This window comes from Rhipicephalus microplus, unplaced genomic scaffold (genome assembly GCF_043290135.1).
Source record: "Rhipicephalus microplus isolate Deutch F79 unplaced genomic scaffold, USDA_Rmic scaffold_26, whole genome shotgun sequence".
NCBI lineage: Eukaryota > Metazoa > Arthropoda > Arachnida > Ixodida > Ixodidae > Rhipicephalus > Rhipicephalus microplus.
In genome coordinates this window covers 1,923,689-2,067,867 of record NW_027464599.1, presented here as the reverse complement: position 1 = coordinate 2,067,867, position 144,179 = coordinate 1,923,689, and the positions used below count along the sequence as shown (strand labels likewise).

The window sequence follows — 144,179 nt, the reverse complement described above, 5'->3', positions numbered from 1 at the left end:
GTTAGTTATATGAGGATGATTAGAAACATTTAAACATAAGTGCCCTTGAAACCACGACGTGTAAACATAGAAACTCCCAAGTCCTTTGTAAATAGGAACATGTCATTTATAAAAGCGCTTTTACGAGCAACTTTATGTGTTCAATTTTATGCTCACAGCTTTGCATTTCCACATGGAACTAGCGGCTTAAACATTAAAAGGGCTTCTTTTTCTGTCTGTACTACTGTGAGTGCTGGGCTGGGGCGAGGTCGACGGCAGGGGCACGGCAGATAACAAACTTTATTAGTGACTAAGGCATATTCCATTTGCGCCTGACAGCGCTACACACACTCATGAGTTGCGGGCTCGCCGTTGGCACTGGCTATGGCTCACGCTCCAGCTAGCAGACGAGGCCACAGTATGGTGTTCTAGAACAGCAGTCAAAGTGGAGAAGTCGCCGGTGAAGCGCTGCCATCTGTCGGGCGCTGGTTAAGCCTTGGAAGGGCTATCAGGCTTGGAAGCCTTGGAAGCTTTGGAAGCCTTGGAAGGACATTCAGCCTTGGAAGGGCTATCAGCTGACACCAATACGCCATCCTCATCACGATTAGTGCACAAAAGGACAAAAAAACACAAGCAAATGCGCCTCACAAGCGCTTTCTTGAGTTTTCTTTTTGTGCACTGATCGTGATGATAATGTTCCAACTAGTCCAATTTGCTGCTTCACTAATACGCCAATGATCCACTTTTTAACATAAAATTCCTTTAGTACTAAATAATCAACTACTGCTTGAATATGGCAAGATAACACATCTCGAATGTAAATATGCAAGCCTAATACAGATGTAAGTACATTTCTTTTTTATAATAAAGCACATTCTTGTCAGCGTTACCACTTGTTAGGGGTTCCCTTGAACAGCACACCACGGTGGACAGCCCTGAGTACGAAGTAATCTGTTATGAATCATCAATGCCCTTACTTCATCTTCAGCTTGAAGCTTTGTGTTGTCCTCCCATGTGAAGCACTTGATACCACGAAGCCGAGCCAAGTCTTTGTAGCACACAGGATCGTCGCAGTTGTAGCTGCAAAACAGACCTTAGTCAAGATCTGAGCATATTTACGTTACAACTGAAATGGATGTATAATTACCAGACCTACAGAAATATCTACAAAAATGACAAGAGCTTCTTAATTTTGCACCTTTTTTATTGCTTTGATTCTAGTTTGTGTGGTAGACACCACCACATGACGAATTGTCTCTCAATTTTCGAAATTGATACTGTCACCGCCATACCAACATGTTTTGCCTGATATGCTAAATGTTTTTTATCTAACCAGCATGTTGGACACTCTTCTCTGCCACTTGAAGCAACTCATACTATCTGGTAGAAGATACCATGTAATGCAAATGCGAAGAAATAATTTAGCGCCTTTCGGAAGCATCTGCCCATCTACAAACACTAAAGACAATTGAATTAGTAAGTTGACACGAATAGCTGCAGAAACCTCGCAGTGTTTTTTTAACAGAGGAAATCACGGTTCAAGGTTCCACATAACCCAGGTGCGATAGAAATGACCTGCTCCTGATCAATGTGGAATGGTGTTAACAATAGGAATATCTTGGTTTCATCGCCTCAAAACAATGATATTTCCATGCGTATTTCACTTCTGCTCTATTTGATTCGGCTACCACATACAAAAACTGTACGCAAACAGCATCTGCAGTGTTCGAGAAATTTCATTTTGTAAAAAGCGAACATTAGATTTTTCTGGAACGTAAGTGGCCGGTGGTGATAACACTGGAATATTCAACCGCCCATGCATACAAATGCCGACACGCACCACCGTTTGTAACTGATGGCCGACACTGTTTGCCTCTATCAGTGCCAGTGTGTGTCACTGTAATCTGACTTTCAGTTTATTCAACGCGTTCCTTCGACACGCCGACTGCTGCATTTGTCGACGTCACCAGTACGTGTCATCTGGTGGAGGTGCTGCTTCTTTCATGTTCCAAATGCCTCTATCCAGCCAAGAACCCAGCTCAAGTGCCAAAGAAGACACCGACTGCAACTCCGAGCAGCGAGCAAGACGGATGCAGCAAGGTCTACCGCCAGTGTTCATGTCTCTACCTCGAAAGACCCGGCAGATTACGACCCTCACCTTAGCCACAGGGACGACAACAGATCCTGTGCTGCCTGCAGCTATCCTGCTCTGGCCACCCAGGGAACTGCCAACTTTCCATGGTTGATCACTTGAGAATCTGGAAAGCTGGCTCAAACCGTACGACCGCGTGGCCGCTTCCAACGTCTGCAGCAGTGAAGACATGCTGCGAGATGCCTATTTTGCCCTTGAAGACGCAGCCAGGACATGGTTCGAAAGCCAAGAGCCAGCCCTAACAAGATGGCACACTTTTTGCATCAAGTTCCTTGCAAGACTCACCAAAGTTGTCCACAAGGAGAGGGCCAAGGCCATGCTTGAAATCCGCGTACAGCTGCCAGATAGAATCATGGCGCTATTCACAGAGGAAATGAGAAGGCTCATCCACCACACCGATTCAGGCATGCCCAAAGACAGGAAAGTTCATTTCCTTATGAGTGAAGTGAGAACTCTTTGCGGGACTAAGGCGGAATCCATGAAACAGTGTCGAAGAATTTGTGTCGGAAACGACGATTTTTTTAGGACACGCTAGAAATGCGCATCTGACAGTACAATTGTCACCTAACTCCATACAGCGCAGCTGCATACATGCCCTTGCTCCGACTATTTGGGCGAAACGATCTGAGCAATCGTAAAAGAGAAACTGCACAAGCTGTTGCCCTCACCACAAACTCGATTGGACTCGATCGCAGATACCGTTTGCAGATCGCAGATACAAATACCTTCACTTGCCTCCTGTGAACCGCGACAGCCTCAGCAGCAAGCCATGAGCTATGCTGCTGCAGCCAGACACTACGCTCTCCTCCACGCCAACTTCAAGAATCCGCATCGTCGCAGTTCCACCGCCACAGACGCTTTACCGTCCATACGCCAGCCAACGATATGTTACGTGCAAACTGACGCGTGGCATGCCCCGACCATCGACGTCCCTGCGACCATTGCAGGGAAGCTGGACACAGCTACCGCCACTGCCAGTACCGCCCGATGGGAATGCGTGGTTTCGCCATCGACGCGCCACGCCCACAGTGGGCTGAAAAATTACGTGACACCGCCGACTACCCAGCAGAAGTGCAGTGGACACCCTGAGGATCTTGCCATTTATAATCGTTCAGCTAACTGGGAGCGCGAGGGAACACACACAAAAAGCAAAGAGGCACACAGCAATTTATTATTACGAAAGGCCCACTGATAGTGAGCCCTCGTGCAATGTGTTTCTTTGCTTCTTGTGTGTGTTCCCCCACACTCCCAGTTCGCTGAACAATTGTGAACAACCAACTAGACCACCTTTCTATCCTGTCTTACTGTTCACCATCACCAATCCGCTACCTGTCGCCTCACTGCTTGACATGCACTGGTTCAACTAGGCACTGATTGCCTAGCCCATATTGAGAGAACAGAAAGCAGCAACTGATGCAGGTGCGATTTCTGTACGACGAACTATTCAACACCCTCCACCACCACTAACAAAGTTGTGACAAAGCCTAAACACGCCGCAAGCCAGACAGAGCTATGAAGTCTAAACTCCACGGCTGGAAGAATACCTGACGATGACGTAAAAGCAGCGAAGCAAAACAACGTAGCCAATGCCATAATCTAAGTGCAGTGCGCGACGATGAACTGGCGACCTCGACGTAACATTAGACGGCCACAACGTCACCGCTCTCGACAACACTGGGGCTGACTATTCGCAGTGCCCACGGGCCATACGCCAGAACACAGCGAGCGCAGTCCTTGCTGCCATATTGAAAAGCGCGTGCCGCCATCTGTTGCAAGCACATCAAAGCAACTCCTTCAACTGCCGCGCGAGCAGACGCTCTGCAAATTAAACGCGAAACTTCACAACCAGAGGCCGGTTGTAATCCTGTTTCACGCTATTCCTTTGCTGAAACTTTATGCCGATTTCGTGTGAAACAATGAGAAGACCTTCCTCAGCAGTCCAGAATGTCTGCAGCACGTGCAATACAGACTGAGGAAGCAACTTCATCAGGTACGTATTATCATCTTCATCATCAACTTCATCAGGTACGTATTAGAAAAGTGCCTAGTGACAGTCAAGGCATGTGGCAGTTCGACTGAGTCGAAAGCCATACTTTCCTCGCCATTCACATCTCTTTGCATCGCGATAGTAGGTCGTTATAGTTGTAGTAAGCATGCGCGGTGCGAGCATCCACATGTGAGTCGTAATACGTATATCATATTATTGACATGCAGCCTGCAAAACACCACGGAAGTAGTTTTGTGCCGCATACCACAGACATACTGCATGCAAACCGCCGCTGTAAATTGGAACAGCTGGGGTCGCGCTTGAATAAATGCAGTAAGTACACTTTTTCGTTCACTTCACTGGGCTGGTAGTTTTTCCTGCTGATTGCGATTATATCCTAAGGCGGCGGAGCTCAGCATTTTTCGTTTTTTGAAAATCTGTGCAATCACGAAACACAGGACCGGCATAATTCCTGCGATGCGCTGTGAACTTCACAGGCAGTGCTCAGTAATCTCTTCCTCTTCCGCTGATTTTTGCCGCATACGATGACAGCGCAGTGGTACCCAGATGACATTTCATAAGCGGGCGCAGCGTGAACAGGCGCTTTTTCACATTTTAAACTCCCAGAACCAGTGCATGCCATGCTAGCGAGGCGCGCCTTGGCAGTTCCAAACAAATTATGGCGTCTCTGGGAGTGAGCGTATAGCGCTGAAGACGCCTGGGTGCGAGATAGGCGTGCTCTTGTCTATAGGTGGCGCGCCGTGCAATCCAAGATGGCTGCGGGAGGATGATCAACCCGTAAACTCGCATAGAAAAAGATAAGATGCACGGACGTATGCCCCGTGCCCCTTTCACCGGATGAACCGGATGAGATTTGCCTCGTGTACTTAGACCATGGTGTCATGCTTTCCTCAAGCTTGAATGAGCACCTCTGGCATCTACAAGCTGTACTTCAAGCTACCAAGATCTCCAGACTCACCCTGAGGTCAGAAAAGCGTGGCTTCATGTGCGAGCAGCTCTTTTTCCTGGCACACATTATTAGCACGTCTGAAGTTTGTTTCAACCTGCAGAAAACAGCCGCCATCACCGACTGCCAGCCATCGCTGACATAGCCGCCCACCGACATGAAGACAGTATGCCAATTTCCCGAACTGTGCGCCTATTACAGGCGTTTCGTCAAAAAATTTATCACCAAGCTGCTAGCACAACTCACGAAGACTAACAGCGAATTCCAGTGGGAAACACCCCAAGACGAAGCATTTCAGGAACTTACATGATGCCTGGTGACACCAATAATACTGCACATTTCGACAAATACACCTAAACAGAGAACTAGACACAGACGAAGCAGCGTAGGACTTGGGGCCATCCTTGTGCACAAGACTGATGGGCTGGAAAGTGTTATCACGTATGCTAGCCGGTTGCTATCAAAGGAAAGAGCCAAGTATTGCACAACTGAAAAAGAGTGCCTTGCCATCATTTGGTCTACACCCAAGTTTCAACCCTACGCCTACGGGAAGCCTTTCAAAGTTGTCATCACTTTAGGAATTCGACATCACTGCCATTCATAAGTCCTGTAGCGTCGTGCCAGTCTTGGCCAGCTGCCCCGCCAATTTGGTGACCACAGATCAACAGACAAGCGACCGGCGCAGCAGCGGTTCCACTGAGTTTCGTGGCCAGCCCAAGCCTTGCAGCCGCACTTTGACTCACTTCTACCACCGTTCCGGACAGCCTGCATCGAGTCATGGTTCCCAGAGATCGAGGCAGCCTTGGAGCTCAACAGCATCTGGCTCCACATATTCATGTTTGAGGTACTGAAGTATGTTCTCCCACTTGACATCAAACGACGCCTAACCTATTTTTCCTGGAGCCCCCACCCATATGACGAACTTCGAGACGCTGTTCTATGGTTCTGCGGCACTGAATACTGCATCCGACAAAGGACCAACCACATGGAAGCCGCTTCTTCACCTACGCCGATCAAGCTTTCCTTGCGGTTCCCCTTGGTCGCATCTTGTCCAGCGCTATGCCACAACAACAACCTTCCTACGACAAACAACTCCACTGACGTGTCGCAGCATAAGCCATCCAAAGATCGGCCTTTGGTTAAGCGGTCGACACGTATGGACACATCGGTGATCATGACGACTTGAGTGCTACTGACTCTGTGTGCGACAACCAAACCGGCACCACCACTCAAGTGTTCGTTGACACCATGGGCAGCAATCTAACTGAATCAGCTGCCATCTCTCACACCAGCAGCAAATCCACCGCCAGCATGGCAATGACTGCAGGTGATGCTCCAGTTATGCCCGTATTAGAGAGGCCCGAATATGACCCATGGGTCACGCAAGCATATGGCCAGCGTGCCATCCATCTACCAAGATCTCCTGTGCCAGCTGCCATAGGTGGTGACGAAGCAACATACGTGGCGTCACAAGGTCTGGCAGAGTCCAAGTCTCCTGCAGATCCCGACTTGCTGCCAAACATTGCCGGAGACAACGCTGAAGAGCTTGAACCTGATGAGCCCTTCCCACGCGACATTCGAAGAAGCAGCGGTTTTGATCAGTGCTACTCGAGTCTGCTGCTTTTTTTTCAGCACGCGACAGAGATGTGCCAACGTTGGTGGCATCCATGCACACCTTGTGCTAGTGCCACCAGCTCATCTTTGTTCAATGCGCCTGCTGCCACCTCTACAGCCCTTTGGAAATCACAGTGTGCGTCGCAAAGCATTTTTTCTGGCAGGGCATTTTGGTGACCATTGGCCTGCATGCTCACGCTTGCACCACATGCAGCAAGCGTCGAGTTCTCACCAAAACTCACGCCTATTTCGATCACACACCAATTTTGGCGCCTGCCCACACGAATCATCACCACACTCTGCACCATCCGCCCTGACCCGTTCTCTGCGTGGTGATCGCTGGTGCCGCTGATGCCAGTTGCCACAAGGGCCTCGCTAGATTGCATCCACTGCCTACAACTGCTCGATGCGCACCTCGCCTAATCTGCAGCTCCCAGTGTCACCTGCCAGAACTCTCTGATACCCAACATTTTTCACGGTAACAACTCGTCTTTCCCTCGGACACACCATGGACTTCCGCTCATGTACATAGTGTCCGTCCCTCCTGCTTTTTCTTTTCTATACGTCGGAAATCGCGCAAAGCGCTAAGAAATGAAGCGTAGCGTCAATCGTGGCCAGCTGCCATGTTAAAGAGAGCCGTCTGGCTCATGATGCACCACTCGTGATGCACGAGCCATGAGAAACAGACAACAGCCTAGCTTCTGACCTGGCTGGACGCTGCAGCTGCGACCACTTCCATGCCCATGTCCCTAAATAAAGCTGCGACTACAGCACGGCCCCATTGCCATCGTCTCATCTCTCGTTCCTCAACAGTCTGGATGAAGGCACTCTAACATCTACTACTGACCCGCGCCCTTGTTGACCTACCGCCTCAGGACGATGACGGCAAATGCTTCTTAGGAACCTTAAGCGTTGACGACATTGCAGAATGACGGCCAACCGACGCTGAAATCAAGGTCCTTGTGGGATACCTCGAGAACAAGGCTGCCATTGTTCCAAGGTACTCAAGCGAGAACTGACGTCGTTTTTCTTCCATAATGGCATCCTCGTTAAGCAAACCTTCTGGCCACATCGGGCCAACTACCTATTTGTAGTACCTTTGGCGTTACGTCCACAAGTTCTCAATCCTCTGCATGACGACCCGACAGCTGGACACCTTGGATTTTCCCCTACACTAGCGAAGATACAAAAAAGTACAATTGGCTACGTCTTACTGCCGTTGCCACCCACTATTTCAAAACCTGCCAAGGCTGTCAGCGACGGGAGACACCACCAACTAGGTTAGCTAGACTTTTGCATCCCATTGAGCTACCCATTGAGCAGCAAATCGGCTAGGGCCTACCAGGCCATTCCCGTTGTCGAATTCCGGGAATAAATGGATCGTCGTAGCTACTGAATACCTCATCCGCTACGTCAAGACAAAGGCGCTGGCCAAAGGCAGCGCCCGACCTTTCTCCTCCCTCATATTTCTTTTCTCTGATCTGTGTTTTCCAAAGTTGGCGCTACTACGTACCACATTGTGGCAGCAAAGTTCTGCATAAAGCACATTGTCCTGCGTCATGGCACCCCCGAGGTTCACATTACCAACACAGGTACGACTTTTACTGCGGAGCTAACTCAGGGGATCCGGATATACGGCCAGCCCAGTCCCCAGAGGACCGCTGCCTACCGGCCACCGACCGATGGCCTCACTGACCATCTAAACAAGATTATCGCCGACATGCTGGCTGAGTACATCGTTGTCAAATACAAGATGAGGGATGTCATTCTTCCGTACGTGACCAAACAATATCGCAGTGCAGAAAATGACGCACATGACACCACTAAAGTTAGCCTACTGAAGGAGTCCAGGACCGACGTTTGATGCCATGCTGCCAAACGCCGCCTATGAAGAAAACCTCGACGTACTTGGCTAACATCACTGTGCTGAAAAAGCTTGTCAACTCATTCGCTTGTGCATTGAGAATCAGCAGATGACAAAGACCCATCGAAAGGACCTTCGACAATGCTCCTTGAAATACCAACCCGGTGATTGGGTTTGGATGTCGACATCTATCTGCCGACATGGACTTGGTGAAAACCTTCTTCGGCGATACTTCAGTCCATGTAAAGTGCTTTGACGTCTCATCGCTTTTAATTACGAGGTTATCATGGCCGGCATTATGCATTATGAACTCTCAACAGCGCTGAGTGTGTCATGAAGTCATCCATGTCGTGCGCCTCAAGCCATTTTACATGTGTCAGTTGACCTGACGACAGTACTTTATTAGTTATACTTTCTAGTTTGCACTGATAGTTCATTGTACTTTCCTGCTTTAACATTAGGATTTCTTTGCAAGCAATTCCTGTCCGTATTTTGTTTTAAGCTTTTTTCACAGGTGTGCCTTATTTCACTTCTGCTGTGTCTCCTTAAGGCTGTCAGTAATGCTCAGCGCAAACCGTGCTTGCGGTGTTCGAGATGCTTCAGGACTGTAGTTGAGTATTCTGTTCAGATTTCGCGCAAGACGCGAACATTACAGATTCTTATTGGAACTTACAAGGCCACAAGCAATAACTCTGGGATATTCTACGGCACATGCATAAATGCCGATGCGCATCACTCTTTGTGAATTCATTGAGGGCCGATGCTTTGTTCACTACTATCAGTGCCAGTGTGTATCACTGTAATCTGAACTTCAGTTTCCCGGCTACAAGTACAGCCCAATAAATTCTTTGACACGCCAAATGTTGCCTTCGTCAACGTCACGACTATGCGCCTATATGACTATGAGTGACGGCCTTCTGGAGGGCTCCGGAAATTTTGACCATTTGGTGCTTTTTAACGTGTACAGACATCGCAGAGTACACGGGTCTCAACTATTGTGCCGCCATCGAAATGCGACCCCCACGGCCGGTATCGGACCTGCGAGCTTCGGTTAAGCAGCCGAGCACTTTAGCCACTGTTCCACCGGGGCGGACAATGGTGTTCCATACTGACCTTCCATCACTGTCCTTCAGCGCCTATCACATGGTGATGAGGTTTTTGGAAGAAATATACTTTCTTTGTACGCAGAGAACGTTTAAAAAAGAAGACATATAGGAAATCACAGAGTTCACGATGTGTGCTCTGTGCTATCTGCCTTCTTTACGAAATGTTCCCTGAACACTAAAAAAGAATACATATTTCTTTTTCTTTCGAAATGCAATACTAACCAGCCCAATACACCACTCCTTTGTGTTGATATGATTTTTTTCGTAAAACACAACTGCAAAGCCAAAAATGTCTGATGCAAGACAAATGGCTGCAGTGCAGACAGTATGCTGACAGGACTTCAAAAACTTGTGAACACTTGACCTTTGCGATCAAGAGTGACAGCGTAAGTCGGCCTTGTGCATATCGCCTTCTGAGCTGGCCTGGCCTTATTTCTCGGTGCATGCCTCAACGGTGTCATAAGGAAACGAACTATAGTGTGTGTAAGATTGGATGTTTCATGTCATTCAAGAGTGCCTACTGCAACTACAGTTGCGCAATTGGTTATAATTATTCGTCACACAAATCAGCAAAAGGCCCACTATGCGTCCATACGGCAGCACGCGAACTTACGCAGCTGAATATACGAACAGTGCAACCTAGAAGTAGTTACAGCGTAGCTACAGAAGCAATAAACAAGGACAGAGAAGAGTGCCGACTTTCAGCTGTTTCTCTTACTGATGCTTTTGCAGCTGATGATAACTGCATCTGAGTGCTTTGTAATGGGCAGGCCTTTAAAATTACCATTCTCTGCCATTGCCATATTTGACTCTTGGCATGATTTTACGCTCCTTCCATGCTATATTAGGTACTACATGCCTTAAGGAGAATCTTTCCACTACATGACATGGAGTGTTTTTTTTCCAAAGCAGTTTGAAGCAATACTGTGGCTTGGTTGTAGGACAGCTGCTTGCCACGCGGACAGCCTAGGTTCGATTCTCACTCAGATCAAATATTGTCATTATTTATTTTATTTGCATGCTTGTCGATTTTTTGGTAATGAATAAGGTGGTGATTTTTCTCTCACTACGAAAGACACTGACAAGATGCTGACATAGACCTTGACTGAAGCACTATAGTGCACTGAAATGGGTTGCAACTTGAGAAGTGTGCAACATTTCCTCCTCAAAGGCAGCTGCATGCAAGCCTGCACCAATATACAAGCAGTCCGGTTATGCCACCTTTGGAGAACATTGCAGAGTGTGTGAATACGACCTTTTATTTAGTTCCAGATGCAATTAGTTGGTGCCGCTCTTGTGCTTACGGGCTGCACCCCTCCGGACACACTAAATCTATCAGTGAAAATTCTATTCTTGCGTGACTCTTGTGTGAATAACCTCTAGCAAGTATTCGCACCACACTGCAATTTATTTGCACACATAGATAGAGTAGTAAGTTTGTCTTTGCACTCATATCTCAAAAAGGACAGCCCAATCTGGTTGAAAGAGCACATGAGTCAACCCAGCACCATGCATTCCGATGAGGGCGTCAGTGTTTGCCATTACCTGTAATGTGCATTTGCTGATTAACTCATATTTTCGCTGTGCCCTTGCACAACCATAAGACAATATAGACATTGTTGCGATAAAAAGCATTAAACATAGCACAGTACAGCCTAAGATACGATCTATTTAGTTATGCAAAATGTGCCATACGGAATCCCTATAAAAGGCACTAAGTGCCCACCGACTAAGGACAAGCATACAAACAAGAGCAAAAAAATAATTAAGAAGGCACTGAAAATAAATTTCGCGGCAAAGATAGCCTGCAGGATCAATATGCATGAATATTCGTATATCATCTGCAAAATATCAACAATGAATATAGCTTGGAAGGTATTTTACAGTTAATAAATATTGACCCCACGGTGACCCCCCCCCCCTACTTCCGTGATGTCACCACAAAACTGAGACTGGTTGGCAATGAGGAGCCTGTAAATTATCATCTGTTGCACGCTGCTGCTAATGATGTACTGTGTTATGACTAACATGTCCTCAGCAACACAAGAGCTGTTAACGGCAAGACTATGGCAGCATCGTGAGTGCTTGTGAGGGATAAGGTTCGTGTAATCACGGCAACTTAGATAATCGTTGTCGAGACTGACGAAGACATTTGCAACTTGAGTTATAAGGCTTTAATGCCACAAAAAAAAAAACGAAAAAAAACGATAATGAAGCTTGGCGTCTTACATGGCAACAGCGAAGAACTGCCTTAGGTACGAGCACGACACACGTTCTCAAAAGACAAGGTCTGACGCTTAGCGTAGTCCCCCACTGCACTACACAAGGTTTGAAACACTTCACCGTGTGACGTCGAAGGCAGATGAGTCGATGCGTTGCGTTGCGTCTTACGCCGACATCAGCGATGACTCAGGCATGGTCGGAGCGGAGCGTGAGGCAGAGTCGATGTGTGGCAAGCACGTCCCGGACAGCCAGTAGTAGGCCCAGGTCTGGAAAACGCCCGGATCCGAGTACAACGGACCGGCGCCGGCTGCTGGATCACACGGTAGAAGGGAGCCAGGTTCGTGCGGACCACAGGCACAGGTAGGCTTCGGGACCACGACCCGATGAGCGCTTCAGCCTGCCACTGTTTCGTTCGGATCCTTCTTCTCGAACGCCCCGTCCTCGTCTTCTTCTTCTCTCTCCCCATCGCTTGGCTTGACTTTGACGACATGATTCCGCCTTTTCCTTGTCTCATCGTCATCTTCGTCGGCGCACGGCACAGCACAAACTCACAAACATCGCGCGCCAGATGAACCTACCGCGCATATCATGACAAAAGTCCCCCCCTTCAAAAGTTTTTTTTTAAAAAAAACTGTCCAAAGTGCGCGGGAGACAAGACTTACGACAAACAAATGTACAGAACTGTTGCACCAAGAGAATAGTCTGTATGTGAGAGTCCCTAGGCATATGGTACATTATTACATTAATGTTGTATAGCTAGCACCTACACCTGTAGCCTGCTCATATAATCAGCACCTACGTTCTCTGATCCTTTGATATGCTCAACGCGAAAGGTGTACTCTTGCAATGCGAGACTCCAGCGCAAGATCCGGCTGTTCAAATGCTTGGCTTGAGAGAGGTATCGTAGCGGTTGATGGTCAGTCTGAACGACGAAGGAGGTTCCATAAAGAAAGATATGAAATTTCGCGATCGCCCAAACTAACGCTAAACACTCTCTTTCAATTGCAGAGTATCTCTCTTCCCGGGGCATAAGTTGGCGGCTGGCATATGACACCGGGTGAAGAAGACCCTCGTGTTCCTGCATAAGCACAGCGCCTATACACCTATCAGATGCATCTGTACGTAATACGAAGGGTTTCTTTATGTCAGCAGCCTTGACTACTGGCATAGATGCTAGAGCTTGTTTGAGGGTTTCAAATGCCTCTTCTCTTTCGGTATTCCACGCTAACTTGTTCTTTTCCATCTTTCTTATCATTTCAGTCAGTGGTTTCGCTTTCTGGGCATAGTGAGGTATGAGGTCTCGGTAATATCCCGCCAAGCCGAGAAAAGAGCGAAGCTGCTTCTTCGTTTCCGGTCTTGGGGCTTTAGCGATCTTCGCTATCGTGCTTTCTACTGGGCGGATTGTACCATCGCCGAGGTGATGCCCAAGGAAGATGACAGAAGTCATTCCGATCTCACATTTTTGAGGTTTGATCCGTAGGCCTGCTTCTCGGATCCTCTGAAACAACTGTTTCAATGTCACTAGATGCTCTTCCCACGTAGCTGTGGCAATTAGAACATCGTCTATGTAATGCACTGTGTTTGGAATGCCGTGCAGTAATGTCCTCATCAATCGTGTGAATATGGCCGAGGCTGTCTTAATCCCAAAAGGCATATAGAGAAAATGGTAGTGTCCAGATTGCGTTGAAAAAGCTGTTTTCGGACGAGAACTTTCCTCTAAGGGTACCTGCCAATAACCCTTTGTAAGATCTAACCTTGAGAAAACCGACTTCGTGCCGACTTCAGCAAACATAATGTCAGTTCTGGGTATGGGTTCAGAATCGGACACCAGAACCTCATTAATGTGACGGAAGTCAATGCACGCGCGAAAGCTGTTGTCCGGTTTCTTAACCAGGACCAAGGGTGAGTTATACGGCGAATGGGATCGTTCAATAACTCCCAACTTCAGCATATCTTGAACCTCCTTCTCTACTATTTCCTTCATTGCAAACGGCAACGGATACTGTGAGGTGCTGATTGGTTTTGTTGTAGTAAGCTCTAGCCGGCACTCTAGGAGGTTCGTCTTCCCAGGAACTTCGGAAAATATGTCTCGGAATTCCTTCAAGAGATTGCACATATCATCGCGTTGTGCTTCGTCTAAATTACTTCCGAGTGTGACGGACTCAATACCTTTCCCTTCATTTACTTTAAATGTAGGGAGGGGTGAATCCGACTCTCCTTCTTCGACTACAACGAACGACGAAGCTTGACTAGTGACTTCTGGTTGACGTTCTTCGTAGCGCTTGAGCATGTTTATGTGAAACATTTTCGTGGTGTGCCCAAGGTCCAACCAATAGTCGTGGTCATTCTTTTTTCCTGTAACCGGAAATGGCCCCTTCCAGTGCATAAGAAGCTTGTTTTCCCTGGTTGGGAGCAATATAAGAGCCCGGTCACCAACTTTGAGCTGTCGGGTTTTGGAGGTTCGGTCATAATACTTCTTTTGCGAGTGTTGAGCTCGGGAGAGATTCTCTTGAGCCAGCTTCAAGGTGCGTTCAAGACGTTCTCTCAGATCCAGCACGTATCCGTAAGTAGTCTTGATATCTTCCTCTAGGTCTTCCCCTGTCCAGAGTTCCTTCAATATATTCAGGGGTCCTCGGACGTGCCGGCCGTAGATCAGTTCAAACGGCGAGAAGCCCATACTGGCCTGAGGTACTTCTCGATAGGCGAATAACAGAGGCGCAAGAAATCGGTCCCATGACTTCGGCTTCTCTTGGCACAACTTGCGCAACATCTGTTTCAAAGTGCCGTTGAACCTTTCGACCAAGCCATTGCATATCGGGTGGTAAGGCGTCGAGCTCAAATGTCGAATAGCAAGCAGAGCATTCACCTCTTCCATCAGGCCTGACGTGAAGCAGGATGCTTGATCACAGAGGATCTCCCGTGGAAATCCTATTCGAGAGAACATCTCCAGTAGTCCATCTGCTACTGTTGCCGAATCAATTGCGGGCAAAGCCACCGCGTCCGGGTACCGAGTGGCGAAATCCACCAGGGTAAGAATGTACCGATTACCCTTCTTTGAAATCGGCGTCAGAGGTCCAATGATATCAACGGCCACACGTTCGAATGGCGTGTAAATCAAAGGCATCCGTCCAAGAGGCGCCTTGCCTACTTTGCCTTTGGGATATGTCCTCTGGCATGCGTCGCATGATTTTACGAATCTTCGTACTTCATCCTGTACACCGGGCCAATAAAACGACTCCAAAACTCGGTCCTTCGTCTTCTTGATACCCTGGTGACCAGATATCGGTGATTCATGTGCCAAGTGCAACACATGGACACGCAACGCCTTTGGAACCACCGCTTGTTGAATTGATTTACCCGGAGTCAAGTGGTAAACGCGGTACAAGATTCCTTTCTCGAACATAAATGAGTGGTATGTGGTTCCTTTACCGCGGATGAGGGTGTCGACTTTCGCCCTACAAACATCCAGCGACCGGTCTTCCTCTTGTTTTTGGCGGAATGACTCCTGTGTCACCTCTAAGTTTCCAAATTTAGCAGTCGTGAGCTTCCGGCGATGTCCTTTGCTTGAAACACCAACCATGACTGTGCTATTCGTCCCGCATCCATCCTTGGATTTCTCTTCAGAATTCAATGCCTGATTAGTTTCCGACTTCAGGCTCGCTGACTCCTTCCACGTTGAGTCGGGGTCATTAGCGTCACGGGCGCCGGGAACATTTCCTACGATGACATCGTAAAGTGGCGACGTCATGCATTTGACTATCGCATTTCCGGTGAAATAGGGCGATAGAATCCGTACTTCTGCTTCCGGTACCTCGATGCAACTACCATCGGCCAATAAAATAGTGGCGGTAGTACCCGTCAGCGCATCATCGGGTACGAGGGAACGTCGCACGACCAGGGTGTTGCTTCCAGTATCCCTCAAGACTGATACAGTATGTCCAAACACTTCTCCCTGTAACACCGGCAAGTTTCGTGTAGCTGTTGCGGTGCGCGTTCGGAGTGCACTAGCAACATATTCATCTTGTGATGAATCATCGGCACATCGGGGCGTCTCGGACTTCTGGTCAGTAGACACGATGCAAGATGTCATTTTCTTTGACCCGCCGTTGCTTGGGCATGCTCTTGCATCGTGGCCGGGCTTCCGACAGTGCCCACAGAAGACTCGTTGGGGTTTCGTGCGGCAATCAGATGCTCTGTGGCCGGGTCGATCACAGAAGAAACATCTAAGAGGAGGCTGGGTATAAGTAAATCCTTCTTGCTCCTTGGGAATGTTGTTTGCAGACTTGGTACGAAATACCAACAAGTTTGTTTGCCGCTGGGCTTCCAAGAAGGTATCAGCTGCTTCGGCCATTTCTTTTACCGTCCTGCAGTTCTTCTCCCTTAGAAAAAGTGCCAGGCGATCGTGGCAGTTATTCAGAAACTGCTCAGCTACAATGAGGTTGCGCACGGATGCAAAGTCCTCGTCCGTTTCCGACATTTCCAGCCATCTATCGAAGTAACTCTGTAATCTCGTGGCGTACTGTTTACCAGTTTCGCCGTCTTCAGGCTTGCTTTGCCGAAACTTTTCGCGATAGCCTTCGGCAGTGAAACGAAACCTCTGGAGCAAGGCCATTTTCGTACTCTGGTAATCCATTGAGTCTTCTGGCGACAGACGACCGAAGACTTTCAATGCTTCCCCACTGAGGCATAAACTAAGCGCTGTCGCCCACTTCTCCTCAGGCCACTCTTGACCAACTGCTACGCGTTCGAACCTCTTGAGATACGCATCGAGATCGTCACGCCCCTCGTCAAACACTGGAATCAGGTTGTGAGGATTGATCAAGCACGGGCGGCTTTGACTCCTCTCAGGTTCGCGGTCCCGCGCTGTTGGCTCTCGGCTACCTTCAACCTCAGCTAGTCGAATTCGCAGTTGAAGAGTTCTCTCTTCTATCTCCAAACGTTCCTTCGCCGCCTGCCTTTCCGCGGAACGCTCTTCACGCGCTTGCACAGATTCCTCATGAGCCCGCTCTAACCGCGCGTCTACCCACGTCTTTAGCTCGGCTCCTTGAAGCCCCATGCGTTCCGCTAGCGTTATAAGCTCTTGCTCACTCATCTTCCCTACAGATTTCAACCCAGTGCAAACGGCTTCGTCCTGTCGCGGACGCCAATTGTGAGGGATAAGGTTCGTGTAATCACGGCAACTTAGATAATCGTTGTCGAGACTGACGAAGACATTTGCAACTTGAGTTATAAGGCTTTAATGCCACAAAAAAAACGAAAAAAAACGATAATGAAGCTTGGCGTGTTACATGGCAACAGCGAAGAACTGCCTTAGGTACGAGCACGACACACGTTCTCAAAAGACAAGGTCTGACGCTTAGCGTAGTCCCCCACTGCACTACACAAGGTTTGAAACACTTCACCGTGTGACGTCGAAGGCAGATGAGTCGATGCGTTGCGTTGCGTCTTACGCCGACATCAGCGATGACTCAGGCATGGTCGGAGCGGAGCGTAAGGCAGAGTCGATGTGTGGCAAGCACGTCCCGGACAGCCAGTAGTAGGCCCAGGTCTGGAAAACGCCCGGATCCGAGTACAACGGACCGGCGCCGGCTGCTGGATCACACGGTAGAAGGGAGCCAGGTTCGTGCGGACCACAGGCACAGGTAGGCTTCGGGACCACGACCCGACGAGCGCTTCGGCCTGCCACTGTTTCGTTCGGATCCTTCTTCTCGAACGCCCCGTTCTCGTCTTCTTCTTCTCTCTCCCCATCGCTTGGCTTGACTTTGACGACACGATTCCGCCTTTTCCTTGTCTCATCGTCATCTTCGTCGGCGCACGGCACAGCACAAACTCACAAACATCGCGCGCCAGATGAACCTACCGCGCATATCATGACAGTGCTGCCCTGAAATGGCAGAACTTCGTGATGACTACCTTGAGCCAATCACTGCTGTCATTACCGATGGGCTCACCTGGCCATGAATGGTGGCGTGAAGCCGAATGAAAAGCATTGCTAAGCAACACTACTCTTTGGCAGTCGCCTGTTTCAGTTTTCATGCCCAATGCTCAAATCAATGAAAACCAATTATGAGCACGAAAAATTCGTACAATTACAATAAGTGATTTGAGTGGCAACAATGTCAACCTTATCTAATGCACGCTTAAAAGTATAACAGCTTAAATTGAAGTCTGAACAATTCCTAATAAAAATATATACTTGAGACATGTGAGAAGTATTTCCGTTGCACTTGATATAGCACTACCATTTGCATAATGCATCTAGCATTTGATCATGCTAGTCAATATATAGTTGCCAGATGATACCGAGCTATCAAGCAATGAATCATCACAAAAGAAGGTAAAAAAGTGACGCAACTTTCGCGATGCAACCAAAAAGAAGCGTGAATAGAGTGTATTCACAATTTCTTTACATATTTTTATTTTAACAAAATTATCACCCAAATACGAAGAATAGTTGAGAAAGATCTCTTCAATTCTTTTTCACAGCAAAAATGTATATGCACAGCTATGAACGACAGCACATATTTACACTTTAAAGGCATAACGACATAAAACACTGAAGGCGAGGAACCTTGTGTGGATGCACGTGCATCATCTAAGAAATATCAGCCTACAACATTTTTATATTGAACTTTAATGCATATGTCATGGCAACATGTGCAAAGCGCATCTTTTATTTGCTTTAAGAACAGCAGCCGTTACCTTTATCACAAATTTCTGTTGGCTGCCGCGATTTTTAAGAGTACTCTTCGTCAACAGATGTTTCAGCACAAAGAGGGTGCAAGCTTGAATGGGGGTACAAAGGCTTATGTCTTTGCTCGGCAGTGCATATTTGGGGGAAGACGCATGTTTACGTCTGGGAGGGTGCTTTTGTTGAAAGGAGTTGTCAATGTTTGCTCACATATGCACACGGCAGAAGTGCAAAAGCCGAAATAGAATTTGGAGCAATCTTTGGAGGAGCAGAATATTAGTTTCAGAGCAGTAAAATGCAAATTTAGAGCAGGTTATGGAAAATAAAACCTTTATTTTTTATCACAAAAGACAAAATTTCGAGGAAGAAAGGCTTGCATTTAGAATAAAATAGTATGTTCAAGAAATTCAACATCGCCTAAGTCATGCAGAGTTAACATGACCATAGCTGTTTCAACAATAAAACTAGTATTTGGATCTACCCCACTTAGCAAACAATGATAATGTCCACATTAGCACTTGCCGTGTCTGTCAAATCCTTTGACAGAATCCGTGAATTAAAATGTCCATCTGCCAAGCTGTCGTGGAACTGAGGAACAGGGATGGCAAAAAAAAAAACTAGCGCAGTTTCCTTTTGTTATTTTAGGGCAGCATAATTGTCATACACCGCTCCAAATGATTGCCAGTAACTTTTTCAGACGTCGGCGATCATAATAGTACTCAAAATTATGCTCTAGTATACACACATGAGTAATTGAACGAAATTTGCTGTTCCGTGGGAAGTGCTAACAGCCCCTTCCAAATCATATTACTCTTTTCTGCAGGACACCAATGTACTGCGGCGAAGGTGGTTTAAGCAGCGTTATGCACAGGTTAGAACAAGGCCAATAAAATTTCGAACACTGCTACATCCCCACCCCCTCCTTTTTTTACTATGGGGGTTAGGTTTAGGGCATATCTCGGCTCCTTTGCAAGGCGCGTTCTACCAGATAGAGTAGCAGCGGCGCACGCCCATTGGTCCGGCGACAACACCGCATATCTATCGCCGAGACAACGCAACTAACACAACTTCAAGAGAGAAAAATGTTTTACGTGTCGTTGCTATGGCGACCAACATGGTAGCCGGCAACCTCAGCATCCTCAGCAAGTCGACTGTTCACACACAGAAAACACGGTATGCACTCCCAGCTCTAGTTACTGACATGCCACAGCTGCTTTTACTGACTAGGAAGTTCATATTTCCGGCGAAGCATTCGTGGTTACAGCAACGCATTTTTGTCTTGAAGTTGTGTTGTCCCACTAATATGTATCCGTTGCAGTAGGCGGACCGATGGGTGCACGGCTTGGTTAATTTATATGGTCAATCGCATCTCGCGAGTGTCCTGACCTAATGGGATTAAGGTTAGCATGGTTAGGTTACCGTGGTTTAAGGTTAGGGTCTGCACTTGAATTGATTGACAACTCAAACTGGAGGTGGGCAACAACGTGGCCTCTATTTCTCGCTGAATTTAGCGCAACTGAAAAAATTTTGAGGCTGGTTGGGCATTTTAGCGCAGCGTGGGACAATTTCATGGTTTTGGCACAGCTCGGCGCAAAATTGGGAAATAGCGTCAAATTGGCACAGCTGTTGCATCCCTGACACAGTTTTGTGTGCTCATGTAGCCACACATGTTTACACAAAAACCACTCTCAGTAAAGCGTCACTTGGCACTCTCTGAACCGAAACTGGGCATTGGCACGACAAAAGCATCTCTAAATTAATTGTCACGTTCTCGAGCAAAGAACTTTGCCAGTGGTGTTAAGTTGGTCCTTAGCTACTTATTGCAAATAAAAGAGCATGCAAAATTTTTGTTTTTGCACTCCTTTAACACTGTCTCCAAGGTTATCTTCATTTACTTGAATGCACATTTTTCAGTACATGAATAAAGTTACTTGTTGATTAGAGAAAAGTTTGACATCAAAATTTAACCACCCAAAGTAATCGCAAATGTGTTATTGCTGAACGTGATGAGCACTCAAATAGCTATTTTTGCTGCAACAATACAAATAATTCAAAAGTACAACTGACTGAAAAAATCTAAAAGTCACTTGGCAAGAAAAGAAACCCCATCCGCTCATTATCAACAATACTGACAACTTTGGTATATGGACCGCTAGAATAAAGACGAAAAATGCCACCCGCATCTCCCCACGGAGAGGGGGAGACACTCAAGTATTCGCGTTGCAGAGTGGTGGGGGTACCGCGTGAATATTGCATAATTGTGTATGGTGTGGGATGCTTATTTGGTATTTCTTCTTCATTATTATTATTTACTGAATGAAGAAAATGTGTTGCCTTTAACGTCAAGCGAAAGCCAATATTAAACACACTCTTGATTGAATTCCTAAAGTGCTATCCAGTGCCTACATAAAGGGAACCAGAGCTAGAGCTTTCACGGCCTCTCTGGCGGTCAAAGCGCGCACTTCTCAGCCGCTGCCGCAGAAGAGAGTGGCAGCTGGCATCGCACTAACGAAACCAAAGGGCGTTTGCAGTACTGCTGCGTATTCAAGTACAACAATATGTAGAAACAGGGAGGACGTATCCGTCTACAATTTTTCTTTTTTAATCATATCAATAAGAGAGCAGGCAGCATTGCATTCAAGCGGTCAGGCGAGCAAAATATGCTCTGTTTTCGCTCTCCTGTCTATAGTAATATTGGGCTGGTTTCTTAACCGAACGACACGTGTCTGCTATATTTATTCAAAAGTGCAGACGGCTGCCAGTAAAAACCAGAGCCAAGCGATCGAATTTAAGCGGCATTTTGCTGGAAATAAAATGAGAATGTTATGCAGCATATAGCATATGTAATTTTTTCTCTGTACCGCTGAATGTTGAGTCGTGCACCTCAGGACAAACAAAGTTTCTCATATATTCATCCATCTAAGCATTGTCACTAAAAGCTCCATTTGATGCCAGCACGTGAAGTGATTGACACGATGGGCAGGTTGTCTACATTATTTGTAAACAGTTAGGCATATAAAGGACAGCTGCCTTGTCCACAACATTTCTGTGGGGGCACGTTTGCCTACGCCCCTAAGTTGTTATAAAAGATACTATCGCAGTGAATACCCGATGCTGAGATGCCTCTGTTTAACTTAATTTACGCTGAAGACAGGATTCTAATTACGAACAAGATAGCGGACTACTCTAAGTTTAGCTTTCAAGAGTCAGCCGATGCGGTAAGCTTCTTTTCAGTGGCTGCCGTGGCTAAGTAACATCAGAATTCATGCCTTGCGAGAGAATTATAAAATGTCTTCGATTTTTATTTGTCCTTTATTTCGCTTAATGCACAGTTTCTGTTTGTCCGCTTGCTTGTGCTTAAAGTAATGGTGTCTGTTCAACATTGATAATTGCTAGGCTTTCATGTGCCAAAAAAGATATCAATTTGAGGCACGCTGTAGTGCGGGTATCAGGATTAATTGTGATTGTTGGGGCTCTCCAATGCACAGATATATCTTGCTTCACGTGTGTTCTTTGTATTTCACCTCCATTGAAGTGCGGCTGCCGTGGTCGGTAACCTATCGCGCGCCCTCAGCATAGTAGCGGGATACAAGTGCTATGCTGCCACGGTGGTTTGCTCGAGCAACGTCTCCGTGCATACATACCACTGACAGGGCGTACATACGATGCTAGAAAAAAAATTGATGCAGCTACCACTTACTCTGTTTCTGTTTGTTTTGTTTTGTTTTACTACAGATGTGGGCAGTGTGGTATCCTCGCTTATCACTGGGAGCATGTCAGCCTGCACTAGCTTTAACACAAAACAGAGCACGCAACCAAAAAATCAGGATGAGGGAGTTGCCATCACCGCACAGTACTGTACTTTCAATGCCATGTGCATGGACGCAGGCCACTTTGCAGGCTTCTTTCCGTTTTTTTAGTGCTTTGTAGGTGAGAGTAGCCTTTGGACAAAGTTGTTTTCCTAAACCACAGTGCAGCATTACTTGTGCAATGCCTTTTCGAGCTGTCCGTTCCAAAATAAAGCACAGCAGCGACACGTGCGCGCGCTCTCACCGGGTTACACCGTGGCAGGTCGTCTGAGTGTGAGTGGCTAAATTGTGTCGCGACTCTCCGCACTGCACAACCTGCACAACGGTTGTGCAGCGCAAGCAGTAGTTTTTTTACTAGTAGACGCTGCATGCGTCGGCCTTTCGAGGTGAGAGAGGGGGAGCGAGCAGCAGTTCTGCAGGTGTCTTCCTGGGCGGGCACGAGACACGATATGCTATAATTCACAGAGGGGGTGTGTAGGCAGCACCACCGCCGATGCCGAAGCGCGACGTCATGCGACTAATAATTGCTCCACATTTAAAATTCAAGCTATACCACACAAAAGGACTGCCCACACCATGAGATCATGAATGGCACTTATGAGATTAGCAAGTACAGAGCAAGGTAGTATGTACATTATTTTACCTAAGATGTGATAAACACTTTTCACTTGCCCTCATAATAGACGACCATGGAATATCCTTTTCGTGCTGAGCTCAACCTCATGCATCATGAGGACAAGGTAAATTACAGTAGGTTTTATCATCTCACACAACCTATAACGCACTAATATTTTATGTTCAATATTTGTAACAATGTTTCTGAACTTTTCAAGATGGTAGTGGCAAGAAATGTTTAACATTTGGTTAGTTGTCTGGGTTTCTATACCCTCAACCATTCATAATGGGATGTCGGAAATATAAATAAAAGAGATCAGCTTTTTAAATAACCTTGGTGAACTAACCACAATTTGGTGACGAAATTCTGTTGCATGACTGAAGTGAACTCACCGCACGGACAAACCTGGAAGTTTCCTGGCTGCTGCAAGCAGCTGCAACAGCATTGCAAAACATAATCAGTACCTATGCTATCTGAAAAACGCATGTCACAGCATTCTGCATACCACCTGCGGCACTTTGCTTGCACAAGAAGGCAAGAGCCTGGCTGCAATAGCTTAAAACAAATAAGCCACAAGTTCAATTTATTCAACATTTTCGAAGCTAGTACTTTTCCATTTGTTGCTCGCTGTCATGGTAGTCAGTGGTGCTGACTACCACTTCTAGGTTAATTTGAGGATATATGCGTTAGCAAGATGCTTGTTTGGGCTAGTCGGTACCCCATTGTCCACTCTGCCTGCCATTAGGTAGTGCAATCTTCTGGCACAAGAGGCAAAGTTTTACAGATGAGGTTTCCTGAAGGTACGAACCTTTACGTTTCATTTGTGTGTTCTTTGTTTACCATGACGTAAAACTTATGTAAACATATCTTTTTGTAACAAATTTTGGTGTGTCTGTGTACGTTGCAGTCTTTGTACATATGTAAACATAATTTTTCTAACAATTTTAAATGCGAAGCATTTCTTAGCGAACTTCGGTGACTTTGAGCCCTGCCCTGCCCTGCCCTGACCTGCCCTGCCCCGCACGCCCGGCCCACCCGCCTGCCTGCCTGCCAGTCTTTTTGTCTCGTTTTGTGCCAATCTGCCAATCTTTTTGTCTTCAAGTTGCATCGTCCCGCCGATATATATCCGCAGCAGTCAGCGGACTGATGGTGCACGGCTTTGTTAGTTTATCTGGTAAAACACGAGCTGCGAGTGCCCTGACCTAACAGGATTATATTTTACACCATGGTTTAGCGTTAGGGTTTGCGCACTTGGATTGATTGACATTGCAAACTACAGATAACCAAGATGGCCACCGTTTCCCCCTGAAATTAGCACAAATTAAAAAAACTTTGAGGCTGGTCGGGCATTTTGGCACAATTTAGGCATATTTCGTGGTTGTGGCATAGTTAAGCGCAAAAATGGAGAATTGGCGCAATTGGCGCAGCTGTCGCACCCCTGGATGTGAGCAAACTTAAATGAACAAAAGATGCTATTGTAAAAATGCAAGCGTTCTTACATGAAGCTTTCATACTCGAAAGTTTTAGGCCATTTTTTCAATAATCATAGAAATCATGCATCAATATTGCGGCCATGTAACAGGTTCTGCTGAAATGAGCATTCGCAACATGATCTCAAAACATCTGGAAAGAAAAATTCTGAAAGACTTTCAGGAGACGTGTTATGCAGCATCGCTATGTCAGTAGAACTAAGACACAAGACTTAAATGCTGCTTAAGCAACGAGAACTTTTATGATAGATTGTAGCATGTTTCCAGAGTTGCAAACACTTTTATTCACAGAGTTTGGCTGCTCTACGTAAAAAACTTATTTGCCCGTACAACGGTAAATGGGCACAATTCACCACTGTGCTGCTGCTCATGCAATGTCACATGTCCGCTAGGCAAATTACATAAAACACATCCAACATTACCCCAACTACCAAGCTCACACATAAAAAAATGCACACTTCAGCTAATGATAAAATATTTGCGCTGGTAAAAAAGCGCGTATTTCACATACCTCGTCTTCATTTAAAATTCGACGGTGTCTAGTTGTTGTAGACAGAAGCGTGACACGTACATCATGTTTCTGAAATGAAGAAAACATTAGCAGCCTAATATGTTGATAGATTCGTGACAGTCAAGCCATTACACAGTTTTGAAGGATCCACAGTAAGACTCTTTTTCAAACATTGTGTGACATTCATGTCAGACTGACATTCTGCTGTCAAGTGAAATGCAAGCACAAAAATTGAGGTTACTTCCATTGTAAGTAACACGTTAGCTCCATTATTGAAATTATTCTTACAGCTTAGAAATTTTGAATTCTGATTTCTCATCTTCAAGTAAGTGGAACATCAATGGGCACTTGCACTGGACCTAATTTAACTAGTTACTTTACGTCTGTTCTGGACGATGACTTTATTAGAAATTGTGCATTAATTCATTGATTGATATGAAGGGTTTGATGTCCCAAAACCACCATATAATTATGAGAGAGGCCGTACTGGAGGGCTCCGAAAATTTCGAACACCTGAGTTTTTTAACGTGCACCCAAATCTGAACACATGGGCCTACAGTATTTTCGCCTCCATTGAATATGCAGCCGCCGAAGTTGGGATACGATACCCCGACCTGCGGGTCAGCAGCAAAGCACCCAATCTGGCAATAAAGCCTCTTTATTATACGCAGTTTATAGATGACATTTTTTTATCTGGTCCTATAGAGGAACTGAACTTTTATCCTTTATTGCCGATTTCAACACTGTTCACCAGTCCATTTCGTTTTCTCATGAATTTCGTTTTACCGTTAACTTTCATGACGTCACAGTTTCCATAACTCACAAGCTAATCACTAAACTTTACAGGAGACCTACTGACAGGCACTGCTATCTTCATTTTAAAAGTTGGCATATAAAACACTGAAAAACAAGTATACCTTATAGTCAGGCACTCCGCTTCAAGAGAATTTGCTCGCAACAGTCAGACTTTAATAAAAAGTGTCGACAACTCCACAAAGCTTTAATGCAGTAGGAATACTTACCCCACATTGTTGAGGATGCAGTTAAAAGAGCCAATGCACTAAATCGAAAGAAGTTAATCCATACTGAAAAGCAACCGTCAGTTCAGGCACAAATTAGTCTGGGACTAGCACATTCAGCATCGATTCCAAATGTTTCTTCATTTCTTAAAAAACATTTCAACATACTAGCGCAGTGCTCTCTTCGTGAAGTAGTCTTTCCTGTGCCACCTGGGATAGTCTTCAGACGGTCTCGTAATCTGCATGACATCCTAACTTCATCTAAAACAAGAGTTTCCATAAAAGCTGGGCGAGTTGGTATGTATACATAAAATAACTTTTTTAAGAGTGCACAAAAAAACCGAACAAGGAAGAGCCAGACGAGGGCTAAGGGTTTCCGTTAATGTCGGTTGTTGACCTTGCAAGCAGCTGCGATGCAATATTTGAGCGCATATGACGTCAGAGATCGCTAAAGGCACTCCTACCAATTTCTTCTGTAAGATTAAAAGTAGTTTCATGCTTGACACAACCGCATCTATTTGTTCGAGTGTTCCATCTGTAAATTACAGTATTCTGGACAAAGCGAAACGCCCTTCAGATACTGATTTAACAACCACAAGTGTCATGCTGCCAATATTCTCAACCTTTCAATATCAAAACACGTGCGAATTCCGGGCCACTAATTCAATAAAAGCTACAATCGTCAATCTGGTTTTCGTTCCCACCATGAAAAGAGCTTTGAAAATCATATTTAATCCATAAACTGAAGGGGGGACGAGGGTCTTAAATGAAGTTCTTTGTTTATTATCCTACTGTCATGAAAATTACCATGCATGCATACCATTGAATGGAGATTTCAAATCTGCAAACATATTTCAAATTTTTTATTTATAAAAAGAAGTAATGACAGGTTTCCACATTTAAATTAAAAAATTTCTTACCGGGCGTTATGGTAACTCGCAATAAAGAAGTTAGCTTTCAAAACTACAAGTTTCCTCTCAAATGTTCTTTCCACATGCTGAAGCAAACTAGATGACAAAATGGCTATTTCTTTGATCAGAAATAATTTTTAATTTTGGAAGGAAAAAATGAGTTTCCAGTAATTAGCTGGTCTTTATCATATAATCATAATTCCCTTAAAGTTGAGTGGAAGTCCTGCGAAAAAGAATGGTACTAAGTTTGTTCAGATAACTTCACAGAAACTTGGTCAAAACTTCCATAAGGCAGATTCACTTCACAAAAGTAACAATGCCAAGAAAATTGCATTTTCAGTTTTAAAAAATTTGTGACTTCATATATAAAACTTTTAACGAAGATAAATGGTATTTTGCCATTATATAAAAATATTTCAAAACATACTTTCAACTATAAGTACTTAAAATAGCAATTTTTCAGTCACCATTCTTTACAATTTTGTGCTGTTTTAAAACACTAGTGCCCCCTTAAAGCTGTTACTTGTGCTATGAAAAAAAGTACTGGCAAACTTTCCCTTCTACCCATTTAGCTGCTCCCAATCTTCCCCGCTATTCATTTACTGCTACTCTTGCAAGCAGATAAATTAGGTCCATGTTTAATTTTATTTTTCTTGTCGAATGATTACAGGTGTCAAAATGAGCACTCAAAAAAGCGCGGCTCTTCGAATTCTAGCAGCGGTGACAATACCAGGCGCCAATCGGACACGACTGAGGCTGGCGCAACGTAGAAACAAATATTAAACGACGCCACATGCGTGCTTTCTTTCCCCCTCAAAGGCACCTCTACTACACCGACCCACCTCACCACATCTATCCCTGGGCGATTGCTGGAAAACTCTCAAAGGATAGGGGCAAAATGATGTAGAGTGGCGTCACGTTACGAGAGCGGTCTCGCCCTTTCTACAGCCATAACTGTGTGGCGCGCCGACCAAACACCTAGAAATTTCAAGAACCCAGCAGCTAGAGTATATAATCCAGCCGCGGGGGAAGTCACACCAGGAGAAGAAGAGAGTTTTCCACCTGCAGATAAAAGCTTGTCTCACAAGCAAGAGAAGAATGTGTGTCTACCACCCATTGGCCAAGACGTGTTTTGCAGTCCCAGCATGTGAGTAACCGACGTGTTACTGGTGAAGGGATTTAGTTATTGAAGTGCAATCAGTTGACAACGTGAAAGCTTCCTGGAAAAGAAACCTCGCACGCGGTGGGTTGACAACCAATGCTGGACTTTGAGTGAGTCTTGCCTTGAAGAGAAGCATTCAAGCTTTCTTCCACGAACATTAGACTGAATATGTTTGACGAACATTTTAGACTATAAGTGTCTTGGTTACTATAATGCATGAGATTGCATTGTAGTGCGTGTTGTTGTTTGAGCCTGTTTTATTGAGTGTATCTGGTGTGGTGTAACCAGTTGTTCTGGGTAACTTATGATTGTTGACGTATTGTATATGATTTTCGCCGAGTGTGCGTGTTTGTGTGTTGTTTGTTCTGCCGTATTTGAGACTATATTTTTGTTTTGATCAATTCTAGGCTCTGTCTCGTTCTTCCGACCACAGCCAGCGTTCGCTGGTGCGCAAAAGGGATCAATTCCAATTGTCCATGCTTCGTGATGCATTTCTGGGGGCCGATATGGGCGCCCTTGGAATCAGACCGGCGATTGCCTCCCTAAATAAAAGGACCAGTGAAAACAGGATGCTGTGCACACGCCGATGTTCATTAATAATCTGCTCACAATAAAACCTATGATTCGTTATTGTTTGTGCCGATGACCCATGTATTGCAACTTCATTCTTTCACTCTTTTTTCTTGTGCAAGTGCGCATACGCGAATTCTCCTTTTCTTGTCCTATTGCACGTATTGTTTCCCTATGTGCTTCTAACAATAGATTGTCAGCCAGTAACAGTGCAACACTATGTCATTAATTGCCTTACATAACGCTATTGTCGCCTGTGTGCATTACTCCGACGAAGGCTGGTCTCGCGGGCAAAACGTCAGCCTTTTTTCCAGAACGATTTTCCCTATGTAACGGACTGCGCGTCAATCTGTATTTCCTCGCTCTCCGCTTTCGGCAACATAGGAAGTGAGCAACGGCGCGACGTGTCCTTACGAGATCTAATCGACCACCGGAATACTGGCTCTACAGACAGTTCGCTTCGAATCTTAGTCGCCATAGATGGCATCTTGTACCGCCGCTATATGCACCTCGTGGGACAGGAACTACTACTCGTAGTGCCCACTCATCTGAGCTCGACCATACTTCAGCAACTACATGATGTACCAACAGCTGGCAACTTTAATGTTGCCAGAACGTACGACCAAGCCTGTCAACGCTTTTCCTGGCCCGGCCTCTACGGTTCCGCACATTATGTTGCTTCTTGCGAGAAGTACCAACGCTGCAAAAGTTGACGCTAGCCAGGCTTCTTAACCGATCGACATACTTGCCGAGCCTTTCTATTGTGTCAGCTTCGACCTGTTGGGCCCTTTCTCTCTTTTTACCAATGGTAACAGGTGGGTCGCCATCGCTACAGATTAATCAACCAATTTGCCACTACGAGACCTCTCCTAAGCAGCTGCACTACAGACGTCGGCGACTTTTTGATTCAAGACGCCATCTTACATTACAGCACTCTTCATCAGCGGGTCACATGTTTACGACAGCACAAGTTTATGACAGCCTATCATCCTCAATTGCCATGTATGTGTCTACTGATCATCGCGACTGGGACATTGCGCTACCCTTCGTCGCTTCAGCTTACAACAGTTCGTGCCACGACAATGATGAATATTCTCCCTTTTACCTTCTGTATGGAAAATACCCGACATTGCAGTTCCACATGCTTGTAACCAACGTTGCCCACCTGTCCACAGCATATGCTCGCCGCGCTATTCGCACAGCCAAGAATGCCCGTCAGACTGCCCATCGATGCCTTTCAGACTCGCAGCTCCATCAGAAACATAGTTGTAACAGCCACTACTGGAACATCCGCTTTAACACGGCTGACCTCATTCTTCTGTGGGCTCCACCACGGCACGGTGGCCCGGCCAAAAAGCTTCTACCCAAGTATTCCGGTCCTTACCGTGTGCTACAGCAGGTAATGTCACATATAAAATAGCCCCTGTAAACCTTTTGATGCCCTCCACATCTTCCTACATCGTCCGCGTCGCTCGCCTGAAGCCATACCTCTCGTACAACACCTGCTAACAAGCGCCGGGTCGCTTGTTTGACAACCATTTGCTGGAGAACGCATGCAAGAGAGGGGAAACGCCCATGTCGTCTGCCACAGGTCTAATTGGCTACCACTGCTGCAAATGTCAATTCCGCGCAATGCCTGATGCCCTCGTCTGTCCTCGGCTCTGTTACCGCCGCGGCCGCGCTCCCGGGGTGAGGAGTGGCTGATTGCGGTGCTGCGTTGTGTCACGACTGGTTCGGGGTTGTTTCCGAACTACTGAAGCTGAAAGTAAACAGTGAGGGCTGACTGCGTAAACAGGCGGCATCTGCACACTCGTGGCGTTACGACAAGTAGCAGACGAACAAGATTTACGCGTTGGAGCGAGACGTACAGCCGTGGCCGCGGGGTTCCATAGTGTGGGGAGCTTGTTTTTCGCCACGCGTCTTTAACTAATTCCTAAATTTTAATTCCCCATAGTAGTAGTTTTAATTCCCATTCTAATGGTCGTATGCTGCTGTTCATGTTTTGAGCAGTTTCCAGTGCTTGCTTATACTTGTGAGTTTTAAACAGATCGGTACAGACTTGTCTAAATTCAACATTTTGCAATGTACTTACCAACCGGCCTGGTTCAGTTCGCTAAGGCAGGTGAACTTTCTTCATTCTGTTTCTGAAAACACTGTTTACACTTGAGCGCAGCTTACATGCTCAAGTCAATATATGGCAAGGTTATTAAAACAGTTATGGAAGAGCTATATTGCAAAAATATCCCATTAGCAGGTCCCAGAGTTCTGAGAAACTGCTGGGAGCTTATTGTGAAAATGCATGTTGCTTGTCTGAAGCCCTCCACATGAAAGCAGGAAGAGTAACTCACAGTGAAGGCTTAATGTGGAAGCGTAGAAATAATGAAGTGAATCGGCTGCAATGAAAAATTAAAGAAACAAAGTCCTGAAACAGGTGGAAGCTGATGAAATTATTCACAGGATTTTTACTTTCTCGGTCCATGAGTACTTGCTTACTTACATTAAAACGCCTGATCCTTACAATAAACACCTGAACCACAGTAAAATTAGAAATTACTAATGCTTACTTTGTGTGCATTGAATTTTCTAGTCTCTCCTGTGATGCCCTAAGGCCTTGGAAGTAATACAAATGAAATATCCAGCATAAACAAACATACTCTTGCAGAAATTTATCAAAAACTAAGGTCTCCCTTAACCATCATTAAGTTTTCTTTTGCACCATCTGCCTGTGATGGATCTTTTTTTCTATTCGTCATTGCAGTAGGCTACTCAGTACCTTCACAGTGATACAGTTGGGAGCCATGCACACGTTGTCAAGTCTGGTTTTTGTTTCGCACTACAACTACCCCATATCTCCCTGATTTTGCTTCAAATGTTGCCAACAGTCACCTGCAAGTTATACACGTGCAGTATTTTGGAGCATCACTGTTACACAAAGTTCCCAAAACTGCTGCAGGCATCACGAACCGAAACTGCAATGTCAAGTAACAGGCAGCTGGTCTATTTTTAAACAGGACATACTCAGGGAATCAACAACTGTTTCACGTTCTTACGTCGCTCTCGCTGCAGGTCAAACACCGATCGTAGCATATTATGAGCACTTAATTTGACAGTTTGAACTCGCAATTACTAACGATATACAGTCGAAACCCGTAATAACGAAATCGCCGTAAAAACCGCTAAAATTCATTTTCGCGGGAATTTTGTTGCCGCGAGTATGAGACATAAAAACAGTGATACGACCAGCAGGACGAAAATTTATTGAAAGATGTCAGTCAACTTACTTTGCCGGCCCTTGCCATGCAACAACTTCAAAGCTCTGCTTTCGCACTGGAAAAAGTGGTCCATTGCTACGTCGTCATCATGTAGGCCGAAGGAGCGAAGGGTGTCTTGCGGATCCAAAACAACCCGCCGGTTTTTTCGGATGCGCTAGCGCGTTGTTCCTGCCCGCAGTCTCGCTGTCAGCGAAGCTAGGGCTAAGGCCAACTCCGGTTACACGCCCCGCTCGTAGACCGCGCGCCCACTCGTAGTAATCTGACTGTGCATCTAGTGCGGCCACTCGTAGTAATCTGACCAAGCCGCCGCTTACAGCTTCGTTGCATGCGACGAAGCACGTCACTACGAGTGCGCTAGCGCGTCATTCCTGCCTACAGTCTCGCTGTTGGCGGAGTGAGGGCTAAAGACGACTGCGATGACACGCCGCGCTCATAGTTACCTGATCGCGCATCCGCTTACTGCTCCTAACTAAAGCGTAATTATATCTTAAGTCATCATCGAGCCGCGAACACGTCAAGAAGTAGCAATTTTCGAGAGCCATGTCCTCGCGACGCACATTCTGCAAAGACAGAACAAGCAGCAGGCGAAAAGGGTCTTGTCATCCTTGGAGACTTCAATGCGTGGCACAAGAGCTAGGGATATGTCAAGGAAACTCAGAAAGGCAGGGATTTGGCCAGAGAAGCTTATCGCAGAAGGCTAAGCCTCATTACAGACCACACTCAACCAACGTGAGTGGGGAATAGTATCAACCGAGATACGTGCCCGGACTTGGCGTTTGTTAAAGGTGTCAGAGAGGCCCGATGGGAAAACGGCGGGGAAACCCTTGGCAGTGACCAATGCATTTTGCGTATCCAGATAGAAACCCTCCCTGTTAAGAAACGACATGGCCTGGCTCGACTTACAGACTGGGAAGATTTTAGAAAAACTAGGGCAGAATTCGGGGATAAAGAAATTGCGGACATTCAGAGTTGGGTCTCGGGAATCAAGGCAGACTGGAAACAATTAACTCGAGAAGTTACCCTATCTACAAACACGCCCGAGGTGGGCAAGCATCTCCTACACCTCTGGGACGCCCGCCGGGGCCTATTAAGAAGATGGAAGCGGCAGAAACACAATCGCAAACTGAGACTTAGGATCGCCGCAGTCACCAGGAAAGCTGAAGAGTATGCGACAGAGCTGTCAAGGCGCAACTGGGACCAAAAATGCAAGCAGCTACAAGGTACACTAGGTTGGAAAAGAACATGGGCCTTGCTGAGGGCCCTCATAGACCCAACCACGACCAAAACTGAAACTTGTAAGGTGACTCAAACAATTGCACACTGGTTCAAAGGCACAGATCGGGAACTGCTAGAACACATAAAGCTGCGCTATACTGGCGATACAACAAATACTGACTGCAACCCGGCATACACTGGTGTAGCAAATCCCGCTCTGGGCGAACCCATTACCACAGAAAAAGTTCGACATGCTTTGCTGTCGGCAACAAAGAACACTACGCCAGGAAAGGATGGCGTCAGCAACGCTATGATATGGAACCTCGATGACAAATCTATCACAAGGTTTACAGAATTTGTCAACAAACATTGGGAAGAGGGTACCGTTCCAAACGACTGGAAACATGTGGAAACAATAATGATTCCAAAGTCTGGAAAGGCTCCAAGCTTGGAAAACGTAAGACCCATTTCGTTGATTTCCTGTTTGGGAAAGGTATACGAGAGAATCGTGCTTCAGAGGCTGGAAACCTACCTGGAAGACAACGAACTCATGCCGCACACCATGTTGGGCTTCCGAAAATGCCTCTCAATGCAGGACGTCCTTCTACAAATCAAGGAAGAGGTGCTTACCGATGTCCCAGAATATGGCGAAAACGTACTACTTGCACTGGATCTCGAGGCTGCTTTCGACAATGTCAGTCATAAGGCTGTGATAGAGAGGCTTAGCAAATTAGGTTGTGGAAAGTGAATACACAACTACATCAAAGCTTTTCTCAGTAACAGAACCGCCACAATTGGTATAGGAGGCATCCGGACTGATACGTTTCATACGCCCACAGAAGAAACGCCCCAAGATTTTGTGATATCACCGATGCTGTTCAACATCAGTATGATCGGCTTAGCTCAGAACCTCGAAAACATTGAAGGACTCAGACATGCCATCTACGCAGGCGATGTTTCAATCTGGGTGACAAGAGGATCTCTAGGCCAAAAAAGATCTTCTGCAACACGCAGCTGATACAGTTCATGACTACGTGCGTCAATGTGGCCTCGTCTGCTCTCCGGAGAAATCAGAAATCCTGAGAGTCTACACATAAGGATACCATCTGCAAAACTCCATAGATGTCTATATAATGGGGGAAGAAGATTCCAGAAGTGTCCCGAATTAAGATTCTCGGCACGTGGATACAAAGCAAATGTTGTAGAGACCACACACACCATCAGACAGCTGTCTAACACTACAGCGCAAATCACGAAGATGATCACCAGAATCTCTAACAAAAGACGGGGTATGAAGGAGGAGGACACTTGCAGGCTTGTACAGGCCCTCGTGGTCAGTAGGATTGTATATAGTGTCCCATACCAAACACCACTCCCATAGGAAAAAGAACAATTAGAGGCAATCCTTAGAAAGCCTACAAGTGCGCCCTTGGTCTACCTGTCAGCACCTCGACAGAGAAATTCCTTAAACTCGGGATAAACAACACAGTGCAAGAACACATAGAGGCGCATTTTATTGCGCAGAAAATGAGATTACTGTTGACTTCTACGGGCAGGTACACGTCGCAGACATTGGGCATGAGGGATGCTTGCGGAGAAATCAATAACACGGCGAACATACCAAAGAACATTCACCAGATCATTGAAGTCAGCCCAATACCTCAAAACATGCATCCAGAAATCCATAAGGCCCGAAGAAAAGCCAGATCAGAAGCACAAGAAAAAATTTAAAGGCGAGAACCGACATTTTGTACATTGTCCCGACCACATACAAAGAGCACTCCGGGACAGTTGTAAGCGTTGTTGATCAACAACTTAGGGAAGTCAACAGCGCTTCGATCAAAAGCAACAACATCCTCGAGGCTGAGGAAGTAGTGATCGCGCTCGCCATCACACACCAGAGCGAAGAGTCTACTACAGAAATAGTAACTGACTCGCAAAAAGCGTGTCGATAGTACAGCAGTGGACGCATATCCAGTGCTGCCATCTGCATACTCAAGGGAAGAAAAATGAACTTCTCAAGCTGCTCCATTACGTGGACACCAGGCCATGAAACTGTGACAGGGAACCAGCATGCCGACGACATTGCCCGAGAATACGCCGACCGGGGGGCGCACAATGATGAGAAACCAGCCACAGTTACTAGACGCTATGGAGCAATTTTAGAACACCAGAGAGCCCTGAGGAGGATATATCCCCTCCCCACAAAGACCTCAACAGACAGCAGTCGGTTGCCTAGAGACAGCTGCAGACTAATACGTGCCCCAATCTCAGTCTTCTGAGTAAAATCTATCCGGGAATATACATCAACGCCGGCTATGCAGAGAACACTCCACACTTTACCACGTGACATGGGCCTGCCAACACACACAGGTAGTGCCAAGAAACTGTACACCAACATTGGAGCAAAGGGAGGCTGCGCTGTCTTGCTCTAAGCCTGAAGAACAGCTCAAGCTGAACGACAGAGCTTGCAAGATGGCAAAGGCGACAGGGGCCCTGGACTGAGGGCTCCACCTTCACCGGAAAAAAAACTATTTATAATAATGTTTTGCATTCATTAATTCATTCGCGACGCACAAGCAGCAGAAGATGATCTCCCGGAGCGAGCATCGGGCCAATGGCGAGGCGAGCTGAGGCAACATGGCGGCCACAGCCAATCAAGAGCCTCAAAACGACCTTCAAACATTTGCTTTTTGTGCGCTTGTTTTTAAAGGGAGGAGCCAGCTGAGGCGGGAAAGTTAAACACGGAGAAATGCTCTTTCCGATGAGCCCAAGATGCCGGCTCCCGGCTCCGCTATCGCGAAGCACCGTGGTGGAAAATTCATTATAGCGGGATCGCTGTCCAAAAACATTTCGTTGTCGCGAGATACGTAATACATGGGCTTCTATGAACGTTCGCCGGAGATTCGGAAATATTTCGTTGCCGCGGGGATTTCGTACTCGCGGGGTTTCGTTATTGTGGATTTCGGCTGTACACTGATCGTGTTGGCAAGACTGTCGGTAGCCTCGAGATTTCTCAAAGCATGAACAGTGATATACAACCGTCCCTGCAACAGCGTAATAAGCCATCCAGATCAAAACTTGACATGCGTTTAACAGACGTGACGAACATGCTGTGGGATCTATGGGCAAATGCGAGCCCTTATGCAAGCAACGCTGCGGCAAAAAATGCGTCTTGTGTGCAGTCTGTCTAAGTGATTTGCCCGAGACTGTTTACTTACGGTTTTAGTAGTTCAGAAACAATCCAAAAGCCATCTGATTCATAAAACACGCCACACCACACAGCTGCTCTAAGTACACCCCTGACGCAGTTTGCCCGAGACTGTTCACATAAAGTTTCAGTAGCTCGGAAACAACCGAAAAGCCACCTGATTCACAATTAAAACACACCACACCACACACAGCTGCTCTCAGTACCGGCGCTACCAGCGAGACCGCTGCGGCCTTGGCTGCCGTAGCAGACAACATGGGCGTCTCCCCTCTCTCTCACGTGTTCTCCAGCATAGGGTTGACAAACACACCGCCGGGTCAGCGATCTTGCCGCCGGAGGTCGATGTTGCGGGGTTGCGGCTATCTTTACGTGGGGTTGTGCAAAGATGAGGAGAACGACATGTTGGTGTTCGAAAGATACAACAGCTGCCAGCTTGGCTGCCGGACTATTTTTCTACAAGAAAGTAGTAAATACACCTGCAACGATATTCTCGAACTGTTAAACTTGCAGGCGTAAAATCTATCGACCCGTGTGTCCGTACAGGTTTTTCAGAGTAGAAAGCCAGCATAGGGCATGGTGCTCCGTCACGATTGTGAATTGACGGCCACACAGATATAAAAACGAAACTTCTCTACTCACCAAACCACAGCGAGGCACTCCTGCTCAGCGATCGTGCAGTTCTTCTCAGTAGCGGTGAGCACTCGACCAGCGTATGCAACGAATCTCTCCTGTGAAGTCATTCCGTTGCAGACCAACACCTACACCACAGCCGCTGGGGTCTATGCAGGAGTGTCAGGGCAGTCTCAGTACAAGCTCTGACAGGACGGCTTTCCTTCAACAGGTCAAATACCGATTGACATACTTCGGATTACACAAAGGGTATGCCAGAAGAAACTAGCTGGTGTGGCGGCGCACGTACTGAAGCGAAGTACGGTATCAAATGACGAAGATAGGATGTGAGTCCACAAAAATTTCGCGAATTCCTCGGCCTTCTGGACATGTGAAGCGAAGGACAGCAGCAATAATGTCGGGGTCAGGGCCAATTCCATCTTTGCTCACGACATGGCCGATCACTTTGATAGATTTGCTGGCGAAACGGCATTTCTTGGCGCTGAATGGCAGACCCATGTCGGTGAGGCATGTTAGGACTTCATCGAGGCGTTGCAGGTGTTGAGAAAGTGTTCATGGAAAGATAATAATGTGATCAAGGTACTAGAGGCAGATCTTCCTTCCAAGGCTATAAGCCCGGTGTCAATCATGCTCTCAAAGGTCGCGGGTGCATTGCAGAGCCCGAAAGGCATCACGTTAAATTCTTATAGTCTGGCGGGAGTTGCAGATGACATATTTTCTTTATCGTCATCGTGCATTGAAATTTGTCAATATCCCCAACCCAAATCACGGCTCAACAAGTATTCGGCGCCTTGTAGGGAATCAAGGGCATTGCCGACGCGTTGAATGGGGTACATGTCCTTACGTGTGATTTTGTTAAGTGCCCGGTAATCGACGCAAAAGCGCATGAAACCATGCTTTTTCGTACCAAAACAACAGGCCATGACCCAGGGCTAGCTGATCGACGAATTACCCCTCACTGGAGCATGCCAGCGATGTCTTCATGTATAATTTTTTGCTCAGCAATAGACATGCGGTATGGGCACAACAGATGTTCTTTCTGTCTGAAAGCGATGCACTGCAGTGGTAGTCTGGCTCAACGTCCGGGAGCAGGCGTCAAAAGGACCGTGTAGTGTTGAGAGAGCAATGCAGTTACTGGGCCTGCGTAGCCGTTAAGCCATCGCTGATAAGTGCTGTGAAGGGGCAGGAAGAACGGGGCTCACAAGTAGGAGGATTTTTTAGACAGGCTCAAGTGGCGCTACGCTTACAGCATCAGCATCGACAGTGCAGGGTACTGTGGTGCAGTATTGCAGAATGAGTGCCTTAATTTCATTTCAACTTGATTCCAGGGAATGAGAACTTGGAACAATTCAACTTCTTTCAATTCTTCGGAATGAAAAAAAGAACAGTCCACTCCAACTCCAGGAATGGCCAGATAGTTCAATTCTATTCCTGTAATTCTCCAATGTAGAAAAGGCATCATGATATTATCGGGTTAAGAATGAATGCACCAAAAAGCTAATGTTACAGATGATAAGAAGTGAGAAATTACGCAAGACACGTTACCAAGGTTGATGGCTAATATATAATTTGGTGACATATTTTGCGCAGAAGCATACCAATTTCCACAAAGGCCGTTCTCTCGTTACTTATAGTATTTACAAGGTGCGCAAGTTTGAACGAATGATGCCATTTTTTTATTTTGTTTATGCTGAAATATGTTAATGTTAAAATGACAACATAACTCATTTTCATGCCCACAAATGTAGTTTTCAAGAAGATAAAGCAGTTTTGCCGCACGTCTGGAGTGGCCGTGAACATGCAGACAACTAAAATTCGGTTAAAGGGGAACAAAGTTCTCTAGATGTACTGGTATTACGAGAAATAGTGCAGCACTCCAGCACCTTCTGCATCTGCATTTAATACAGAACACTGGGACGCACTGGTTCTCAGCATTCACGCTTGTAAATTGCATCTCGCAAGCATGGGTGAGGTGAGAATGATCTGTGTTTGCTTACTTGAGCATAGCTATGCACTGCTTTCCTTGTGCGAAAAATCACAGCATATTCACGGAGTGAATGATGATGAGTGGGGCAAAGCATCCGTCCGCCTGTCCATTCTCCATTCTTCCGTACATCCGTTCGTTCCTGTTTCCGTCTGTCTGTGTGAGTCTGTCGATCTGTTTGCTCGTGCGTCCATCGGCCCATACGTCCGCACTTCCATTCATCCGTCTTTCGGTCTGCTAGTCTGTCTGTCCGTCCGTTCATGCGTCGATCTAGTGAACACTTCCAGTACCCTCATCTCCGATCCTGCAACCCCTGTGGCGTGTACCTGCTCTAGAGCGGGTATGTGCCTTAGGTGAGTGGCTACTTACATGCATGCATGCATGCATACATACATACATACATACATACATACATACATACATACATACATACATACATACATACATACATACATACATACATACATACATACATACATACATACATACATACATACATACATACTGTGGAGATAGGTTTGCACTAGGCTTACCTAATAAGCGCAACCTTGTAGGGATGCAACGTCCTCCACTGCCGCTGTGTGCGAAGACGCTGCGGCCGGGTTCGTCGATTTCTTCGGCACGGCACAGAAACCACCCAAGAGGCAGGAAAAGAAGAAAAACGAGTTTATTAAACCAAGATGCAGCACAGTGCGACACTCACGGGCTTGCAGGCCGTATAGGAAACTCCGCAAGACCGAGCAAGTACGCTTGCCTAGGGCGCGACGACTCCCGCACAAGGGCCCAAGTCGAGCGCACGAACGAGAAGCCGCCTGCTGAGCAGCGCTTCAACCCCTCGTGGAGATAACTGATGCACGAACAGCGCAACCTAGAAGTAGTTACTTCGTAATTACGGAAGCAAAAAAAAAGGACAGAAACAAGGGCAGCGCTCTTTTCTGTCCTTGTTTTTTCGCTTCCGTAGTTAGGAAGTAACTACTTCTAGGTTGCGCTGTTTCTGCATTCAGTTATGTCCTACCAACTTGCCCAAGCTTCCACGCTTCATACCCTCGTGGAGGCCTGAAAGCTCAGTGCCACTCAGTGCCGTCCACGAGATCGACGGGGGCCCCGGTTTCTTCGTTCGGCGGCGTGTCAGCAGAAACCTGGGGCCGCGGGAGGGCGGCAGACACCGCAGCAGCGATGGCTGACTTGAATGAAAAGTCCGTGGTGAGCGCCACCACGACCGCCTGAACGGAGTAGGTCGACTGGGCAGGTTGAAGGCCAGGGCCTGGTGGCACTGCCGGAGCGGACAGGATCGCAGAGACACTGCCAGACTTCGCTCGGTGAACCCGCGAACGGAGGTGGGTAGCCTCGTGCACCAGCACGACACCACAAGCGTCGCAGTAGGAGGCCTCAGAAGCAGGCGGCATTGGGGCACCTCCGGAAGCGTCGAGCAGGTCCGAAAGGGTGCGTCCGCAGAAAGGACGCGGGACGCACTCGGGGTCTACCCTCACCCAGACTTTGCGCTGCTTGGACCAGCGTCGAGTCGACAGGAAGGCGACTGGGGCCTCAGTGCCTTGTTGAAATCTCCACGTAGCGACTTCACGACGAGGCGGTGTCTTGTTGGCCGGGGCCGGGGGAGCATTTGACGAAGGTGGCAGAGATGCGGCCGGTGCCAGCGGAACAACCGAGCACGCAGCTGGTCTCCCGGGCTTTTTGTTGGAAGAACGGGTCATCGAGGAGGACATAACGATAGCTGGGGTGTCGGTGAAAAGCCGAAACGCAACTAAAGAGGAGGCCTCGGAGGCGCAACAGGCTGGCCCAATAAAGGGAGCCTACTCCGTCAGATTGAAGGTTCCGTCAGCCAATAGGGCGCACGCTTCCCTTCTCCCGCCGACTACGCAGAAGATACTCAGTGAGAGGGTGGGCCACCGGGGAAAGGGTTTTTCTCTCTCGAGCAGCCGGGAGCGCTGGGAACTAACTGGGTGGTTATTCCGTGCCCAGCGCGTGTAATGATGTTCCCAGGGAGAAAGCTCGCCAGGTAGCCGTTACTGTTGCTGCTGGATAGGCTCTCGCACAGCAGCTATAAACCTACGCTCCCTTACATGGAGGGGATAACGTCCCGCGACATGCCGGAGGCGAAAATCAGCCTAAGTGAGTTTTCGCAAGTTGTACCGGTGGCGTGGTTTAGAACCAGCCTTATCCCGGTTTCCCTGCGGTTGGGTGACCGCCTCCCTCTCCCCGCAGTCGTTGCTGCGGGCAACGAAAGGTTTGAGGTCGGAGACGTTAACTGGACCGCATACTGGTTCCTCTTGGGAGTCAGCCAGCTTGTATACCAGGGGCGACACTTTGGTGCGCACTAGGTATGGGCCCAACCACTTGGCCGAAAAGGAGGCCGAGATGCCTTTGGCGGCATCACTCAAGACGTGATTGCACCTGAGCACGAGATCGCCGACATCGTAACGGACATCCCGCTGCGACCGGTCATATTGAGCCTTCTGACCAGCTTGCGCTTTGGTAGGTTGGAACGCGCCAGGTCGAGGGCCGCGTCCACCCGTGAGCGCAGTTTCGCCCCGTAGCCAGACGGACTGACTTTCGCGGCACTTGCCCCGCCGCCGCCCCTAGGGACGCAGTCCATGGGGTTAGGCAGCTCTTTACCCAAGTTGAGGAAAGCGGGCGTGTACCCTGTCGAGCGATTGACCGTAGACCGCAAGGAGATGTCGATCTCGTTAAGGCAAGCCTCCCAATTCCTGTGTTGCTGCGCAAAGGCTGTCAGCAAGGGCTTGAGGTTCCGGTTGATCCGCTCGGTCGGGTTGGCCTGTGGGTGATACATGGTTGTTTTATGGTGCTTAATGCCAAAGGCAGCACACGCATCCACAAACACCTTTGCCGTGAAATAGGACGCATTGTCCGTGATCAACTCCGCCGGAAAAACAAAGCGGGTAAAGACCTCAATCAACTTGTCCCAGATTACGCGTGCCGTTAACTTCCGAAAGGGAAACAGTTCGGCCCACTTCGTGAAGTGATCTGTGGCCGACAAGAGAAAAACATGGCCTCTCCGGCTTCTTGGGAAAGGTTCCATAATGTCACAGGCCTCGACCTGCCAAGGTTGTTGCCTGTCGATCGGTTGCATGAACCCGGGAGGCTTGCCCCCGCGAGGCTTCACGCATTGGCACATGCGGCATGAGCGGGCGTAGTGAAGGGCATCGTGCTTCATGCCAGGCGAGGTAGTGGAGCGATACAACTTTTGAAAAGTCTTAAGGCCACTCGGTTGTACGGCCAACCGCGAGTCGTGGAAATAACCTAAGATGGTTTTCCTTAGACTGCGGGGTATCAGCACTTTGAAAGACTCCTGGGGAGCTTCTTCAGATGAGACGTAGCGCAAAAGAACGCCATCGGCATCAAGCAGGTACGAGTCCAATGTGCCCGCAGCAATACCAGCCTGCGTACTGCGCTCGGCGCCGACAGCAATACCAGCTGTCTGTTCGCGCCCGGCGGCTTGGCCGCCCCGCTCCGCTTGAGAGCTCAGCTCTTTGAGCTCATCAACGATGTGTTGACAAAACGGATTGTCCTGCTGTGCCTTCAGCAGCTCCTCTCTGCTAAAGACGATACCGGTGGACGTGACAGGGTCTACCAGGTATGCGTCCTCACCCGAGGCTGTTGACACGAAAGTCACTTTGTCATCGGGGTTCGCGCCTTTCGACCCTTAGGAGCCAGAGGGCCCGGTGTCTACTTGATGCGACTGCTCTCGAGAGTGGCAGACTCGAGTGCCAGACACCAAAACGGGGGCACGCGACAAAGCGTCAGAAACGACATTCAAACTTCTTTTCCGGTAGCGCAAAACAAAGTTGTACCGCTGCAAGGTCAATGCCCAGGGCGTGAGGCGGTCCGAGGGCTCGCGCAAGCGTTTAAGCCAGGTGAGTGCCATGTGGTCTGTTTCCACCACGAATGGCACGCTGTTGACATAGCAGTCGAACTTCCGGAGAGCAAAAACTATAGCGGGACATTCCTTTTCTGTGACGCTATAGTAGCGCTCGGCGGCGTTAAGTGACCGGCTCGCAAATACCACTGGCTGAAGGACGCCGTCGTGCTGAAGAGACCCAGGTCGCTCGCGTCAGCTTGGACAACGAACTCCCTGTTCAGGTCGGCAGCTTTAACTCGGCTGTAGCCACTACAGCTTCCGAAAGCGCCTTGAAGGCTCGCTCTTGTTCTGGCCCCCAGCTCCATCGTGCCGACGTTTTCAAGAGTGCAGTCGAGGGCGCTTGGAGGGCCACACAGTTTGAGATGAAATGTCGATAGTAGTTCACCATGCCCAAAAAGCGCTTCAGGCCCTGAATGTTTGCCGGCGTCGGGTAGTCCACAATGGCACGTACCTTCTCCTCGCACGGCAGAACACGACCGCTCTGAATGGTAAAGCCTAATAGTGAGATGCGAGTCTCAGCTATTTGAGCTTTCTTCGGGTTAAAATCAACCCGGCGGCACGCAACCTTCCAAGGACATCCCCCAAGTGGTGAAGGTGTTCCTCGAACGTTCGTGAGAAGACGATGTCGTCGAGGTACGCCATGGCGTGTTGCCATTTAGCGTCCCCTAGAACGCGGTCTATCAATCTCTGGAACGTAGCTGCAGTTCCAGAACAGCCAAACGGCATGTGGGTAAACTCATACAAATCTCTGTGAGAGGTGAACGCAGTTTTCTGCGCGTCAGTCTGCTCAATCTGAACCTGTAGGTAACCGCGGCTAGCATCCAAGGTGCTTAAGTAGCAAGCACCACCTAGAGCAACCACAATCGAGTCAACGTTACGCATAGGATAAGCATCCTTTCTCGTGACCTCGTTCAGCCGGCAGTAGTCCACGCAGAGCCGGTGAGAGCCGTCTATTTTGGGGACCATTACCACCCGTGAATCCCAACGACTGTTTGAGCATTGAACAACTCTGGTTTCCATCAACTCATGCAGTGCCTGGTCAATTGCTTTCCTCTTTGCCGCACGCAATAACAGGGCGAGGATTGCATTTCTACGGTTGTGCGTCACCTGTTTCAATCCGGTGCCTCACCAGAGAGGTGCAACCCGGGCGTTCCGTGAACGTATGGCTGAAACGTGTCAACAGCGACGACAGGCGTGCTTTCTCACGTTTCGACAAGCTGTCCGGTAAAGGCGGCAGCGAGCCATTCGAGTTGCTGCTTAGCGGGGAGGTCACCAGCATAGCTGAGACCTCATTCACCGCGCTAGCCTTATGCTCGAGGGAAAGCTGTACGCACGGACCGTTTTCTGCGGCGCTGGCCAAAGGACCAGTCTTGGCGTCGGAGGAGGAGACGCGGGCCGCGGTGGCAACGCTTGGTCTCCTTTCCTTCTTCTTCCTCGTGGCATCCGACGACTTACTGGCAGCCGAGACCACGGGAGGTGCAGCGAAAGACTGTAGGGCGCCAAAGGGCCGTCCCTGTAGCCTCCGCTTGCGACGTCAATCGCGATACCTGTAGGTGACAGAGAAAGTCGCGACCGAGAATCATAGGCACGGAAAGACCAGGGAGATGCACAAAGCGCTGTCAGCGTGCAGGATTCTCCCAACGCACAACCAACCGGGCAGCGTTGCACGAGGTGGCGGTACCGCTGGCGAGGTGGAAGGCAGTGTCGCAAGCTCGAATGCGGACAGAGCAGTCGCGCAAATGAGCCCTAACCTCTTCGCCGAACAGCGAGATAGAAGCCCCACTATCCAACGCCGCAAACTCTCGACCAGCGATCGTAAGGGCGATGAATGGCGCCGGCGTGGCTGGAATGTCATGCCCAGCGCGACACGCCATCGGTGCCAGAGGTTGTGTTACACTCCCGTGCTCTTTTACTACTGCAGCCGCCAGCAAGGGGGAGCTCACCGACGGCTCACCCCGCTTCCCGACGGGCAAGCAAGCCCTTGTGTTGGTAGGGGCGCGTTGCACTCACGCGCGGTGTGACCACGCTCACGGCAACGAAAGCAGACCACGCCTTTTCCTCCAACAGGGGGGGATTTTGGCGATCCTTTAGAGCAACGACGTGTTTCTTGGCTAGCCACACTGGGGGCTCCACGATCAGATATCCCCTCGTGCACTGAAGCACGGGACGGGGTTTCCGTTCTTGTTCACGCTGCCGGGCAACGGTGGCCGCCCGGGCGTACAAGTACGGGTCCAGAGCGCGGTCCGACACATCGAGCGCGTCTCGGTCTCTCGCGGCAGAGGCCACCTCACGGTTCGGGGAACCCCAGTGTGACGAGTCACGATCAGCCCACGCACAACGAGGTTCGAGAGACGCAGATGGCGGTGGCGGCGGGCGATAGGCTCACGCCGCCAGTATGTCGCCCTGAATACGCTTCGCATCGGATGCCAGCTTGTTTAGGTCACGAGAACGGGCGCTCCGAAGGTAAGCGGCGAAGGTTGGATGAGCCTGGCGTATGGCTCGCTCCACCTTCTCAGAGTCTGATGCCATAAGATCGGCAAGGAGGTAAAGCCCGAACGTACTCGAGAATAGATTCGTCGGGATGCTGTGTACGAAGCTCTAACTCGTGATGCATGTGGCGCTCGTATTCAGGAGGAAGGAATTCGGTACGGCAGAGCGCCCTAAACTCCTCTATTGAGCGAGCTTGGTGGCCGACGAGCCGGTACCACCTCGCCGCTTGGGCTCTCAGCGACACGGGCAAAACGGAGCCTAGCATAACGCTGTCGCTCAGCCGCGTAGCCTGCTGATAGCGGTGCAGCACCTCGAGGTACTCTGTGGCACTGATGCGGTCCGAATAACCGCTGTACTCAGGCAGAGGTACCCTTAAGCTACTCGGAACGCTTGGCTAAGGTGACTCGGGGTCTCCCTTTAAAGCACAAGACTGTGAGCGCACCGCTTCCAACAGAACGTTTAGGAGCTGTGCCGCAATTGCGTGCAGCGGTGACTGCTCCGGCGCGGGAGCGGCCGTAACAGGTGCGTGCGCCTGTTCCCCAACATGCGCGTCCGACTGAAAAGGGCCAGTACACGACATGGAGGAGGGTAGGGTTTGCGCTCTTACTGGTGCTTGAGGCTTCACGCGACTGGCAAACGGGTCGACAGCGGAGCACGGTGGCCCACGTCCCTCGAAAGCATCGCCCACGCGAGTCTCAGGCCAGCGAGTGTCGGTGAACGCGGCGACGTTGTCGGTTAAGCGAGCAGGCTCGCAAACAACTTCGTCAACCCTTTGCCCTTGCGACCACGATGGGTCAGTAAGCGCTTTTTCGCCAACACCTGAGTGGCCCCGGTAGGAAGGACTGGGTGCGGCGATTTGAGCTGTCAACCGTGCTGCTGACGGGGAAAGGCCAGCGAGCGGAGACTGTGGCGGGGACAGGTTCGTAAGCGCGTGAGTTTCTAACAGCTGATACAGCCCGTTACTGGCTTGGCTAGGACTGTGGTCCTCGTTCAAGTGGCTCACATCACTGTAGAGGGCCCCGAAAAAGGGATCTCTCCCGGTGAACGAAAGCCGAGGGTCGCCGAGAGGGCCATGCCGCTGTACTGCACGGCGCTGTACTGCACGCTCACAGCACGGGCCGTACCCCGTGCTGTCGCAGCCGTCCGCCTCGAACGAGATCAAGTCCGTCGCCACAGGATCGAGCAGGAACTAGCGCCTCGAAGGGCTCTGCTCTGAAGCCATGCCAAAACCAAGTTGGCCAGTTATGTGGAGATAGGTTTGCACTAGGCTTACCTACTAAGCGCCACCGTGTAGGGATGCGACGTCCTCCACTGCCACTGCGTGTGAAGACGCTGCGGCCGAGTTCGTCGATTTCTCCGGCACGGCGCAGAAACCACGCACGAAGCAGGAAAACAAGAAGAACGGGTTTATTAACCCAAGATGCAACACAGTGCGACACTCGCGAGTTGCAGGCCGTACAGGGAACTCCGCAAGACCGAGCAAGTACGCTTGCCTAGGGCGCGACAACTCCAGCACAAGGGCCGAAGTCGAACGCACGAACGAGAAGCCGCCTGCTGAGCAGCGCATCAGCCCCTCGTGAAGGCCTAAGAGCATCTGCCGCGACGAGCGAATCGTCCGGCGCAACAAAGCACGTAGGAGAGGAGGATGTCACGCGCGCCCAAAGGGAAATGGCGCTGCGTCGTGACGTAGACCCGCGCAGCATGCCAGCGTAGCGTGCCCAGACATGCCAGCGCAGGAAGGAGCCCATGATTAACTGGCCCAGACCAAGAGGCGCCCTGGCGGCCATCTTGGCGGATGCCGGTGTTGATGCGCGCCCGGGCTACGCCGTCGGCGCGCGCGCGGCAGCTGGGGAACGAGGCGCTAGGTTGGAGGGCGCTCTCGATTCCCACAATACATACATACATACATACATACATACATACATACATACATACATACATACATACATACATACATACATACATACATACATACATACATACATACATACATACATACATACATACATACATACATACATACATACATACATACAAGGGATGGACAGACCCCCGCAAGAAGGGTCTTTGCCCCTAAAAGGTATTTATGTGTGTCAGATATGATGCTGCTCATGAGATAAAGATCAGGCTGTGCATAGAGTGCTTATTTATTACAGCGAAAGCTGTTATGAGATCAGAATGCGAGTCACACGCGGCGCTTTAGTTGTCTGCCGCCGCCGGTGTCCGTTATCAGTATCAAACGAAAAAAATGCAGTAAATAAAAAACACGAATGACAAAATATTATTCGAACCCGGGTCCACTGCGTGCCAGCCCAGTATTCTCCCACAAAGCAATGCCAGTGCTTAGAACTCGTTTTAAAACTGGCCTTAAGCATGCTTGATGCCAGAAAAAAAAATCTTGTTAATATGAATAATAAAGTGCTTTAGAACATCAAAGAAACAGGCAGGCATCACACAGTACGAATTGCATAACTAGTGGGCCGTCCAATGCTTCAACCCATCTGAAAACTTGTTCTTGATCACCTATTAACTGTGGCGCATACCCACATAAGGTGTATTTCTTCATCCTCGTTAGCCAATGCATAAAACAAATTGCCCAGAATTCTTAACAACTGTGTAGCAGATTCCACTTTTCTCTAAAAAATGACAAATGATAGTATAGTGAGTGCTGGCCTACTACACAAAATTTATGATTTTTATGGCATAGTGGGTACCCAGCAGTAGCATCCCAAAGAGAGTTTAGAAAAGGCTCTGAAAGGCCGCTCTTCTAGCTTTTGCTGTGAGTGTGCTGCGCGTTCTGCACAGGTATAAAAATTTTGTATTTATCACAGTACCCTCAGTACCATAAGCCATTACAGAGGATGGGATACACACTACTACATATTAGTGGCAATTAACCAGCAGGAATAGTTTATTTCTCTTCAGTATCCACTCTAATATTGCATTCGTTTGTACACTTACTTTTGCCTCGGTTTTATTTTTACACGTGGGCAGATCATTTGCCTTTTTTAACCACACCTTCCCGTGGCTCGGGATAACAAAAGGTGGAGAGAGAATGCGTAAAAAACATGTACTCGGGCTTGCATGACTAAGTTGAGATTTATATTTGAGAAGTAGCACGAGTATGCACCAAGTTAGAGCAACGGAGGGAATAAAAGATGCAAAGAAAACAAACTGCCCCCACCTCGCCGAAGAGAATCGTGCTTGCGTTGAGAGTACACAGTGTAGTATTTTTATGGCGTGAAAAATTAGTGACGAGACGAGGATTTGTACCGTAACCACTTATTTACACATTTATCAGCCAGCGAATGTTCGAGAACCAGGTATGCACTTCACTCCATCTATAAATATGTACGAGCAAGCGGACGGGAGATTGGGATGCAGAGAGGAGAGAAAGCAAACTGCGGTAGAAGGAGCAGCGAAGCACTGCACCTACCCTCTCCTACATTCTCTCCCCACACCCAGGAGCTCCGCTGAGCTCTCGCGATGCGAGCACCCTCACACGCATGAGTGCAGTTTTTTTCCACTCACTCTCTGCTACTCCATCTGCATCATTTGCTCCGGTTTCTGGGGGGCGAGGATAGGCATAAGCACCCACAGCTATGGCTACAGGTCAGGAAATGAGAGCAGAGAAATAAGACCTCACGGTGCAGACACCAACAGACGCCTGACATCCCCGACTAAAATATGCATTTGTATTTAGAAGAATAGAGACAACAATTAAATGATCCTATCCTGAAGCAGTGGAAATGCAGGCTGATCAGCTCTCAGCTCGAGACTAAGGAACACCTGATCTCCCGAGCTATACTCTGTTTCACAAACTTTTGGCAGTGTTGTGGAAGGTACGGGCGCTCTCTGCTAATCATGGCAGAGCGCACTACACAAGTGTGTTCCTATGCACATATTGTGTCCGTTAATTCGACTGGTGGCCCCATCTGTGTGGCAGTGGGTGTACTATTCTAATTACGTTTTGATTTTTGTGGCAGATGGCACTTGGTACCTTTTTGATACGTTTTTCTTATTGTCAGATGGGATGACCAGGGTTGCCCTACCACAGTGGTTTAGAGGCTAAGGTGCTCTACTGCTGACTCGCAGGTCCCGGGATCGAATCCCGGCTGTGGCGGCTGCATTTTCATTGGAGGCAAAAATGCTCTATATCTGTGTGCTCATATTGAGGTGCATGTTGAAAAACCCCAGGTGATTGAAATTTCCAGAGCCCTCCACTATGGCGTCTCTCACAATCATATGGCGGTTTTGGGACGTTAAACCCCACAATATCAATAAATAAAGGACCAGCATTGCAATAAAAGTGGCACATTCTCTTCTATTTATTATCCTAACCGGTTCCTGTGAGTTCTTGTCACGTTCCACTTTTTTACTTGTTTATGCAGTTTGCATACGAACATCTAATTCAGGCATTGAATCAACAAACGAACGATTGATTGGCTCAAACAATCAGAAGCTTTATTTTCACTTCTCAGTGGTCGCTTGCTTCATTCCTAGCCATACCAGAGCATCAATATCTTCAAGCTTAAACGTCCTGTTTTTTGCTGCTACGAAGTCCTCCACATAGCTGCAAACAAGCTTTACGGGAGTCCATCTGGCAGTGGTTGGGAGGTAAATGCACACGAGGTGATCAGCAACCTCAGCAATGCACTCCACACTTTATAAGTGCCACTGCAGATGGGGTTTCGAGGACCAGCCGACGAACCAGGTCAACGGGCTTTGTGCGTAGACAGGACAGTGCCATCAGTCCACACTCGACTATATGCGTATGACCGGCCTTGACCCACGTTTCGTCGGTGGAAAAGAAAAAGATTGGCCTGCTCTGGCGTCACAGCTCCTCTATTTGGCGCAGATATTGGTGGCGACTCTGGACAATCTGCGTTGCTTCTGTTAGAAGGGCGTTCCAAGAGCGTTTCTGGTTTGTGAAGGCAAGCTTTTTTCAGACCATCTGCACTATCATCCTGGACAGAGTCGGTAGCGTCTCATCCTCTTTGAAACACTGCACCACTTTGGCGATAGCAAACATTTAGCTTTTCTCAGAAAAGCCATGCACCACTCTTAGCAACAGGTGGAGGCCAAAATCATACAACTTTTTCATCCGATCACGACATTTCCCACTAGAACGCTTCTTTGCTGGGAGGACTTTGCTGGCGTCCCACGTCTGTGTTTTCCACTGATACAGCATTTGCTCACTCATTCTGGTCAGTTTGCAGTTCTCCTAATGAGTTCATGCACACTTGCACTATCTCCGCACTTGACGCAAAGCCCTTCAAAAACACTGAAAGCTACCTGCATTGCCAGCTTAGAAAAACGAAGCCCATTCGAAGGATGGCTCATTGGTCAGACATCTTGCACAGACACAACCAACTCTGATGACGTCTTGTTTCTGATAGGCAGCGCATCACCCCGACACAACAACCATCGCAAAGATGCCTTCATGCAGGCTTTCGGTTTAATAGTCTCTGTTGATTAAAACACTCTACACACTTTTAAAAAAACACTCCTAACGATGTTTCTAACTTCTGTGGGTATAGCTTGCAAAATAGAACTGGACAGCTAAAATATTTTAGGGACTATTTGCTGTGCCTCTACAGTCCTGATTGGACGAGAGAGCTGTACCTTTGGCTCCCCTGGCAACAGATTGTGAAACGAAGTATAAGGCATCAGCAGCCACTCGCAGTTTACTGAACTTAGAAGAGGCCACTCACAGACCTTCGCCGACCGATTTCCTGGCAAATGCGCCCACGTGTCTAGACAGAGGGACAGTATTGAAAAAAGGTGGGGGTGGTAGTTTGAGGATAGACGATCTTAACAAGGGTGCTACTATGTCAATGCAACCAAAGTCTGTAGAGTCGTGAAAGTGAGGAATTAACCACTGAGCCACCCTGGACAAGCTGGCAGACTGGTCTGGTAATGTTGCGGCTTCTTGGGCCCCAACCTAGCCTTCGTCAGACTTGGTTTCTCCATTTCTCCCCCTTTCAGAATAATAAAGTCTATTTTTCCTCCTCCTGTTGAGTCATGCACCTCAGGGCTTACCATCAAGTTTTGCGTCCATCCATCTGTAAAGTGCCAAGAGTGAAGCCAGGAAGGGAGGTACATGGCTTACGCTTAGCGATATTAGAGTTCATTGCTATATTATACGCGAGAAACGAGTGGCTAACACTGCAGGCTATTCACGAAATGTATTTGCTAGAGTGGTTACATGCTACATGCTACATGCAGGCTGCTGGAATGCATATCGTCGTCGCGCACCTGCGTGTGCACATGACAAAGAGGACAAAAGTCGCTTGCTTCTCGAGCTCGGAGCCGGACTGGCTGCGCTGCAACCTTTCTTGAAATATATTTTGTGAATGGCCTGCAACAAAAGTGACTCGTTGCTCACGTAACGAATTTGGTGGAGGTGCGTGGTATTCACAAAATATAATTGCAAGAGCAGTTGCAACGCTGGCCAGAGTGGCTCCTAGCTCGAGCACCAAGGCACCTTCCTCCCTCTCGTCGGGCGCACGCCCGCGTCTCGACAGTATGCATTCTGGCAGCCTACACGTAGTAATATATGTATATATATATATATATATATATATATATATATATATATATATTTATATATATATATATATATATATATATATATATATATATATATATATATGTATATATATATATACAGAAGAATAACTTCGGTTGCCGCAAGGTTATAAATATGAAAGTAGGTGCGCTTTCACATAACAACTGTTTATTGTGCCGACGTTTCGACGAGAACCCCGTCTTTTGCGTGCGTATTATACCTTGAAAAAGACGGGGTTCTCGTCAAAACGTCGGCACAATAAACAGTTGTTATGTGAAAGCGCATCTACTTTCATATATATATATATATATGTATATATATATATATATATATATATTCATGAAGAGCAATAAGAGACAACGCCTGTTCAGTAGGCCGGCTGTTCTTATTCTGCTCTTTGTCTTTTTTCTCTACATGCTAGCTGAGCGTGAGCCCGTGCCCGAGCCCCGCTCAGTCTTCCTTACACTCGGCTCCGCTGCGAGCATGCAATCCGACCGAAATTGACTCTCTGGTGGCGTTGACCATCGCTTCAAAGGTGGCATCATTCAGAGGTCTTGAGCTCTGAACTACCAAAGATAGAAGAAATGCCTCTAGCAGGCGACATTGGCTGCCTCAAGGAGGCTGGTCACACTTAACTGCGAACCATGCCTCAAGCAGTCAGCTTTGGCGTTTGCATGCTGGATGGCCTCCTGATGAAAAGCTTTCTGAATGGTGACACTAGCTGTAGCACTGCGGTCGGTATCAGCGACAAGGTCTCAGCAGGGCCACATGCTGAGTATCCCGAAAAGGCATTGTTAGCGGAATGGTTCCTGGCGGACAGCATTGCCAGTGCCATGGTGGACAATCAAGCTTCCGCCCGGCTGCATCCTCATTGGACACTACTTTGCCATTAAATGCACATAATATATCTTCGATGTCAGCAGCAATGTTACTATCTTTTCAGCATTCATCAATGAGCAATTCTTGAACAAGACGGATGGTCACTGCAAAGATGTGGGGATTGTTGAATATGAAGCTATTGTTGAGGCGGCCTTGTTGTGGATCACATTGTCGTCAGGTAAAATGTAACTTTGCATGTGGACAGCCTTCCCACGCCCGGCCAATGACTGTGGTGACGGTCCAGCTTATTGCGAGGGAGCTGACGCCATCACACTGTCGGCCGATGCGTTCAAGCACTCTCGCACTGGCCTGCTTGGACGCAGGCTCACCAACTGTTGTGACTTGGAGACAGATTTGGTCAGTGTAAGTTCGAAAGTGGGACACAAAGGAGAGTTTGGGTCCTCTGCAGCGAAACCCGCCTTTCGGCCTTTTTCGGTGTTTGTCGTGGGGTGTTCCGGGAAGCTTACTCGAAGGTGTTGACTAGACACAGATGTACAGTCATGGCACTGCCCCTCAGGAACTCTGTATCTGTGAGACAGAACGCTGGTGCATGGTGCAGCTGTAGCGTCGGGATGCGCCCAATCTTTGTCAACGAGGGAGAGAAGTGTGGTAGAGGCCTTAGTGCTACTGTCTATGCTGTGCATCTCACAGCTGGTGTCCGCAATTGACAATGAGTTAGTGAAGGCGTAGTTGCAGTTAGTGAAAAGTGGGCGAAACAGACTGGTCAACTTATAGCGCACTATTCTGACCAAGATCGCTGCCTCACAACCTGGTAGCCATGCCAGGCCTTGGCAGCTCTGCGAAGGCTGTCGATGGCAACTGCCTATTTCCAATATTCCAGCCAGGCATGGAGAGTGCCAAGTGCGTCCACTGTCTCGAGCCACCCAAAGACGTCCTCCTGGATTCTGAAGTACAATGTCAAAATGCGCCCTGCCGCGGTGGTCTAGTGGCTAAGGTACTCGGCTGCTGACCCGCAGGTCGCGGGCTCGAATCCCGACTGCGGCCGCTGCATTTCCGATGGAGGCGTAAATGTTATAGGCCCGTGTGCTCAGATTTGGGTGCACGTTAAAGAACCCCAGGTGGTCAAAATTTCCGGAGCCCTCCACTACGGAGTCTCTCATAATCATATGGTGGTTTTGGGAATTTAAACACTACAAATCAATCAAATCAATCAATCAATGTTAAAATGCGTGGAGCCGGCGATGGCAGGACGGCGGTTGAAATTCCCAAGTGTGCCCACGCCAAGCAGCCCAGTTGCTCCGATAGCTCCGTGAGAGAATGCTAGAGCGCACGGCGGGTCTCAGGTGAGCTGGCCTCAAGAATTTGTGCGATGGCAGCAGTTAACAAGATCTTGCTTGCGCACAGTGCTGGTAAGGTGGCTAGATGAAACCTGGAGCTCAACTCTATCAAGTGATTAGTTGTGACCCGGAAAAAGCTCGGCAGGGCTTTCTGGCGAACCGCGTGCAGAGCCAGGGGTGAATGTAAACATTTGACAGATGTCTGTCTGCTTGGGTATGAAAACTGGAAAATAATTTAAACTCCAAGCAAAAGTATGTAAAGAAACACGACATTTCGGCACCGACTTGGTTCCTTCCTCAAAGGCGACTGTGCCTACGTAGCGGCGCTGTCTTCAAAGCACTCGCGGGGCGGTTCATGACCCCTCTCTCAATCTCCCGTTTTGCCGTGGAGCGCAGTCCGTGTGTATACACTGGGGGAAGGGTTCCAAGAGAGCGGTTGATGTTATGGGAAGTTCGCTGTATATGCTATGACTCAAGCAGTAACCTTCTCCTCCCGTTAGTCTCGCTTTCAAGGATGGTCATTGTGTCGAAATTTATCGGGTGTCCAACGTCTTCGCATGCTTGGCGACAGCACTGCGCTTTTTGTAGAGTTTCCGCACGTCGTTGGCGTGTTGTTCGAGTCGTTCCGGTAGGTTTTTTTGTATCGCCTATATACAAAAAAGGGCGCTCAGCACACGGAAATTCGTAAGTTACACCGGGGATCCTGTCCATCGTTGGCAGGTCCTTTGGGCGGGGAAGGAGGCGGCCCAGCATACATGAAGTGTGCGATGCGAACCCCCCCCCCCTTTTTTTTGAATACCCGTGCCAACATCTCGCTGGTTCCCTGGACGTATGGGACAGGTATGCGTTTCGGAGGGCTGGCTGATTGGGTTTTTCGTATGCTCTGTTGCTCTGCGTGGCAGCTCGAAGGAAGCTTTTTGGGTATCCAATTTTTCTGAAGTCCGCATTACGCGGGCCTCTACTTTCTTTCGCTCTGTGTCATTAGAGCTTATGTTCTTGGCTCTCCGAAATAACGTGGTCACAACCGAGGCTTTATGGCAGGCGGGCATGAGAAAAGGGCAGGCATAGGAATAGTCTCCCAACCACTTGGCTGGTAATTTGCCTTGAGGCTACCCGGTTTCGCTCTGGTTTTTGAAGCTGAGCTGTCATCATGGCAATGCGAAAACTTCCGATGAATGAGAACAAGGCGGTAATAATTACTGATTCGTTTTCGGTATGCACAACTCTTACAACTTCTCATAACTCTCGTGCTATAATGACGTTACGATCTTTGGTTCCGTCTCATCTGAAGTGCCTGAAGTTAGTATGGGTCCCACATCACTGAGGATTAACATTAAATTAAATGGCCGGCGCTTTAGCCCGCTTAAGGCTAGACCTCTCAATAGTTCAGGTTTCCCCGGTGGTAGAATACTTCGCTACAATTAAGTACAGAAGATTAGCTATTCACACAGATAGAATGGAAGCAAGTGTACGAAATAGAATCATCTAAAATATCCATGGATGTTGCAGCGAAGCAATTCTCAACAATCAGAAGTGACGATCCACAGATTTTGATGCCCCATCCCCCTATCAAACATTTAGCTGTACAGGGCTCCTCTGACGATATCATCCCTCAGCCGATTCTGCGGAGAACTGGAAAATATTACGCATTACTTTTTGCGATGTTCAAGATACTCTCGTATTCCAAGACGACTTCTCATTACTCTTTTTTAAATTAGGCTTAACCTCATCGGAGGAAAATATTTTGAAGCTTCAGTGCCTCAGGCTTGGGATACTGCCACAGGGATGCCTTTGATACCATGTGTAATTTCATTAAAACTACTCAACAAGTACCATTTTAATCCGGTATTTAGAATTCTTCGAAATTTCAATGAGGTAGTACCTAAGTTTTCAAAAATTGTTTCCAATAAATTAGTACGACAGTATGAAATACAAGCTCAAAAGCATGATACTTGTAGTTTAAATTAAATATATTACATACTATTGCCATTTTTTAAATTTTTTTATTCTCCTATTATACCTAAAATTAAAAGTCTCAACCTCGCATTCATGGCCAATCCACCAAAATGGGTTCGAGCATTGTGTCTCATTTCTCCCTAACAATAGCGCACTTGCGAACTACTGACATGGACATTCCTGCGTTTACTACACTTCGAAGTGGACAACTGCTCTCCGGCTCGCCTTCAACCACGGACCGCGTACAAACAAGCTTCCACGTCCGCTCCGCACTACGACTGCAGTGAGGCCATTACCCGAAGCTTCTCCTTGATCGCTCAAGAAATCAAGACATCTGGGTTTGGCGACGCCTCCCTTGGATCGTTCAACAAGACCTAGATTACATGTTTTCACGTATTTAAAGATGACCCTACCAGCTGGGTAAGCGTGATAACTCGGTTGCCATTAAATACTCGTGGAGTGACACGATCTAGAAGTCCATCGCTGAAGAACGTTTGCGAGGATCTGCCTAAGCATGTCATCATTTTCAAAGCAGCGCATACGCTACATGGGCAACATAGAGCGCGACGCTGATGTCAACGTTTGCGGTCAAGCCGGCAAGGTGCAACTAAGAATGTCGCGACTCACATCTACGACACGCTGGTACTTCCACACCCCTGCAATATACAATGAACCTCCTCTGCAGCCTGCAGTACATCAGCGACGGGATCCATGACTCGACGCACACAGCCGTCTTGTCATCCTACACCCACCCATTCGAAACCTTCCCTTTCGTACGCCAGACAATCGGGTTGCAGGACACGTCTCATCGCCGAGCAGCTACAGTTTGTCCAACGAAGTCGCCTTCACCTGGACGTGGATGCTATGTGTGTGGGAGCATCAGGCATGGGTATAAAAGCTGCACACAAAGCCAACCTCAAGTCATGCAATCTAAAGCACGCCCACTGCTCACCCTCATGGTTCACACTGACAGCATTTGTGCACTGACGGCTGTCGTCGAGCGCAGCATAAATCATTGCTTCATCGCCACACCCCAGAACACCTTCATCCCTGGACTGAGCCACCACTGCGGGGCCTTTGTGGCAACGTACTACCAGGTCGGTGCCCTGAACCTGTGGCTGACATCGAGGCCCGATGCAAGTTCTTGTACTCGGTGCCCATCTTCGACGACCTGCCCAGAGACATGGTCTTAGGGGCCAACTACATTCTCTCCGGCGAAGTGCTGCTCACGGTTAAAAGAAGCAGTATCAACCTCCATTCTGTGGCTTTAAGTGTGCCTCCCACTCAACCTCAAGGTGAGCTGACGACGCTACTTGCATATACGGCTGTACTCAAGTGGCACGCATCGCTCTTCGCTGATACTACTTATCAGCTTTTCGAAACTAGCGTGCTGGCATCATATTACTACCGACAATGACCTGCCGCTGTCCATACTGTTACGTGAATATGCCGAATGAGAGCGGATTGTAATTGACTAGCAGGCGCAGGAAATGCCTGCCGCAAACATTATCAGACAATCTTATAGCCCATGGGCAGCATCTGTTGTCCTGGTCCGAAAAAGGACAGCAATATCTGATTTTGTGTCAACTTCCGAAAGCTGAAAAAGCACAGTATACCAGACTCGTACCCCCTGACACCAATTGACGATGCTATTGGCGCTGTACAAAACGTGAGGGTTTTTCCCTCACTAGACTTGAAAGCAGGGTATTTACAGATCAACGTGGTCGAAGAAGATAAGTTTAAGACAGTGTTCTGAACATCATCTAGCCTGTACGTGTTTAACCGAATGCGGTTCGGTCTGCCAACTGCCCCAAGCACATTTCAGCGTGCTATGAACACAGTGTTGGGCACACGGAGAGACTGTGCATACATTGTTTATCTCGACGACATTATAGTCATCGGGAAAACAAAAAAAACAACATCTACAAAATCTCGATACAAATCTGCAGAGGCTGCGTAACACCGGCTTTTGTCACAACTGCCACCAGTGCCACTTCGGGTTGACTACGATATCTTCCCTGACAAGTTTTCTGGGGCTGATTTTGCAGGCCACAACCACTGTCTTTAAGTGCTACGCACTCTATGCGTTCATTTGACTTGGTGACAGCTCAGTTACATGCTTCACCTTTTTGACTGTATTTTTGACGTGCTTCATCTTTCGCGTTGTGCTTGCGTGTGCAGTTTGGTCTAGCTTCCATATGCAACCATGGCGTATCTTTGCCATCTGCCGATATTATTGCGATGGTACTGACCATGAGAACTGTTTGCATTGGGCACTGCTTCAAGACAACGACCTCAACTGGCGAATGTCGCGCAAGTGAGTTCGGTGCAGCGATGGACATTTCAGGGGAGAGCGGGAGGCCTTCGCGTATTGACGGCACAAACTGAGAACTCTGTCTCACGCGTTTGTGAAGTTGAGCGCATCGTGACCCAACTGGCTGCTATACAGACAACGATGCAGGACCGAAATGATCGTATTTTCACCGAAGCGACCTATAAGCAGGACACTGCTCACCAACACAACGCTGCATGCCAAGCACATATCCATAGGACAATCGTTAACCCGCAAGTCATACTTGTTTGCATCAGCACACTGTGAGTTAAAAAGCAATTGAGCGAAAACCCGCTCGATTTCCCTGCACTGTTTGCAACCGTTGTAGTTTAAGTGTGATTAGCGGGATGCTCCGGTGAGTGCACTGTCTACTGAAAGTGTATACTGGTCGTGACTTGTTCATTGTTGTGCTGGAGAAGATGTGCCAAGAAGTATGAACAAGAGTGCATAAGTATCTAAGCGTACTGTACTCACTAAACAGCAATAGACACTATATATCGATGTGCAATGAACATTGAGCTGCTTCTGTGAACACCCGTTTCACTTTGGTGTGTTATACCGATTCCTATATCAAAGGCATCAATCACATTTTTCGATCCGCGTTTGGTCTCTTTCCACCGGTTGCATGAATATCCACAACACTGGTCGGTGGAGGGAATGACGATTCTGCTGATGACGAAAGTCGAGAATTGCAACAGCTTACGGTTTTTGCAGGCTTCACCAAGCTTAGTTCTTTAATAGAACAAATGCCTTATAGGTCTTGTATAAAATGCACACTTTTTTCCTGTTCTTAAGAGTGGCGGCGGACGCCGCGCTCATGTTGCTGCGTCGTTAGCAGGCAGGCATGCAGGCAAGCGAACACACCATTCGCAGTGCCACCGGGTGTCTGTTCGAACGCGAGGGAAGAAAAAAGGCAAAAATTAGTTTCTGGTAAGACGTAAAGCTGCTTTGAGTGTGTAAAATATAATTTCAAGTTATACATCTATGTCTTCAAGCTAATTAAATGCACCTGCAAGGATTTCTCGTTCTACCAGTAGGGTGACCACATTGCTGTTGGGTGACGCTGGCAGTAATTTTTTGCCGACTTTCATTATCAAGTTAAAACTATAACTTCTTTTTTACGGACAAAAGCCTGTTTGTCCCTGCCGATGTGATGAACTATCTTCTCATCAATTCCAAAAATTTTTCTGAGTCGTAGACAGTCCTTTTAAATTGTCTTGAAAAAAACTTTGACTCAATCAATGTGCGCAGCATTGTCTACAGTCAAGCCCACATATAACGGCCCCACTTAAAACGAAATTTCGCTTAAAACGAACAATATCCGCGTTACCGTGAAAATATACATTGGTTCAATGGCACAAAATCGCACTTAGAACGAACGTCTCCGAGCGCCGCTGATCGGTTACAGCGAACTGAATCAGCGGTCTGCCGACTTCCTGGTAAACCAATTTCGACCACCGATCAAGCATCGGCAAGATGCCCATACATTCTTATTGCTAAGCACCGACCCTGCCTCCACGCCCCTCTAGTTACCGCTCTCCCCGACCGCTTTTGTTAAGCATCCCTCCATCCTTTGTCTCGCCAGCTAGTCTGAGCATTCCGCATCACCAGACGAGGCACGTGTTTTTACACTGCCGCCGACCTTTCGAAGACCAGTCGACCATCTACCCCGTTTTTGATCGCTGGTACTGTCGTTCACGTCGGCGGCCTGGAGTGACCAGACCATTTGTCAACATCATCGGCAACCAACTGTGTCCGATAGTCTGCGTCAAGTGCATGCGCGTACGCTACCACACCGACTTTGATCATTTGCAATTCGTTTCGTGTTTAGGACTTGTTCTCGCTCACTTCGCACTCAACTCAGCGTGCATTCCGCGCGCGTGCGGAATCGCGAAAATCGCTGTTAATTTGCGCAGAACGAATCACAAAATATCGAAGTCCGTGAGGCCACGCAAACCCGCAGGTGCAACGAAACGATTTTTTGACCGCCACCGCCGATTCTTCGAACACCGCCGAGCGCACCAATTCAGGCGGCCATGCACTCTTTTCAAGTTTTTCTATGTGGGAGTTTCGCGGACCTTTCAAGCAAGCTACCCAACCTGCCTCCTTCCCGTGTGTTTTGGTTTTCAAAGTCGCCCTCCCACCGCATCCTCCCCTCTCTTTATCGCAACTTTTTGCCCTTCTTTCACAAGTCTACTCTTTTCTCTTGATCACAACCCCTTAGCCCGTCTCCCCCACTACTCGACGCCCGCCACGCTGGCTCGAATTAGTTTCGTTTTCTGAGTGGAAACAAGCCAGAGCTGTTCCACACGTTCTGGCATGTGTGTCGCGTGTGTGCGTCTTGCTCGCTCTTGGTGTGCGTGTGTGGTTATAATGGCCGACGGAAGGACTAGCACGCTTTTTTTTCCTGCCGCTCAAGAAAACGTCAAAAGTGTGACCGCTTGGTTTGAGCGTAATCCGCGCGTTAGGTGCCGCGTTGCAGAGCACTTGCTCATAGCTGTTGGCCATCTGGCAGCCACTTCGCCGCTTCAGGCAACCCGGTATTCAGCTGTGGAGAAAGTGAATATTTCCTGGGCGGTGGTGATGGCTACATGCACCTAAAACTGTTTTCGTGAGACTGACTTCGTTGCCGTCGAGCCCGATGCCAAGCCTGAAGCTTCCGAACAGGACCCCTGCGGTGACGATTTGTGGCAGCGCATCACCGACTCCTGCCTAGAAGAGCGAGACATTTGTTGCGATGGTTTAATTACAGCCGAAGATGATGCCGACACTGCGGAACCTTGCACGGATTAGGGCATTGTGAATGAAGTACGTAGCGAGCGCAGTTTGGAGGAATCGGATTGCGAGAACGACGAAACTTTGGAGTCAGTGCCTCATGCAGCTTATGCCACAGGTCTCGACGAACAAGTACCCTGCCGTTTTAAATAAACTCAAGACCGCCCTTATCACTTCTGAAATTCGAAACACGTACATCACGGACTTTTTGGGGCATAAAGAGTTTGTGTTTTCACTCACAACTTTTTTTTAAAAGCTGTGTTTAATTTACTACGAACTTCGGGATACAGCGAACGAATGCCGCGTCACGCTCAGGTTCGTTATAAGCGGGCTCGATTGTATGTAGTTTACATTAACACGCTGAGTAGCAAAAACCCGACCTCAAAAGGAACACATAAACAGGATGGGTGCCCTTGCTTCTGTAGACATACTTTACGTCTTATTATGACTATGAAGAAACCTCGCCTTACCAATTTTATTAACAAACACTAGCCTTACCACTAATAGTAACTGAAGGTAACTTACCGGTGAAAGCACTTTAACATTGAGCTTGTGCAAGACATGGCGATTGAAAGCTTTGAAAAGCCCACTTGAACGGCAACCGGGTACCTGAAGGAGAACACGTACACACAACTGAAACACTTCTATCAAAACCATTAATCAAGCTCCTTGCGATGGGTGTTCAAAACAGTTAACTCCATGCAGGTGGCACGTCAATGGTCTCACATAGCCTTAATTCTGTAACTGGAGTATCAAAACACAGCCTCACGCAAAATTAACTTTTAACCACGTTTCATTACTTACTGTGAACCTTGCTATATTTAAAACATTATAGCATGCCTTTTGAATCGAAACTTAAATATTAAGGAGAGATGCGATTTGAAAAAACAAACAAAAAGTTGCTTTAAATTTCATTGCCTAGGGGAATGAAATTTTCGCTTTGTGTATAGGCTTTTATCAGATATTAGCTTCCTTTAATGCTAGACTATCTAGTGAGGCTAGTCTAGCTGTCTGTTGGGGGAATTAGAGGGTGTTCCTGGGGATCTAATAGAGATCAACAAAGTAAGGCGGACACATGAAGCTTATACTGTGCTGAAGAACAAACACATCCTATGCTAGCATGAACAACAGGTTTTACCGCTCACTTTAATTCAAGTGCCAGCTTAAATATACTGTGAACATTGAACTAATCTGAGCATCGAGCTATTTATTCTTTGTGGCAAACATTTATTCCAAGGCCCGAATCAATCAGGCTGCATACCAGTGAGTTTATTCCAAGTGCCACCGTGTTTATTACAATTGCCAATGACTTTAATTCAGGTGCCAATCAGTTCAATCCATGAACAAAAAGCAGAATACGGGGTGTAAAAATGGCAGTGCAATTGAAATGCAGTTCTTGCAGTAAAAAAGACAATCCTTGGAAGGTAGAATAATCATTAATATTGGTATTCGCCGATAGTATTCGTGAATAAAGAATTACTGCCGTGGTTTTCTTGAGCCGTGTTTGAAGTGCTTATACTTTGCTATGTACAAGTTTGTAGAATAAGTGCTTTGCCCAGGTGGAATAACTTTATTGTAAACAAGACGAAAGAAAAAACAGGAACAAAATAAAGAATATTTTACAGCGCAATGAAATTCAGTGTTCGTCACTAAAGCTCATAATTGGCTTTGCCACACACTACAACATTTTATAATCGGGACAAGTTATATAATGCGAAGGACAAACTATGTTTATTGGAGTGCCGGAATGCATACCAAGATATCGCTAATCTGGCTGTGAGCAGTGATGGGTAAAAGGCAGCTACATAATCAAGAAATTATGAGGCCATTGCGAGGAAGAGCGATTTGGGGATAATTCATCCTGCAGTACGCATAAACGTAAACTGATCATTCCGATGTGGCCAATGGAAGTTATATTTTACACTATTCTTAGCTCTTATTTTTTATTCAAACAAAATTAGGTGCCATTTGAACATTACTGGTAATCATTGAAACAGTACTGGTTGTTTGTTTGGCTTGGTAGCTTGGTGGCGTACTTAACCAACGCGATGGAATGAACACACAGGAAATGAAATGATACGAACGCGCATTTGTTCTTGGGCCTAACTTTCTTTATTTCTGTATGCATTTTTATTACGCCACATTATGCCTCTCTCATCGCACATTGGAAGCTTGCGAATTTAGTGTAATCCCTAAACTATTTGTTCTGTCCTTTCTCTCTCTCTATCTACACACACAAACGCACACACACCGTTACGTTTGGCCTGGCAATTCACCTGGGCCGACGCCAATGTGCGTAAGCCGGTCTACTAGGAAGGCTTTCGACCCCATCGGCGCTTAGTCTGCAAGACGCTGTCCGGTAGAGGTTCCAGGAAGCAGTCGGGTCTCCACGAAAGCTTCGCGAAACAAGCCTTTTGTTGAACGGGCTCGAACAGCAGGGGAACGGCGCCACTGTGGCGGGTCTCATTGTCAACCTCTTGACTCAGCTTTTGTCATCTACGCGAGGCCATATCAACATACCGACAGCCCGGAAGCGTGGGAACGCGTCGAAGAAGCCGTTCATGGGGATCGAGCGTTTGGATGGCCTGAAGCTGAAAGCAGCATGGACTGCTGCTGACGTTCGGGTTAGTGGCCTTCTCCCCGGATGAGCTCAACTTTCCCTCTCCGGACTCCACCTCCTCGCCCTGTGGTGCCTTCAAGTCGTGGGCCGGGTGCATCTTTGTGTGGTGCAGATAGTATGACGCACCAATTACCAGCATGTGGGGTGCAGCGCAATTAATGCGGCTAATGTAGAGCGCATAGCCAGTTCCCAATCCGTCAACTAAGGAAGCTGATCGGTTCTGCGAAGGCGAACGCGGAAGACCCAAGCGCGGGAAAGAAAATAGACTTCTTCGTTCTCACGGTTTACAAGCAGAGCAGTCAAGGTCGCCCCGTTCGGGATTAGAAGAGGAAAGCTTACTCAGAAAAGCGTCTGGCATGAGGCAGGTCAGGCGCCACCGTCTGAGTTTAAGCCATTGTTGGCAGGCACGCGTGTCATTGAGAATGACATGGAGACGCGAGCACTTGGCTGACAGAGACATAGTGGCGGCAGGAAAACAACCATAATCTGCCCCACTGTTGTTGGGATGTCGGGGCGCCTCGCTGTCGCATGCACACCTGGTAAGCGCACGGAGCCCAACGGTGTACCCACCGCTCTTAAGGAGGCTTCTAGGAAGCAACAATTAATGAGAGAACTGACGGGGCTCGAGCGTGAGAACAGCCGCTCACGGAAGTCATCCGATGGAGGCAGCACTAGTAATGTTGGGCAGCACGACCTGGCATGGGAGAGAGTGTCACATGCGGAGAACCTATCCCTTTGCGTGTTTTATTTGGTGACGAGGTTTTTACAAATGTAGTGCCTTTTATGAAAGTGTTTCTGTGATTGGTTGTGATGATGCGAGTCCCAACACGTGATTGGTTTTTGTGAAGACTCTTTGTTCGACCAAGGGTTGAAAAGAGGATGTTTGAATTTGAAATTTGGGCGGAGGTTCGGGCTTGGACTCGGGCAGTCGCCTGAGGCTGCAATAAAGCGTCTCTTCACCGGACTACGGCCCTTCCTTCGCGCAGCTACCGTGCACTCGAGTCATCGAGGGGACCCATTCCGAACCTCAAACATCTTTCCTCCTTAGCTAGTGTTTAAGCTAGTAGAGGAGGAGGAAAGTAAATGGTGCGTTCCTGTTAACATTTGACCGTTTCGCCCAGCCGAGTGGTGCAATATCTGCACCCTTTCTGGAGGGTGGACCACAAAGACTTCGTCCCTTGCTTTGTGGCAAGAGTGATAACCACCTTCTTCGTACGGCAGTGACGGCGGGCTATAAAAGCCAAAGCATTTTTGTAAATAATGCCGAAACCTGCACAGAGTCATGTGCGGAATCATGAACTGAATCTCTGTTGCACATAACGCGGGATCTTATGGATCTCTGTACACTTCCTATCTTTCTTCTATAATGTAAATAAACTGCAACAAGCGAGGTTACATAAAAACACAGGTTATTATTCGAGAAGCATTAGCCGCAACAAGCTGGTACAGGCAGGAACCCGGCAAGCACAAGCTACACATGGATGTAAATATCTTCTTTCACACTGGCACAGAGCTGGCGCCACTATGCTCCGGTACAATTACTCCCCGCGCAGAAAAGAGCCAACCTGGCGACCTAGAGAAATGATACGACAAGGGGGTCATAGCACGGTTTGAAGCCTGATATGTGTAGTGTTTCACGCCCATGGCAGCAATGGTCCGAAGGTGGCTCAATGGGCTCAACTTCATAGTTGACAGGAGATGTTTGTCGCACCACACAGTAGGGGCCATGGTATTTCGACGAAAGCTTCGGGGAAAGACCGGGAGGGGTAGACGGGACCCAGAGCCAAACCAACATTCCTGGGTTATAGTGGGCACTAGACGCAGAGGCATCGTGGTCAGTTTTCTGGTGCCATTTGTCTTGTGCACTAAATGAACGAGAGAGTTGACGACACTCTTCAGCATAAGCAGCTGCTTCAGAAACAGGCGTCGCTTTAGAAACATCAGGCCTGTAAGGGAGAATGGTGTCCATGGAGCATGATGGCTCACGTCCATACAGGAGAAAGAGAGGAGAAAAGCCAGTGATTGTTTGTGCCGCAAAGTTGTACGCGTACGGGACAAAAGGGAGCACTTGGTCCAAATTAGTGTGGTCCTCAGAGGCAAACATGGCAAGCATATTTCCAAGAGTACGATAAAAGCGTTCTGTCATGCCATTGGTTTGATGATGGTATGCCGAGGTTTTCCTATGGACAGTGCGACATGCCTTCAGCAGCTCGTCGATGGCGTTCGAGAGAAACACACGTCCAAGGTCGCTCAGTAATTCACAAGGTGCACCATGTAGCAAAATGAGAACGTGAAGAAGCAAGGACGCAACGTCTTTCATAGTGGTAGCAGGCAGCGCAGATGTTTCAGCGTAACGTGTCAAATGATCAATGGCGACGATAATCCACCGGTTGCCTCTAAGAGTGTTGAGTAGAGAACCATAAATATCAATTCCGACGCGATCGGTCTTACTGGGCAGGTTAAGGGTTGCAAAGGGCCAGCAGTGCTGTGAGAAGGCGTCTTGCGTCGTTGACACATGGTGCATGACCGAACGTACTGGCGAACGTGCTGATACATGCCGCGCCAGTAGTATTTTAGACAAAGGCGAGAGTAAGTCTTGAATACTCCAGCGTGGCCACACTGGGGGTCATCGTGAAAGGCAGCGCAGATGTCCGAGCGCAAATGACGAGGGATGACAAGGAGCCACCTACGGCCATTCGTAACGTAATTGTGGCGATACAACAAGCTTTCACGGACAGCAAAGTGGCTTGACGAGAGAGGGAGCGTGAAGTAGTTTCTCACGAGCTGTGAGAGAGGACGTCGAGCAAAGAATTGATCCAGGGATCTTTGCGCTGCTCGGATGGCATGCCAGTGATGCTCAACGATGACGAATCGCAGATGGCAGTTGGTAATCAGGCAAGGTCAGGAGGCAGTGGAGAACGGGATAGTGCATCGGCGTCTGAATGGCTGCGTCCTGAGAGATAAATAACATGGATGTCGTATTCCTGAAGGCGTAAAACCCAACGAGCGAGGCGGCCAGTAGGATCTTTCATGGACGCTAGTCAGCATAAGGCATGGTGATCTGTGACAACATGGAACTGGCATCCGTAAAGATAAGTGCAAAATTTTCCTATAGCCCAAATGATAGCCAAGTACTCCTTTTCCGTGACGGAATAGTTAGACTCTGCCTTCGTTAGGGTATGACTGGCGTAGGCGACAACATACTCGTTGCAGCCATTCTTGCGATGAGCAAGAATGGCACCGAGGCCATTCTCGCACTGAGGCCAATGATTTCTCTATCTGGGAACATTTCCTTCCAAAAGGAATGGCAATGCCACAACGTCTAGATTGGAGCAGTAGCTCTCAGCCGTGTACCCTGAAGAGAAGGCTGAGGTCATACTTTGTGATCACCCCCAGACAGTCAGTGAACTTAGGCCACTGGCAGCTACTCGACGTGTGTATCGCGGCATATATCTGCAGCAAATGAACAAGCACAGTTTATTAACAGAAAAATGGCCTTATGATACTGCAACATTTACGTGTGGAAAACAGTAGCGTGATAAGGTACTGACGGAGCCAATGATAGGCTTTTTTTTGTGTGTGGTTGCCTTGGTGACTTTAGGCGCTGGGGCCAAATGCTTGTAGTAGCTACTCATATACTTTATTGTGTCATGGGCATTATGAAAGAGATTCCAAGAGCAAAATGAGGTTCCTATAAAAATAGAGACGGTGACCTTTAGCAGACTAGGCCTGAGATGCCATAGTCACCGACCAATTGGCCTGCGGGCCAATTGGTCGGTGACTAATTTTACGGTCGGTGACCTGAGTCTACTGAGTTTTTCGGGCGTGCTTCCCGAAATCTGAGTAACGCGTGCATGAAATTTAAAATTGAAAGTCGCCTTCACAAGTTACCTCATGAGATGAAATAGATTTACGAAGAATTTTTGATATAAACTTGCTTAATAGACATAATTTTCATCAGGCGCACCAAAGAAAAAGGCAGTTAAAAGGACCCTGCAACACTTTTTGGAGCATGGTCAGAAAATGCTGCCGATCGGTAGTAGAGGTTCCCGAAAACACGCGAGCCAGACATAATAGCACAGCATGCGGCCTAGAATTCACAATAAACTATCAAAGTCAGCTAAAAAGTGCTTCCTTATCTCTCGACATACCACGCAATATGCTCGAAAGTCACATGTAGTAAGCCCATCTATCAGCCATTGGCTGAATTGAACATGGAAAGCTCGCTTGTTACAGAGATCGGCGTGGGAGGTCGCTACTTGTCCACGCGTGCGCGTGTAATCACACTGAAAAAGCCGTGCATTCGAAGAACAAAAAGGAAAAAGTGCTCAAGGTCACGAGGCGCGCATGACGTGTTTTGTGTGCCCCCTCCCACCCCTTCCTGCTTAGCTTCTAGTGCTTTCGTCGGGATGAGAGAATGCGATTGCAGCATGCGACATACCTTTGTAACTCAACTCGCACTAAACGAATTCTTAAAATTTTGCGGCATTGAGTTCGTGAGGCAATAAGCTATTCCAGTGAATTCATTCCATGGTTACTTGAAAAAGTGTTTCAGGGCCCCTTCAAGTGTTTTAGAAAAGATTGTTTAGTGTTCTAGATAACACCGAAAGTTAGAGGTTAGTTCTCAGGGTCTTATAAACTCCAATGAATTACCTTCCCGTTAGATATCTTTCACACCTTTCATTACCTAAATGAAAAAAGATTTTGGCAATATTTAGCTGCTAACTTAGAATCAATAAAGTATAACCACGAACTGCACAGTGATATCACGGATAACTAGCGCTGCTGAAAGTAGCGGCTGAAGTTTGCAAAAACACGACTGCTTCTTGAAAGATTTTAAGCTTTGAAGAAGCAGTCGTGTTTTTGTGAATTTCACTGCTTTACAAACTGCATGTTCATGGGGCGCCAAACTTGTGTTCTCTGATCCCAACGAATCCTGAACGTGCACTCGTCCATGATTACCAAGCGTTTCCAGTGAGATGCAGACCAGTGGGCGCGATATTCAGCAAACTAGAGCCGCTTCGCCTTGTTCTCGGATCGCATGAGCGGCTTCCTGACAGCGGTTCAGCTTCAAAGTCCTGCTACGTAGAGGAGGCGTTTCATGGTTGTAGAAAAAACCTGGTCAAGTCCGTGCTCAGTTTGTACTTCTCCGACTGCACTTTTCAGCTGTTCTGCTACGGCTGCCACAATTTGCAGATATTTGTCCATTGTAGTCAGCCGGCAACGAGGCTGCTGAGAGGCATCTCCAATGCGTCCATCATTCCTGTACACTTGAATGATCCGGTTGACAATTGCAAAAGGACGGTTTTTCATCGCTAATATAGCACGTGGAGAATATTCTCGCAGGCATAAACCTACAATACATCGTCTTTCTCCTTCCGGCACTTTCGGCATGGCCCTTCAATTAGGAGACAATACTGGAATGAAGTAATATCGAACGTATGCAGTCCTTTTATCATGCGGCGATAAAAAAAAGGAACCTTTGATGGCACTACGAATTAATGGGTCATAACAAATTACTGTAGTGGACTAATGTTGTAAGCCTAAAAAGATATAAAACGATAAGCGCGCCTTTTTTTCTTAGAGACAAAAAGTATAAAGCTTTAATCTGCAACTGCTCACAGCAGTAAAAATTTGTCATCGGTGCTTGTTTGGTGCACTGATTACCCCATACAAGTTCCACTGAAAATTTGATTAGAATGTTTCTTAATTTGTCTGCCTGAGTGGTACGAAGAAACACAGCTGCTAGTAAGCTGTGAATAAGGGTAGAATATTGGCGATTTAAATTCTGGAGCACGTGAGAGCAGCGCAATTGGTAACACACCAATGTTATATCAGTTCCATAAGATTAACGAACTACTCACTATCTCTTGTTTACAGGTTAGTAAATAATCAAAATTTTCAAACATTGCAAGCTGTTATATCAGGCCTCACATGATATATTAATCACCAATTTTGCGATGTTAAGCTTTGGGCTGATCAAAAGCATTGATTGATTGATTGATATGTGGGGTTCAACGTCTCAAAACCACCATATGACTATGAGAGACGCCGTAGTGGAGGACTCCGGAAATTTCGACAACCTGGGGTTCTTTAACGTGCACCCAAATCTGAGCACATGGGCCTACAACATTTCCACCTCCATCAGAAATGCAGCCGCCGCAGCCGGGATTCGAACCCGCAACCTGCGGGTTAGCAGTCGAGTGCCTTAGCCACTGGACCACCGCGGCGAGCCCTGAACAAAAGCAGTCGTGTGAGCTGCAGAATATTATTTCTGTTACACTGAGCAGCTCAGCTCTGGCAGTGCCAGCGCGAAGTTTTGCTCGTGTAAGGGCCACGGTTTATTACTTGCACGATGGCTTGAAAAAAAAGCCACAGTGTCTGCGCTTCTTGAGAACCGCACAAACTGCTCAATTTGCATGCATACGTAACAAGAGTAATGCTTGCTTCACCGCAAAGCAGCACCAATTTTGTCGAGCGACCGCACTCCAGCAGACGATGCGGCGAAAGCCCCGCCTACAGCTGTCTTTGAGCTTGCGCACCAGTTTCCGAAGCAGCCGGCAGAGGTGCTCCATGGAGCGCCAGCCACACGGCACGGTGTTCAGGGTAGAAGCGGACAGCTCTGTACATCCTTGGGACGACGACAACCCCGGACATAACAGTGGCGATGAGGAAGTGGATTTAGACCTGCGCTACGCACTGCCTTTAATATTAGATACCCGAATTCAACGACTCATCATGGTCATCGCGGTTTGGATGCCTACAGCTTTACTTCGTGGGTAACAACATTACTGATGCAGCAATTAAGAGAGCCAACCTGCTAATGCTGTGCGGGAAGCAGACGTACGACAAAGTCTGTGCCCTGATTCAGTCAGCCATTCCAGCAATCATAGACTACGACGACATTTTAACTGCGCTACAAAGATGCTATCACCCAAGGCCATCAGAGGTCTACAGCTTAGCCCGCTTCCAGCGTCGAGACCAACTGGAAGGCGAAAAAGTAAGCAACTACGTGGTGACTGACGGCAATTTCGGGACGTCGACTTCAGCAACTTCAGCTACTGCGCAGAAGAGAGGATCAAGTGCCAACCTACTAACACCAATACATTCACTTTGAATGTAATGTTGCGTGACCGCTTTTTGTGCGGACTGCGGGACGAAGACCTACAACAACACCTGTTCGCAGAGACGAGTCTCAGCTTCGCCAAGGCATACGACATCACCCAGCGAACGGAGAGCGCCAGTCACCAGCAGAGAGATGTTTGAACGTCGAACCGGTACAAGTGCCAGTCAGGAATCTGGCTATTCCAAAACTAGGCTCTAACAAGAAGAGAAACAGAAACAGGACGCTGTTGGCGGTACAGCAACGTGCACAAGGGTGCAACAGCTTAAATACAATTTGAAACAATTTTTGGAGCAGCAAAATGTTACATCTGGAGCACTAAAATCCAAATTTGGAGCATGTTAGGGAAACAAATTCACACATCTTTTTATCATGAAATACATTTAAACCTGCTTATAACAAACCTTGATATAACAAATTCCTCGGTATAACTAAGTTTTTCTATTCCCCGCCGTTACTCCATAGAAGCACATGTATTTGTGACCTCTATGCAACAAAGTAACAGTGGTAGATAACCTTGATATAACGAATTTTCCCGACGGACAATCTAGGAATTTCGCTCTGCATTTTGTTACAAGCATGCATCTTCCGCGGCTGCCCCTCTGCCGACAAAGCACGAAGGGGCGCGCGCGCATCAGGCGAGGGCAAGCGCTCGTTATTGCGCGCAGGTGAGCGCGAGGCGGCTACACCCCACGAGCTGGCGTTGCTGCCGTTCTCACCGCCGCAAGCGCATACGCAATAGTGCCCTCCCTCCCCCCCCACACACACACTCCAAAAAAATAAAATAGGAAAAAAAAACCTTTGCGCGTTCGCAGTGCCACACTAATGCGCTTCCGGGACAACTTATCGTAGTGTCTTTGCTAAATTCTGAGCCGCCTTCATGTTTTCCTCAACGAGCTCTCTGGTTTTAGATAGTCTTTCTAACAGATCTAAAATGTAGCTGGCTACGTGCGGGTCTTCTTCATAACCCTCCCACGAGTCTCTCAACAGCCGAAATGGAGATCTTAATGTCCCCCCCCCCTCCTCCTCATTATTCGCGCGGTAAAGTGCGCGTGTGAGATGAGCGTGCGGCGGCGCATCGTGACAAGCTGGGTGCCGAGCGCGGGCGGCTTTTTTTTTCTTCCTTTCTTGAGTTTTTATATTGGATACGTACATATACGGTGAAGCACGGCTGCGGCAGCGACGGCAATAAATCAGTCGGGACTCTTCGCATAAATGCTATGGCAATACAAAAAGAAAAACAAAGACGTAGTCAGGGGCTACACCATGAACGCGCAGTGAAACTATGCACGGGCGCACGGCGTCGAAAACGAAAAGCGAAGGACAAAGACACAGATGCGGAAAACCACGAAAAACTATTCGATAAAGCGCCTTCCATATGCAGCGCAGCCCACGTATATGTGACACATGCCTGTGCACGCGCGCTTATCCTTCGACAGGTGAAATAGCACCTTCGAGTTTTACCGGAACGATTGCGTTTAGTTGCCGGGCGCACAAAGATTACTTGGCTCGCTGGAAAGGCGCCGTTCGCGAAAAGAGTGCGCCTTTCAAAAACAGTGAAGTAACAACTGGGGTACCTGTTAGTTGGCACTCAATCTGTACCCGTGATTACGTTTCGTGCCTCGTTTTAAACAGCGTGTTAAGTGTCGAGCCGTAAACATTGTTAGTTTGCTTCGTCCTGTTAATTGTTCTCGTGCGTCATTCGTGCCAGAGCAGCGCGTTTCACGTTTCAATCTGCTTGCTGTTCTTAGCGTTACATTGAAAGTTGTTGCTATTGCAGTCATTTATTGCTTCGCCCTTGCGGCGAAACTGTGACTTTTCCTACTTTCGGACAACCGTGTCGACCACACCGAGGGGATGTCAGATGACACGTTCATGGAAACTCTCCGAGACCACGGTGACGACGGCTCTTCGCAGGTCGACTGGTCACTTGCTTTCCCGTCTTGCTCAGCGCCGCCAGTTCGCAGGCTGGTAGCTTTTGCGATTAGCTGATTAGTTCTAGCAACACGACAGCGCAATGCAATGAACGCGATAGTAAAAAATTGTAATGGTATAATAAGTAAAGCTGCACCAACTCTTTTGGATCGGATATCACGTAACTCTAACAAAATGCTGGTGTGAGCAAATATGGCCTCTCCAAGGGGAAGTGCTCTTTCCATACAGTCTCTTCCAACACCACCTAAAGTCTAGGTGGTGTTGGTCTCTTCGCGCTGAAACGGCACTGATACTCGCCGAGATAGCAAGCGCACCAGCCATGCAACCACCCTTAACATCCAAGTTAATTATTGCCACTCAAGCGATCCCCTCCCCCCTCCCCCACCCCCTAACCCCCACATTGTTTCACGCTAGTTCAAGAAGGGTGGTTTACTTTCTGTTTGAGCATTCGACGGCAGTTATCTTATGCATGTTATCTTATGCTCTTTCCAGGTGATAGGAAAGAGCAGACTGGTTTGATCTCTGCTTCAGCAGCGCTCGCGCGCCTTTACTCTCTCGTGAAATTACGATGCGCGGGGGCATCTTATCAATTTGGACTTGTTACGTAACATAGCGGCGATGCAAAAACTCTCCGAGTGTGTCCATGTAATTGATATTGCAATATTAATGCAGTTTTTTTACTGTAAAATAAGTGTTTTCAGTTAGCTCTCCTTAAGTACCCCTTTTGTTTAATATACGCGTTTATTTTCCGAATTTTTGTACCAAACCAGCATATGATGAAATCCTCTTTATAACAAATTTTTTCGAGACTTTATCAGTTTCGTTATATCCAGATTTAACTGTATTAAACTTGGAGCAGTATAAATAAAGCTTAGATATTGAAAAAGAAGTATATACCATTCAGCATCCTTTAAATTATCCAGTGTGAATAGAGCCCTGCTATTTCAATGAACGCAGTATGTTGAACTACCCCACTGAGCGAACAGTGATGAAGTTCATATTAGGATTTGCTGCACCTGTCAAACATTTTGACAGACTCTGCGATATTAAATATAGATCTGCCAAACTCGCAACTTTGAAATTTGAGAGATTCGTAAAACTGAGGAGTAAGGGTGGCGAAAATGTCATACACCATTCCACATGATTGCCAGTAGCCCATTTAGATGTCAGTTATTATACTAGTACTCAGAATTTTGCGGCGTACAAACTCATGAGTAACTTAGCAAAATGTGCAGTGTCCTGTCAATAACGCTAACAGCCCTTTCTAAATCTCAACACACACACACGCACACACACACATATATATATATATATATATATATATATATATATATATATATTGTCACGAGGTCGTGACGTGGCCGAAGACAGGAGACTTCGTGTTGGGATTTTAACTGTTTATTTGGGCGAACCTGTGCCCGGTAAACGGAAAATCCAATTACAGCAGCAGTCTCGCACAGATAGCAGTCTCGGACTGATAGCGGCGAACGGAGCGTCGGCCTTCGATCAACAACTGACAACCGGCGAAGCGCGTCGGCATTTATACTCCCGCCGTCGAATGTTCTAGCGCTACCGCTGGCGGCGGCGTACGTTCCAGAACAATCTGTACCATTCGCACAGTGGGCGTGATCTTATCGAAATGATCTACTACAGTCCGGAACCCTCTCGAAAACTGCAGGCGCGGTTTGCGCTGAGAATCGTGTGGTGTTTTGGGACGATAACAAAAGCTTGGGAAATGGAACGTGGCATTGCCCCCCTCTGAAAAAGGCATCGTCTCGATGCTTTAACTAAAGATGAAGGTACAATAATAATGCAAGAAAGTACAATGAATAAATTACAATACAACAATAATACAAAAAAAGCACTGTTTCAGTTTGTTAACGCGCATGAAACGGCTTTAGGCGTGCGACATGGACGAGTTCAGGTCGCGATCGGCGTCGTTGAGAGTTCGTGATGCCGCCGGGGACAACCTCGTAATCAAGTGGGCCGAGACGTCGAACCACCCTGTACGGTCCGAAGTACCGTCGCAGAAGCTTTTCACTTAGTCCACGTCGGCGTATCGGCGTCCACACCCAAACACGTTCACCGGGCTGGTATTCCACGAAGCGTCGTCGAAGGTTGTAACGGTGGCTGTCGGTCGTCTGTTGATTCTCGATACGGAGACGCGCAAGTTGTCGGGCTTCTTCGGCGCGTTGAAGGTACTCGCTCACATCGAGGTTTTCTTCGTCGGTGACGTTGGGTAACATGGCATCGAGCGTCGTTCTCGGGCTCCTTCCGTAGACCAATTTGTATGGAGATATCTGCGTCGTCTCCTGCACCGCCGTGTTGTATGCGAAGGTCACATACGGAAGAATGGCGTCCCACGTCTTGTGTTCGACATCGAGGTACATTGACAGCATATCGGCGATCGTCTTGTTAAGCCGCTCGGTGAGGCCGTTGGTCTGTGGGTGGTACGCTGTCGTTCGGCGGTGGTTTGTTTGGCTGTATGCCAAGATCGCTTGAGTTAAGTCGGCAGTGAATGCCGTTCCTCTGTCGGCGATAAGGACCTCCGGGGCGCCGTGACGTAGGACGATATTTTCGACGAAGAACTTAGCTACCTCGGATGCACGGCCTTTTGGCAGGGCTTTTGTGTCGGCGTAGTGGGTGAGGTAGTCGGTAGCTACCACGATCCACTTGTTTCCGAAAGCCGACGTCGGGAACGGCCCCAGTAGGTCCATACCAATCTGCTGGAAAGGTCGGCAAGGTGAATCTATTGGCTGCAGAAGTCCCGCTGGCCTTGTCGGCGGTGTTTTGCGTCGCTGACAGTCCCGGCATGTCCTCACATAACGAGTGACGTCAGTGGTAAGACGCGGCCAGTAGTACCTTTCTTGTATCCTCGCGAGCGTGCGAGAAACACCGAGGTGCCCTGCCGTCGGATCGTCGTGCAGGGCCTGCAGGAGTTCTGGTCGCAGAGCTGAAGGCACCACAAGGAGGTACTTAGCCCGAAGCGGTGAAAAGTTTTTCTTTTGTAGCAGACCGTTTCCTAGAAAAAACGACGCAAGTGCGCGCTTGAACACCTTCGGGACTTCGGCGGTCCTGCCTTCGAGGTATTCTATTAGGGCCTTAAGTTCCGGGTCGGCCCGCTGTCGTTCAGCGAAGTCGTCGGTAGTTATCGTTCCCAAGAAGTAGTCGTCATCCGGGTCGTCGGGTAGCGGTTGGTCGACAGGCGCACGAGAGATACAGTCGGCGTCGGAGTGTTTTTTGCCGGACTTGTAAATGACAGTAATGTCATATTCTTGAAGTCTCAGGCTCCATCGTGCGAGGCGACCTGAAGGGTCCTTCAAGGTGGCTAGCCAACACAAGGCGTGGTGGTCGCTCACAACTTTGAAGGGCCTGCCGTAGAGGTAGGGGCGAAATTTCGACGTAGCCCAGATGATGGCGAGGCACTCCTTTTCTGTTGTGGAATAATTTGCTTCTGCTTTGGATAGCGATCGGCTGGCGTAACTAATAACCCTTTCAAGTCCGTCAGCCCTCTGCACAAGAACGGCGCCAAGACCTACGCTGCTTGCGTCAGTATGTATTTCTGTCTCGGCGAATTCGTCGAAATGGGCAAGTAACGGAGGCGTCTGGAGGCGATGTTTAAGCTCCTGGAAAGCGTGTTCCTGTGGCGTTTCCCACTTGAACTCCACGTCGGCCTTGGTAAGGTTAGTGAGAGGATCGGCGATGCGGGCGAAGTTTTTCACGAACCGCCTATAATAGGCGCACAGGCCCAGAAATCGGCGCACGGCTTTCTTGTCAGTGGGCGGCGGGAATTCGGCGATGGCGGCTGTTTTCCGTGGATCAGGACGAACTCCAGACTTGCTGATAACGTGCCCCAGAAACAAGAGCTCTTCATACGCAAATCTGCACTTTTCTGGCTTCAGTGTGAGTCCGGAAGTCTTGATGGCTTGAAGTAAAGCTTCAAGGCGCCGAAGATGCTCGTCGAAACTCGAGGAAAACACGACGACGTCGTCCAAGTACACAAGGCAAGTCTGCCATTTCAATCCTGCGAGTACTGTATCCATAACGCGTTGAAAAGTTGCAGGCGCTGAGCAAAGGCCGAAGGGCATCACCTTAAACTCGAAGAGGCCGTCCGGTGTTATAAACGCCGTCTTCTCTCGGTCTCTTTCGTCGACTTCGATTTGCCAATAGCCAGTCTTGAGGTCCATTGACGAAAAGTACTTGGCGTTATGGAGCCGATCAAGTGCGTCGTCTATTCGTGGGAGAGGAACCTGTGCCCGGTAAACGGAAAATCCAATTACAGCAGCAGTCTCGCACAGATAGCAGTCTCGGACTGATAGCGGCGAACGGAGCGTCGGCCTTCGATCAACAACTGACAAGCGGCGAAGCGCGTCGGCATTTATACTCCCGCCGTCGAATGTTCTAGCGCTACCGCTGGCGGCGGCGTACGTTCCAGAACAATCTGTACCATTCGCACAGTGGGCGTGATCTTATCGAAATGATCTACTACAGTCCGGAACCCTCTCGAAAACTGCAGGCGCGGTTTGCGCTGAGAATCGTGTGGTGTTTTGGGACGATAACAAAAGCTTGGGAAATGGAACGTGGCAATATATATATATATATATATATATATATATATATAAAAGAAGAAGAAGTACTCTGGCACAGGGGCAGCAGCATCGAGCATGCAGCAGAGCTTTAAGTTTGTGTCGAAGTTTGGGGCGAAGACCATGCCACCATCGAGGTAACACAAACAGATGTTCCATTTATGGCCACGCAGAATGCTGTCCACCATTCATTCGAACGTTGCAGGTGCATCGCAATGTCGAAAAGGCATGACGACGAATCCATATAAGCTGTCTGACATGACAAAAAGTGGTTTTGAGGCGAGTGGCCTCCTCCATAGCACCTGCCTTTAGCCTGACCACAAGTATAACGAGGAGAAAAACTCAGCCCTCTCTAAACAGTCCAAAGCATCGACAATGCGTGGCAGTGGATAGACATCTATTAGCGTGATCTTGTTCAATCACGGGAAATAAAGACAGAAACGTATGGAATCATCTTTCTGTTTGACCAGGACCATCAGAGACGCCCATGAGCTCTGTGATAACGCTTCTGCGGAGCATGCATACTCTACTTGCTTAGCAATGGTGCGGTATTCTGTAGCGGACACGCAATATTGTCATTGTCGCAGCGGTGAGTGGGACCCAATGTTGATGCGGTGCTTGACTGCTATGGCACGGCCGAGAGATGTTTGTGCAATGTTGAAAAAAAGCGGTAGCACTTTTCTTTCGACGGTTGGTGAGGAGCTGAGAACACTGCGAAGGTGTTAAATCTTCAGCAATGAACGGTCCAGATATGTCCGCTGATGTTGGGTCAGGCACAGAGATGACAGCCACTTCACAGATAGTGGTGGAAGGCACCTCATCAAGGACGAATATAATTCTGGTGGAGTTGATCGTCTCGACCTGGCCAAGGCATCCGTGATAAAACAGGGATAAAGGTGATGACTGATGATCATATATTGGCATAGTGGTAGAGCCTTCGACAAGGTCGAGAGACGCAAAAGGCAGCGGAAGGCTCTTCGGGGAACTAATATTTGAGATGGTGTGAAGAAGACAGTGTCATTGAATATGGCACTGCATGAAACTGGTACGAATACGAAAGAGCATGGAGGGATTTCGGTGTTGTCATTAACGACTAGTTTAGAGGTAGACTGGATGTCGACGGAGGCTCGGTCATTCAGTGCGCAGAATTGAACCTCAGCCCAAGAACACTCGATTACAGCGTTGTGACGCGACAAAAAGTCTCTTACCAAGACAATGGTATGGGATCACGATGAAAGAATGATGCACTATATTGTATACAGAACGTCCTCAATTGTCACACGGGCTGTACAGACTACGATCGGTTGAAGAGGTTGAGCACTGGCTGTGCAAAACGACAATCTGAAGAAAGGCGTCATGACCTTACGAACTGAGCGGCAATATCCAGCATGGATAACAGTAACAGCTGCACCAGTATCTACAAAAGCGGTTGCAGCGACATTTTCTATGCAAACTATAATAACATAAACAGGTGACGAATGAGGACTTGGGCAAACCAAAACTTGCACAGTTCTTGACTCATAAACTGCATCTAGTTTCTTTGTTCGTTAGGCACAGGCTGTCAACGCATAGGACAAGGTGAGCGGCGGTGCGGAGAGGGCGAGCAAAGATGTCCCAACCGAGGGCGGTGGTTATCCTGATAGCGAGCTTGCGTTAGAGTGTAGTAACCGTAACGCGCGTTGGAGTCAAGTAGAAAGAAGGGCTCTCGGCAGTTTTCATCGATGATGTACGTCCAGCGGCGGCAATACCTTGCGACGGGTCCGGGGTATCAACATACCAATTATATCAGGCGACTGTGAAAGCTGCGCATTGGATTGGAGGTGTTAGTGCCACTCCAAGAGACAGTAAGGGGGGGATAGCTCGCAGGATACTGGAATGGAGGTGCAGGCACTTGAGAGTTGGCATGGCTGCAGCTGCAGCGTAAGTGAGTAAAGCAGTTAGAAAATTATGCTCACAGGCAGCTGCAAGCGCCTGCGCGAGCTCTCCTTGAATGACACCATGGAGAAACGATGGTAGAGTTGTGGTAGGATTCAGGGTGAAGGTACCAAATAAAACTGTCGTGCGACTTCATCGCCGAAAAAGGTTTTTATTTCGGCTATTAGCGACGCTTGGTCATGACCGTTAGTCACGCTGGACAGTCATGCCAAATCGTGCGCTGGAGGACGTCTTGTCAGAACTCGCTGCTTCCGCGATTCTTTGTAGCTTTGGCACAAGCTAATGACGTCGTTAACCGTGGTTGGGCTCTTCGCCAAGAGCATTTGAAAAGTGTCGTTGTAAATCCCTTTCAGAATGTGCTTAATTTTTTCAGTTCCCGTCATTGTAGCGACCATGCCTTCGTCTTCTCCACAGAGCAGACGCCATTCGTCATTATCACCAGTGCTTCTCACGAGCTACCGCTCGCTCGAGGGCTCGAAGCCATCAGTTTTTTTAGTATTATTATTGTTCCATTAAAGAGTGTTTCTTTTGGACGAGCCGTCTCTCGTTCTTGCACAACAGCCAGGTAGCCAGCTGTAATGATTAAGGGATGTTCGTCACTATGTTTGTTGATGGCGGACGAGAAAGGATTAACATGAACAATTTATTTGATGGCACGGGTGGAACGGCTGACGGTGCATGGATACGCTACCGTGTGCAGCGCCTTTGAGTCGGACGTCGCGGCCAACCCAGCAGTCAGGGTCGCAACTCCGGAGGTCCAGGATCTGGCCACGGCTCACGAGGACCACACCCGGTAGGCCTCGCCCACGAACCTGCTCCCGGCCACTGCACCCAGACAGGAGCCGTTCAGCAGGCCCCGTCCATGGACCTTGTACAGGCTGACGGATTCGACCTCAAACAGACACACCGGAGCTCGACCTGGCCGACACGTACGGGTCCCACGTCCGGCTCAGGAACGCTGCCAGGAACTCGTCTTCTCGAGCGGCGCACCGCTTCCTCTGCCTTCGTGGCCTGAACCTTCGAGCTCTCTTCTCCGCACGTTCCTTGTTCTGTTGTCGATGTGCGACGCTGGTGACGCCGGCACTTGATGGCATGAGTGCGGCTACGGAGCAGTCAGCCCGCATCGGAGACGCGATGCTCCATGCGGGGAATGGCCAGCCCGTCCAGCGAACAGCTTGCGTCGAGACGCGATGCCCGGCGCAACCGTGACCATTAGCCAGGCCACGTCCATCGCTGTGCCGAACGGCTGACGGTTGACACGCCTCGCCGAGATCTGCGATGCCCTCGGCAAGGAAGAGAACAGCAGGCCAGGCCACGCCCCGAGATGCAGTACTCGTGCCGGCAATGCCGCCCCATACTGGTGGTTGGACGGCAGAAGCGTGGACGGCCGCGTTCCCTGGCCGGAACCTGGATCGCCTGCGTCCGACGCTTCAGCCCGCTGTCTTCCGTCTGCCGCTGCTTCGGCTCGTCCCCAGCCACAAAGCCTGCTGCCACGTAATCGTCGCACGTGGCCCAATCGTGGCACGCCACCTCTGTGGGCCACCGCTAGTCATCAGCTGATTGGCGCACAGTTGCCTCGTAATCGCACGTGCCTTGACCCGCACCTTCGTCGTTGTCGTTTTTTCTCGAATCCTCACACTCGTAATCGCACGTGCCTTGTCCCGCACCTTCGTCGTTGTCGTTTTTTCTCGAATCCTCACACCAGCGGACCTCGAGGTCCATGAAATATGTTTCATCCTTCGTAAAGTGCCACTCAGTGAATATTTCACCAATGAAGAGGCCAAGCCGGCAAAGCCGATAAACTCGGCAATGCCGAAATGCAACATGAATGCCAAGATAAACGCCCAAACACCCGCCTCACATCAAAATGCTAAGCCCAGAGCACCAGAGCGACACAGCAAGGACTCGGATCTCAACTCCTATTTTTACGAAGATGAAACATTGAAACGAAAGACATCAGCTTCTTTACGAGAACAGGGAGCTGTTCGTTCGAGAGCCCCTAGCAAGCGAGCAAAGCCTCAGACCAACGCATCCGACAGCCCATACTTCAAAGCCGTGGCACCACTGAGTAAGAAGCCTGTGCTCAAGGCAGCTACCATGAAGCCCCAACAATCGAAGCAACAGGACACCTTTTCCAACTATCCTGAGGACAGTGCGCCGAAATCGCCTCCTCCCAAGAAGCAAGCAACCGCAAAGTAGACACAAAAGGCTTAAAATGCTGCGTCAGCCAAGAAAGCTGCTGTGAAGTGGGACGAGTCTTTAAGCTCAGTCAGTTCCGACGAGCCTGAGCAGACAAAGGTGATGGCACTGATGTCAAGTAGTGCTGCCGCTCTGCCTATTGCTTCACCAAATGCGACACCGGCTAAACTCTAGAAGGATGACAGGGAGTCATCTCTGCAAAGTGAAAATGGTAAGTCTTTCAAGAAGATTGTCAAGCCTCAGGCCACCAAACCCAAGAACACTAAGTTAAAGTTTGTAAACGAATAGACCTTTGTGGTTCGTGAATCTACCTCTCAGCCTGCCAGCCCATCTTCAACAGATGTACATTCAAGCCAATGCAAGCCATTTCATTATGTTCTTAGCTATGCGTACGCGTGGCAAGACATCTTTAGCGCTGAACTTCTCGACCCCTGGACTTGGTCGTCAAGCAGGGGGTGGCACATGAGTTGTCAGCCATACCGCAGTGCCCATCTCGCGTACCCCCCGATAGATGGCAGCACCCGCCACCACTCCCATTGTGATTCCTCCTCGCCTCGCTAGACAGCGCTCAGTGTCAGACGCCAGTTGAGACAGCTTTAGCCTATACACATTGCACACACAAAAAAGAAGAAACTTGGGCAGACAGTGAAGGGTTTGTTGGTAACATTTGCAAGAAGCACATCAAAATTAATCTTGTGCCAAACGATATAAAAAGAGCGCACAGAATCGCAAAAGGTCAACCGGAAAAACCACGCCCGGTAATTGTTAACTTCTCCCAGTTCAAAATAAAAGAAGCAATCCTATCTAACGGTTTCAAACTGAAAGATACGCCGTACAGTATAGCTCCGGATTATTGTTTCGCTACCCGCACTGCCTAAAGAGAGCTTCTACGCTTTGCATGTGAGCACAGCGACCCTTTCAACCTTCGTTACAAGAAGGTAGTTATTGGGAAAAAAATCGTGCCACTATAATGCAACCCGAAAAGTAGTCGAAGGAATTTTTCCGCGTGCTAACAATTTCGCAACCCAGTAAATGCATCGCCAGTTACCTCACCCTCTCGCCATATCCAGAATCACCCCTCTAAACATGCAAATAATGTCACCTTTTCTATTCTCTACACAAACATAAAAAGCATCATGCCGAAACACGACAAAATATGTACCATAATTGAATCATCTGATTGTGACGTCGGGATGCTGACAAAAACATGGCTTTTACCTTCCATCAAAGATTCTGAAGTTCTTTCATACCTAATCAATTTCACATTGCATCGCCAGGACCGTTTATCCGGTCGAGGTGGTGGCGTGCTCATCGCTGTTAAACATACAATCCTTCACTTCATTATTAGCATTACCAGTCCACTGGAAGCTCTTTGGGTAACTTGCGAAAGTTCCCATGGGCTGGTCATACTAGGTGTCTGTTACCGCCACCCCCCCCCCCCCTCCGCCAAATCAGAGCCCAACTTTAACATCAGCTTTAACGACACCTTCGACAAACTACACAAAATGTATCCCCGTAGAAAGTTTATAATTTGTGGGGCTTCAATTATCCATCCAGAAAATGATCAAACAATGTTTCCCTTCGCAGCGGTGAATGCGGCGATTTCCTAGCCTGTTTAGAAAACTACCAACTAACACAAGTTATAACCCATGCCACCAGAGAAACATTACGCAGCTCTATTATAATAGACCTTATACTAATGTCGGATCCAAGTAGCCTGCATTCTCTCCATTACCTTAAAGAAATAAGTGATCACAAAATTATTTTTGCCTCTCTCAGTTTTACTTTTCCAGAAAATAAGCTTACACCAAAGCAGATAAAGCTCTACGGTCGTGGCAATTATGAAAATATTAACACCGAACTTGAACAATTTTACAATTCATACCACCAGGGATTGAACAAGCGCACCATAGAAAACAATTGGAAGTTATTAGTCGAAAAACTCAATCAACTAACTGATGCATGTATACAGAGCATAAAAATTAAAAACAAAACATCCGCCCCTTGGTTTAACAACGCGATTAAAAACTGATGAGCCGGAAAAAACACCTGTTCAGACGTGCCAAACAACAAAACCGACCGTCTCTATGAAAAGAATATTTCGACTCTGTGCGATGCCTCTCAATTAACATTCAAAACGCGAAACGCAATTGTTTTCGATCAACACTACCAGACATGCTCAAAAATAACCCTAAGAAATTCTGGCAAACAAAAAACCCATGAAACATCTCGCCGATAACTCTCTTGGTACTAATAACAAATCGCTAAGTGACGTAGATTCGGCCAATGCCCTAAACAATGCCTTTTGTTCTGTTTTCACGCGTGAAGATAGCTTTTTTGCGAACTCCGGAGAGAACCTTGAGCCTATATAAGTGAGCTAATGTCACCTATTGAAATATCTGCAAATAGAATAAATAACGCAATTAGAAAAATGAAACTGTCATCTGCAAGTGGAAAACATCAACGGCAAAATATCAATGAACACACAATTGATAATTAGCACAGAAATTCAGCTGCTCTTCTCTGAATCACTTTCACAGGGACAGGTGACAAGTGATTGGAAACTCGGTGAAATCACTCCACTATACAAAAATGGCAACAAAGCATTCCCATATAACTACCGGCCCATATCGCTTACAAGTGTCCCATCCAAAACTATGGAGCACATTTTATTTACCAACATCGTTAATCACCTCTAACAGCACAACTTCATTCACCCTTCCCTAAATTGTTTTTGAAAAGGCCTGTAGTGTGAAACGCAACTTGCTGCCTTCATCCCTGACTTGCACACAAATCTTGACCGGAACATCCAAACTGATGCTTTATTTCTTGACTTTCAAAAGGCTTTTGATAAAGTTCCTCACCACCGCCTTTTGACCAAACCTTCTTTGCCTAATCTCGACCCATTCCTCTTGTCCTGGATTAATAACTTTCTCACTGACAGAAAACAGTTTGTCGTCATTAATAGAGCTAGGTCTCAAATCTCTCCCGTCCTCTCCGGTGTTCCCCAGGGAACAGTACTTGGCCCCCTGCTTTTCCGAATTTACATCATCAACCTTCCACACTGTATTACTAACAACATAAGATTATTCGTCGACGATTGCATTATTTACGCAAAAATCACTAGTCATGAAGATCAAATAGCTTTACAAGCACACCTAACAGCCGTTCAAAATTGGTGCCACAAGTGACATATGAGTTTAAACATTTCTGAATGTAGATCAGTGTCTTTTCACAGACGTACTAATTAGTTAAAGTACAACTACGCCCTATATAACAGTTTTCTATAACCGACTAGCTCGTATAAATACCTTGAAATACATATCTCAAGTGACCTATCATGGACCCTCCAGATCAATCACGTCATTTCAACAGCGAGTAGATCTGAAGGTTATATCCAAAGAAGCCTGAAGTTTGCTCCCAGCCACTTAAAAATAGTAGCTTTCACCACAATAATACGCCCCAAATTAAAATATGCCGCAGCAATTTGGAACCCACACCAGCATTATTTCATCCAAAACCTAGAAGCCATCTAAAACTGCGCTGCCAGATTCACCTTTCCCAATTACTCATTGTTCACCAGTGTAGCAGACTTAAAGAAGCGTGCCGTATTAATTTCTCTTAGTCAAAGCCAAAAAACTGCGCGGCTCGTATTATTTCACAAATTCCATCACGCATCCTCATCCAGCATTTGCGTCACGCAACACCCCTATTTCTGTGATTGATGTTGCAACACTATGCGAGTATATTACCCTCGTCCCAGAACTACGGCATTGGCCGAATCTTTCTTCATTCGGACAGCTGAGGAATGGAACGCCCTACAGGACACCATTGTCAGCATTCAGGATGCAGAAGCCTTTCAAAATTCCCTGTTAACCATCACTGAACCATAATAATTTTTTTTCGTGTGACTTGCCATGCTAATTCTTGTGTAATGGTTTCTAGTGTCATCTTCCTAGTATGGCGTGTATGTATATTTTGTGTACTTGGCAATGATTTGCACCCTATAAGTGGTATATTTTGTCACTGTAAAATGTTTTTATCTAGAGTCCACAAACAAATGTACTTGTTACCCCCCCCCCCTTTTTTTTCTTGTTTTGTTTGTTTCTGCCACTTCAGATATGGCCTGAAATTTCTGTTTTATGTTTTGTTGCACATCCAACTTTGCCTTTACCCATGTCTTGTATGCCCACCCCTCATGTAATCTACCTTCTGTTAGGGACCCTTGAGGAAAATAAAATAAATAAGTAAATAAATTTGTTTTATCTGCTGTAGCTAAATATTTGCTACGAAAAATGACAGGAAAGAGGAAAAACACACAGACCTGTCCAGAGCAGAGAAGACTACAGGTGGTGCCTTATGCGCACCATGTTGGGCATGGCCTGAAAAAAGTTGCCTCCAGGTACAATGAGTCTGTGGTGTTTTCCGCGCCAAGGAAACTGAATGGCTTATGTGCACACATCGGCAAAAAAAAGAAGCCACAGTACGAAGTGAAGCAAGGGCAAATTTGTGTGAATTGTGTTGTTGGTGTGGTATATGAAGTTCCACTGACTTTCCGGATGGTGTACATAAGCCAAACAGGTGTTGTGTGAATTTTAGAGCATGGAAACATTTTAAATTATTAGAGAAAGGAACAGGCTCCAAATGAGCCCTTCATTGTAAATAGTGCATATGTAAGCCAATGCTGAACAAACTCAGGATTTTGGGCAGAAGCCATGAAAAAATGGCACATGAAATACAGTTGAATCTCATTAATTCGAACACGCTTAATTCAAACTTCTGGTCAGTTCGAACTCATGATAAGGTCTCTTCAAAGCTATGTGTATTCCAATGGACAAAAACACCCGGTAATTCGAACGTGCAGACACTTGCGACGGTTATTTTGAACATACCGTGCTCCGAAAATGCTCTCAGCACCCTGCCCAATCCCATGGCGGCACCTGCGACACCTAAGCGCTGCCCGAAAAGGAAATGAAAAGGCAAGAAAAGGCTATGGTGGAATGTTTGCTCACTCTCTAATGCCGATCTGCGACGTGCCCTTGTCACGGTTCTCCCTTTTCCGTGCCTGCCACATAAAGACCCTTCTCCTTCCAACGCCGTTTGCGAAGAGAGAGAGGAAAAAAAGGCTGTTGCTGGGTTGAATGAATGTGTGGTTGAAGGAAAGGAAAAAGGCACTATCTTCTGCGGCCTTTGCCCCTTGCGGAAGCACGGCTCTGCGCCTTGAAGGAAGGAGGGGGGGTCTTTCACGCGCCCATGCCACGCGTCCCCCTTCTTTCCTGTCCCTGCCACATAACCCTTCTCCTTTCAACGACGCGCGCGAAAAGAGTGAAAAAAAAAGCTGCCGTGGAGTGATGGTTTTCTCTCAAATGCCGTCTGCTTCTCTCCGCCTGGACGGAGATGCTCCTCCTTTCTCGTCATGTGCTAGCCATGCTACGGCTGCGCAGCGGAGAGACTACGCAGCCGTTGTTGTCGTCGTCTTTAGAAAGTGTCGGTGCTGGACATTTCCGCGTGCAACTTCTCTTGCCAGGAGAATGCTGAAGCCGAAGTAGAAATGCTTTGCAAGCTGCGTGCGGAATTGATTGACTTGCTGCAAGGCAAACGCATGCAGACGCGCATCACCGAATACTTGAAATAATAATGGATGTCCTGTGATTTGTAAATAAATGTAAGTCTTCTGAAACTTCCCCCCCCCCGTGTGTTAGCTCAATGCACATGCACCACTGCATGGAGAGCCCTCGGTTTATTTAGCTTTCATTAGTTTGAACTTCTTTTAATTTGAACAAATTTTCGGGCCCCTTCGAGTTCAAATGATCGAGATTCGACTGTACTTTAATCTTTTCACATTCCAAAGAATTCTTGGCGAAGCATCTTGTAGTGATAGCTGCATGGCGTTGCAAAGGAAGGAAAAAACTTTCCTGGAATCTTTTTTGTAATCTTGAGTGATTAGTAGGACGAAGAAGGCATAGAGTGATTGGGCGTCAGTTTATTGTATTATGCGATTTCTGTTAGAAGCTTGTAGCATCACCACGGGACCACATGGGTACATATACTTGAGCCACGCGTACTTGAATAAACAGTTGGTAGTCGAGCTGCTTTCCTGTCTCCTGCTTCGTTTTCTGTGTTCATCATTTTATTGGCTGGAATCTTTTTTAAAGCAAAGCACCAACCAACTCATCAACGAGTGTTGTTAAAATATCCTTGTCAATCTCGTCCGGTCGAGATGTAATGACACTGCAGAAAAAAAAGAACGCCAATCAAGAGGGTGTCGAAAATATAACAAAAAAGATGTTTGTACTTCCAGGCGGTATCCTTGTTCACTATGCTGGGAGGCCGAAGCATGAAATTTCGTCCAATTCTTGACTTCGTTTATCTACGCCAGGCGTATATGGCCAACCAAAGATTACCCAAGTCTCCCAGTTTATTTCGAACCTCTTTGTTCAAAGGTCACCTGAACTTCAACCTGTTCTGCAAAGGCCAAGGCTTGATTCTGAAGTCATTGTGCATGCTGAGACTGGTGCACATGGCTTTCGGACACCTGGTAGTATCGAAAGCTAAGTGGCAGTTACTTAAAACTTGAGTCATGAACTGCAGAGCAGTTCTGGACTTCCAGAATCAGCTCTCCTTTGCTCACCGTCACCTTAATTACAGCTCTCCTTTGCTCACCATTACCTTAAATACAAGTGCCCGTTTGTTTTCACCAGTATTGAGCTTTACGCAAACTGCAAGGCTCAGCTACAGTTATTTCTCTGTGAACACACGCATCAGAACAAACTGAATCACCTACAGCCTTGTCGTAAAAATAACACGTTATACCAAGCAAGGTTAGTGGTATGAAATTTGTCCTCGTAAGCTCCTAGTCAGCTCAAGATGAGTGTGCTCGAATTTGGACTGAACTTTAGCATGAGTGGCCCACTTGAACCAAAGAAACTGATATGCACCGTAGAGCATGCCATTGATCAGATGGATGACGCCGAACGAGACAAGGCCTGTACTTGTGCGATCAGAATTCTCACCAAGTTCGCGCATAAAAAGCACACTGCCCTATTGCCCGAACCGCCCAACTCAATGAGGAATCTTCCCAAGAATTATGGTATAGTGATACTGCCAGCTGACAAAGGGAATATCACTGTTATTATGAACACAACTGACCACATCAGTAAGACGTCAGACATCGTCTGGGATAGCAGCACCTATGCCGTCTTTGAACGTGATCCCACACTCAAGGTGAAATAGGAACTGCAGGATCTTCTGGTAGACTTTTTCTGATACGTGAATCCGGAACACAAGGATTTTCAGTTTTCGCTTCTTTGCCACAACGGCTCTGCGCCGGCACTGTACAGCTTATTCGAAATTCATGTTTGGCACGCCAATACGGCCCATCGTGATTGTCACGCGTTCGCCTCTCTGCAGGCTTTCGAGCCACCTTCACTATGCATGCTCCGCTGCTCAAAAGTGGCCCCACAATCATCCGTGGCTCGCAAGACATCATTGACAAAGTGCGTCATCTCACTGTGGACGATAATAAAATCATAATGACATTCGACGTCAATTCCATTTTTACCTGTGTTCCTGTGCCACTTGCTGTAAGTGCCTGTAAAGCTGCCCTGTAGGCTGATGAAAAACTGGGCAAACGCACCATGTTAAGACAACTGGATTTCTGTTTGAACAATACCTACTTTACTTTACGTGATGTGATTTACAGCAGCTGCATGGAGCCTTTCTGGGCGCCTCGATCTCAGTAACGGTGGCAAACCTGGCTATGGAGTCAGTGGAAAGCCAGGCTCTGGCTTCCTTCGACCCTTCTCTGAAAGTATTCTTCCGATATGTTGATGATCGCTTTTGCATCTTAAAAAGCACCCTGGCCGCATTCACCAACCACTTGAATACCATTGAGAAAGCTATAAGAACCCCTTAAAAGAGAAGAGCTCTGGACGTCTACGTTTTTTAAAGTAGTGGTACAGCGGGGCCAACAACGTCTGGTATTCAAAATTCCTAGGAAAGACACAAATAGTGGGCGTTATCTTCATTTCGCGTCAGTCAATTCTCTCAGCCACGAACAGTCTGTGGCCTTTTCTTTAATAATATAATAAAAAGGGCCCGAAGAATTCGCAGCAAGCCAGAAGGCTTCGACTGCGACTTAGCATGTATTCGATGCGAACTGGGCGCGTGCAAGTACTCCAGAAGTTTCCTTGTTTCGTCCGAGAAACGTTCAAGGCAGAGCAACTACCATGGAAAAGCGTTGGTCTCGGGTTCGAACATCCAGCACGAATTTTTCAACACCTAACAGGCTTTTCTTTCTGAGAAATCGTACGAATTTCTGTGTGGCTTCGTGCTGCAAAATGGTGGTTGTCTGTCCCTTTCTTGAACCTTCTGCCACATGTAGATTCCCACAGAACTGATTTACGATAGTTATGTCCTTGTGCTTCAAGTTTTCAATGACTTCGCCCTGGCCCTGTCAATTGCTAGTTTTCTGGTTAGCTCAATTGGCAGAGGGACCGCCCCAAAAAAGTGTTGATTCTGGGTGCGAACCCCAAACTAGAACAAACTTTTGCTAAGAGGCTTTTCTTTCTGAGAAATCCGGCTCCATGCGATAAAAGGGCGGTTGTTTCCTTTACCCTTATTAGCATATGCTTTAATGCATAAATGGTGAATAGGAATGAGTGCAGCAACACGATAACATGATCTATGTGGTTCCTTGGAGCTTTTAAAACGTTTATGACACTTGAGGAGTCCTTTTATATAAAGATGTATCTGATAATTTCTATTCTTTGAAGTGTTTAATGGCTGCCAGAATCACACAAGTCTCTTCTATGAAGATGCCTGCATGTTCACAACACTGCTACCTAAAAAGAATGGACCGAGAGTAGTGCGCAACATGCTAGTGTGTCACTATATAGCATCAGTAAAAACAGTGATCATTGAAAATGTCAATGCCCAGCAGCTCTACCACTGAAAATCTTGAATGCAGCACAGCGTGCACTTAAATCAGAAAAGATTGTTCAACACATTCAGCATGCTCTCATCCCTTATATAATCATTAGTTCTATGAAGTCAAGCGAAATGGTCATAAAAATTGCATAGAAAACACATCTGCATAATTACTTTATAAACAGTAGCTTGTAAACTAAAGATAGCATCAAATAACATTTCTTGTAAATATTTTTGGCTTCTAATCTCTTGAGTAAGCCTAGGCCCCTAATTATAGATGCATGTCCCTCAGACCATACAGCGGTAAACAGATTCATATTTTCCCATGACTTGTTTACAATGTTACATGGCATAGAAACATCAACATGGCCTTATGCCTACTTATAAAATATGTGCTATTTTTCGCTAATGATTGAAAGCTTATCACAGTTGACAAGGTGGCAACTTGGGCCACAGTAGCTGAGGAAAACTCACCGAAAGCAAGTTGTAGTACAGGCCGAAAATCATGCGTGACAGGAAGGCAAACAGTGCGTCTTGCAGGCACACCTGCACACATTCATATGTAGTGAGAAATTTACGCAAACCGAGACAGGTTTAGCCCACTTCCATGATTACAGCATGAGACGAAAGCAGAAAAAAGAGGGCACACAACACACCTGGAGCACCGAGTGACAACTGATTTGCTGAACATTTCGTGACAGGCGCTATACCAGGAACATGAGAAAAAGTGGTGAGGAAAGAGACAGACAGGCACCAAACTACCAACTGCTTATTGCCGGTAAAGGCTGAAAAACGGGCAAATTTCCACCCACGTACACTGGAGTGAAATAGTTACCACAAACATCTCGTCACGTGAGCATTCGATTAAACAAGGACAACTCAGATTGATAGAATGAATGAAGACAACTCAGACTGAAGTAATGAGTGGGCACAAGCCCACTCATTACTTTAAGTATAATACTCCTCTAGCAGTTCCCTTACAGTCTGGTTCCTGCTTTTGCCGATAATCCTAGCTTACTCAAAACCTGGCACACACAAGCATGACAACTGATATTTTGACAGCAGCAAGCTTTTTTATACCACTGACGGCCAGAAGAAACATGCAAGAAACATGCTTGGATGTAACATAAGTGCTGGCAATAAACAGATATGCATCATATTTCACCGTGAAGGTATTTGATTTTGTGGGGGAGAGTGGGGGCAGTGATACTGTGGGTGAGCTTATACACATATCCGACAACTTCGATATCCCATGTGCCTCCTTTATATCTCCTGTTACAGCGTCACAATGTTAGGCCACACGGCTACAAGTGGCTGCGTGTGCCACATTGCGCAACAGTGAGCATACGCATGCGTATGTGAACCTTGTGAACCAATGTACTAAAATAGCAGTGAGACTGGCAAGCATCGTCAACATACAGGAGGCTCAGGTGATAGCCAAGTTTCAGGATATGTGTGTAACGCCCCCTTAGTAGCATTGTCACAAAAGAAGTCTGATACCTTGACTGTGAAATTTAATGTGTGTCTGTTTTCTGCCAGTGTTAATGTACCAAGCAAGCACATTTCCTAATAATAATAATAATAATAATAATAATAATAATAATAATAATAATATTTATAATAATAATAACATAGCAAATTTCACTAAGAAGGAATGCCAAGCTCGTGATGCGACAGGATGCTAGCAAAAAGCGTCTAACAGCATGAAAAGGGCCAGCATGTCACACACAATACTATACAATCAAAACAGCAACGGACAAGAAATAACTGCAAAAAAAGGCCTGTAAATTTGGTGACAATTTTAAATAAGAATCGAAGTCCATTTAGATGACAAGACTGAAAATGGTAAAGGCAGAATCGTACTTACACTCAAACCTAGATCTCATTGCCCTGAATTTCGCTAAATATCGGTTATAACGAAGTAACTGAAGAATAGTCTTGCAATAGAAATCGTGTTAGGAATAGACCTTTACAACAAACTTCTGGTTATAATGAAGTTACTTTAGTTGAAGAGGCCACTCTGTTAATTTGAGTGCATACATTATTACTTCAAGGCTATTTAGTTGCTTAGATTAACATATTAGTCTAAGCATGGAGAGCCTGTGGCTGCAAGTACATCAGCACTCGGTGGCCATTGTTTGTACGAGCGTATAGAAAGTTCCACGTGTGACTGCGTTGTGTAGTGTATGTTCTAGCATGTGGGGAGTGGCAAGCTTTTTAAAAACAGTCCGTCAATCAATCTGCGGTAGGCATGATATAATTTTATTAGAAGTATTTTGAACAAGATTGGCAATGACGTTATTCCAAGATCTTCAAATATAGGCTTTGTAAGGGTGACGTATGGTTCATCGGAGATGATTATTACTTCTTTTAAATGCAAAGCATTTCTCTGGGAACTTTAGACACTAAGCATGTGTGTCTGTCTATATATTTAGCCGTTTTCATCTGGGTACTCTCATTGTTCTTCCCCCTTAACTTGGTGTGGATCCAAATTATGATGTTAGGGTGAAAGGGTTTGACAATTATGAAATATATGGTCAAAACAAAAATAATGATAAAATTATGTCATGTACGATGTCAAACCCCTTCCTCCAGACCCATATGCTTACATCACGAGTCATGTTATGAGGGTATGCACCACAGGTGTTTGGCAGTTTATATCTACTGAGGAATGGCAAGAACAGACCTTGGCAATTTAAATGCAAGGGCGCTAAGAAAAAACTGACATTGGCACCACTGATGCGACGAATAAAAATAATATTTGTTACGGTCACAGCAGCAATGGAACCCATGGCGACCAAGAGTTCTACCACAGTATTCTAATAGAGAGGCAAGCAATAGCAGGTCGTGAAAAAAGACCCTATGCTGGCGTATTGTTTGTGAAACATCAATCGTGGTTGCACTGCTGCCCACCTAATTTTCAAATTTTCAAAACATATACATATGGTCTCCAATCTTACAGGGGTCACGTCGGGCTTGTGTCAATTGAACTTAGGCACCAAACACCGAAGTTAGTCTACATAGCACTATGAAGGGCTACCATCCTCGCAAGCACAAGCGCTGCATTTTAGCTTACCGCTTCAGGTGTCGGTGATACACATGTCGCCCTTGGCATCAATATGCAACTGCAAACATGTAGTCATATAAAACATGTGCGAATGTTCAACATACATATCTGTGCATATAACAATTGTACGTATGCTTATCATCACTACATAATGTACAGTATAGCTCCGAGAATGACCACTGGCGGCATGGCAGTTGGGGCCTAAAAACGTTGGTTGGGGCAAAATGACGCCCCGGCTAGAACTCGCTTGCTCCACTGTTGAGTATCGCCTTCTTCTGCACCCGCTGTGTTCCCGCTCTTACGTGATACAGTCATAGAGAAATATTCTTTCATAAAGAGTAGCCACTTGAGCCTTTCCGCAACCGAGCAAGAAAGGGTCTGAACAGCCGCTAGATAGCGTACCCCTGCTCGTTCCTACTCTTTAGTCAACATTTGTAATAGTCGTCTCAGGAGGACCACAAAAACCTAAGTTTGACATTAAATTTAAAAATAAAAAAGACGTCACACTTTTGTCACAATGGTGAAGCAATGAATGCAATAGCAACAAATTGGAATATCCCACTGTGAATGACAAGCCAGCGCCCTGCCTATTTTTTTCAGGCCTGGGCAAACGCTTTCTTCAGGCCGTCCAGCACGCTTTCCCTCCACTCCCCGTTGCCACATGGAAGCGCTGCTCGAGTAAACTACGTACACGCCTTCCACCCGGTTTTAGGGTGATGTCAGCCTTTCAAAGCGTACATGCCGACGCCCCCAAGTTTTGATGGTCGCCGTTGTTGCCAACTTCTTTTGTTGCCATTTTGTTTTTCAACTCAACCGGTTCAACGTGGTCAACGTCAGTGCAGTCAATGTTCAGGTGGTTACAGGTTGTCTCCACGCACTCGGTGTTAGTTATGTAGCACTGTGACGACATTGGAAACAGTGGTTACACGTGCCCTACCTGTGCGTTTCAACAAGGTTTTATTTGAGTGGAACTTGATGCCGCAAATTCTACGTTCTTTGTGGTGCGCGTCAATGTTCGCTAGCACTGCATCAACGGTTGCTCACAGCGAACAAAGCATAACAGGCTGTTGTGTTCCACAATTTTCAAACAACACTCAGAACAGAGTGAGAATGCTTCGCTTCCTGTCGAGCTCAACGCGAAAGAAAAGTTGGCTGACCCAAATCAAGCGAGACTGGTTGGTGGTGACGCCATCGTCACATGTATGCATGGTGAGTACTGTGTTTTGCAATGCTGTCTGTGCCACAGTTACATATGGATGTGATTTGTACACTATACGATTGACGTACTGCAAGCTGCTGTGCATCAATCAAAGTAGATTACCATTAGACGGATAAAAAAAAACAAGGGCTGGAGGGGGGTGGGGGGGGGGCTGTCGCAAGCATGGGTGAACACGAATGTGGACTTTTGCGTGTGCAATCATAACGTGGACTAGTTCCAACTCACCGGACCTACAATGCTATTTTGAAAGAAACTTTTACCTCTGTTCAACTCTAGTTTTCATGTTGGAATATGTTGTACCGTGAGGCCGACTCGCCGCACGGAACACACAGGGCACGACAGTGAAGCACCGGCCGATACGAGGTACGCTGCAGCCGGTAGCCAAACAGGAAATGATTTATTCTGTACAATGCCGCACATATACACACAGGGTAGCACGCCCTGAGGGCGAAAACACTTCACATGAAACTGAATCTGGCAACTAAGAAATCAGAACTGAAACACCACACCATCCCCCCCAGAAAGAACAGGAAATATGGCTCTAAGATCTTCATACAATGATTAACAAAACCTGAGTAACTTTTATAACCTTATACAATTTTAGGACAATGTATTGACACATAGAACTGTATTTAAAACCTCAACATCCCCCCTCCTTTTGTCCTAAAGTAACCAATTGAAAAACAGAGAAGCGGCATGAGAAGGAGAAAAAACATAACTATGTACACAGTCCACCATAGCTGAACGCACTTACACAGTCAACATACAACAAAAAATCATGGCATAACAGCGTATCCCTTATAACTTTATACAATAAATAAATCTACAGCCAACACACAACGATGCACACGTATGGTAGAGATTCCAACATACGAGTAAGAACGAATTTAGGACACGAAGTCCTTAAACCTGGACGGTTTCTTATGCGAACGCTTCGAACGCCGAAACTCATTGCGCTCTGAAGTACTCCCTGGCCGAGCAGCAAGTTCGGTATGTGAGGATGAGCCTACTGGCTCGCTTACGCGCTGCTCAGGCACTTCTGAGAGCATTGAAGAGTCTGATGATTCGCTTAAACCTCCCTCAGCTGTAGCTATGGACGAAGAACCCTGATGCAAAACATGAGAACCTGAAGGTTCGGAAGCATGTTCATCAGTCTTAGGGAGGATACTGGCATGGGAACTAGGCTCGTCAGTCAAGTATTGATACGAAGCCTGCGAAGAGTCCGAGGATTCTGAAGCATGCTCGGTGTACGGTAAAACTTCATGGTGACTGGGCACCACAGCCGAATTTGAAATTGGTGCCTGAATACCCGAGGACTCTGAAGCGTGCTCAGTACACAATAAAATATGGTGGCTCGGCACCACAACCGGATTTGAAACCGGTGCCTGAATACCTGAGGGCTCTGAAGCGTGCTCAGTGCACGGTAAAATATGGTGGCTGGGCACCACAGCTGGATTTGAAACCGGTGCCTGAATACCGTTTCTTCCAGGGACAGATGGTGATGCTGCAGGAATAGGTATAGAAACCAATGGTGGAATCGAGGCAGAGTATTGCGACTGGTTCTGCAAAGGTGTTGAAGAGTGCAAGTGTAAAGATGGTTCCCGTTCGGAACGGACGATTACAAGTTTAGAAGCATTCCGAATCGATCCATCACTGAGCATAAATGCCTGGGATCCCACTCCCGACGTAACGGTAAACGAACCTCAATATTGTGTTTTTTACCTGGAACACGTACTTTGACTCTTGGCCAACCTGAATGACTGGAGGTTTGGCTCCTCGCTTCTAATCCACACAGTTGTTTATGTACTCCCGTTTATGAAAATCTCGCATCCTTAAGATATTGTCCAAAACTGACTGCAAAGTAGAAGGCAACGGCAGATCAATCACATCAACCGCTGTGCGAGGTTGACGCTTATGAAGCAAGATTGCGGCAGACGATTCCGTAGTTGCCTGAGCAGAAAAACGGTAAGCGCCTAAGTACTCTGTAATTGCCTTCTTTAGAGGATGTTGTTCTAGTTGGGCTAGTTGAATGTACTCTTTCAGGACCCTGTTGAACGGCACAACCTGCCCATTGGCTTAAAGATAGTACTTGGAAGAACAGATGTGTTGAATACCTCCTTCGCAAAGAAAGGTTTCAAACTGACGAGACCTAAACTGGGGACCGTTGTTTATCACTAAGTATGCTGGAAAGCCTTCACGGCAAAAGACTGAAGTCAAGAAGGTGATGACTGCATCAGACGTATTGTCTCGAACAAAACAAACCTCAGGCCATTTGGAGTAATCGTCAAACTGACTGCAAAGAGACAATCTGAAGAAATATTTGAAAGAGGACCATTAATGTCCATGCCTAACTGCCTAACAGTTTGTCAGGAAAAGAAATTGGTTGTAGGGGTGCAAAGACAGGTTTTGCCGATTCGTTGGCAGCCTAACAGATGCAACAGTTCCGAACAGCACTTTTTACTTGTTTGTCAAGGCACAGCCAGCAATACCTGTCACGAAGCAGCTGCTTTGTACGAATTATGCCTGGATGATTCTCATGGGCTAACTGAATCAATTGCCCCCTGCAAGACTCTGGAACTGTAACATGTTCCCTGCAGAAAATGAGCCCATCGGCATAAGACAGTTCGCCTTTCACTGCAAAGTAAGGTACAAGTACTGAAGTCAAAGGCTTCTTTCGAGGCCAATCCTCAGCAATGTATTGAATAAGCTGCTGGAAAGTACCATCATTAGCAGTGGCTGCCTGTAACTCGTCCTTATTTAAGCATGCAGCAACTGAAGCAATTATCTCTTCTTCTGGCGCCTGTGCTGGCGAAAGGTGGGCTGGCAGCCGAGATAACGCGTCTGCTACAACATTATCGGCACCTTTGTAATATTGTACAGAAAAGTTTTAATATAACAGCCGGGCGCACCATCAAAAAACTCGCAAGGGGCGTCACCCCACCGCGCCAGCTGACAGCAAAGTAGTTAAAGCCTAGTGGTCAGTTTGTAATCTAAAATGCCGACCACAAAGATACACAAGCCATTTTTTCACCGCAAACAAATAAACAAGAGCTTCATGCTCTCCTGCTGAATACCGGCATTCCGCCGGGGACAATGTTTTAGATGCAAAAGCAACAGCTAGCAGCTGATCTCCTCTTTGTTGTTGGAGCACTGCTTTAATGCCGACATTGGTTGCATCGGTGGTAACCACCATTGGAAGATTGTTATCAAAAATATTTATGACCGGGCGGTCAGCAAGAGTTTTTTAACCTGGTTGAAACTGGCATTGGCCTCAGCGGACCAGTCAAAACTTAGACCTTGCCGGAGATGCGGCGCAGAGGCTCAATAACGTCATCATAATGCGGTGGAAACTTTGCATAATATCCAACAAACCCAAGAGGGATTGGAGTGCTTTAACATCAGTGGGAGCAGGGACATCAAGTATGACAGCGACCTTAAACTCAACCGGCAATAACCCGTGAGCACTTATGTTATGACCTAAGAATGTAATTTCAGTAGTAGCAAATACACACTTGTCATTAAGCTTCATGCCACAGGAATCTACTTTAGACAAGACACCTTTCAAGTGCACATCATGCTCTTCCCAATTACGGCCCCAAACTATATTGTCCTTCAAGTAACAGACAACACCTGGGCACCCCTTCAGTACATCGCTCATAATTTTTTTGAAAATCCCTGGCGCAGATGCCAGCCCGAAGCACACTATGCGAAATCTGTAAAGCCCTTGATGTGTTACTAAAGCAGTAAGATAACGACTGTCCTCCGCTAACTCAACTTGGTGGTATGCGGACGCAAGATCAAGTTAGAAAAAAATTTTAGCACCTGTTAACTGTTGTAAATGTTCCTCGATGTGAGGTAGAGGGAACCAGTACACCACAATGGCCAAGTTCGGCTCACGGAGATCAGCTCACAGAGATCGACACACAGTCGGTGGTAATTGTCCTTGTTGCAGACACCGAGCAAGGGAGACACCCAGTCTGAAGCATCTACCCTCTCAATGATGCCAGTTGACTCTTGTCGTTACAGCTAGTCCAAAACTTGTTGCCTTAGCAAGAAAGGAAGACGACCCAGTTTGGCTGCCACTGGCTGCACACGAGGTCGACGTTACGCACGATGAACGTAATTCCGAACAGTGCCCATGTCCGACGAAAACAGGTGGTGATACTTCGGTGGCACATTCGCCAGAACCGCCGAGGAGTCGACGAGAGAACAAGTGAGGGTCTCACCTCTGATGATTATTTTTAGAGCTCGGATGGCAACTAATCCCAGGAGCGAGTTTCTTTTGTCGGTGACAGAGAAGGGAATCGTGGCACAGTTGCCTTTGTGCGAGACTGTTGCCTTGAAATAGCCATGATTTTTTATAACTTGCTCCGAGTAATTCTGTAGAACGAGGTGCGAAGGTAGTAACTTGATATGTGAAAAGTTCGTCTTATAATCTTGGAGACTGAGCAATGACACAGCTGCCCCATTTGTTACTCTACGGCGAAAACGTAAAGTAAAAAAGTATCCAATTTTCTTAAGTGTACTCCTTTATTTCTTAATTATATGTGCACGTGACCCAAAGAACTTCTTTTCGAATTATATATATATATATATATATATATATATATATATATATGTATATATATGTATATATATATATATATATATATATATATATATATTTATATATATATATATATATATATATATATATATATTTATATATTGTGATGAGGTTTATTATTCATTAACGAAACCGGCAACTGTCCAGCGGAGATGAACCGTCCAGCAGAGACCGGCACAGCAGCGAACCAAAGCACGAGCCGAGAGACTGGCGTTGGCGATGCTGCTCGCTGCAGGCACATCTTCTTCTTCGCAATCGCCCCCGCTGAAAAGGAGCCATCCTGGCGACTTAAGAAGTTTCAGGCAGAGGCTCATAGTACGGTTTCAGTCAGGAAACAAGAACGATGTCACGTGCATGCCGACGTATGTCGTTTGATCGGGAAACTGGTTCAATTAGAAAATTAACTGGAGAGGTTTTCTCCAAAACGGTGTAAGGCCCCTCGTGCCGGGGGACAAGTTTCGAGGAGAGTCCGGGAGTTTGGTATGGGATGGCAAGCCACACCAGAGACCCTGGGGCATAGTTGGGATGTGGAAGAGAGGTGCTATGGTTTTCTTTCTGGCGTTGTTGCTCTTCCGAAGTGAACGCACGGGCGAGCTGGCGACACTCTTCGGCTTGTCGAGCAGCATCGGAGATAGGTGGACACTCGGAAGCATCAGGACGGTAGGGAAGTAGGGTATCAACTTTATGGGAAGGCTCGCGTCCGTAAAGAAGAAAGAAAGGTGAGAATCCCGTGATGGTTTGTATTGCGGTGTTATATGCAAATGTGACGTATGGGAGAAGATGGTCCCAATTGCTATGATCGAATGCCACGTACGTTGAGAGCATATCACCCAGCGTGCGGTTGGACCGTTCCGTTAGCCCGTTAGTCTGCGGGTGGTTTGCTGTCGTTTTCCGATGAATGATGTGGCATTCCGAAATCAGAGTTTCGACGACCTCGGAGAGGAAAGCGTGGCCTCTGTCACTAAGGAGTTTTCGAAGTGCACCCTGTCGAAGGATAAAGCGTTGTAAAATGAAAGAGGCGACATTCTGAGCTGTAGCGCTCGGCAAAGCGGCTGTTTCGGCGTAGCGTGTCAGATGGTCAAGCGCCACTATAATCCACCGATTACCATCTTATGTCAATGAAAGGGGGCCGTAGAGGTCAACGCCGAAGCGATCAAATGGCTTGGCAGGGCATGGAAGTGGCTGCAATGCGCCAGTCACACGTGGCGGTGTTGATTTGCCTCGCTGGCAGTCAGGACAGCACTGCACGTATTTGCGAACAAAATTGTACATGCCGCGCCAGTAATAGCGATGGCGAAAGCGTTCATATGTTTTGAACACCCCGGCGTGACCACGTTGCGCATCCTCGTGAAGAGAGGCACATACTTGTGATCGTAAAGTGCATGGAATGACCAGTAGCCACCGGCGGCCATCGGGAGCGTAGTTGCGTCGATGAAGAAGCTGATCGCAGATGGCGAAATGGAAAACTGTCAAAGGGATCGAGATATTGGAAGGTTGGGCGTGCCAGATAAATATTCGATAAGAGAGGTGATCCATGGGTCATGATGTTGTTTGGTGGCATTCGAGTCGAGATTTAGCGGTGACAAGATCTGGAGGCAAGTGTTTCCGCACGTCGGATCTGGTGGTAAAGGTGAGCGGGACAGGGCATTAGCATCAGAGTGTTTGCGTCCACAGCGGTATACACGACGCGAAAGTCGCACTCCTGGATGTGGATGCCCATCGCGCAAGGCGGTCAGAATGGTCTTTCAACGTGGAGAGCCAGCAAAGTGCGTGGTGGTCAGTTACTAGATCGAACAGGCGGCTGATAAGTACGGCTGGAACTTTCCAAGCGCCCACACCAGAGCCAAACACTCTTTCTGTCACGCTGTAATTAGTTTCGGCATTCGTCAGAGTGCGGCTAGCGTAGGCTACAACGTATTCTGAATAGCCGGGCTTTCGTTTAGCGAGGAAAGCGCCTAGCCTGACGCCGCTGGCGTCGGTGTGCACTTCGGTAGGAGCTGTCGGGTCGAAGTGGCGAAGAATAGGTGGGGAGGTGAGCAGACGGCGCAGAGTTGTGAAGGCAGCCTCACATGCACGGGACCAGGAGGAGAGGTTCACGTCACCGCGAAGAAGCTCGGTTAACGGTAACATGATAGATGCAAAATTGCGAACAAAGGGCCAGAAATAGGAGCATAGGCCTACAAAACTGAGAAGTTTTTTCATGGTCGTCGGCTTGGAAAATTCTCCGACTAATCGAAGTTTTACTGGGTCAGGTACACGCCGTGCTTGGACACGATGTAGCCTAGGATAACGAGCTCGCGTGCAGCAAAGCGGCATTTTTTCAGGTTAAGCTGCAGGCCAGCGTTGGTCAGACAAGTCAAAACGTATCTGAGGCGAAGGAGGTGGGTAGGAAAGTCATGGGAGAATACCACGACATCGTCGAGGTAACAGAGGCACATATTCCATTTGAGGCCACGTAGCGTATTATTCATAAGACGTTCAAACGTGGCAGGCGCGTTACAAAACCCTTAGGGCATGACGTTAAATTCATATAGTTCGTCTAGTGTAATAAATGACGTTTTTTTGGCGATCAGCTTCAGCCATCGGGACCTGCCAGTAGCCAGACCGCAAATCTAGTGACGAGAAGAATTCCGCTTCGTGAAGGGTGTCAATGGCGTCATCGATGCGCAGCAAAGGATAGACGTCCTTGCGGGTTATCTTATTCAAACGACGACAGTCCACGCAAAATCAGATATATCCGTCTTTCTTACGCACCAGGACGACTGGAGATGCCCAGGGACTGTGAGATAGTAGAATGACGTCTCCACAAAGCATATCTTCGACTTGATCATTAATCACGCGGGGCTTTTCAGCGGAGACACGGTATGGTCTTTGACGCAGTGGCTGGTGTAGGCCGGTGTCAACATGATGTTTGACTTGTGACGTCCGGCCCAGTTAAGGTTGCGACACATCGAAAGAACTCCTGAACTCATGCAGAAGATCCAGCAGGTCGGCATGTTCGGTGGGAGTGAGAGTGTCGGCGATGGCACTGGAAAATGTATCATTAGACGACTCCCCGATTGCGGACAGTGCTTTTGGGTGGTCGCAGTAGTTATCTGGGACATCAACCAAAGACGAAGGGTCAAGATCCTGCACGCAGCCGAGACATTCCCCCGCAAGCAAAGTGACAGGTGTGGAAAGCGGATTGCTTACGAACATGTTGCTATTCCGGCGGCAAGCTCAATTGTTGCGAAAGGCAGCGGCAAAGCTCGACGACATTTGAAGATATCGGAAGGCATAAAAAGGACTGTAGCGTCAGCGAAGGCGTTGCATGAAACGGGAACAAGTGCAAAATTTTCAAACTGAATATCGGTATCTTAATGAACGAGCAACTTCGGCGGCTGATGAAGAGTGTCGAATAATGGGACATCACACAAGGGTGAAATCTCAACTTCGGCACGTGCGCAGTCTATGGCGGCCTTAGAGTGAGACGTCCCCAGCTACGCCACCGATTACCGAAGAGAGGGAAGACCACTCGTCTTTATTTATTTATTTATTTATTTATTTTACCCTCAGGACTTTACAGCATTGTAAAAGGGAGGGGCAAAAAGCAAAACATACACGTAATAAGTCAGCCAACGCACAAAAACTACAAAACATTCAATAATAAGAAAACGAGCAAAAGCGAAACGGGCAAAAGCGAAATGGGCAAAAAGCAAAACATACACGTAACAAGCTAGGCAACGCAAAAAAGATGCAAAAGATTCAATAATAAGAAAACGAGAAGAAAAAAAAGAGAGAATGCGGTGTGAAATACAAGTTACGAAAACGATGAGGAATTATCGCGTGCGCAACATGAAATTTAATTCGTCAATGAATTCAACATGTGAAGGCCTGACGGAACGCGTCAGGTTCAGTAATACTGGCGGTTGATGCTGACAGAAGATTCCAGTCGCGACATGTGTTAGGAAGGAAAGTTCGGGAAAAGGTGACGGTGTTACTTCGAGTAATATGCACTTTGTGGGGGTGATCTATGCGGGATGATATGAAAGATGCAGGCTGTATCAAGCGCGATTTTAGAACGTGATTGTGATAGTATATTTATTGAAACGCGCAAAGGCGAGCGATTTTTCTACGCATGACAAGCAGAGAGAGATTAAGCCTGACCTTCATGGCAGTTACACTAGATGTTCGATTATAGCTGCAAAGAATGAAACGTGACGACCGGTTTTGTATTGCCTCTGATTTGTTAACGAGTGTTATGTGGCCGGGATCCCATACACATGCGGCGTACTTCAGTAAAGGACGGATGTAAATGATGTACAGCTGTTTCTTTAAAAAAGTCGGCGCAACAGGAAAGTTTCGTTTTAAGTAACCGAGCATGCGATTAGACTTGGATGTGACGTGATTATTGTGGTCCATGATAGCGAGTTAGTAATGTGAACACCAAGATACTTATAAGACCGGACATATTCAAGAGGGGTTGCGTTCAGGCTGTAGGAATAGTTATCGATAGATGTGTGGTTACGTGAAACTCTCATTGCTTTACTTTTAGAAATGTTAAGTTCCATTTCCCAAAAGTTACACCAATGTAAAATGTTGTTTAGGTGTGCTTGTAAGGTTTCGCTGTCGTTATGGTCAGTAATTGTACGGTAAATGACACAATCGTCAGCGAAGAGGCAAATAGGGGAGAATATGTTATTAGGCAAGTCAATAATATAAATTAAAAATACTAGTGGGTCTAAAACAGAACCTTGAGGTATGCCTGAACGTACGGGCACTTCAGAGGAATTAATATTGTTAGTGCAAACAAACTGTGTGTGGTTAGAAAGAAATTCTTTTATCCAGTCAAGTAATAAAGGGTCTATGCGCAAGCAATGTAATTTTAGTAGGAGCAGTTCATGGTTAACCTTGTCAAAAGCTTTGGCGAAATCAAGGAAAATACAATTATTAGTCGCACCTGATTCAAGTGCAGCGTGGAGGTCATTAGTAAATAGTATTAGTTGTGTTTCGCAAGAGAAAAATTTGCGGAAACGATGCTGAGAGTTATGAAACAGGTTGTTTGATTCTAAATGTTCAACAAGGTTTGAGTAAATTATGTGCTCCATTAGTTTGCAAGGGACCGATGTGAGAGAAATAGGACGATATTACGGGGGTTATGTCTTTCACCAGACTTATGGAGTGGGATCACCTTAGCGGTTTTTCAGTCTTTAGGTAGACAGTTATCTTGGAGCAATTTAGTAAAGAGGCAGCCTAAGAGTTTGGATTGATTGATATGTGGGGTTTAACGTCCCAAAACCACTATATGATTATGAGAGACGCCGTAGTGGAGGGCTCCAGAAATTTAGACCAGCTGGGGTTCTTTAACGTGCACCCAAATCTGAGTACACGGGCCTACAACACTTCCGCCTCCATCGGAAATGCAGCCGCCGCCGCCGGGATTCTAACCCGCGCCCTGCAGGTCAGCAGCCGAGTACCTAAGCCACTAGACCACCGCGGCGGGGCAGCCTAAGATAATTAAACTGTATTCCTTAGTATTCTTAAGAAATTTAGAGTTAATTGAGTCATCTCCACATGATGATGATCGCTTTAGCTTATCAATAAGTGTCGCAATGCCGGTTGTCTTAAAGGTAATGGGATCCATAGGAAGAACGCCTAGATTCTGCATGCATGGACGATTGGTAATGATGAAGTCGGAGAAAGAAGAAGCGAACGTTTCATTCAGTAATGAAGCACAGTGATCTTTTGGGACTCGATTACCGAGTTCATCAACACTCAACCCCTTTTTATCCGGTTCCCTCTTGGATACGTGTCTCAAACACTTGTCAAATACAGGGATTCATGCTGGGGCCGGGAAGTAAGAGACGTCACGATCTTTTCTTAATCATAGACGCATTTAATTGAATAACAAGTGCAAATGGCGTACACACATATTGTCCGTGAACGACATCTCTGTTACACGAAATGGTAACACATCAGCAAATACTCGCGACACGCAAAACAGGATACAGAAGCGAGTAACGGTGACAATACAACGGTGCCTCAATACGGAGTAAACATACGACGACACAAATGATAAAGTGATAAATTAATAAAACCACGCAATGTCTCAATATGCCGCATCCCTTGTCGCATCCCTTCCCGCAAAGCTCGTTTAAGTAAAGGAGGTGAAGTTCGTCTCACAAAATGTCCATGTAGTCGGAGCCTCGGAGTTGGCTGCTCGAGTCGGGGCCGAAGGTTGGTTCTTGGCGTCGAGGTCTGATCTGTCCAGTTCGTCAGCGTCTTCGTCGTCTTCGTCATCGTCGCCTACGTCGTGCCTCTCAGTGATTTCCATCCTAACTTCTCTACCATCTCGAGCTCATTGCATCGTCTCTCTGACCCTTCACATCGTATCTCGGACTCCCTTTTTATAGGACCCGACTCCGCCCTACCGGGGCACCAAACCAATCGCCACTATCCACGCGGCATAGTTCTCTGTCAGTCGGTGTGTGTCATCTCCGACGGCCGCTCCCGCGGCCCGCACCAGTAGACAACCCTCTCCCAAACAAAGCCGAGCAAGTAACAATGTACAAACTCAAGCCTCAGGGAGAGTGATGGGCGAGCCGTCTTAAGACTCTTTAATTACGGGCGAACAATGATCCAGATGCTTCTGGTACTTGGTGAGCCGATGTCCAGACCAAGTCTCAACGTTTCCATGTAGCTCGCTGTCTCCCGCGAAATGCTCCGTAGCCGCCGCTTCTTCGTCATTCACCGCCGCGGGCGGCCATCCGCGCAGAACGTAGTAATGAGCCCTGGAGCCCCGGAGGCTGACGGAAAGTCAAACTGAACCCGGCACAAGCGCCGCGGCAACGTCGCATTCCCCGAACCAACAAAAGGTGCTCTGCTGCTCCCCCATGCCACAAATCTGAAGGGTGCGCGCTGATTATCTCCACCGTACACTGTCACACGGTCTGCAGACGACGAGGCGCCGCTCGGTCCTCGTGTTTGCGCCGGGGAGCCCGTGAGAACAATAGAAATATTCCTTCTGGTACCTCACTCCGGAATGCTCATTTGTTACACTGAAGGTTTTCTTTTCCTTTTTTTGCTTGGATTTGAGAAACGAACGAAAACATCTTGAAAGGAGCGGGGTTCAGTCCGTGTTTGCGGGGACGTCACAATCCCTTCATCTTGCAGAATAATTTTCCCAGCGGGGAAATTCAAACATGAGAATTCCGGGCGCATAACGCCTTCGGGTTGCGCAGCGAATTTGAGACATTGTGGCAGTCTTAGGAATACGATATGCGAACACAGCACACTTGTGATTCAGCCCTGGCGGTAGCGCGTCGCTGAGAGGAACCAATCTGTGATTGTCGCTGAATCATCACCCACCACGAAGCAGTTTGATTCCGTATTTCTACTGCGCACAACACACATGAAACCTTCAGAATCACTGCAGAAACTCGTGGATGACGAGTGAACAAAACGCACACTGCTCACAGCTGCTCTTCGGATGGTTTAGCACGCAGCGTTCAGTCATGAGTGCAAAAGGTTCACTACCATGCGAGCACAACACACACTTCGCCTGCACTGTCCACTCTCGGCACAAACAAGCAGAGTATACACACATTTCATTACGCTTTCATTCCACACATGCACAAAATTTTAAGATCTTATCAAACATTTCCAACCAAACGAAAAGCGGGATGGCGGGAGAACATAGGTCATACAGGCAGCAACACTGAATTACCCTCGCGTACCATCTCCTGCCTGGCCTCATTTCAAAACACAATCAACAATATAAAACAAGTGTACAAGCCAAAGCAAAACAACATAAAAAACTTAAACTTTGACAGAAAGTCCTTACTAAAGTAACATGCACAATGACCAAGTAGAAATTATAAAACATAAAATGGCATATAACATTGCGGACTCCTATGACCCTAGCCGATCCCCGAGCGCTCAGCGTCTACCCGTATGCAGACCTCTTCCCCGACTCCGAGTACCGGACCCTCATTAGATGGTCCGAACTTCAACCTACTCAACTGAGTCGCGGACTGGGGCATGTGCAAAGCTATCTTATAAAGCCACTGCTGCGCTTGCCCGGGTTTGGTGCGGTGTACATCGAGTGTGCTGCAGTTCCACTTTGGCCCCACAAAACCACCCCGTTTCGATCTAGGCAGTTCTCAATCTCATCTTCTCCCTCTAACGTTCGGTCTACAACCGTGTCGACCAAGATTCCAAAAGCTGCATGCTCAGAAAACCCATTCTCATCCAACTCCATATCTGCTACTCCTACTGGATATGCCTCATCGTCTCGTGGGACCTTCGTGGTAGAAACCGCAGCTAAACCGTCTGTATCCGCTCCAGCAACCTCAACAGGTTTTGTTTCACCCAGTGGCACCGGCGTGGGAGCGTTCCCCCCAAACACACACTCGCTCAATGGCGGAACATCCTTCTCGATCACGAAACTTACATTAACCACTTCCGCACACGGTGAACCGCGACTCATTTTTACGGAGCTTGTTTCCTCGCGAATATTTACGACTGCGATTTACCTCTGCGCGTCAACGTCATGAGGAGGAGTTGCGTCTAGGTTTCCCGATTCGGATTTTGTCACCATCTCCTTGTCTTTGTGAATGCGGCTGCCACCCGTCGAATTCCACTTTCGTCGCCGCTACCGATAGCATTCTCGCCAAAAGTGACCAACTCTGCCACAGTTATAGCACCTGCCGGAATAAGGAAGCTGCTTAGGGAATTCCTGCCAATTTTGTTTCACCTTATTGTGTACTGCCAAGCTCTCCACAAGTTTTTCGAGGCGGTCAAGGCGGCAATGCATCTCATGAATATCCATGTCCTCTTCTACACATCGAACGGGTAACGAAGGGCTCCAGGACACTTTCTCATTCTGTTCCTCCTTCGCCGCTATGGCAATGGCCTCGTCAAACATTTTCGAGTCCTGACTGAGAACAAATCTGCGGACCGGATCCCTCAGGCCTAATAAAAATTGGGAGAGCAATTGTCCATCTAGAATTTCGTGGCGCAGTGAAGCTTTCACCGGATCCTTACTATCGGAGCTCGCAAGGGTGGCGGTCCCGAGGATGCGCAAGCGACTTGCAAATGACCGCACTTCCTCATCTGCCTTCTGCCTCGCGTTTAAAAACCTTTCCATTTTGAAGATAAGTCGCTCCATATCGAACCTTTGGAGGGCCAAATATTTGAACTCCGAAAAAGTTGTAGCCGCAGCGACGCCATCATCCCACCACGCAAAATCGTGCGCCGCGCCTACCATCTTGCATCGTGCTATGCAGAGCAGCTCACTATCCCGCCAACTACCCAAGCGACCAACCTGCTCCAAAATTTTAAAGACCCCAACATCCGGACCCGTATCACCTCCCGTAAACGACGGAATCATGTCCGCTCACATTAACGCACTCATTTCTAGTGGGTCGTCCCTGTCGGTCATCTTGGTAGCCTGCTCGTTCATTTTGCCGCCTCTCCTTCCCTTGTACGAGGGTGAAATCTCCCACCGTTGCCCCAGCAGTAATCCCACCGCTGCCACCACTTGAGACGTCCCCCGCTACGCCACGGATTACCAAAGAGAGGGAAGACCACTCAACCCCTTTTTATCCGGTTCCCTCTTGGATACGTGTCTCAAACACTTGTCACATACAGGGATTCGTGCTGGGGCCGGGAAGTAAGAGACATCACGATCTTTTCTTAATCATGGACGCATTTAGTTGAATAACAAGTGCAAATGGCGTACACACATGTTGTCCGTGAACGACATCTCTGTTACACGAAATGGTAACACATCAGCAAATACTCGCGACACGCAAAACAGGATACAGAAGCGAGTAACGGTGACAGTACAACGGTGCCTCAATACAGAGTAAACATACGACGACACAAATGATAAAGTGATAAATTAATAAAACCGCGCAATGTCTCAATATGCCGCATCTCTTCCCGCAAAGCTCGTTTAAGTAAAGGAGGTGAAGTTCGTCTCACAGAATGTCCATGTAGTCGGAGCCTCGGAGTTGGCTGCTTGAGTCGGGGCCGAAGGTTGGTTCTTGGCATCAAGGTCTGATCTGTCCAGTTCGTCAGCGTCTTCGTCGTCTTCGTCATCGTCGCCTACGTCGTGCCTCTCAGTGATTTCCATCCTAACTTCTCTACCATCTCGAGCTCATTGCATCGTCTCTCTGACCCTTCACATCGTATCTCGGACTCCCTTTTTATAGGACCCGACTCCGCCCTACCGGGGCACCAAACCAATTGCCACTATCCACGCGGCATAGTTCTCTGTCAGTCGGTGTGTGTCATCTCCGACGGCCGCTCCCGCGGCCCGCACCAGTAGACAACCCTCTCCCAAACAAAGCCGAGCAAGTAACAATGTACAAACTCAAGCCTCAGGGAGAGTGATGGGCGAGCCGTCTTAAGAGTCTTTAATTACGGGCGAACAATGATCCAGATGCTTCTGGTACTTGGTGAGCCGATGTCCAGACCAAGTCTCAACGTTTCCATGGAGCTCGCTGTCTCCCGCGAAATGCTCCGTAGCCGCCGCTTCTTCGTCATTCACCGCCGCGGGCGGCCATCCGCGCAGAACGTAGTAATGAGCCCTGGAGCCCCGGAGGCTGACGGAAAGTCAAACTGAACCCGGCACAAGCGCCGCGGCAACGTCGCATTCCCCGAACCAACAAAAGGTGCTCTGCTGCTCCCCCATGCCACAAATCTGAAGGGTGCGCGCTGATTATCTCCACCGTACACTGTCACACGGTCTGCAGACGACGAGGCGCCGCTCGGTCCTCGTGTTTGCGCCGGGGAGCCCGTGAGAATAATAGAAATATTCCTTCTGGTACCTCACTCCGGAATGCCCATTTGTTACACCGAAGGTTTTCTTTTCCTTTTTTTATGCGTGAGTTTGAGAAACGAACGAAAACATCTTGAAAGGAGCGGGGTTTAGTCCGTGTTTGCGGGGACGTCACAATAGCGGGATAGGAAGTCCCACCCGAGGATGACGTCATGCGAACAGACAGCGAGAACAATAAACTTCCTGATGTAAAGAATGACTTCGATGGACACTCTTGCAGTGTCGGCTGCGAGAGGCGTTACTTGCTGCGTGCTTGCGGTGTGAAGCGACCAGCCCTACAGCGGCATCTTCACTTTGCGAATAAACGGCAGAGATTAGCGGCAATAACAGAAACGGCGGCACCGGTGTCCACAAGGGCGAAAGTACAATAACTTTCAACAGTTACTGCAACCGCGTTAGCAGGAGAGGAGCGAGGGCTCAGACAGTTCGAAAACGGTGCAGTTCTTGCCTCTTGAACTGCAGTGCTTAGTTTTCCTGGTCGGAAGGTCCGGGCTGGCGACGCATCGGGGAGGGCGATCGCCGACGAGAAGAGGGTGCGCGTTGCGGCTGGAAGTCAAGGTGGTCAGTAGGGGCATAGCGAGGTGACAAGAGCGGCCCGTATCAGGCGAAGGGTTGGCTGCCGGGTCGCGACAACCGGGAATAGTTGCCGAACGTCTGAGGTCGACGGCGGCAGTAGGTGGCAACGTGTCCGGAATGAAGCAGGCGTAGCAAGTCGGTCGGTTATCGGGCGTCCTCCAAGGATTGGCGACTGGTGCGGCCGCCCAAGGTGCAGTATAAGCAGCCGGGTGTGCAGGCTGTGAGCGCGTGGTGTAGGGTGATTGCGGGAGCCTACGTACAGCGTCTGCATATGAGAGCGGCATGGCTACGGGCTGCATCTCTTGCGAAAAGGCGACAGGAAGAGCCACAGGCTGCGCTGCATAGGTTAGGGGTGCGGCCACAAGCTGAACGGCTGGCGGATAGGTGACAGGAGCACCTACCGGTTGTGCGACACCCGGGCAGTGACCGCGGGTAGATAGAGGTGGCTCGTAGTGCACAAGGGGAACAGCTTGTGCAACCTCATCCGATATAGCGGTGCGAAGCGGGGCAGGTAGACGGGTGGTGGTCTCGTGAGTAAAGGGCACTAGGGAAAGTTGGCGGGCGACTTCCTCACGAACGAAGGCTCGGACTTGCTGAAGCAATGGTAGATTGTCAGGCATGGAGTCGAAACTGGACAGTGACTCACCACCAGGTTGAGGCTGCCGAGTCAGAGTGCGTTGCTTCTTCAACTCGTCGTAGCTCTGACACAGGCTGGTGGTTTCAGAAACTGTACTTGGATTCCTAGCCAAGAGCATTTGAAAAGCGCCATCGTCAATGTCCTTCAGGGTGTGTTTGACCTTGTTCGACTCGGGCATGGTGTCATTCGCGCCTCGACAAAGGTCGACGACATCGTCAATATAGCTGGTAAAATTTTCTCCAGTCTGCTGAGAGCGGACGCGCAAGCGCTGTTCTGCCCGCTGCTTGCGGACAGCCAGCCGACCGAACACTTCGGCACATGACGTCTTGAAGACGCTGCATGTGGGAATGTTGTGTTTGTGGTTGGTAAACCACAATTCTGCGTCGCCAGTGAGATAAAAGATGACGTTGCCCTGCTTGTCGGCTTCATCCCACTTGTTATTGGTGCTCACCAGCTCGCAGTGCTCGAGCCAGTCTTTCACGTCGGTCCCATCCGCACTGCTGAAGACCTTCGAGTGCCGCAGCCTAGGATGGCCGGGAATGTTGAACTGGGGCGACGACACCAATGGGTTGGCGTTGTCAGTCATGACTGGCGGTAGCGTGCTGCTTCGCAGCTCCAGGGTGTAGCGACGGGGATAAACAGCACCCTCCACCAAATGTGATGAGGTTTATTAGTCATTAGCGACAACGGCAAGACAGCGTGATGAACCGTCCAGCACAGAGCAGCACAGCAGCACGAGCCGAGAGAGACTGGCCGTTGGCGATGCTGCTCGCTGCAGGCACATCTTCTTCTTCACAATATATTATGTATATATATATATATATATATATATATATATATATATATATATATATATATACACTCCGTCATACAGGCAGAGTAACATTTGTAGTTGACGAGAACATGTTTATAAAAAAAATTGTTTAAAGGAGTAGAGCACTGGCTTTCTATAACTGGGTTACTGGAACAATTATGAAATTGTTGCTTGAATTGATGCTTTATCTGGTGTGCTCCCAGGTTCGATAATCGATCATTACGTTCGTTTTTTTACGCCTTCATAATCTCCCATCGACGCACCTTCTACTTTGTCTGATAAAGATGTCTTCATAATTCAGAGGGACATACATAACTGCAATTGCGTGAGCGTGCACATTATTATTGTGCTCAATACACTCTTAGTCGAGAGCCTCCGCTGTATGCACATTTGCTATCTGAGTTGTACTTAGCCCTATACAAGTCAATTCAAGCTGAAACAATACCACCCAAGTTTTGGCATGGTACTTGAGGAGGTTTTAATTCACGCAAATTATGCCAATTTGGTTTACATGAGCTCTTCTTGTCAAGTTTTTATTAAATTTTTCCACAAAAGATAAGTTGTTATCATCTAAAATAATTGTAAATTAAGCCAATTTATCAGTGTTTCAATTCCCCCAATTCCAATCAGAAAAGGCTGCCAAAATGCTTCCTCGAAGTATGCCAGATTTAAGCTCTTTTTGGACTGACCATTCCATGTGCAAACTAGAGTCTCATTTCACCATTGTAAAAAGGATGACCGTATACGGAGAATGCCTTATTTCTCCATCACCTTGAATTTCACTTTCTAAATAAGTCAGATAGTTCACAAAGCTAACTATTTCGGAGGACTCTTAATAATAGGCAGTGTACTCATATTTAACTGCATAAGAGTTCTCATATAACAAAAGCTTGTTAATTCGACCCCCGCTATTTCGAAAAATTGGATAATTCAGGCCTATTCTCTCACCCAGCCATCTTATTTAAGGTACCGAAACCTGCATTGATTACGTGAAATTTGGCCACAACTCGGTTACTATGTTCCTCTTCGGGCACCAAGCATGATGCACTCGAAATGTACGACGCAAAGGTAGGAAAACGTCATTCGGGCACAGCCGAAATCAGTGCACACTTTCGGAGAGGCGCAGTCACCACCCACAATAGCGTTGTCGGTAAGTAACAAGGTATTGGATCAGAGGACACTTTGGATTGACTCACGGAGATCGGGAGCCATATGCACATAGTGAACGATGTCCCAAATGACGAAAATTGAGGCTTTTGCGGTGTTCTTATGCAAGAAAAATAAAAGGTAGCCTTGTACTAGGGAGCAAAGCCTCAAAAAAGTGCGAACTACAACCTTCCTTGCATCTTTTTTTCTCTAATTCTTTCTTTTTCTCCTTTTTTTGCCGTTTTTCTGTACCTATTTTTATTTATTTCTTCTCCTCTTTATGTATTTCTCTTTCTTGCTCTCATTTTTATTCCTACTTATAGCCTACCTCTTCTTTTCTGTTTCGTGCTTGCTTCCTTGTTTTTGCTGTTTTGATAATTCTTTGTGCCTGCGTTACTTTGAAAAGAAGACGGTCGAAGGAGATGAGCGAGGCAAGGGTGAGTAAGGCGTGCGAGACAAACATAAAGTACAACTCCATTTGGGAATGCGAAAAATTCCAGGAACCATATTTTACCTTTTCATTTAAGGCCATGCGACGGCACTTCAAATAAGCTAAACTTCTGATTTCTTAAATTATACATCACATTTCAAGTTAGATTTTGTAGCCACACGTACCAACTTAAAGTGATCTTAACAAACAAATAAAAGAAACACAGCTTCAAGAAGTTCCACTAAAAAATTCAAACTAAATATGCACAGCGGATATTCGAACCCGGGCCTTTAGTGGCCTGTCTACCTCTCCACTATTTCAATTGAGCCGTGCGTAACTCTTAAAACTATTACACAATGCAGACTACCAGTCATGGCGCCTCAAGCGGCTTGGCCGTGTTTGGACTTGACTTTCTGTACAATAGTGCTGCGGCCGTTCCAAGCATTATTCTCCTGTTCAAGTACCCTCTAGCTTTGCTAAAAAATAGCCGTGTTCCAAGCTTTGCACTGAGGAGAATACGGCTGTTCATTCTTATCTGCTTACACGGCATTGCAATCTAGGATGAAGGATAATGTAGTGCAAGAAACTGAACAAGCGTATCCCGTTTACAGAGCAGGTGATTCTCTCGTCGCGAGATCCACGGTCTCACTACTTGCCACACATTTGGACTTCTCGGAAGCGCGCCATCCAAATCATCTTTGGTTGCTCGTGTCTTTTTGCATTCATCTAACCCGGCATATCTATTTTAGTATGTTTCGGTTATCTTTTCAATAAATTCTGAGTTGATAGTTTGCGCCAATTTCACGTTAGTTCCTCATTTGTTGTTGTTTTGCACACCACCTCACTTAGATGATATTTCCCTGATTGCAAATAATGTTTGCGTTCCGTAAAATCACCTGCATGATATGCGACATCACAAATCTGTGAAAACTCATTGCGTTAAAATTATGTGTGCACAATAACCAGTGCATTGCTGAGGTGATATTTCTCGGCATTGACGGACAGTATCTCCTTTGGAGCATAATTTAAAAAAGATTACCGTTGGTCAGTTTGACGGCAGCTTCTATAACAGTAGGCAACATGAATTCATGTGCGTTTAATTAATATTTTCAGTAATATAACGATGCTGAGCCATTTATACGCTTCTACTGTTCTCTGGGAAATATTTGCAGATGGGGAGAAATAAACTTTATTAGAAAAGTTGGGAGCATTTGCAGGCGGGCACTCTTCTTAGTCCAAAAAAGTGTGTACTCTAGCCACCTCCCTGCTAAGGTCGATTGATCAAGTTGCGGGGCAAGCCTCTAAGCTGGGCTTCCCTCTGTGCTCGAGTCAAATGCCTTACGTATCGTACTGTTGCAAACGACTGCGAGTGCAACAGTTATACATATTGTCACGAGGTCGTGACGTGCCGAAGACAGGAAACTTCGTGTTGTGATTTACCTGTTTATTTGGGCGAACCTGTGCCCGGTAAAGGGAAAGTCTAATTACAGCACCAGTCTTGCACAGATAGCAGTCTCGGACTGATAGCGGCGAACGCAGCGTCGGCCTTCGATCAACAACTGACAGGCGGCGAAGCGCGTTGGCATTTATACTCTTGCCGTTGAATGTTCTAGCGTTATCGCTGGCGGTGGCGTAGGTTCCAGAACAATCTGTACCGTTCGCACAGTGGGCGTGATCTTATCGAAATGATCTACTACAGTCCGGAACCTTCTAGAAAACTGCAGGCACGGTTTGCGCTGAGAATCGTGTGGTGTTGTGGGATGATAACAAAATCTTGGGAAATGGAACGTGGCATTGCCCCCCTCTCAAAAAAAGGCATCGTCCCGATGCTTTAACTAAAGATGAAAGTACAATAATAATGCAAGAAAGTACAATGAATAAATTACGATACAACAATAATACAAAAAAACTGGTTCAGTTTGTTAACGCGCATGAAACGGCTTGAGGCGCGCGACATGGACGACTTCAGGTCGCGATCGGCGTCGTTGAGAGTTCGTGACGCCGTCGGGGACAACCTCGTAATCAAGTGGGCCGGGCTGTCGAACCACCCTGTACGGTCCGAAGTACCGTCGCAGAAGCTTTTCACTTAGTCCACGTCGGCGTATCGGCGTCCACACCCAAACACGTTCACCGGGCTGGTATTCCACGAAGCGTCGTCGAAGGTTGTAACGGTGGCTGTCGGTCGTCTGTTGATTCTTGATACGGAGACGCGCAAGTTGTCGGGCTTCTTCGGCGCGTTGAAGGTACTCGCTCACATCGAGGTTTTCTTCGTCGGTGACGTTGGGTAACATGGCATCGAGCGTCGTTGCCGGGCTCCTTCCGTAGACCAATTTGTATGGAGATATCTGCGTCGTCTCCTGCACCGCCGTGTTGTATGCGAAGGTCACATACGGAAGAATGGCGTCCCACGTCTTGTGTTTGACATCGACGTACATTGACAGCATGTCGGCGATCGTCTTGTTAAGGCGCTCGGTGAGGCCGTTGGTCTGTGGGTGGTACGCTGTCGTCCGGCGGTGGTTTGTTTGGCTGTATGCCAAGATCGCTTGAGTTAAGTTGGCAGTGAATGCCGTTCCTCTGTCGGTGATAAGGACCTCCGGGGCGCCGTGACGTAGGACGATATTTTCGACGAAGAACTTAGCTACCTCGGACGCACTGCCTTTTGGCAAGGCTTTTTCTCGGCGTAGCGGGTGAGGTAGTCGGTAGCTACCACGATCCACTTGTTTCCGAAAACCGACGTCGGGAACGGCCCCAGTAGGTCCATACCAATCTGCTGGAAATGTCGGCAAGGTGGATCAATTGGCTGCAGAAGTCCCGCTGGCCTTGTCGGCGGTGTCTTGCGTCGCTGACAGTCCCGGCATATTCTCACGTAACAAGTGACGTCGGTGGTAAGACGTGGCCAGTAGTACCTTTCTTGTATCCTCTCGAGCGTGCGAGAAACACCGAGGTGCCCTGCCGTCGGATCGTCATGCAGGGCCTGCAGGAGTTCTGGTCGCAGAGCTGAAGGCACCACAAGGAGGTACTTAGCTCGAAAAAAAGTTTTTCTTTTGTAGAAGACCGTTTCGTAGAGAGAACGACGCAAGTGCGCGCTTGAATACCTTCGGGACTTCGGCGGTCCTGCCTTCGAGGTATTCTATTAGGGTCTTAAGTTTCGGGTCGGCCCTCTGTCGTTCAGCGAAGTCGTCGGTAGTTATCGTTCCTAAGAAGTAGTCGTCATCCGGGTCGTCGGGTAGCGGTTGGTCGACAGGCGCACGAGAGAGACAGTCGGCGTCGGAGTGTTTTTTGCCGGACTTGTAAATGACAGTAATGTCATATTCTTGAAGTCTCAGGCTCCATCGTGCGAGGCGACCTGAAGGGTCCTTCAAGGTGGCTAGCCAACACAATGCATGGTGGTCGCTCACAACTTTGAAGGGTCTGCCGTAGAGGTAGGGACGAAATTTCGACGTAGCCCAGATGATGGCGAGGCACTCCTTTTCTGTTGTGGAATAATTTGCTTCTGCTTTGGATAGCGATCGGCTGGCGTAACTAATAACCCTTTCAAGTCCGTCAGTCCTCTGCACAAGAACGGCGCCAAGAGCTACGCTGCTTGCGTCAGTATGTATTTCTGTCTCGGCTAATTCGTCGAAATGGGCAAGTAACGCAGGCGTCTGGAGGCGATGTTTAAGCTCCTGGAAAGCGTGTTCCTGCGGAGTTTCCCACTTAAACTCCACGTCGGCCTTGGTAAGGTTAGTGAGAGGATGGGCGATGCGGGCGAAGTTTTTCACGAACCGCCTATAATAGGCGCACAGGCCCAGAAATCGGCGCACGGCTTTCTTGTCAGTGGGCGGCGGGAAGTAGGCGATGGCGGCTGTTTTCCGTGGATAGGGACGAACTCCAGACTTGCTGATAACGTGCCCCAGAAACAAGAGCTCCTCATACGCAAATCTGCACTTTTCTGGCTTCAGTGCAAGTCCTGAAGTCTTGATGGCTTGAAGTACAACTTCAAGGCGCCGAAGATGCTCGTCGAAACTCGAGGAAAATACAACGACGTCGTCCAAGTAAACAAGGCAAGTCTGCCACTTCAATCCTGCCAGTACTGTATCCATAACACGTTGAAAAGTTGCAGGCGCTGAGCAAAGGCCGAAGGGCATCACCTTAAACTCGAAGAGGCCGTCTGGTGTTATAAACGCCGTCTTCTCTCGGTCTCTTTCGTCGACTTCGATTTGCCAATAGCCAGTCTTGAGGTCCATTGACGAAAAGTACTTGGCGTTATGGAGCCGATCAAGTGCGTCGTCTATTCGTGGGAGAGGATACACGTCCTTTCTTGTGATTTTGTTCAGGCGGCGATAATCGACGCAGAAACGTAGGGTCCCATCCTTTTTCTTCACTAACACCACGGGGGATGCCCATGCACTCTTGGACGGCTGGATAATGTCATCCCGCAGCATTTCATCAACTTGTCTCTTCATGGCCTCACGTTCTCGCGTCGAAACCCTGTACGGACTCTGGCGGAGTGGTCTGGCATTTTCTTCGGTTATGATGCGATATTTCGTGATTGGGGTCTGCCGAATTTTCGATGACGACGAAAAGCAATCTTCGTATTGCAGGAACAGGGCCTTGAGCTGTTCTTGCTTATCGTTCGGAAGTCTGGGATTGACGTCGAAAGCTATGGGAGGGGCTTGGTTCCTCAGAGCAGGTTCCGCAGAATCGGCGAGGGCGAAAGCACTTGTGGCTTCGACAATGTCTTCGATGTATGCGACCGTTGTTCTTTTGTTCACATGTTTGTACTCATTGCTGAAATTCGTGAGCATAACCGTTGCTTTGCCTCCCCGCAGCTCTGCAGTCCCTCTTGCGACGCAAATATTTCGTGTGACCAACAGATGCCGACTGCCTTCAACGACGCCTTCCGAGTCAGGTGATTTAGGAGCGCCGACTGAAATAATGACTCTTGAGTGAGGCGGAATGGTGACTTGTTCTTCCAGCACATTCAAGGCATGGTGTTCTGACGGCGTGCGCGGCAGTAGTGCTTCTTCTGTGGATAACGTTATCGACTTTGTTTTTAGGTTGATGACAGCACCATGGAGGCATAAGAAGTCCATGCCAAGGATGACATCTCTTGAGCAACGCTGTAGGACTACGAAGTCTGTAGGATAAATACGGCCGTTAATGGTGACTCTCGCTGTGCAGATTCCTGCAGGCGTTACGAGATGGCCTCCGGCTGTGCGGATTTCAGGGCCTTTCCAAGCTGCCCTAACTTTCTTTAACTTCGCGGCGAACGACCCACTGATGACAGAATAGTCGGCTCCAGTATCGACGAGAGCGGTCACACTGTGGCCGTCGATAAGAACGTCGAGGTCGCTAGTTCGCCGTCTCGCATCACAGTTAGGGCGTGGCGTCGGGTCACGGCTGCGTCGGCTTGTTCCGCTGCTTCCATGTTGCGTCGTCAGGCCATCTTCGGTAAGTGAGCTTTCGCCGTCAGAGCTTTGCCTGTTTGGCGTTGTGTTCGGAAAGCTCCGTCGCGGCGTCGTCGTCGGAGGAGGATCTTCGGTAGTTCGTCGCACAGCAACCGCACCTCCACCGGTTGCTGCCCTTAGTTTCCCGGATACGGGCTAGGAGACCGGCCCCGCGTTGGGCCAGAGTACTGCCGGTGGTGCGGTGACGTGCGGCGGCTGGGCGACGGCGAACGCGAAGGGCTTCGTGGTGTCCACCGAGTTCCTGTCAGGTAGTCGGCGATGTCACGTGGTCGTTCTCCTGGCTGTGGACGCGGTGCATTGACGGCGAAGCCACGCAGTCCCATCTGTCGGTACTGGCAACGGCGGTATGTGTGTCCGGCCTCGCCGCAGTGGTAGCAGAGTGGGCGATGGTCGGGGGTGCGCCAGACGTCAGTCTTCCTCGGTGCACTGCGCTGGGCTGCTGGCGTACGGTATGACGTCGGTGGGGGTAGTGGCGGCGGTGGCGTCTGTCGACGGAAGTGCGATTGGGCGGCGTTTTGGCGTGGACGGGGAGGAGCGTTGTGGCGCAGTGCAGCGGCGTAGCTCATAGCTTCCGGCTCGGGCAGCGGTGCGTGGGGAATTTGAAGCGATTGCCGGACTTCTTCTCGCACAATGTCTGCGATCGAATCCACTTGAGGCTGCGCCGAAGGCAACAGTTCGCGCAGCTCTTCCAGCACGATCGCTCGGATCGTTTCAGGCAGGTCGTCGGAGTCACTGGCTCGAGCAGAAGCGCATTCTGGAGACAGGCGACGAATATACTGTCTGGTTCGCATGTCCAGGGTTTTTTCGATGGTGGTCGCTTCGGGTACAAATTCTTGGACGGTGTTCGGTGGATTCCTCATTAGTTCTGCGAAGAGCTCCTGTTTGACCCCTCGCATGAGGAAACGAACTTTCTTTTCCTCAGGCATGTCTGGGTCAGCGTGACGGAATAGGCGGGTCATCTCCTCTGTGAAAATTCCAACCTTTTCATTTGGTAGCTGAACCCGGGTCTCGAGTAGAGCAGCGGCCCTCTCTTTGCGAGCGACGCTCGCGAACGTTTGCAGAAATGCGCCGCAGAAGACATCCCACGTTCGGAGCGTGGACTCCCGGTTCTCTAGCCAGGTCTTTGCGGTGTCTTTCAGGTAGAAGTACACACGACGGAGCTTTTCTTCGTTGTCTCAGTGGTTGAGGGCGGCCACGCGGTCGTATGTTTCTAGCCAGGTTTCCGGGTCTTCAAACGATGAGCCATGGAACGTTGGTGGTTCCCTAGGTTGATGAATGACGATCGCGGGCTGGGACGCTCCGGTTGTCATTGTCGCTGCAGTCGAGGTCATGGTCTTGGTCTTCCGCACCTTGTCTTGTAGAAGGCCGTACTCCGGTGGGAGACCTTGCTGCCGGCGGCTTGTTCGCTGCTCTTGGTTGGCGTCGGTGTCTTCTCCGCGACGGGGGCTAGGTTCACTGCTTGACGGGGGCGTCCGGTACATGAACGAAGCAGCACCTCCACCAGATGTCACGAGGTCGTGACGTGGCCGGAGACAGGAAACTTCGTGTTGTGATTTAACTGTTTATTTGGGCGAACCTGTGCCCGGTAAAGGGAAAGTCTAATTACAGCACCAGTCTTGCACAGATAGCAGTCTCGGACTGATAGCGGCGAAGGCAGCGTCGGCCTTCGATCATCAACTGACAGGCGGCGAAGCGCGTCGGCATTTATACTCTTGCCGTCGAATGTTCTAGCGTTATCGCTGGCGGTGGCGTAGGTTCCAGAACAATCTGTACCGTTCGCAAAGTGGGCGTGATCTTATCGAAATGATCTACTACAGTCCGGAACCTTCTAGAAAACTGCAGGCGCGGTTTGCGCTGAGAATCGTGTGGTGTTTTGGGATGATAACAAAAACTTGGGAAATGGAACGTGGCAATATGTTATATAGGTGAGGCTGGTAAGCTGGAGACAACAATACGAACTGTTTTTTAGTTCTTCCGACTCAGCCCCCTTCAAACACACTTCTATACGCCCTCTTCGACTCACAGCAGCTGCGATATAGAGCAGCAGCGATTGAATTCATTTTCTAAGACACATGATGTTGTTTTCAGGCGGGAGGAAGTCCATACAGCGTTTCCTATTTGCTTTCCACCTGAACCTACGTCACCTTCAATGTAAACTTCAGGTCAGACAAACTCCAATAAAGGCACGACAGAGTGGTTCAAAGAGCCAGAGCTCCGACTGAGCCGTGGCTTCCCTTGCAATGTTCGAGCGTAAGGCACGAAAGTATTGCATAAGCGGCCTGCAATGCAAAAAGCTTACATTGCACGGTCACAATTAAGACACGGAAAGAACCCCTATGAGCAAAACTCTACGAAAAGTATCTTTAAATATCATTAAATATATTTATGTGATAGCTGCGCTGAACGAAAATTTTGTCTGAGTTCGTTTCTCAGTGTGCAGTCGACAGCGGCCACTGCCGAAAGTGGGGGGGGGGAGAGCTCAGCCTCCCTTACTTTCCTTAGTGGGAGGGGGCAGCACTCTCCTTGCCCCCCCCCCCCCCTTCAGGAGATACGCCTATGCTTGAGGCATGACTCTTGTAAGCTTAATCTTCAAAAAAGCATCACAAATGAATTCAAGTATTGTAAATATGCTATTTCAGAGCTGTCATGTATGTTTATGTATCCATTCATTACTTTTGAATTAAATGACTTGCCTTTGGATTTCCAAGTCCGTTCATTCGCTTAGTTTACATGTAATGTTGAAAATAATGTATAGTAATCAAGGCTGTGTACACTCTGGCCTATTTGGCCACCGGCTGGCACGTGCGGAAATGTCTTGTGCAAGTGGAAACAATGCATTGAAAATATCTGTGAAGTTGGATTGTGCAGAACGAAAGCCACGGTTTTTATTGAGAAACCCTTACCCAAAACTTTTTGCTCTATAGAATCCTGAGCATTTCACAGAAGCAATATTTCCTTACACGACCAGTCAAATAGCAGCACTTAGAAGAACTGACGCGTTCTGCGATGACATCATGCATGTAACGTGGATGCACGCTGACGAAAAAAATTTCATTGAACAACCAAAAAAACAAACACAATAACCCCAATTCTAAAAGTTCTTAGCTAACTTGTGCATAAGCTACAGAAAAAAAAATTTCTATATTATTCATTTATTTCTATTTCAGTATGAACAAATTCATCTAACCTTTTCTCAAGCATAATTTACAAAAAAGCAATATTTTTATTGTACAAAACGAGAAATTATTCCATTCGCTAACCTTTAAATATATAAATTTTTTTCTGAGCTACCCATTTCCTATTAAATCCCCCAGAATGGTTGTGAGCCAGAAATCTGCAAACCTTTTGGGCAGTACGTGCATGAAAGCAAAGGCGAGCAGCTTACGAAGAACACGACTGCATCATGTGCGAATGCATAACCAACGTATACGCAATAAATCACCAGAGAAAAGACCGCAAAGGCTCACAGCACTGTGCTCACGATGCTGGAAATTCCAGCCTTCATGTTTTCGATAGTGCTGTACACTAACGTTGCATGCTAGCCAAAATTTTTATTGGCATATCACGGGTGCCGACCCGCAAGTGAGAATAAAGATGGCGGCCTGCCCAATTTAGCGGCGGCTATGGATGGTAACTAGGTTGCCCGTCAAATTCGGTGACTACTTGTGCTTGCACTGTTGCAGATTTCATCACCCTGAAACTGGGCGGGAGGTTTGTGTGCATAAAAGCTCCCTGAGACTACGCGAAGCTGGCGCTGAACAACCACGAGTACAAGGAAGCTCCTGGAATCGTGTTTTTGAGCGAGTTAATTTGAATTTGTGCTTCTCACCGGCTTTGCATTTGTGCTACTCGCCGGGTACAGCGAGGAAGAAAAGTAACACAAACATAGCAGCGCGCTGTTTCTACTGGGCTCTGACTGTAGTGGCAACAAAACGATGCTATATGGTCTTCGCCACATGTGTGACTCTGTCTTTTTATTATCCCAGCTCCAACCACTTAGAAATAATTGTAACAGAAAGGGAGGTACAGTATAGACCGCTTATAAGATAAGTCGCGGGAGTGAAGAATATCCCCACTATAAGTGGTACCGCACTATAACTATAACGACCTTTTTCAAGAGCTCCACTAGCACAAAACATGTTAAGCATGCAGCTTTGTGTGTCTGAGAATGAAAGCATGCGATGTGTGCTTGCTAACATTTAACTTTCTGAATGTTAAAAGAATTTAACGTTCAAAGACAGGTGTTGCCAATGAAATGAATGCGAAAGGAGGGTTCATCACAAAACATTATGATTTGTGATGTCATAAGATGACGTCTTCTTCATGTAACGAGGATTTGGTGCATCATATCGTGTAAACGCAGCTGGCTTGAGAAGATGCCGGATGCCGCCAACGATCCATTTTCGCTTTTCATGAGGAATTTGTTGCATTTGCATCTGTTTTGGTGAGAATTTTTTATGCTGTTGATTTGCCCCGTTTATTCACATGGTTAATTATTGCCTCCTCATGTTATATCGCTGCGAGTTTTTTTTTCTTGCTCCTTCATAAGTGCAGCGCAACTGCAAACGCTCCAAAGTGTACAATTGGAGGGAGGGCGGAGCTAGTCAAGCTGCTTGTCAGCTTTTTATGTCACCCTCGATCATTGTCTTGGTGAAAAATAAAGGATATACTATTGTTATTTATGCTTCTGCCTTAATACAATGTATGGCTGTCATTCCGCGAAATTGCAGCTGCCACTGGTGTACGAGGGAGGGTGCTTGCAGTAATCAGGCAAGGTAAGTGATCTTGTAATACAATATTTGTGCTACACTCAAATATGTAGCCGTAATTCACAACTCAAATATTTTGCAGATTATAAGAAGTGGTGGCGCAAGACTACACTTCACATTTGGAAGCATGGCAATCGGTATGACTAAGCGGCACTGCGCTACGTCCGAACAGTCAACGAATGAGTCTTATCAGTTGCTACGCTGCCTGGCGATCACTCCAGAGTGCAACGCTTACATTACGCCCCGAAGCTGAATGGGAGCCCTAGGGCAAAACATGAGTTACACGCGAAACACGCGACAGTTATCATGCACTGTGTCGTAATAAATGCGTCCTTCTAAGGCTGAACAGGGTGCCCCCCGTGGTGAAAGCGTCCGTGTCTACAGCCATTCAACCTCTACTGTGCTCGCTACCGAATTGAACGGCCGAAGAAAAGAAGAAAGAAACAGAACCGAGCAGCCAAATAAATCTGTCCAGGAATACACAGACGAAATCCAGGAATTGACAACAGCCAGCATTTTTCTCGCCTGTCACCTTGGCTCAAGATGTGGATCGGCATCAGACTTTACACTAACGACCGCGCCTGTTCAAAACATCGGCCACGGTTGCAGGAATCGTGCCGTACATGGAGCTGTTTTTGTTTGTTTTTCGTACCAACACCTTTCTGTCAAATGGTGAATTCAAATGGCATATTTTCTCATTTTCTCGCACTTGCTTTCTCTCAGTGTAAACACATGTAATAATCAAAAGCGTTACGAAGGAAATGGATGATCACTTATATTCCTGGAAGCAGTTCAGTGGCAATTCATGCCATTTAGCGCATGAACTCCGTGGTAGCATATAATGTGCTACACCACTGTACAGTAGCAAGCATCAGAGAACATAAAGCACCCAAGGCTTTAGAATTGGCCTCTTGCACAGAAGCTAATACTCTCAAAAATCAACTTTCTGTAAGTCAAAAAAGCAACTCTCAGAAGAGCAAACAAAACAATGAAAAAATTATTTTCGGCGCATTGCTGGCCTGGCATGAGCTATCTGGTATCGGCTTAGCAGAGGACAAGCGATTGCCTCAATGAAGAAGTCGAAAACGACACATGCCTAGGAAACGAGCTAGGTGTCTAGAACAACAAGTGTTTCACATCTCAACTATTATACCTCAAACAATGCCAATACAGCCGAAGGCCGAACCGTATACAGCTTCGAACGCACCCCCGGCGTTGTTTGCGCGAGAGACGACGCGGTGATATGCCTACTCCGGTAGAGGTGCCTGGCAGCAAAATGCCACACTAAGACGGCCGCTTCCCATTGAAATCTGCTCCTTCGCCCAGGCATTGAAAAAAGGCGCTAGGCAAGCACATCGAAAGGTGTTCCACGTTGCTCACATACAAATGACGCACGAAACGTATGCGCAGGTACAGATGAACGCAAATAAGCACCTCAATTGTTACTTCCCAGTGTCTGAAAAGCATGGCGCTTTCGTAGAGACTGTGCAGCGAGTGTAGTGACCTTTGTGCACCCAATAAATACAACAAAATATTTCAAGTGGAAGACCAAGGCATACGATTCTCACCACCGTAAGATAAGCGCGCACACGCCTGAGCGTCCATTCCCCCTTTCGCAGGGCAAAGTACGCGTGAAAGACGAGAGCACGCGCCACAGCGTCGTGATCTGGCGACGCGCACTTATTGCATCATCCCACTGGCAATGCTCAAAATATAGAAAATAGAATGGTGAATAGCCGGCAGTGTTGTGACGTGACGAATTATATGCGAACGTCACAAATGGCAAATGAACGTCCCAGTCCTGGTGGTCGGCCGCTACGTATTTAGAAAGCATGTCGGTTATGATGTGGTCGAGGCGCTCCGTAAGACCGTTCGTTTGCGGATGGTACGAAGTGGCAAACTTGTGCTTTGCAGAGCAAGAGAGCAGGATTTCATCAACGACAGCTGATAGGAAGGTCCGGCCCCGGTCAGTGAGAAATTGACGTGGAGCTCCGTGTACTAAAATAATATCATATACCAGAAAGTTCGCCACATCGGTTGCGCAACTCGTTGGAAGTGCTCGTGTGATAGCGTACCGTGTCGCATAGTCAGTGGCGACAGTGATCCAATTGTTGCCTGAGCTGGAGATCGAGAATGGGCCAAGCAGGTCGAGGCCAATTCGAAAAAAAGGTTCAATGGGAATGTCGATTGGCTGAAGGAATCCAGCTGGTAGGGAAGATGGCTTTTTGCGGCGCTGGCAGGGCTCACAAGCGGCGACGTAGCGTCGAACAGAGCGGGCAAGACCAGGCCAAAGGAAACGACGACGTACACGGTCGTATTGCCGAGAGACGCCCAAGTGTCCCGGCAAAGGAGCGTCATGAAGCTGGTTGAGAACAGTCGCACGAAGATGTGCTGGTATGATGGGGAGCAAGTCATGGCCATATGGATCGAGGTTACGGCGATACAGGATGCCGTCTTTTACCAGGAACCTTTGTAGAGATGCCTCGTGAGGCATTGACTCAAGCTTGTCAATGATGGTTCGCAGGGAAGCATCCAGGCGTTGTTCGTGGCCAAGGTTGAGTAGCTGCGTCACAGGCAAGAGGTCTGGAAAGGTGTCAGTATGGGCAGCCTCTTCCACAGGGTAGTGTGATAAACAATCCGCATCTTGATGTGACCGCCCTGTTTTGTACGTTATGGTGAACGTGTATTCTTGTAATTGTAGGGACCAACGAGGGAGGCGTCCTGTGGGATTCTTGAGCGAGGCCAGCCAGCAGAGCGCGTGGTGGTCGGTGACTACCCGGAATGAACGCCCGTATAAGTATGAGAGAAACTTGGCGACTGCCCACACAAGAGCGAGACACTCACGTTGTGTGATTGAATAGTTGCGCTTGGCTGTAGATAGCAGGCGGCTTGCATACGCTATAACACGGTCTTGTCCGCGTTGATGTTGCATTAGCATTGCCCCGATGCCATGCCCACTAGCGTCAGTGCGAACCTCGGTTGGAGCTGATGGATTGAAATGGGCTAAAATCGGCGGTGTTTTGAGGAGCATCATGAGCTGGGAAAAAGATGAAGCTTGATCAACGCCCCAGAAAAACGGGGTGTCCTTCTTCAGGAGGTTTGGGAGTGGGCGTGCAATGATGGCGAAGTTCTTAACAAACCGTCGAAAGTAGGAGCACAAGCCCACAAAACTGCGAACGTCCTTTGTTGACTTCGGAACAGGAAAGTCCGTGACGGCGCGAATTTTCTCGGGATCTGGGCGGACTTTTGCGGCATCGACGATGTGGCCAAGTACGGTTATTTGACGACGAGCAAAGTGGCATTTCGACGAGTTCAGTTGAAGTCCGGCTCGATGAAAAACTTCAAGAATCGCCGATAAACGCTTGAGATGGGAGTCGAATGTGGGCGAGGAAACGATAACATCGTCTTAATAACATAAGCAGGTTGACCGTTTAAACCCTTGAAGCAATGAGTCCATCATTCTTTCGAATGTGGCCGGTGCATTACAGAGACCAAAAGGGCATGACTGTTTTTCTTTGCGCTGATAGCTTTGAAGGTATGTTCTGATGGTTGTGAGAGTGGACCACGACTGTCTCCGTGGCGCAATTGGCTAGCGCGTTGGGCTGTTAACCGAAAGGTTGGAGGTTCTAGCCCACCCGGTTGTGGTGCTGCGCTTTTTTTCCTTTGGGCTGATAGCTCTGAGGAAATATTCTGACGGTGGTGAAAGTGTAGCGCGACTGTCTCTGTGTCGCAATTGGCTAGCGCGATCGCCTTTTAACTGAAAGGTTGGAGGTTCGAGCCCTCCCGAGAGTGGTGTGTTGCTCTTTTTTCTTTGGGATGATAGCTTTGAAGATATGTTCTGATGGTGGTGAGAGTAGAGCAGGACTGTCTCCGTGGCGCAACTGGCTAGCGCGTTCGGCTGTTAACCGAAATTTGGAGGTTCGAGCCCTCCCGGAAGCAGTGTGTCAGTTTTTTTTATCTTTGCGCTGATAGCTTTGGAGAAATGTTTTCACGGTGGTGAGAGTTGCGCATGACTGTCTCCGCTGCGCAATTGGCTAGCGCGATCGGCTGTTAACCAAAAGGTTTGAGTTCCGAGCCCTCCCGGGAGTGGTGTGATGCTCTTTTCTTTGTGCTGATAGATTTGGAGAAATGTTCTGACGTTGGTGAGATTGGAGCACGACTGTCCCCGTGGCGCAATTGGCTAGCACGTTCGGCTGTTAACCGAAAATTTGGAGGTTCGAGCCCTCCCGGGAGTGGTGTGTTGCTCTTTCTTTGCGCTGATAGCTTTGAAGATATGTTCTGATGGTGGTGAGAGTGGAGCACGACTGTCTCCGGGGCGCAATCGGCTAGCGTGAACGGCTGTTAACCGAAAGGTTGGAGGTTCGCGCCCACCCGGTGGTGGTGCGGCGCTTTTTTTTCTTTGGGCTGATAGTCTGAAGAAATGTTCTGACGGTGGTGAGAGAGGAGCACGACTGTCTCCGTGGCGCTATTGGCCAGCGCGATGGCCTGTTAACCGAAAGGTTGGAGGTTCGAGCCCACCCGGTGGTGGTGCGGCGCTTTTTTTCTTTTGGCCTGATAGCTCTGAAGCAATGTTCTGATGGTGTTGAGAGTGGAGCACGACTGTCTCTGTGGCGCAATTGGCTAGCGCGATCGGCTGTTAACTGAAAGGTTGGAGGTTCGAGCCCTCCCGGGAGTGGTTTGTTGCTTTTTTTCTTTGGGCTGATAGCTTTGAAGATATGTTCTCAAGGTGGTGAGAGTGGAGCAGGACTGTCTCCGTGGCGCAATTGGCTAGCGCGATCAGCTGTTAACCAAAAGGTTGGAGGTTCGAGCCCTCCCGGGAGTGGTGTGTCGCTTTTTTTTTCTTTGCGCTGATAGCTTTCAAGAAATGTTCTGACGGTGGTGAGAGTGGAGCACGACTGTCTCCGTGGCGCAATTGGGTAGCGCGATCGGCTGTTAACCGAAAGGTTGGAGGTTCGTGCCCTCCCGGAAGTGGTGTGTTGCTTTTTTATTTGCGCTGATAGCTTTACAGTTATGTTTTGACAGTGGTGAGAATGGAGCACGACTGTCTCCGTGGCGCATTTGGCTAGCGCGTTCGGCGTTTAACCGAAAGTTTGGAGGTTCGAGCCCTCCCGGAAGCGGTGTGTCACTTTTTTTATCTTTGCGCCGATAGCTTTGGAGAAATGTTTTCGCGGTGGTGAGAGTTGCGCATGACTGTCTCCGCTGCGCAATTGGCTAGCGCGATCGGCTGTTAACCAAAAGGTTGGAGTTCCGAGCACTCCCGGGAGTGGTGTGATGCTCTTTTCTTTGTGCTGATAGCTTTGGAGAAATGTTCTGACGTTGGTGAGATTGGAGCACGACTGTCTCCGTGGCGCAATTGGCTACCACGTTCGGCTGTTAACCGAAAATTTGGAGGTTCGAGCCCTCCCGGGAGTGGTGTGTTGCTTTTTCTTTGCGCTGATAGCTTTGAAGATATGTTCTGATGGTGGTGGGAGTGGAGCACGAATATCTCCGTGGCGCAATCGGCTAGCGTGATCGGCTGTTAACCGAAAGGTTGGAGGTTCGAGTCCACCCGGTGGTGGTGCGGCGCTTTTTTTTTCTTTGGGCTGATAGCTTTGAAGATATGTTCTGATGGGGGTAAGAGTGGAGCAGGACTGTCTCCGTGGCGCATTTGGCTAGCGCAATCGGCTGTTAACCGAAAGGTTGGAGGTTCGTGCCCTCCCGGAAGTGGTGTGTTGCTTTTTTCTTTGCGCTGATAGATTTAAAGTTATGTTCTGACAGTGGTGAGTATGGAGCACGACAGTCTCCGTGGCGCATTTGGCTAGCGCGTTCGGCTGTTAATCGAAATGTTGGAGGTTCGAGCCCTCCCGGGAGTGGTGTGTCGCTTTTTTTTTCTTTGCGCTGATAGCTTTCAAGAAATGTTCTGACGGTGGTGAGAGTGGAGCACGACTGTCTCCGTGGCGCAATTGGCTAGCGCGTTCGTATGGTAATTGAAAGGTTGGAGGTTCGAGCCCTTCCGGGAGCAGTGTGTCGCTTTTTTTATTGCGCTGATAGCTTTTGAGAAATGTACAGACGGTGGTGAGAGCGCTGAACTACTGTCTTCGTGGCACATTTGGCTAGCGCGTTCGACTGTTAACCGAAAGGCTGGAGGTTCGAGCCCTCCCAGGAGCGGTGTGTCGCTTTTTTCTTCTTGGCGCTGAAAGCTTTGGAGAAATGTTCTGACGGTGGTGAAAGTGGAGCACGACTATCTCCGTTGCGCCATTGGCTAGCGCGATGGGCTGTTAACCGAAAGGTTGGAGTTTCGAGCCCACCCGTGGACGGTGTGTCGCTTTTTTTTGCTTTGCGCTGATGGCGTTGAAGATATGTTCTGATGGTGGTGAGAGTGAAGCACGACTGTCTCCGTGGCGCAATTGGCTAGCGCGATCGGCTGTTAACCGAAAGGTTGGAGTTTCCAGTCCACCCGTGGACGGTGTGTCGCTTTTTTTGCTTTGCGCTGATGGCGTTGAAGATATGTTCTGATGGTGGTGAGAGTGAAGCACGACTGTCTCCGTGGCGCAATTGGCTAGCGCGATCGGCTGTTAACCGAAAGTTTGGAGGTTCGAGCCCACCCGGGGGCGGTACGGCGCTTTTTTTTTCTTTGGGCTGATAGCTTTGAAGATATGTTTGATGGTGGTGAGAGTGGTGCAGGACTGTCTCCGTAGCGCAATTGGCTAGCGCGATTGGCTGTTAACCAAAAGGTTGGAGGTTTGAGCCCACCAGGGGACGGTGTGTCGCTTTTTTCTTTGCGCTGATAGCTTTGAAGATATGTTCTTATGGTGGTGAGAGCGGAGAACGACTGTCTCCGTGGCTGTCGCAATTGGCTAGCGCGATCGGCTGTTGACCGAGAGGTTGGAGGTTCGAGCCCTCCCGGGAATGGTGTGTTGCTTTTTTCTTTGCGCTGATAGCTTTGAAGGTATGTTCTGATGGTTGTGAGAGTGGACCACGACTGTCTCCGTGGCGCAATTGGCTAGCGCGTTGGGCTGTTAACCGAAAGCTTGGAGGTTCTAGCCCACCCGGTTGTGGTGCTGCGCTTTTTTTCCTTTGGGCTGATAGCTCTGAGGGAATGTTCTGACGGTGGTGAAAGTGTAGCGCGACTGTCTCCGTGTCGCAATTGGCTAGCGCGATCGGCTTTTAACTGAAAGGTTGGAGGTTCGAGCCCTCCCGAGAGTGGTGTGTTGCTCTTTTTTCTTTGGGCTTATAGCTTTGAAGATATGTTCTGATGGTGGTGAGAGTAGAGCAGGACTGTCTCCGTGGCGCAACTGGCTAGCGCGTTCGGCTGTTAACCGAAATTTGGAGGTTAGAGCCCTCCCGGAAGCAATGTGTCAGTTTTTTTTATCTTTGCGCTGATAGCTTTGGAGAAATGTTTTCACGGTGGTGAGAGTTGCGCATGACTGTCTCCGCTGCGCAATTGGCTAGCGCGATCGGCTGTTAACCAAAAGGTTTGAGTTCCGAGCCCTCCCGGGAGTGGTGTGATGCTCTTTTCTTTGTGTTGATAGCTTTGAAGATATGTTCTGATGGTGGTGAGAGTGGAGCACGACTGTCTCCGGGGCGCAATCGGCTAGCGTGAACGGCTGTTAACCGAAAGGTTGGAGGTTCGAGTCTACCCGGTGGTGGTGGGGCGCTTTTTTTTCTTTGGGCTGATAGTCGGAAGAAATGTTCTGACGGTGTTGAGAGAGGAGCACGACTGTCTCCGTGGCGCTATTGGCTAGAGCGATGGGCTGTTAACCGAAAGGTTGGAGGTTCGAGCCCACCCGGTGGTGGTGCGGCGCTTTTTTTCCTTTGGCCTGATAGCTCTGAAGAAATGTTCTGACGGTGGTGAGAGTGGAGCACGACTGTCTCTGTGGCGCAATATGCTAGCGCAATCGGCTGTTAACTGAAAGGTTGGAGGTTCGAGCCCTCCCGGGAGTGGTTTGTTGCTTTTTTTCTTTGGGCTGATAGCTTTGAAGATATCTTCTCATGGTGGTGAGAGTGGAGCAGGATTGTCTCCGTGGCGCAATTGGCTAGCGCGATCAGCTGTTAACCAAAAGGTTGGAGGTTCGAGCCCACCTGGTGGTGGTGCGGCGCTTTTTTTCTTTGGGCTCATAGATTTGAAAATATGTTCTGACGGTGGTAAGAGTGAAGCATGACTGTCTCCGTGGTGCAATTGGCTAGCGCGATCGGCTGTTAACAGAAAGGTTGGAGGTAAGAGCCCACCCGGGGGTGGTGCGGCGCTTTTTTTTCTTTGGGCTTATAGCTTTGAAGATATGTTTGATGGTGTTGAGAGTGGTGCAGAAATGTCTCCGTAGCGCAATTGGCTAGCGCGATTGGCTGCTAACCGAAAGGTTGGAGGTTTCAGCCCACCAGGGGATGGTGTGTCGCATTTTTCTGTGCGCTGATAGCTTTGAAGATATGTTCTAATGGTGGTGAGAGGGGAGAACGACAGTCTCCGTGGCGCTATTGCCTAGCGCGTTCGGCCGTTAACCGAAAAGCTGGAGGTTCGAGCCCACCCGGTGGTGGTACGGCGCTTTTGTTTCTTTGGGCTGATAGCTCTGAAGAAATGTTCTGACGGTGTTGAGAGTACAGCGCGACTTTCTCCGTGGCGCAATTGGCTGGCGCGATCGGCTGTTAACCGAAAGGTTGGAGGTTCGAGCCCACCCGGTGGTGGTGCGGCGCTTTTTTCTTCTTTGCGCTGATAGCTTTGAAGAAATGTTCTGACGGGGGTGGGAGTGCATCAAAAATGTCTCCGTGAAGCAATTGGCTAGCGCGTTCGGCTGTCAACCGAAAGGTTGGAGGTTCGAGCCCACCCGGTGGTGGTGCGGCGCTTTTTTTTTGGGCTCATAGATTTGAAGATATTTTCCGACGGTGGTAAGAGTGAAGCACGACTGTCTCCGTGGTGCAATTGGCTAGTGCGATCGGCTGTTAACAGAAAGGTTGGAGGTTAGAGCCCACCCGGGAGTGGTGCGGCGCTTTTTTTTCTTTGGGCTTATAGCTTTGAAGATATGTTTGATGGTGGTGAGAGTGATGCAGGAATGTCTCCGTGGCGCAATTGGCTAGCGCGATTGGCTGTTAACCGAAAGGTTGGAGGTTTGAGCCCACCAGGGGACGGTGTGTCGCTTTTTTCTTTGCGCTGATAGCTTTGAAGATATTTTTAATGGTGGTGAGAGGGGAGAACGACAGTCTCCGTGGCGCTATTGCCTAGCGCGTTCGGCCGTTAACCGAAAAACTGGAGGTTCGAGCCCACCTGGTGGTGGTGCGGCACTTTTGTTTCTTTGGGCTGATAGCTCTGAAGAAATTTTCTGACGGTGGTTAGAGTAGAGCACGACTTTCTCCGTGGCGCAATTGGCTAGCGCGATCAGCTGTTAACCGAAAGGTTGGAGGTTCGAGCCCACCCGATGGTGGTGCGGCGCTTTTTTCTTCTTTGCGCTGATAGCTTTGAATAAATGTTCTGACGGGGGTGAGAGTGCAGCAAAAATGTCTCCGTGATGCAATTGGCTAGCGCGTTCGGCTGTTAACCGAAAGTTTGGAGATTCGAGCCCTCCCGGTAGATGTGTGTTGCTTTTTTTTGCGCTGATGGCTTTGGAGAAATGTTCTGATGGTGGTGAGAGTGCAGAACGAACTTCCAATCACAGGTAATGTTATTAGGTTCCTTCCGTTCAAAAAGAGTCTGACTGATAATACTCCTTACGACTTGTTTATGTTGTTGGGACTGTATTCATTATGGAAAAGTCGCATGATTGATAGACATGCCGAGCCACCATGGTCGACTAGGTCTGTCTTCCGAGAAGCAGCTGCTCAAGTGCGCAGTGTTGTCGACACTTTTGACCCTGTTCCGGAGTCACTTCTCGTTCTTGACGCTTTTGCGTGTTTTCCGGACTTCTGGTGAAGTATGCTCTTTGTACATTACTGTTGATAATTTCATTCATTTAAGAAAAAAAAAGTCTCCGTGGCTCAATATTCTAGCGCGATCGGCTGTTAATCGAAACGTTGGAGGTTCGAGCCCTCCCGGGAGTGGTGTGTCGCTTTTTTTTCTTTGAGCTGATAGCTTTCAAGAAATGTTCTGACGGTGGTGAGAGTGGAGCACGACTGTCTCCGTGGCGCAATTGGCTAGCGCGTTCGTATGGTAATCGAAAGGTTGGAGGTTCCAGCCCTTCCGTGAGCAGTGTGTCGCTTTTTTTATTGCGCTCATAGCTTTGGAGAAAGGTACAGACGGTGGTGAGAGCACTGCACTACTGTCTTCGTGGCACATTTGGCTAGCGCGTTCGACTGTTAACCGAAAGGCTGGAGGTTCGAGCCCTCCCAGGAGCGGTGTGTCGCTTTTTTCTTCTTGGCGCTGAAAGCTTTGGAGAAATGTTCTGACGGTGGTGAAAGTGGAGCACGACTATCTCCGTTGCGCCATTGGTTAGCGCGATGGGCTGTTAACCGTAAGGTTGGAGGTTCGAGCCCACCCGGTGGTGGTGCGGCGCTTTTTTTCCTTTGGGTTATAGCTCTGAAGAAATGTTCTGACGGTGTTGAGAGTGGAGCACGACTGTCTCCGTGGCGCAATTGGCTAGCGCGATCGGCTGTTAACTGAAAGGTTGGAGGTTCGAGCGCTCCCGGGAGTGGTTTGTTGCTTTTTTTCTTTGGGCTGATAGCTTTGAAGCTATGTTCTGATGGTGGTGAGAGTGGAGCAGGACTGTCTCCGAGGCGCAATTGACTAGAGCGATCAGCTGTTAACCAAAAGATTGGAGGTTCGAGCCCACCCGGTGGTGGTGCGGCGCTTTTTTTTCTTTGGGCTCATAGCTTTGAAGATATGTTCTGATGATGGTGAGAGTGGAGCAGGACTGTCTCCGTGGCGCAATTGGCTAGCGCGATCGGCTGTTAACCGAAAGGTTGTAGTTTCGAGCCCGCCCGTGGACGGTGTGTCGCTTTTTTCGCTTTGCGCTGATGGCGTTGAAGATATGTTCTGATGGTGGTGAGAGTGAAGCACGACTGTCTCCGTGGCGCAATTGGCCGGCGCGATCGGCTGTTAACCGAAAGTTTGGAGGTTCGAGCCCACCCGGGGGTGGTGCGGCGCTTTTTTTTCTTTGGGCTGATAGTCTGAAGAAATGTTCTGATGGTGGTGAGAGTGGAGCACGACTGTCTCCGTGGCGCAATCGGCTAGCGTGATCGGCTGTTAACCGAATGGGTGGAGGTTCGAGCCCACCCGGTGGTGCGGCGCTTTTTCTTCTTTGGGCTGATAGCTCTGAAGAAATGTGCTGACGGTGGTGAGAGTGGAGCACGACTGTCTCCGTGGCCCAATTGGCTAGCGCGATTGGCTGTTAACCGAAAGTTTGGAGGTTTTAGCCCACCCGGTGGTGGTGCGGCGCTTTTTTTCTTTGGGCTGATCGTCTGAAGAACTGTTCTGACGGTGGTGAGAGAGGAGCACGACTGTCTCCGTGGCGCTATTGGCTAGCGCGATGGGCTGTTAACCGAAAGGTTGGAGGTTCGAGCCCACCCGGTAGTGGTGCGGTGCTTTTTTTCCTTTGGGCTGATAGCTCTGAAGAAATGTTCTGACGGTGGTGAGAGTGGACCAGGACTGTCTCCGTGGCGCAATTGGCTAGCGCGATCGGCTGTTAACCGAAAGGTTGGAGTTTCAAGCCCACCCGTGGACGGTGTGTCGCTTTTTTTTTATTTGCGCTGATGGCGTTGAAGATATGTTCTGACGGTGGTAAGAGTGAAGCACGACTGTGTCCGTGGCGCAATTGGCTAGCGCGATCGGCTGTTAACAGAAAAGTTGGAGGTTAGAGCCCACCCGGGGGTGGTGCGGCGCTTTTTTTTCTTTGGGCTCATAGGTTTGAAGTTTTGTTTGATGGTGATGAAAGTGGTGCAGGACTGTCTCCGTGGCGCAATTGGCTAGCGCGAATGGCTGTTAACCGAAAGGTTGGAGGTTTGAGCCCACCAGGGGACGGTGTGTCGCTTTTTTCTTTGCGCTGATAGCTTTGAAGATATGTTCTGATGGTGGTGAGAGGGGAGAACGACTGTCTCCGTGGCTGTCGCAATTGGCTGGCGCGATCGGCTGTTGACCGAGAGGTTGGATGTTCGAGCCCACCCGGGGGTGGTGCGGCGTTTCTTTTTCTTTGGGCTGATAGCTCTGAAGAAATGTTCTGCCAGTGGTGAGAGTGGAGCACGACTGCCTCCGTGGCCCAGTTGGCTAGCGCGATTGGCTGTTAACCAAAAGGTTGGAGGTTCCAGCCCACCCGGTGGTGGTGCGGCGCTTTTTTTTCTTTGGGCTGATAGTCTGAAGAAATGTTCTGACGGTGGTGAGAGAGGAGCACGACTGTCTCCGTGGCGCTATTGGCTAGCGCGATGGGCTGTTAACCGAAAAGTTGGAGGTTCGATCCCACCCGGTGGTGTTGCGGCGCTTTTTTTCCTTTGGGCTGATACCTCTGAAGAAATATTTTGACGGTCGTGAGAGTGGAGCACGACTGTCTCCGTGGCGCAATTGGCTAGCGCGATCGGCTGTTAACCGAAAGGTTGGAGGTTCGAGCCCGCCCGGGGGGGGTGCGGCGCTTTTTTTTCTTTGGGCTGATAACTTTGAAGTTATTTTCTGATGGTGGTGAGAGTGGAGCACGACTGTCTCCGTGGCGCGATTGGCTAGCGCGTTCAGCCGTTGACCGAAAGGCTGGAGGTTCGAGCCCACCCGGTGGTGGTGTGGCGCTTTTTTTTCTTTGGGCTGATAGCTCTGAAGAAATGTTCTGACGGTGGTGAGAGCGAAACGCGACTGTCTCTGTGGCGCAATTGGCTTGCGCGATCGGCTGTTAACCAAGAGGTTGGAGGTTCGAGCCCACCCGGTGGTGGTGCGGCGTTTCTTTTTCTTTGGGCTGATAGCTCTGAAGAAATGTTCTGACAGTGGTGAGAGTGGAGCACGACTGCCTCCGTGGCCCAATTGGCTAGCGCGATCGGCTGTTAGCCGAAAGTTTGGAGGTTCGAGCCCACCCGGTGGTGGTGCGGCGCTTTTTCTTCTTCGAGCTGATAGCTCTGAAGAAATGTTCTGACGGTGGTGAGAGTGGAGCACGACTGTCTCCGAGGCGCAATTGGCTAGCGCGTTCGGCTGTTAACCTAAAGGTTGGAGGTTCGAGCCCACCAGGTGGTTGTGTGGCGCTTTTTTTTCTTTGGGCTTATAGTCTGAAGAAATGTTCTGACGGTGGTGAGAGTGGAGCACGATTGTCTCCGTGGCGCAACTGGCTAGCGCGATGGGCTGTTAACCGAAAAGTTGGAGGTTCGATCCCTACCGGGAGTGGTGTGTTGCTTTTTTCTTTGCGCTGATAGCTTTGAAGATATGTTCTGATGGTGGGGATATTGGAGCATGACTGTCTCCGTGGCGCTATTGGCTAGCGCAATCGGCTGTTAACCGAAAGGTTGGAGGTTCGAGCTCGCCCGGTGGTGGTGCGGCGCTTTTTTTCCTTTGGCTTGACAGCTCCGAGGAAATGTTCTGACGGTGGTGAAAGTGGAGCACGACTGTCTCCGTAGCGCAATGGCCTAGCGCATCCGGCTGTTAACCGAAAGTTTGGAGGTTCGAGCCCACCCGGTGGTGGTGCGGCGCTTTTTTTTCTTTGGGCTGATAGCTCTGAAGAAATATCCTGACGGAGGTGGGAGTGCTGCACTACTGTCTCTGTGGCGCAACTGGCTAGCGCGATCGGCTGTTAACCAAAAGGTTGTAGTTTCGAGCCTTCCCGGGAGTGGCGTGTTGCCCTTTTCTTTGCGCTGATACCTTTAGAGATATGTTCTGATGGTGGTAACAGTGAAGCACGACTGTCTCCGTGGCGCAATTGGCTAGCGCGATCGGCTGTTAACCGAAAGGCTGGAGGTTCGTGCCCACCCGGTGGAGGTGCGGCGCTTTTTTTTCTTTGGGCTGATAGCTCTGAAGAATTGTTCTGACGGAGGTGGGAGTGCTGCACTATACTGTCTCCGTGGCCTAATCGCCTAGCGCGATCGGCTGTTAACCGAATAGTTGGAATTTCGAGCCCTCCCGAGAGTGGTGTGTTGCTTTTTTCTTTGCGCTGATAGCTTTGAAGATATGTTCTGATGGTGGTGAGAGTGAAGCACGACTGTCTCCGTGGCGCAATTGGCTAGCGCGTTCGGCCGTTAACCGAAAGTCTGGAGGTTCGAGCCCACCCGGTGGTGGTGTGTTTCTTTTTTCTTTGCGCCGATAGCTTTGAAGATATGTTCTGATGGTAGTGAGAGCGGAGCACGACTGTCTCCGTGGCGCAATTGGCTAGCACGTTCGGCTGTTAACCAAAACATTCCAGGTTTGAGCCCCCCCGGGGGTGGTGTGTTGCTTTTTCTTTGCGCTGATAGCTTTGAAGATAGGTACTGACGGAGGTGGGAGTGCTGCACTACTGTCTCTGTGGCACAATTGGCTAGCGCGATAGGCTGTTAACCGAAAGGTTGTAGTTTCGAGCCTTCCCGGGAGTGGTGTGTTGCTCTTTTCTTTGCGCTGATAGCTTTGGAGATATGTTCTGATGGTGGTAAGAGTGGAGCACGACTGTCTCCGTGGCGCAATTGGCTAGCGCGATCGGCTGTTAACCGAAAGGCTGGAGGCTCGAGCCCACCCGGAGGAGGTGCGGCGCTTTTTTTTTCTTTGGGCTGATAGCTCTGAAGAAATGTTCTGACGGAGGTGGGAGTGCTGCACTATACTGTCTCCGTGGTCTAATCGCCAAGCGCGATCGGCTGTTAACCGGAAGGTTGGAATTTCGAGCCCTCCCGGGAGTGGTGTGTTGCTTTTTTCTTTGCGCTGATAGCTTTGAAGATATGTTCTGATGGTGGTGAGAGTGAAGCACGACGGTCTCCGTGGCGCAATTGGCTAGCGCGTTCGGCCGTTAACCGAAGGGCTGGAGGTTCGAGCCCACCCGGTGGTGGTGTGTTGCTTTTTTCTTTGCGCTGATAGCTTTGAAGATATGTTCTGATGGTGGTGAGAGTGGCGCACGACTGTCTTCGTGGCGTAATTGGATAGCGCGATGGGCTGTTAACCGAAATGTTGGAGGTTCGAGCCCACCTGGTGGTTGAGCGGCGCTTTTGTTTCCTTTGGGCTGATAGCTCTGAAGAAATTTTATGACGGTGGTGAGAGTGGAGCACGACTATCTCCGTGGTGCAATTGGCTAGCGCTATCGGCAGTTAACTGAAAGGTTGGAGGTTCGAGCCCTCCCGGGAGTGGTTTGTTGCTTTTTTTTCTTTGGGCTGAAAGCTTTGAAGATATGTTCTGATGGTGGTGAGAGTGGAGCAGGACTGTCTCCGTGGCGCAATTGGCTAGCGCGATCAGCTGTTAACCAAAAGGTTGGAGGTTCGAGCCCACCCGGTGGTGGTTCGGCGCTTTTTTTTCTTTGGGCTCATAGCTCTGAAGATATGTTGTGATGGTGGTGAGAGTGGAGCAGGACTGTCTCCGGGGCGCAATTGGCTAGCGCGATCGGCTGTTAACCGAAAGGTTGGAGGTTCGAGCCCACCCGGTGGTGGTGCGGCGCTTCATTTTCTTTGCGCTGATAGCTTTGAAGATAAGTTCTCATGGTGGTGAGAGTGGAGCACGACTGTCTCCGTGGCGCAATGGCCTAGCGCATCCGGCTGTTAACCGAAAGTTTGGAGGTTCGAGCCCACCCGGTGGTGGTGCGGCGCTTTTTTTTTCTTTGCGCTGATAGATCTGAAGAAATATCCTGACGGATGTGGGAGTGCTGCCCTACTGTCTCCGTGGCGCAATTGGCTAACGCGATCGGCTGTTAACCGAAAGGGTGTAGTTTCGAGCCTTCCCGGGGTGGTGTGTTGCTCTTTTCTTTGCGCTGATAGCTTTGGAGATATGTACTGATGGTGGTGAGAGTGGAGCACGACTGTCTCCGTGGCGCAATTGGCTAGCGCGATCGGCTGTTAACCGAAAGGCTGGAGGTTCGAGCCCACCCGGTGGAGGTGCGCCCCTTTTTTTTGGGCTGATAGCTCTGAAGAAATGTTCTGACGGAGGTGGGAGTGCTGCTCTATACTGTCTCCGTGGCGCAATTGCCTAGCGCGATCGGCTGTTAACCGAAAGGTTGGAATTTCGAGCCCTCCCGGGAGTGGTGTGTTGCTTTTTTCTTTGCGCTGATAGCTTTGAAGATATGTTCTGATGGTGGTGAGAGTGGAGCACGACTGTCTGCGTGGCGCAATTGGCTTGCGCGTTCGGCCGTTAACCGAAAGGCTGTAGGTTCGAGCACACCCGGTGGTGGTGTGGCGCTTTTTTTTCTTTGGGCTGATAGCTCTGAAGAAATGTTGTGATGGTGGTGAGAGCGGAGCACGACTGTCTCCGTGGCGCCAGTGGCTAGCGCGATCGGCTGTTAACCAAAAGGTTGGAGGCTCGAGCCCACCCGGTGGTGGTGCGGGGCCTTTTTTTCTTTGGGCTGATAGCCCTGAAGAAATGTTCTGACAGTGGTGAGAGTGGAGCACCACTGTCTCCGTGGCGCAATTGGCTAGGGCGTTCGGCTCTTAAACGAGAGGTTGGAGGTTCGAGCCAACCCGGTGGTGGTGCGGCGTTTTTTTTTCTTTGGGCTGATAGCTCTGAAGAAATGTTCTTACTGTGGTGACAGTGGAGCACGATGCATCCGTGGCCCAATTGGCTAGCGCGATCGGCTGTTAACCGAAAGGTTGGAGGTTCGAGCTCACCCGGTGGTGGTGCAGCGCTTTTTCTTCTTTGAGCTGATAGCTCTGAAGAAATGTTCTGACGGTGGTGGGCGGGCTGCTCTATACTGTCTCCGTGGCGAAATTGCCTAGCGCGATCGGCTGTTAACCGAAAGGTTGGAATTTGGAGCACTCCAGGGAGTGGTGTGTTGCTTTTTTCTTTGCGCTGATAGCTTTGAAGATATGTTCTGATGGTGGTGAGAGTGGAGCACGACTGTCTCCGTGGCGCAATTGGCTTGCGCGTTCGGTCGTTAACCGAAAGGCTGTAGGTTCGAGCACACCATGTGGTGGTGTGGCGCTTTTTTTTCTTTGGGCTGATAGCTCTGAATAAATGTTGTGATGTTGGTGAGAGCGGAGCACGACTGTCTCCGTGGGGCCAGTGGCTAGCGCGATCGGCTGTTAACCAAAAGGTTGGAAGTTCGAGCCCACCCGGTGGTGGTGCGGCGTTTCTTTTTCTTTGGGCTGATAGCTCTGAAGAAATGTTCTGACGGTGGTAAGAGTGAAGCACGACTGTCTCCGTGGCGCAATTGGCTAGTGCGATCGGCCGTTAACCGAAAGGTTGGAGGCTCGAGCCCACCCGGTGGTGATGCGGCGCTTTTTTTTCTTTGGGCTGATAGCTCTGAAGAAATGTTCTGACAGTGGTGAGAGTGGAGCACCACTGTTTCCGTGGCGCAATTGGCTAGCGCGTTCGGCCGTTAACCGAAAGGCAGGAGTTTCGAGCCCACCCGGTGGTGGTGTGGCGCATTTTTTTCTTTGGGCTGATAGCTCTGAAGAAATGTTCTGACGGTGGTGAGAGCGGAGCACGACTGCCTCCGTGGCGCCATTGGCTAGCGCGATCGGCTGTTAACCGAGAGGTTGGAGGTTCGAGCCCACCCGGTGTTGGTGCGGCGTTTCTTTTTCTTTGGGCTGATAGCTCTGAAGAAATGTTCTGACTGTGGTGAGAGTGGAGCACGACTGCCTCCGTGGCCCAATTGGCTCGCGCGATCGGCTGTTAACCGAAAGGTTGGAGGTTCGAGCCCACCCGGTGGTGGTGCGGCGCTTTTTCTTCTTTGAGCTGATAGCTCTGAAGAAATGTTCTGACGGTGGTGAGAGTGGAGCACGACTGTCTCCGTGGCGCAATTGGCTAGCGCGTTCGCTGTTAACCTAAAGGTTGGAGGTTCGAGCCCACCCGGTGGCGGTGCGGCGCTTTTTTTCTTTGGGCTGATAGTCTGAAGAAATATCCTGACGGTGGTGAGAGTGGAGCACGACTGTCTCCGTGGCGCAATTGTGTGGCACGATGGGCTGTTAACCGAAAAATTGGAGGTTCGAGCTCACCCGATGGTGGTGCGGCGCTTTTTTCCTTTGGCCTGACAGCTCCGAAGAAATGTTCTAACGGCGGTGAGAGTGGAGCAGGAGTGTCTCCGTGGCGCAATTGGCTAGCGCGATCGGTTGTTAACCGAAAGATTGGAGTTTCGAGCCCACCTGTGGACGGTGTGTCGCTTTTTTTTTGCTTTGCGCTGATGGCGTTGAAGGTATGTTCTGATGGTGGTGAGAGTGAAGCACGACTGTCTCCGTGGCGCAATTGGCTAGCGCGATCGGCTGTTAACCGAAAGGTTGGAATTTCGAGCCCTCCCAGGAGTGGTGTGTTGCTTTTTTCTTTGCGCTGATAGCTTTGAAGATATGTTCTGATGGTGGTGAGAGTGGCGCACGACTGTCTCCGTGGCGCAATTGGCTAGTGCGATCGGCTGTTAACCGAAAGGGTGGAGGTTCGAGCCCACCCAGTGGAGGTGCGGCGCTTTTTTTTTCTTTGGGCTGATAGCTCTGAAGAAATGTTCTGACGGAGGTGGGAGTGCTGCTCTATAGTGTCTCCGTGGCGCAATTGCCTAGCGCGATACGCTGTTAACCGAAAGGTTGGAATTTCGAGCCCTCCCGGGAGTGGTGTGTTGCTTTTATCTTTGCGCTGATAGCTTTGAAGATATGTTCTGATGGTGGTGAGAGTGAAGCACGACTGTCTCCGTGGCGCAATTGGCTAGCGCGATCGGCCGTTAACCGAAAGGTTGGAGGCTCGAGCCCACCCGGTGGTGGTGCGGCGCCTTTTTTTTTGGGCTGATAGCCCTGAAGAAATGTTCTGACAGTGGTGAGAGTGGAGCACCACTGTCTCCGTGGCGCAATTGGCTAGCGCGTTCGGCCGTTAACCGAAAGGCAGGAGGTTCGAGCCCACCCGGTGTTGGTGTGGCGCTTTTTTTTCTTTGGGCTGATAGCTCTGAAGAAATGTTCTGCAGTGGTGAGAGCGGAGCACGACTGTCTCCGTGGCGCCATTGGCTAGCGCGATCGGCTGTTAACCGAGAGGTTGGAGGTTCGAGCCAACCCGGTGGTGGTGCGGCGTTTTTTTTTCTTTGGGCTGATAGCTCTGAAGAAATGTTCTTACTGTGGTGAGAGTGGAGCACGACTGTCTCCGTGGCTCAATTGGCTAGCGCGATCGGCTGTTAACCGAAAGGTTGGAGGTTCGAGCTCACCCGGTGGTGGTGCGGCGCTTTTTCTTCTTTGAGCTGATAGCTCTGAAGAAATGTTCTGACGGTGGTGGGAGTGCTGCTCTATACTGTCTCCGTGGCGCAATTGCCTAGCGCGATCGGCTGTTAAACAAAAGGTTGGAATTTAGAGCCCTCCAGGGAGTGGTGTGTTGCTTTTTTCTTTGCGCTGATAGCTTTGAAGATATGTTCTGATGGTGGTGAGAGTGGAGCACGACTGTCTCCGTGGCGCAATTGGCTTGCGCGTTCGGTCGTTAACCGAAAGGCTGTAGGTTCGAGCACACCCGGTGGTGGTGTGGCGCTTTTTTTTCTTTGGGCTGATAGCTCTGAATAAATGTTGTGATGTTGGTGAGAGCGGAGCACGACTGTCTCCGTGGGGCCAGTGGCTAGCGCGATTGGCTGTTAACCAAAAGGTTGGAAGTTCGAGCCCACCCGGTGGTGGTGCGGCGTTTCTTTTTCTTTGGGCTGATAGCTCTGAAGAAATGTTCTGACGGTGGTAAGAGTGAAGCACGACTGTCTCCGTGGCGCAATTGGCTAGTGCGATCGGCCGTTAACCGAAAGGTTGGAGGCTCGAGCCCACCCGGTGGTGGTGCGGCGCTTTTTTTTCTTTGGGCTGACAGCTCTGAAGAAATGTTCTGACAGTGGTGAGAGTGGAGCACCACTGTTTCCGTGGCGCAATTGGCTAGCGCGTTCGGCCGTTAACCGAAAGGCAGGAGTTTCGAGCCCACCCGGTGGTGGTGTGGCGCTTTTTATTCTTTGGGCTGATAGCTCTGAAGAAATGTTCTGAAGGTGGTGAGAGCGGAGCACGACTGTCTCCGTGGCGCCAATGGCTAGCGCGATCGGCTGTTAACCGAGAGGTTGGAGGTTCGAGCCCACCCGGTGTTGGTGCGGCGTTTCTTTTTCTTTGGGCTGATAGCTCTGAAGAAATGTTCTGACTGTGGTGAGAGTGGAGCACGACTGCCTCCGTGGCCCAATTGGCTC

General features: G+C 48.3%; 1 long non-coding RNA gene and 1 other non-coding gene across 3 annotated transcripts; one reads left to right on the top strand and one right to left on the bottom strand.

Moving 5' to 3' along the window:
• Positions 1-25,047: 25,047 nt before the first annotated feature.
• On the bottom strand, positions 25,048-86,626 carry LOC142786569 (uncharacterized). 2 transcript variants are annotated; one of them, XR_012889097.1, is made up of 3 exons: positions 86,593-86,626; positions 61,708-61,791; positions 25,048-25,078 (listed from the first exon to the last, which is right to left on the bottom strand). It is a non-coding gene; the product is annotated as an uncharacterized LOC142786569 (long non-coding RNA). The 2 variants fall into 2 exon arrangements; XR_012889096.1 differs by lacking the exon at positions 86,593-86,626 and adding an exon at positions 86,473-86,539.
• Positions 86,627-127,913: 41,287 nt separating this feature from the next.
• TRNAN-GUU (transfer RNA asparagine (anticodon GUU)) lies at positions 127,914-127,986 on the top strand. Its single transcript has one exon. It is a non-coding gene; the product is annotated as a tRNA-Asn (tRNA).
• Positions 127,987-144,179: the final 16,193 nt, after the last annotated feature.